Below are 144,179 nucleotides of genomic sequence, written 5' to 3'. Positions count from 1 at the left end.
CAGCACCTCATGTACCGCAAGCCCATGGATAACCTCACGGTGCTCCATTTTTCCAGCTTCCACCCTAGACATGTTAAAAAGCCATCCCCTACGGACAAGCCCTCCATATACACAAGATCTGCTCAGATGAGGAGCATCGCAACAGACACCTCCAGATGCTGAAAGATGCCTTCAAAAGAACAGGATATGGCACTTGACTCATCAATCGACAGTACTGACATCACAGCGAAAAACTGCACGACTTCCTCGGAAGACAAATACGGGACATAGCGGACAGAGTACCCTTCATCGTCCAGTATTTCCCCAGAGCGGAGAAGCTACAACATCTTCTCTGGAGCCTTCAACATGTCTTTGATGAAGATGAACATCTTGCCAAGGTCATCTCCAAACCCCCACTTCTTGCCTTCAAACAACCACACAACCTCCAACAGACCATTGCCTGCAGAAAACTATCCAGCCTTCAGGAGAACAGTGACCACGACACCACACAACCCTGCCACAGCAACCTCTGCAAGACGCGCCGGATCATCGACACAGATGTCATCCTCTCACGTGAGAACACCATCCACCAGGTACAGGGTACATACTCTTGCAACTCGACCAACATTGTCTACCTGATAGGCTGCAGGAAAGGATGTCCCGAGGCATGGTCCACTGGGGAGACCATGCAGACACCACGATAATGGATGAATGAACACCGGTTAACAATCACCAGGCAAGAGTGTTCTCTTCCTGTTGGGAAACACTTCAGTGGTCATGGGCATTCGACACACGACATCACAGAGTTGCTGAGCAGAGACTGATAGCCAACTTCCGCACACATGAGGACGGTCTCAACTGGGATCTTGGGCCCATGTCACACTATCTGTAACCCCCACAACTTGCCTGGGCTTGCAAAATCTCACTAACTGTTCTGTCTGGAGAAAATACGCATCTCTTTACCCTGTGCTTAACCCTCTCTCCATTCACATTGTCTGTACCTTTAAGACTTGATTACCTGTAAAGACTCGCATTCCAACCATTATTTTGTAAATTGAGTTTGTGTCTTTATATGCCCTGTTTGTGAACTGAGCCCCCACTCACCTGACAAAGGAGCGGCGAGCCATTGGCTTGTGATACCAAATAAACCTTTTGGACTTTAACCTGGTGTTGCGAGACTTCTTATTATGTTTACCCCAGTCCAACGCCGGCATCTCCACATCATGAGTAAAGGGAAGCAGTATAGATTTTTTTACTCTTACATGCTATGTGTCACGTGTTGCAGGTACGCCACAGTTTCTATGGAGGTGTGGTGGCGGGGAGGGGAGCTGTTCTAGGATTTTGACCCAATGACAATGTAGAAACGCTGATATATTTCCAAGTTAGGATGATATGTGATTTGGAGGGAAAAGTTGGAAGTTGTAGTGTTTGTGTGTGCCTATTCTGCTTGTCCATTAAAGTGGTTGGGGTCATATGTTTGCAGGGTACTGTCAAAGATTCCATGGCACGTTTCTGCAATGTATCATTAGATAGTACACACTGCAGCCATGGTGAAATAGCGATGGGTGGGACTGAATATTCAACGTGGTGCCAATCAAGTAGGATAGCTTTGGATAGCAAAAAATGAGACATTGCAGAATAGGAATATAGGAACATAGTAATTAGGAGCAGAAGTAGGCAAATTCAGCCCTTCGAGCCTGCTTCACCATTCAATCAGATCATGGCTGATCTCTCTCTGGTCTCAAATCCACCTCCCCACCTGTTCCCCATATTCCCTCACCCCCTTTTTTTTAATTAGAAATATATCCATGTCCTTCTTGAACCGGTTCAACGATTTAGACTCCACCGCACTATGGGGCAGCAAGTTCCACTAATTCACCACTCTCTGAGAGAAGATGTTCCTCCTCATCTCAAGTGTTAAATCTACTACCTCGCAACCTATACCTGTTCTTGTTCTAGATTGCCCCATAAGAGGAAACATTTAGTCTACATTTACTTTATCAATCCCTTTTATAATTTTATATACCTCAATCAGATGCCTCTCATCCTTCTAAACTCCAGTCAGGACAAGCCCAAACTGTTTAATCTCTCCTTATACTTTCATCTTTTTCACTTTCCTTTTCATCCCCAGAATCAATCTCCATCCTTAGACCTGTTCTTGTAGCCACAGTTTTTATATGGCTGGTTTAGTCCAGTTTCTGATTAATGGTGGTCCCATTAATGATGGATGTTTTCAATAGCAAAGTATGTCAAGAGAGGCAGATAGACTCTATTTCTGAAGATAGTCAATGCTGGACTTTTGTATGACATGAATGTTACATAGTAATTATCAGCCAAAAACTGAATGTTGCCCAGGGATTAATGCAGACGCAGACTGCTTCCATATCTGAAGAGCTACAAGTGGATCTGAATACTATGCAATCATCAGTGAACACCATCACTCCTGACCTCATGATGAAGGAAAGGTGATTGATGTAACAGCTTAAGATGGTTGTGTTATAGCTTGAATAGTTAGTTGGTGAAAGATAGTACTGGAATTTACTTACAGCACTAAACATTACCTTCTAAATGAACCACAACAAAGTTTCAATAAGTGTCTTTATATCTGTGTTCCAGTAAAATCAAAGTTATTGCATACAAGTAAACACATACAATTGATAGGTTGGACCCAAGATACTGTCCTAAGGAACTCCTGCAGAGGTATCCTGGCATTGAGATGATTGGCCCCCTAAAACCTCAATCCTTTGATCTATGTATGACTCCAACCAGTGCATAGCTTTTCTCTGGATTCCTGTTGATTTCAGCTTTATTAGGTCTCCTTAATATTGCACTTAGTTAAATGTTGCCTTGATACTAAGGGCAGTCACTCACCACAGGAAGTTCACTTTTACTAATATTTGGACCAAGATTGTAATGAGCCAAGTGGCCGTGGCAGAACTAATTGAGCATCGATGAGTGGGTAATTGCTGAGTTAGTGCCACTTGATAGCACTGTCAATGACAATTTCCATCACTTTGCTGATGATTGCAAGTAGGCTGATTGGACTAGTAATTGATTGAATTTTGTTCTGCTTTTGTAAAGGATTAGTCATGTCGAAAGAATCTAAATGAGTTATTTGTGGAAGTAACTTCAGTTTCTTGTTGTTCCCTTTGAAATTTGGCATTTCTGCATCTGATCTGATGAGTGTAACATGAAAAGCTTGGACAGCATGTCTTCTTTTTCAGCAATACTCACGTAACCAAAGTAGGCAGAGAAATATCGATAGTTTATACGGACTTCCAGAAAGCATTCAATAAGGTCTCACTTATGACACTGCTAACTAAAATTAAAGTACATGGAATTGAAAGAAATGATTGATCTATTTGAGATTGGTGGTCATTGTGGATAAAAATTATGCAAAGTAATGGCTATGTGCTTAAATTATATTAATTGTATTAATTGGTGTGCTGGGATCTCAGCCATTCACAGTATTTAATAATGCCTTAGGTTACAATAAACAGCTACATTTGTCAGTGATGCAAAGCTTGCTGCCAAAGCAAGTAGTGTAGAGAGGAGTATAACATTACAAAATGATACGGAGAAATTGAAACTGAAATTGAAATTGAAATGTGGCAGGTGAATTAATGAAAAACTCTAAACTTCGAATTGATTCCGGATCCATACAAACAGATTACTGAAATGTAAAATAAAATTTTTTAAAAAATGGAATTTTATTCCTTAGACCTAGAGAACTAGACCTTAAAGGCTTGAAAGAGGTTATGGGGAAAGTGCAAGAGAATAGGGATAAGCAAAATATCAGCCATGATTGAATGGTGGCTCAGACTCGATGGGCTGAATGGCCTAATTCTGCTGCTATGTCTTATGGTCTTAAAGTTTTGCTAATGCTAACAAGAGCCATGTTTGGAAAGCATTTAGAATATTGCACACTGCACTTTAGAAAAGATTAGTGAAATTTCAAAAGGAATCAATAGGATAAAGAAAGCTTTTTTCAATAGTGAAGACAAGGGAACAACAGCTTAAAATCAGAACCATAATGTTCAGGAATGACAGTGGAATTGTGGAACTCTCTCCCATCAAAACTGTACCTAGTGAAATTAATAATTTTCAAGCTGAGATCAAGGGTATGAAAGGAATTAATGCTTTTAGAAGAATTAAGGATGTCTTGGAAATTAAGGGTATTAAGGGAGCCAAGGCAATGAATATAGTCCAGATCCATGATCTCATTGAATGGTGGAGTGGCTCAAAGTGTTGAATGGCCTACTCCTGATCCCATATTTCTAATGAAGCAAATGAGTCTAATCTTGCTCATTTCTCATGTAAACAGACAACCATCAGAACATGATGTTCTAATAGTACCGCAGGTGCCACGAGTTTGCAGACAGTAGCAGATAAAGACCTAGCTCAGCAACAATTAGTTGGGCTTCAGGTTATCTCTCATCCTAATATTTACTTTATAAGCTTCATTGCACCTCTGAGGATTCATCCACCTTGGCCTGAGTCTTAGACAATGATCCAGAATGATTTTGAATTTTTAGCTGCATTTGGAACTCATATAAAGTGCTTTGACCCCGACACTGAGTAATGTCTTAGACGCTGTCCTTTCACCTCTGAAATGAAGATCCCTGATTCCAATTGGGGTGTTCAGTTTAGTAGAAGCCGAACTGTCACCTTTGGAAATGGATCCCTCATCGAGAGATGATGGTGCAGTGTGTTAGAATCTTTCCTTTTATTTCTGAGGTATGTTTTCTTAAAGTTTATTTATTAGTGTCACGTGTAGGCTTATATTTACACTGCAATGAAGTTACTATGAAAATCCCCTAGTCGCCATACTCCGGCACCTATTCGGGTACACTGGGGGGGAATTAAGCATGGCCATTTCCCCCATCCGGCACATCTTTAGACTGTGGGAGGAAACCGGAGCACCCAGAGGAAACCCACACAGACACAGAAAGAACATGCAGACTCCGCACAGACAGTGAGCCAAGCCGGGAATTGAACCCGGATCCCTGGTCCTGTGAGGCAGCAATTCTAATCACAGTACCACCGTGCCACCCAATGGATACGGGTCTTTCTCAGACAGTATATTTTCCACTTTCATGTTATCAACACAAACACAGAGGTCAATGGTGCAACATTGAGTTTTGAACTGGAGCTTCTGTCATGTGATTATGTTGAGATATTCATTCACAATTCAGAGTCGTTTTGAAAAGAATCATAGAACCATAGATATTTATAGCAGAGCCCATTCAGCCCACTGTGACTTTGGCAGTATAATCCAAAACAAATTTCGTGGCCCTGCTCTCTCCACATATCTTACTCTGTTGCATATATTTGCTTACTTTTCCTTTAATCCTTCATCACTATTGCCTAACCAGAGATGGTGGCATTTCCCTGTTCAATTTATAAAGAAGCCCAAGATCTTCTCCATGATTCCTGATGCCCCAATTCCTGCATTGTGTCAATAGTTTCTGATACCAGGCACCAGCCCGAGTGAATCTGCAATAAACCTTTTATATGGCTGGAAGGCCATATAATTAGATCAATTTAGATCAAGGAGAAAATAGTGAGGCATCTTGAGGAGAATTGTTTGATAGAGCAGACGCAACATGGTTTCGTTAAGGGGAAGTTGTGTCTGACGAATTTATTGGAGTTCTATGAGGATGTGTCTAGGGCGGTGGATAGAGGGGAACCGGTGGATGTGGTGTTTCTTGATTTTCAGAAGGCATTTGATAAGGTGCTGCACAAGAGGTTATTACAGAAGGTTAGGGGGCATGGAGTTGGGGGTAGGGTGTTAGCGTGGATAAGGGGTTGGCTGTCAAATAGGAGGCAGAGAGTGGGGGTCAATGGGTGCTATTCGGATCAGCGGTTGGTGACTAATGGAGTGCCCCAGGGATCGGAGCTCAGGCCTCAGCTATTTACCATTTATATAGATGATCTGGAGGAGGGAACCGAATGTATGGTGTCGAAATTTGCTGATGACACCAAGATTGGTGGAATGGCAAATTGTGCGGAGGGTGTGGAGAGTCTGCAGAAGGATCTAGATAGGCTGGGCGAATGGGCCAGGAACTGGCAAATGGGATTTAATGTTGGCAAGTGTGAAGTTGTCCACTTTGGTAGGAATAATGGTAGGAAGGACTATTACTTATGTGGCGAAAAACTGCAGCATGCAATGGTGCAGAGGGACCTCGGGGTCCTTGGGCATGAGTTGCAAAAACCCAGCTTGCAGGTGCAGTAGGTGGTCAGGAAGGCGAATGGGATGCTGGCCTTCATAGCGAGGGGGATTGAATATAAAAGTAGGGAGGTCTTGCTGCAACTGTACAGGGCGCTGAGGCCGCAGCTGGAGTACTGTGTGCAGTTTTGGTCGCCGCACTTACGCAAGGATATTTTGGCCTTGGAGGGAGTGCAGAGGAGGTTTACTAGGCTGATACCGGAGTTGAGGGGGTTGAACTATGAGGAGAGGCTGAATAAACTAGGCTTGTACTCGTTAGAATTTAGAAGAATGAGGGGAGATCTCATTGAGACGTATAAGATGACGAATGGGATGGATAGGATAGAGGTGGAGAGGCTCTTTCCGCTCAGAAAGGACAGTAGGACTAGGGGGCACAGCCTCAAGATAAAGGGGGGGCGGTTTAGAACGGAGTTGAGGAGGAACTTCTTCACTCAAAGGGTGGTGAATCTCTGGAATTCTCTGCCCGTTGAAGTGGTGGAGGCTGCCTCGCTAAGTATATTTAAGACGCGGGTAGATAGGTTTTTGATAGGCAAGGGGATTAAGGGTTATGGAGAGAGGGCGGGAAAGTGGAACTGAGCCACGACAGATCAGCCATGATCTTATTGAATGGCGGGGCAGGCTCGAAGGGCTAGATGGCCTACTCCTACTCCTATTTCTCATGTTCTTATGTTCTTAGTTCCTAAACTTACGCACATTGAGTTTGAAACAATATTTTATACGATTTATCATCACTTTTTTTTAACTCTTGCCACTCTTTGGGTGGGGTTTTCTGACCCCCATCCCCACCCCCCGAGGCAGGAGCAGAGATGGCCCGCCATTTTCCAGCAGCCTGATCACCCTGTTGCTCTCAATGGGTTTTCCCGTTGTTCGTGCCCACCTCTGCCAGGGAATTTGGGTCACTGTGCACGAGAACAGCCATTGGTCAGAATTTTACCGGCATGCCCACCCTGGAATCAGCGAGGCTCACAGAACAGAATTCTCCATTGGTCTTGGGGTGGGATTTTACAAGCCTACCCTGAGCGAGGTCATAAAATCCCATCCATTGACTCTCCTTACACTTCCCACTGCCTTGGCAAAGTAGTCAGCATAATTCAGCACCTGAGGCACCCCAGGCATTCTCTCTTCCACCTTCTTCCTTTGGGAGAAAGATACAAAAGTCTGAGATCACATACTAGCTGACTCAAGAACAGCCTCTTCCCTGCTGCCATCAGACTTTTGAATGGACCTGACTTATATTAAGTTGATCTTTCTCTACACCCCAGCTATGAATGTAACACTGCATTCTGCACCCACTCCTTTCTTTCTCCCCTATGTACTCTATGAATGGTATGCTTTGTCCGTATAGCGCACAAGAAACAATACTTTTCACTGTATACCAATACATGTGACAATAATAAATCAAATCCATTACACAAAATGCCAACTGAAGCACAGATCAGGCAAAAGCCTTCAACTAGGCCCAATGTGAGGGAAAACAGTAGCTCAAAACCCGAGGCTGGGGCTGCCCCTGGAGCAGCTAACCTGCCAAGCGGGGCCCTCCTCACATGAGGCTGAGCTGACAGCGGCCCTGTCTCTGTCTAATGGAGAGAGATACCTATGATTCTTTGGGACTTTGGGACACATGGATCCATCTCCTGATCAAAGACTGCTTCCCTGTTAGCTAACTGTGTTATGACCAGTGATGTCCAATTATACTCCAATCTCACAGGAACTATTTTTGTTCCATTTCATTTCCTAGAACCGTCCTCTTTCCCTATTGGATTAATTTTGGATACATTCCAAAACCATTGCCTGTTTTAGCTGCATTGATCCCAGTTTATTTTTTGGCTGAGATGTTAAATAAATCCTGTCAGATAAGAAGTAAGGAGCTGATAGTCATACTGAAAGAAGAGCAGATGGCATCTCTTGGTGCTTTGTTCAATATTTATCTTTCAAGCAACATCACTGAAACAGATGCTCTGCATTTTTCTACTTCACTTGAGTGACTGTACTTCATAATTACTCCATTAGCTGTTAAGAGTTTTGAGAAATCTTGAGTTTGTGTGAAATGCTATAGCAATGCAATCTCCTTTCCTTGCATTTTTCTGAAGACAATTAGATTCATTTAATGATATCACCCCAAGATTTATACTAATTATCTGTACAGGCAATGCAGCTAATAAACCATTGATACTATAAGTGAAACAGATGTAGTTGTTCAAAACAGTTTGAACAACTTCTAGTCACTGCTAAGGCTATGTACTTTTGCAAACAAAATGCAGAAAATAAATGCATCGCTTGAAGGAGCTGATGCAGAAAATTCTTGATGTTATCCTTTCATGATGCTAGTTGCCAAACCTCACAAATGTAAACCTCTTCAGTGTGTCTGCACTCACTCAGAAGAGACCATGAAATATAGAATGACAATGGTTGATTCACAGATACAGATAAGATATCACAGTGATGCACTCTGCTGCTCCTAACAACTTGGGGGTCTGTTTAGCTCAGTTAGTTGGACGGCTGGTTAGTGATGCAGAGCAATGCCAACAGTGTGGGTTCAATTCCTGTACTGGCTGTGGTTATTCATAAGGCCCAACCTTCTCAGTCTTGCCCCTTGCTTCAGGTGTGGTGGCCTTCAGGTTAAATCACCACCAGTCAGCACTCCCTTTCAAAAGGGAGAGCAGCCTATGGTCATCTGAGACTATGACGACGTTATCTTACTCCTAACACAATTATCTATCTTAACCACCTGAAGATACAATTATAGTTATTGCTGTATATCTACATCAGCCTTAAGAAAGAGAGAGTTTGCAAAGCTGAGACCCTAGTACAGATCCCAGAGGGACAACGTCCTGCCAATCAGAGTATGTACCCTTTAGCCCTGATCTCTGGTGTTACATATCATTACACTTTGTTGAAGAGTAAAAAACATCTTTGCCCGGGTACAACTTCTCGCCTTTTGTTGAATTGAGTAATCTGAGTACTTTCTTCGAGTCTAAGGACAAAACCTGATTCCGAGGAAATCATTTAATTCCTTGGCAGCTTACACTCGGAACTAGTTCTATTCAACCTGTCAAAACAATAGCTGCAGACTCTGAGGAGCCTATGCCCTTCTCTTGGTTACTCTGGTTCTGGGGTAAATTATTCTGGTTCTGGTTCTTCCCAGGCTTGTGGCCAGGTGGTATAAATGGATTTTGGGTAGAACATATGTGATTATATAACACAACTGCCTGAATAAAGCTTTGCAGGCAGAACGGGGGATAGAGGCGACGATCTTGGCTTTCATGATTGCTGCAAGGGTCAATGGAACACAGCTGCTCTTCTGTATCATTTTAACACATAGTCTTTGGTCGGGGGCTGGTTAGCTCCGTTGTCTAGACAGCTAGTGGTTCGATTCCCACTCTGGCTGAGCAAAACTTGGGATCTGCTTTCTCACCCTGTCCCTGAGACTGGAACCCTGAGATTAGAAGGCAGTGACAAACCACCACAGAAAACATGCCAAGCGACCGGTTGAGAAAGTGGCATCAGCAGACAATTATCCATGGACCTTCCGATGGGCAGGGCACACACATGACACAACTAACAGCAGTGCGGGTGTACCCACATCAAATGGACAGCACTGCACAACCACCTTCTCAAGGCCAATTAGTGATGGGCAATACATGCTGGCCTAGCAAGTGACACTCAAATCCCATGAACAAAAAATGTCTTGAATACCAGTGTCTCAGTATTTCTTTCCCACCTTGGAATAGTGACAATTCCTTTAACTCAGTATCTAACCTACAGTGCTGGAGAAATTCCATCAGCATTGCCTCTGGCACATCCTCCAAGTTCAATGGGAAGACTGTCAAATGATGCCAGCTCAACTTGAGTTCAGGCAAAACCTGCAAAACCAACTTTGATGGGCCGTACAGTATGTCCATGTGGCCAAAGAGCATCTCCCCCATCTGGTCCTGTTTTATTGACTCTCAGATGGCCATTATTCCAGGAAAGATCAAAGAAAACTCTTCAGATACTTTGGGACTCTGCTTGAACCATGGCAACGTTGATATTAATGACTGGGAAGAGCTTTCTGGCAGTCATTCAGAACGGCAACAACTTATCCATCAAGCTGCATCATTCTTTGAGTCCTAATGATGAGGCAGAGTAGTGGCAGTGAAGGGAAGGAAAGGAAACAAACCCTGCATTTCAGGTCCCACTATCTCATGGGACATCCTGTCCCATGTTCCCAAGTATCATAGAACATAGAACATAGAACATTACAGCGCAGAACAGGTCCTTCGGCCCACGATGTTGCGCCGACCAGTTAAAAAACAATGACCCACTAACCTAAACCAATCCCTTTTCGTCCATAAACCTATCCATGGATCTCTTAAACGCCCCCAAACTAGGCGCATTTACAACTGCAGCAGGCAGGGCATTCCAATCCCTCACCACCCTCTGGGTAAAGAACCTACCCCTGACATCCGTCCTATAACTACCCCCCCTTAATTTAAAGCCATGCCCCCTCGTGCTAGATTTCTCCATCAGAGGAATAAGGCTATCACTATCCACCCTATCTAAACCTGTAATCATCTTATATGTTTCAATAAGATCCCCTCTTAGCCGCCTTCTTTCCAGCGAAAACAACCCCAAATCCCTCAGCCTCTCCTCATAGGACCTCCCCTCCATACCAGGCAACATCCTGGTAAACCTCCTCTGCACCCTCTCCAAAGCCTCCACATCCTTCCTGTAATGTGGGGACCAGAACTGCACACAGTACTCCAAGTGCGGCCGCACCAGAGTTGTGTACAGTTACAACATAACGCTGCGACTCCTAAATTCAATCCCCCTACCAATAAACGCCAAGACACTGTATGCCTTCTTAACAACCTTATCTACTTGATTCCCAACTTTCAGGGATCTATGTACACATACACCTAGATCCCTCTGCTCATCCACACTATTCAAAGTCCTCCCGTTAGCCCTATACTCAACATATCAGCCTGTTCAGTCATGTGAAGACCATGGCATAAACTCATGATCCTGAGTAGGTTTCATTCTCGAATCAAGGGGCCCCTGATGTTGGTGTCAAGAGGAAAACTTGAAAATACATCAGCCCTGTTTACTCTCCCCCAACCATTCCAACAACCATTGTCTAATAGAAAACCCAGCAACAAATGAACAATGCCTTTCTGTATTACTGCAACTTTCATGAAAGATAAAGATGAAAGTGTGGATTAGATGCTCATATGACTTCACCATTTCCTACAAAGAAAGCCCCTCTCAATGAATTCTGTAGCCTGCTGTTTGTGGAGTAGGAGATATTTCAAATTGGGGATGCCTTTGTGAATGTTTGTCAAGTCACATGAGACAGGCAAAGTGAGATATTGGAATGTTGCTCTGGAGAAAAGGGTTGTAGTGTTCGGGGAGGCGAAGTGAGCCAACTTAGTCCCCCTTTAACCAAAGGTCATTGTAGAGGGTTAGTGTACAGCTGTGATGGAAGAGTGTGCTAGTACGCCAAGAAAAAAGAAGGGAGTGACCAATTACTGACCCACAAGATCTTTGGGATCCATAGCTCCCCATGCCATTGAAAGGAGCAACTCACTTTCCATTGGCACAAATATGGTGCAGCTCAGTGCCGTTTGGAGCCGCCGTCTTCAGCACCTATAGGACCTGAGCAAAGTTCAGCCTGACTCCAGCCAGTGAGACCTGATGTGACATGAGCACAGGGATTTGGAATACTTCTATTTTTACATAAGTTTAAAGTGTACTTAATAGTGTCACAAGTAGGCTTACGTTAACACTGCAGTGAAGTGTAAATCCCCCAGTCACCACACTCAGGTGCCTGTTCGGGCACACTGAGGGAGAGTTTAGCATGGCCAAAGCACGTCTTTTGGAGTGTGGGAGGAAACCGGAACACTCAGAGGAAACTCATGCAGACACTGGGAGAATGTGCATACACTGCACAGACAGTGACCCAAGCTGAGAATCGAACCTAGGTCCTTGGCGCTGTGAGACAGCAGTGCTAACCATTGTGATCCCTCATTAAAGGAGCAATATCATAATGCAAGATTTGTAACACAGCAGCTTAGATGACCAAGGTTTGGAGTGAGTTTTGGGTAGGTTAATGAGGTGGGTGAGATAAGGAGGTTTAGTCCAAAGTTTAATTCCAGTGATTGCATTAAATAGCAAGTTACCAGTGAAAACAGGTGCTTGTGTAGTAAGTGGGAGAGGCTCTGATTTCTGGTGTATCTGGCTGCCAGTCAGCTGTAGCCGCTTGTGCACACTTCATCACGTACATGTACCGAACCAAGCCTCACCTGATTATCTTGCAATGCTGCTTTGTTTGGGAATCTCATGCTTGGTTAAAAAGAATCTTCATTCTGCAGCAAGGGGTGCAATAAAACCCGGAGTACAGAAAGGAGAGTCGGCTGACAAATCCCTGTCAGCAGATCCTCACTGCTGTAGGGGAGGAGCCAGGGAGATTTATAAAAGCAATGTGTTTTGTGCCCAAATGAGACTCACGCGTAATCAGTGAATGTGTGAGAACAAAGTAACCACGTTGTAAGGTAAGTGAGACTTCTTAATGTTTCTTCATTACTGGGTGGAATTGGAAAGTTCTCAATTCTGAGCAATGTTGTCAGTGATTTAACAGCAAAACCGGTCAACTGCTCTAATTTTTTAAAATGTGAAAAACACTCCTCCTCCTTATGTGTCTGACACATTCTGTGTCACTCTCTCTCCAGGGTGCTCTCTGGGTTAGCACTGCTACCTCACAGCGCCGGGAACTGGGGTCAATTCCTGGCTTGGGTCACTGTGTGCGCAGAGTCTGTATGGGTATCCTCTGGGTGCTCCGGTTTCCTCCCACAGTCCAAAAGACTTGCTGGTTAGATGCATTGACCATGTTAAATTCTCCCTCAGTGTATCTGAAGTCTGACGAGTGGAGGATTTCCCCTTCATTGCAGTGTTAATGTAAGCCTACTCGTGACACCAATAAATAAACTTTAAACTGTAGATTTACTATTCCTGTGTCAGAATAAGCCTTTCTTTTGCTCAGATTTGCAAGGAACTGTTAGTTGATTCAGCTTTTGCCACTGTTTGAGCCTCGAGGATAATGACCTCTGCGTTATTCTTGACACAGCCTGGGCAAAGAGTTTAGACAAGTGCTCAACCGAGTCACCTTTGGACAGTCAGAGCAATGGTTATCTCAGAAGAAAGGGAGTTTCCAGTTCCTTGCTCCTGTGCCCTGGAGGCTGTGCCCAAACCTGCATTACAAAGCAATGCTGTTGACATTGAGAGTGAAAGAAGGACAGTGATATTGTTAATGCGTGACACAAAACTGAATGGCAGAACAATACGTCCATCAGCACCCTCATCATCTCCCCTGAACCCTACCCTCCCAAACAACTGATCATAGGGCAGTGATTTGCAACCTTGGTTAAAGAGCCCTATTCTATATTGTGAAATTCTGTGGAAGCCCAATTTCTCCTCTCCTCACACCATATATATTATAGAACAAAACATTTAAAACATCAAAACAATATTGAATGACTGAAGGATTATTTTTCATTAAATGTAATATATTGCGAAATATTGTAGGAAACTTGATACAAGTTTCAAGTGACCTGAAAATTGTGTGATGTCTTTCAAGATGCTGAGGGAACCCTTGTGTTCCTGGTGACCTTGATCGAAAGACACTGTCGTAGGTTCTCAGTAATGCTACTGAGAGATACAGAGACCCCTTCACGCAGTGAAGAAGTGAGAGGAAAGTGATCACGAGGAAGTTTATAGGAAGACAAGTGAAGGGTTATGGGGAGAAAGCAGGAAAATGGGGATGAGGAGCATATCAGCCATGGAGCGGACTCAATGGGCCGAATGGCCTAATTCTGCTCCAAAACTTATGGACTTATGACAGATCCTGCCTGTGCACAGCACAGCCACAGAGTAAATAGAAATGTGGGTGGAATTTTCCTGTCCAGCTCGCCACGGGAATCGTAGTGAGCAGGATAGGACCATGCAAAGATCCATTGACCTTGGGCGGGAATTTCTGGTCTTGGGGTGAGTGTGGCCGGTATGATCCTGTTTGCTGCAGAACCTGAGAATTGTCTTCCTCCTATCTAGTGCCTCGTGACTGTGGATTCCTAGTCGGGGGGAAGGATGAGGTTCCAGCTGCTCACTCTAGCCCTGATGGCAGCCTGCTTCTACCTGAGCACTTCACAAGGTGAGCGCGCACGTGCTAACTGTGAGATTCCCTCGTTGATGAGAATGTGAGAAGGATACACTCCTGCTGCGAGGAAGCTGAAAGCAGTCGTGTGTCCACAGCACCGACCTCGCATACTGAGGCTGAGATTTCCCACATGGACAGCTGAGATGCCTGTCAGTGGTGCTTTGTTAAATACTGTGGGTCAGGGCAGTGTTTCGCGGTGTGAAAATTCACCTTCTTGTAATGACTGATAGGAAGGTAAATATTTCTGTTTGCTGCCCCTGTGGGGGGGAGGGGGATGCTGGGTTCCCGGTGCTTATTGCGGTTTGTATCAGGGTTTGGTACCACTGTGCTAGCCCTGGAATTTCCGGGGACATCCTGTAACATTTATGTTGGACATGATCCTGTCCAGGTTTGACAGGCAGATAAAGCAGGAGGAAACATTCCCAGTCTTTTTGTTTCACTGTGGTGACCTTAAATAGTGGTGGACCTCATGGAGCTAGTGGTCCTGTATGGGTCTTGGTATCCCAAAGAGCCAAGGCTGTTGTAGGTTTGTAAATTGGTCTTCTTCTCTTCCACAGCATGATCATCGGGCTGGATCTACAGGATTAGAATCACAGAATTGGCTGGGTACAGAAGGAAGCTATTGGGTCCATCATGCCTACACTGAGCACAATCTGCTCCAATTGAGCATGATCGCTTAGTACCATCCCCCTGCCTTTTCCCCTGTTCCCCTGCACCTTGTTTCTATTCAAATAATCATCCAATGCCCCCTTGAATGCCTCATTGGAACCTGCTTCCAGCTCACTCCCAGGCAGCGCATTTCAGACCCGAACGACTCACTTATTGAAATCTTACACACAGCAGGATCTTGCCGTTCCACTGACGGGGCACCCCTGCTGCGGGTTTCCTGGTGGCAAGGGGTGCATTCGATGGGAAACCCTGTTGACCACAGCGGGAGTATAGGACCCCGCTGCCAGTGCCATCTCCTGCCGCCACAAAACATGTCGTGGACGGAGAGGCAAATCCTGTCCACTGTTTTATCCTCACATCGCATTTGCTTCTTTTGCAAATTACTTCCGGGGCGGAATTTTCCTGCTTTGCCCGCCACAGGAATCATAGCGGGCAGGGACACGGATCATGTAAAGGTTTGCCACCTCAGAGGGACTTTCTGGTTTTAGGGCAAGCATGGTTGGAATATCCCATCCAGAATCTGTGTCCCCTCATTCTCAATCCTTTTATGAGCTAGACCAGTTTCTCCCTATCTACTCTGTCCAGCCCATCAGTGATTTTGAACACCTCTACCAAATCTCCTTTTAGCATTCTTCTTTCCAAGGACCAAAGTCCCAACCTCTGTTCTCCAGCTGTTGCTGACCAGGCTGTGTTGCAGGGTCTGTTGATGGCTATAACTGCCTGGAACCTGGCATTGGAGCTGAATTGTTCCAAATGTGTTCCCCACACTCAGTTCACACCACAGTGGTGAAAGTTAAGGAAATATGAAATTTATGCTTAGGTCCAAATGACCTTTTTAAAAAAAACATTCAGTTTGCAACTTTCTGCTTGCAGTTTCCAGGAGGATACATCACATGATCTCTAACATCCAAAGACCCTGCTCGGTCAAAAAAAAATTTCTAATTGATAACCAGGAGTGTTTATTAGAAATGAAAACAAACATTGTTTTTGGATGCTGCTGTGATCTTTCATGTCCCTGCAGTAATAAATTCCTGGAGGGTTGCCAAACACTGTTCTCTCCCAGAGAAGAACGCTGTTCTTGATTGATCTGTGCTGCCATTATAGTACCCTGTGCCAGCCATCTTTCATTACCTCACAGTTATTTTTCTCTGGGCAGCGAGTGTAGGCAAGCTACTTAACTGGGAAAAGCATCACAGTGCAGCAAGTCTGAACCTGAGCACATATGACAGCCACCTGTTGGCAAAGCTGGCTGCACAGTGATCAGGGCGAAGGGGCTGGCACATTGGCACTGTGGTCAGCATTGCTGCCTCACAACGCCAGGGATCCAGGTTCAATTCTGGCCTTGGGTCACTGCATGTGTGGAGTTTGCACATTCATCCCGTATTTGCGCGGGTTTCCTCCGGGGGCTCTGGTTTCCTCCCACAGTCCGAAGGTGTGCAGGTTAGGTGGATTGGCCATGGTAAATTGATCCATAGGGCCCAATTTTATCATTGCCTTGTGCCCGTGTTCAGGCGCGAAAACATGGTAAAGTCGGGCGAGAGGCCATTAACACAATCTGCGCCCGTGTCCACACAGATACCCACTTTACCGAGGCCTGAAAATGGCCCTGATCTGATTCGAGCCCGAAACGGACACAACAGCAAATTAAATGCATTTGCATGCATTTAAATTAAATTAATGAACTGCTCGCCCAACTTTACCAGCATTTCCCCTTTTATTATTGCGTTCACGCGTCCAGATTTGGCACGAAACATACACGCTTAGCAAAAGGTCTGTTTCGGGTGCTCCAGCTTCTGAAAAGGAAAGTTTAGAGCTTCCAATAGCTCTCTAACTCAGATCAGTGGTGAGGGGTGGAGGGGGAGGTGGGCCAGATCATACTCTGGTGAGGAGGGGGCAGGAGAAGGGAGGCCTGATCATTTTCTGAGGGGGGGTGGTGGAGGAGGCCCGATTATTCTCTGGTGGGGTGGGGTGGGGGGGCACGGGGTGGGGAGTGGTGGGGGGTGCTGAGGGGTGGGGGAGACCAAATCATTCTCTGAGGGCGGGGGGCAAGGGGGTCTGCTGCCACTCTGCGGACAATCAGTAAGTGCAAAGGGGGGCAGAGGGTTGCAATCGGTCTGGGTAGCGGGGGGGTGGGGGGGACTGGGTGGATAAGGGGGACAGTTATGTTGTAGGGGTGGGGATGATGTCTGTGGGGGCCATCGCTCCCGCTTTTTGCTCCTGGGCCGCTTCATCCGCTTTTTGCGGCTGGGAGCGATGTGACACTGGCGCGATTTTCAATTTTTTTTTCTAACTGCGCATGCACTGTTCAGAGCTCCGATCGGTTCAGGCGCATGAAGCCCTGTCCACAGCACAATTCAGACTCGTGACTTTTTTTTCAGGCTGAGTGCGTATGGTGGCGCCTGAAAGCAGATTTCCAAATCAGATCTGAATTGCACCCAGATATAGCATTTAGAACGGAAATGGTAAAATCCTTAGTGTCAAAGTTGTGCAGGTTGGGTGGATCGGCCATGCTAAATTGACCCTTAGTATCCAAAGGTGTGCAAGTTAAGTGGATTACCATGCTAACTTGCTGCTTAGTTTCCAAAGATGTGTAAGTTTGGTGGATTAGTCATGGTAAATGTGTAGGGTTATGGGGACGGGGCCTGGGTAGGATGCTGTTTCAGTGCAGACTCGATGGGCCAAAAGGCCTCATTCTGCACTGTAAGCAATTCTAAAACTTTGGCTGATCTTCCCCTTATCCTAGCAGCATTGTGCTGGCTGCAATTGTTGATGCGGTGAAATCGGGCGGACAGAGAACCTGGAGCCAGTCTGTCCTCAACACAGGTTTCATCATAAAACTCAATACAACACGAGCAGACTAGACTTCTTCACTTCATGTCGTTCCCTCACCTGGGTGGAAACTGCTCTTTTGACAAAAACAAATGATCAATAAAATAAGCAAATGAAAGACAGACGATAGCCCCTGGCGCGGCACTGGAACTAAAATAAAACATCGCAGGAAAATCAATCAAACTCAAGTATCATTGCTGGAGGTGATGGTGCACCCTTGCCCCTATAGAGCTGGTCAGTGGACGCCCTGCTTCTTATCCCCGTTCTTCAGAAAAACAATAATCAATAACTCAAACGAAGATGACTGGGGTGACAGCCCCTGGTGGAACACCGTAACTAAAACAAAACATCAAAAAGGAACTTAATCAAACTATCATTCTGGGCCAATCATGTACCCCAATTCCATGGAGCCCATTGGTCACAGAAAGCTCTGGTTCTTATGCTTGTACAGTAAGAAATCTCACAACACCAGGTTAAAGTCCAACAGGTTTATTTGGTAGCAGAAGCTTTCGGAATGTCACTCCTTCTTCAGGTGAGTCTTATATTTGTGTCCATTCCCCACTGAACATCAGCCACTCTTAATCACAACTTCAGCACTTGCAACATTAGCAGCAACTGCCTAATTGTTGCTCCGAAGATCTAGAATGCACTCAACTCTGACACAAACATTTTGTTTAAAACCAGTTGATTCAGTGCTGCCCAATGCAGACCCATCAGCAGCAAAACTGGTCCAGTTTTTTGATTTGATTCGATTTATTATTGTCACATGTATTTGGGGTACAGTGAAAAGTATTGTTCCTTGTACACTAATACAGGCAAAGCATACCATTCATAAAGAAGGAAGGAAGAGAGTGCAGAATATAGTGTTAGAGTTACAGATTCGGTATGGAGAATGATCAACTTAATATAAGGTTGGTCCACTCAACAGTCTGATGGCAGCAGAGAAGAAGCTGTTCTTGAGTCAGTTGGTGTGATTTCAGGCTTTTGTATCTTTTTCCTGACGGAAGAAGGTGGAAGATAGTATATCCCGGGTGTGTTAGGTCCTTAATTATGCCAGCTGCTTTTCTGAGGCAGTGGGAAGTGTGGACAGAGTCAACGGATGGGAGGCCGGTGTGCGTGATGGACTGGGCTTCATTCACATCCCTTTGTAGTTCCTTGCGGTCCTGGTCAGAGCAGGAGCCATACCAAGCTGTGATACAACCAGAAAGGAGTTTCTAAGACTTTTTTTTAATCAACTTCTACAAGTAATCATAGGACAGATTCAAGTGTGACGAAAATATTACAACGTTTGTCTTGCAGGATCATATCCCGGACTCTTTTAAAACAAAACAATCACTGTGACTGATTCAAAATGGTTATGAGAATAAAGCATTCATTAAGATGCAGGTAGTTTGACTGGGACATAAATTGAATTTGATTGCACTGTGTAGTGTTAGGGTTTGAGCAGTGGTTGGTCACTTAGACCACAGACAATGTGGAATTTCAAACTGAACAACTGATATCTCCCACTTTGTAATCAATCACCAAAGCCACATGCACCATGGAGATGACCAAGCTCCCAGCAACTATGAAAACTATCCTAGCAAGTTCATCCTCACCAGGAGACAGGGAAAGCATGTTTTGTAAATAAATTTTTAAGAAACGGTACATTAAACAGAACCTTGTAAAATCCACCTTACTGCATTGCCACTGGGAATACAGTGTAAAGGGAGGCTCAACCTGAACTGCTGCTCTTATGTGACCAGATTACACTCTTTATCTCTCAACAGCAAACTCGTTTGAAGACTGCTGCTTGAGATATTACCAAGTAAAACATCCTAGGAGACTCCAGAGACACATCATCAGTTACCGAGAGCAGACCACAGGTGGAAGCTGCAACTTGCACGCATATGTGTAAGTACAAAAGCTGTCTAGGTACAGGACAGATCCCAGCTCCTTGCACACTCACAGTGTAACAGAGCTCACTCCTTGCACACTCAGTGTGATAGAGCTCACTCCTTGCACATTCACAATGTGACAGAGCTCACCCCTTGCACACTCAGTGTGACAGAGCTCACCCCTTGCACACCCAGTGTGACAGAGCTCACTCTTTGCACACTCAGTGTGACAGAGCTCACTCTTTGCACACAGTGTGACAGAGCTCACTCCTTGCACACTCACAGTGTGACAGAGCTCACTCCTTGCACACTCAGTGTGACAGAGCTCACTCCTCGCACATTCACAGTGTGTCTGAGCCACTCCTTACACACTTGCAGTGTGACAGAGTGACTTCTCACACAATTGCAATGAAACAGAGCCCACTACTCACACACTCACAATGTGACAGAGCCCACTCCTCTCATAGTCGCACAAATATATTCTTACCATTAGCCTTATTTCCTTGAAACTTATGTTAATACAATTCTTTCTGCAAAACTCTTGGGGAAAAGTAGTGTAAATGTTTGAAAACATGACATGCCCCATGGCAGCTAAACTAACCATAGCACAAATGTTCCCCCCTACCTCACCCTACCATGTCAGACTGTGACCCAGCCCCCCGCTCCCCCCAGTACTGAGATTCCTCCTCCCAACCCTCCCCAGTTTCAGGCTGTATTTTTATGTTACAATCTTCCTCCGTTGCCACAGTGTGGAGCTGAAGCGTGCCACCATCTGTTTGAATCCGAATGAGGCGTGGGTCAAAGAGTTCGTCAAGAGAGATGGAAAACACAGAAGGAAGTGTTCGGGTTTTTCTAAATCCTGCAAGCGCCGGTACAAAGTAAGTGACAGATTACACATGAGTCAGGCTAGATAGATCAGTGTTAATTCAGCTCACTGACCGCGGGACTCTGCGAGATCAACACGCGGTGTTTGGACCTGCTCTAATCTGTGGAATCCAGCTCAAACAGCAGGAATTCCAGGGACAGATTAGGGACAGGGAACTCTGAAATCCAACATCAAATTGGCCAATCCCCGCAGGCAACCACCTGGATTGTTAATGAATGGTGAGGGCCTAATGGTTTCATCGCTGGGCTATTAATCCAGAAATCCAACTAATGTTCCGGATCCCGGGTTCAAATCCCATCACGGCAAATGGTGGGAATTTGAATTCAATAAAAAATGTCTGGAATTAAGAATCTACTGATGACCATGAAGCTATTGTCGATTGTCAGAAAAACCAATGTGGCTCACTAATGCCCTTTAGAGAAGGAAACTTGCCATCCTGACCTGATCTAGCTAACATGTGATTCCAGAATCACAGCAATGTGGTTGATTCTCAACTGCTGTCTAAACAAGGGCAACTAGGGATGGGCAATAAATGCTGGCCAGCCAACAATGCCCAGAAATGAATAAAAAAAAAGTGGGACTAAATTTAGGTGAATTTGGAGGTTTGGGGTGCGGTAGGGGAGGAGGGGGGTCTAGAACTTGCCGCTGGTTATCTATGACACTGACCAGTTGGTGTACTTGTGGGTCAGCCTGACATCACCTCATTTCCATAACATGACTGCATACCCATACCAGGAAGACAATGTCTAGGCCATTTGCCAGCACCAATATGTCAGGTAACCCAACACATGATGCACTGTCCATCGGTGGGAATGGTGAGGGTGGAGATGGTAAGCAGTTGGGGTTCAGGATTCCCTTCACTGTTTGAGGATTAACCCACGGTGGTGTGAGAGCCAGACAGTCTTAACCTCCACCTTCTTACACATTGGTACAAATGTAACAGCCCGGCATTCCATTGAAGTTTAATAATCAAATGCAAACTGTGTTCCTATTCTAACTGTTCTGTTCGTATGGGGTTAGTCCCAATAAGAGTGGTTGCTCCCTCCAGCATTATCTGCAGATGATGGTGCAATAGGTCTCTTGATTTTTCAGCATTAACCAGGCTATGAGCAGCAGGGAGGAGGGGATCTGAGTCAAGACCCTCCCCAACTTGAGACCACTTCTTCTCTCAACCCATCTTTGCATAAAAGTCGAAGCAATTGTACCTGGCTGCACTGAGAGCAGTCGATGCTTACACCAGCTGAAATATAATTATGACAAGACCACCCGCCCCTAACCCAATTGGAGAGGACAATGCAGGAGAGACGCTGTGGAGGTGAGGACCCCACATCACCAGCCTCACTATTACCATTGAGCCATTACACACCTCAATTGAAATTATTAAATCGGCAAAGCTATCCCTATGTCTAATTGCAAATAGTTCTGTTCTGATCTTTTGGTTGCTGCATGCTATTTATCTTGTATAATGTTACTTTTATTAGCTTGTTAACCTGTGCGATTCACTCAAAGGAATCAATATTTTTTGACAAGTTAGACACAAATCCAGATGGTACCGGCATTCAAAAAGATTTAGCGAGATATATACTTTTCCCCTCGGAACAAGAACAGGCTATTTCAGATGATAGCTGATCTGATGCAGCAAGCACATTGCATAGAGACATGGGGGTCATTTGGTTAAAAGGTTAAAACAGCCATTAAACGGAGGCTGTGCTAATGAGACACTTTTTAAGGCCTGTTTGAAAGTCTGGATTTAGCACCATCGTTCTGATTACCATCGTTCGAACATGCTTGGAAATGATAACTGGACATTTGCAGGTTCCTTCTTCCAATGCTGATTAGATAGAATTTTCGAGAGCAGTGTACTTGGGCAATCCATATTCACTGCCACTGTAGATGTGACACGTTCTGTCTGGCGCACAGTGATACAGTTCAAGGGCAGAGGGACGAGGCTCACATGGGACATTGGATGTCTTGGTGGAGAATGTTCAGTGGAGGAGGGATACTCCACAATGGGGAAGAATGCCTCTTGCCTTCATGTCCTTCCCTTTAAGAGCTAGCAGGTGCTGCAGTGACTGGACTCATGCCCGCCTCCCATTTCTCATCCAGACCAAAGGGGAACCTCCCTAGTGAAATGTCTATGACCTTCCTTTGACTGTTGACTCCTTTAAGGTGAAGTTGCACCTAAACTCCTCAAAGAATTTCTAAAATGAATGTTGGTGGAATTTTGCAGTGTTGCTGAAAACAATGAAAAGTCTCCTGATAAGTCTCAGAGATTCTTTTTACAGCTCCAGCAGCAATGAGCATGATATGTCAATGCCCTTTAAATTTAGTTTGCTAGACTTAGCCTATCCATTGGATGCACAGAACTTTTAAAATATTTTGTGGAGCCATGCGATATCTTAAAGGGAAAAGCTTGCATGGTCACTTCTACGTTGCCATGCAACCATGCAACTTAGGGAGAGTGTGAGTGAGTATCACTTTAAGTAGCATGTTGCTGTTGGAAGAAGGCATTACAATTGAAGTGTGCATCTTGCAGCCTCTTCAATGGGTGCCAACGGGCATTATAAATGACAATCTGCTCCATAATGAGCCTCCGTCCAGCCGAGCGAAGGTTTTTTACACCGGCTACACTGGCATTTCAACACAAGGCCCCACTTAGGCCACATTAAAGGATGGTTAGTGCCTGTGTGCACTGCTGAAAATCGTCCCCCATAATGTTTCAGATTTTTAGCTGCTTTAGCGGGAGGCGATAGCCTCGTGGTATAATCAAAGGGCTATTAATCCAGAAGCTTGGCTAAAATTCTGGGGACCTGTGTTCAAATCCTGGCACAGCAGGTGGAGGAATTTAAATTCAATAAGGAAAATCTGGAATTAAGAATCTACTGATAACCATGAAACCATTGCCGAGAAAACCCATCCGGTTCACTAATGTCCTTTAGTAAAGGAAATCTGCCGTCCTTACCTGGTCTGGCCTACGTGTGATTCCAGAGCCACAACAATGTGGCTGACTCTCAACTGCCCTCAGGGAACTAGGGATGGACAATAAATGCTGGCCAGCCAGTGACGCCCATGTCCCACAAATGAATAAAAAAAAATTGCTTATATTTTGAGTTGTGGGGAAAACACCTGACCAGGGCTTCCCAAAGAGAAAGTCTTCTTAATTACAAAGTTAGAGCCTCAGCTTTTCCAATCACATTCCAGGAGCCAAAGTTTGCTGCTGCAACTTTCCACTGAGCTGCAGACTGAGCCAGTGCTCCAGCCTGTAGGAAGCAACTTATATATAATCTGATCAGCTTGTCTAGTGTTTGTATTCCATTACTGATCAATTCTGATTATCTAACAAAGCTTCATGTAGAGTGTAGTTGCTGAAATAACCCTGATGATGTGTACTGTTGAGATGTTTCAATAAACAGTGATTGATTTATCAAACCGCTTCAAGTGTGCCCTCTGTTTGGCCAACTTCCAAAAACTAACAGCCCATAAAACCTAACAAATCAAAAAGCTTTTGACATATCAAAACCAATCATACATTAAAAGTGTAGTAAATTTATTTATTAATGTCACAAGTAGGCTTACATTAACACTGCAATGATGTTACTGCAAAAATCCCCTAGTAGCCACGACCTGGCACCTGTCCAGGGACACAAAGGGAGACTTTAGCATGGCCAATGCATCTAACCAGCATGTCTTTCAGACAGTGGGCGGAAACTGCTGCACCTAAGGAAACCCAGTAAAAAGCCTGACAACACCAGGTTTAAGTCCAACCGATTTATTTGATAGTAAACTCACTAGCTTTCGAGGGGTTTCCTTCTTCTTCAGGTGAATGACCAGAACTCTTGGTTGGACTTAAACCTGGTGTTGTCAGACTTTTTACTGTGTTTACCCCAGTCCAACGCCGGCATATCCACATCATGACTCCTAAGGAAACCCATACAGACATAGGGAAAACATGCAGACTCCACACAGACAGTGACCCACCCAGGAATTGAACCTGGGTCCCTGGTGCTGTGAGGCAGCAGTGCTAACCACTGTGCCACTGTGCCACCTACAATAGGAAGGGTGTCAGTCTATATTCCATCACCGCCAGCTTTTCCAGTCTGAGATTACAGTAGATCCCTCTGCAGTACTGTTACCGCTAAGAAGTCCTATAGTACTGCTGCAGTTTGCCACTCCCTGCCTCTCTTTACTCCATTCCTAAGTTACTACTTAGTTTGCACCAGCTCAACCAACCACTGCCTGAATTCTTCTATATCCCACATTATTCCCCAGCTTGCATTAAAGGATATATTAATTCTTTTTGGAAAATCGGTTCTGTTCTTACACCTGCCCATTGTCTTTCAACCACTAGCTTTTGGACCGTAGGAGGAGAGGTAATAAGTCATGGATAATGAAGGAGGTGAAGGAAAGTGTTAAATTAAAAGCGGAGGCATTTAGAGTAGCTAAGAGTAGTGGACGAGAAGAGGATTGGGAGAGGTTTAAATGTCAACAAAGGTTGACAAAGAAGTTGACAAGGAAAGGTAGGAGAAACTATGAAGCTGGGCTAGCGCTTAATATAAAAAAGGATAGCAAGAGTTTTTATAAATATATAAAAAGGAAGAGGCTGGCTAGGGTGAACGTTGGACCCTTAGAGGATGAGAGGGGAGACTTAGTGGTAGGGGATGGGGAAATGGCTGAGGTCTTGAATAACTTTTTTGTTTCAGTCTTCATGGAGGAAGATGTGAATAATTTGCTGGGTGTTAGCAATGGAAAGGTGGTAGGACTGGAGGGTCTCAATGACATTATTGTTACTAGAGAGGCGGTGCTCGACAGACCGGAGGGACTGATTGTGGACAAGTCCCCAGGACCGGATGGAATGCATCCGAGGGTTCTGAAAGAAATGGCGGAGGTGATAGTGGATGCCTTGGTGGTTATTTTCCAGATGTCGCTGGATTCCGGGGAAGTGCCAGAAGATTGGAAAACGGCTAATGTTACGCCATTGTTTAAGAAGGGTGCCAGGCAAAAGGCAGGGAATTATAGGCTGGTTAGTTTAACGTCTGTTGTGGGTAAAATGTTAGAATCCGTCATCAAGGAGGAAATAGCGAGGCATCTTGAGGGGAATTGCTTGATAGAGCAGACGCAGCACAGTTTCGTTAAGGGGAAGTCGTGTCTGACAAATTTATTGGAGTTCTATGAGGATGTGTCTAGGGCAGTGGATAGAGGAGAGCTGGTGGATGTGGTCTTTCTTGATTTTCAGAAGGCGTTTGACAAGGTACCTCACAAGAGGTTATTGCAGAAGGTAAGGGGGCATGGAGTTGGGGGTAGGGTGTTAGCGTGGATAGAGGATTGGTTGTCAAATAGGAGGCGGAGAGTGGGAGTTAATGGGTGCTATTCGGATTGGCGGTTGGTGACTAGTGGAGTGCCCCAGGGGTCGGTGCTGGGGCCTCAGCTATTTACCATTTATATAGATGATCTGGAGGAGGGAACCGAGTACATGGTGTCGAAATTTGCTGATGACACCAAGATTGGTGGAACGGCAAATTGCGCGGAGGGTATGGAGAGTCTGCAGAAGGATCTAGATCGGCTGGACGAATGGGCCAGGAACTGGCAAATGGAATTTAATGTTGGCAAGTGCGAGGTGGTCCACTTTGGTAGGAATAATGGTAGGAAGGACTATTACTTATTTGGTGAAAAACTGCAGCAGGCGACGGTGCAGAGGGACCTTGGGGTCCTTGTGCATGAGTCGCAAAAACCCAGCCTGCAGGTGCAGCAGGTGGTCAGGAAGGCAAATGGGATGCTGGCCTTCATAGCGAGGGGGATTGAATATAAAAGTAGGGAGGTCTTGCTGCAGCTGTATAGGGCATTGGTGAGGCCGCAGCTGGAGTACTGTGTGCAGTTTTGGTCGCCGCACTTACGCAAGGATATTTTGGCCTTGGAGGGAGTGCAGAGGAGCTTTACTAGGCTGATACTGGAGTTGAGAGGGTTGAGCTATGAGGAGAGGCTGAATAAACTAGGCTTGTACTCGTTAGAGCTTAGAAGAATGAGGGGAGATCTCATTGAGACATATAAGATGATGAATGGGATGGATAGGATAGAAGTGGAGAGACTCTTCCTGCTCAGAAAGGACAGTAGGACTAGAGGGCACAGCCTCAAGATAAAGGGAGGGAGGTTTAGAATGGAGTTGAGGAGGAACTTCTTCACTCAAAGGGTGGTGAATCTCTGGAATTCTCTGCCCGTTGAAGTGGTGGAGGCTGCCTCGCTAAATATTCTTAAGACACGGGTTGATGGGTTTTTGATAAGCGAGGGGATTAAGGGTTATGGGGAGAGGGCGGGAGTGTGGAACTGAGCCACGACAGATCAGCCATGATCTTATTGAACGGCGGGGCAGGCTCGAAGGGCTAGATGGCCTACTCCTGCCCCTATTTCTTATGTTCTTTTTAGAAGAGGGTCCCCATGTGACATTCCCCAAATTTGTTAGCATGGATGAGATCTCGCAATTTCTTAAATTCCAGATGGGATACCCCAAATTATAAGGCCCCAGGTGAGGAGCAATCACCTGATACCTCTTGGTTAGTTGCAACAAGATTAATGTGAAAAGGATCCCTTCCCTTCACGAATACCTTCTCCCAGCCTCAACATTTATGTTTTAAAAGGAACCAGTTAACAAGGTTTTCCTGAGTTAAAGAGTGTGTTTATCAGCTACAACACAAGAAAAATGTAAAACACATTCACACAGGTTGGAAATCAGAATTGAGTTCAAAGTAAGTAAGTAAAACCAAGACTGCAAGGAACTACAAAGGGTTGTGAACAAAGCCCAGTCCATCATGCAGACCTGCCTCCCATACATTGACTCTGTCTACACTTCCCGCTGCCACAGAAAAGCAGCCAGCACAATCAAGGACGCCAAGCACCCTGGATATTTTCTCTTCCACCTTCTTCTGCCGGAAAAAGAGATATAAAAGTCTGAAATCAGGTACAACTAACTCAAGAACAGCTTCTTCAATGCTGCCATTAGACTTTTGAATGGTCCTATCATGTATTAAACTGATTTTTATCTTTACCCTCCCTGTAACTGCAACACTGTATTCTGCACCCTCTCCTCCTCCCCTATGTACTTTGTGAATAATATATTTTGTCCGTATAGCACGCAAGAAACAATATTTTTCACTGTATCCCAATATATGTGACAATAATAAACCAAATCGAAGGGCCTTGGAATGGTGGATGAGGGTTCTTGGAGGGGTGGGGATGGAGTTTGCAGGTTCTCTGTGGAATGGGGACAGGAACTTCCAGTCACCATGCCTCCAAATCGGAGTATCTGGCAGCAATGAGGGCCTCCCTGGTCCTTCTGGCATTCTGGACTCTTGCTACCACCTGTTTTCCATCCTCAGGTCCTCCTCAGACTCCTACTCCACTCCTTCTTGGCCCATCTATTTCCTAGGCGAATAAGAATTATCCTCCTCCTCCTCTAGAATGTCGCCTCATTGCTGCACCAGGCTGTGGAGCACAAAGCAGGCCACCTCGATGTGAGAAACCTAGTGGGAACTGTACTGAAGAATACTGTCAGAGCGGTCAAGGTATTGGAACTGCCTCTTGAGGAGGTTAATGCCCTGCTCAGTGATAGACCGGGTGGCAGAGTGGGTATCATTGTAATGGGTTTCCATCTGAGTCTCAGACCTCTGCATTGGGTCATCAGCCATGGCCTCAGCAGGTAGCCCTTGTGCCCCATGACTATTCTGGCTGCCTGGGGTGGCTATTGGGATATCCAAGTGCACCAGGATGAAGCTGTCATGCTATCATACTTAATGCACCTTGGCAGTGGGTGCATGAACCGTGACTTGTAACCTGACGGGGAGTCGGATGTTACCCCCTAACCCACCCTCAGGATGTCTGTCCTGATGTCTCTCTCTGAGTGACACACTGCCAGTCCATTGTGCTGGCGCATTTCAGATGTGGGAGTCTCTCCTGCCCAGATATGGATCCCTGTCACCCCCTGGCCATTGGCAGCAGTTTGGGTTTCCTCCGGGTGCTCCGGTTTCCTCCCACAGTCTAAAGATGTGCAGGTTAGGTTGATTGGCCATGCTAAAAAAAAATTTGCCCCTTAGTGTCCTGGGATGACTAGGTTAGAGGGATTAGCAGTTAAATGTGTAGGGATATGTGGGGTAGGGCCTGCGTGGGATTGTGGTCAATGCAAACTCGATGGGCTGAAGGGCCTGTTTCTGCACTGTGGGGGTTCTATGTTCATGGGGCAGATTGAATTGAACTCTGTGGCCTCATGTAGACAATTAGGGTGAGAGGACCATCTGGGGAACGCTTGCAGTATGATTTCTGGGTGTAGCCACCCGAATGTCTGGTGCAAACTAGCCCCCAAGAATGGCCTGCAGTTCAGACAGAAGAGAAAACCCTCCTAACTCCCATGCAATTAGAAATACGATGCTCATTGTAGGAAGCATTCAGAGTTTGTGCAGTGTGAAGAGCTGTGTGACAAGTTCCCTTGACCAAGGTAACAGTTGCCAGACTGGTGTTTGTAATTGTGAGTGGGGCCTGGGCTGGAATGTCAAAAATATACCACAGAATCTTTCAGGCAGACAGAGAGCAGGATAACCAATGTGATATCACGAACCTCAACCCAGCAGTGGGCCCTGACCTGCGAACCTCTAGCCCTGCCAAAGTTCCCCCAGCCCTGCACTCTTGAAGGGCTCCCATCCCACCCCGTATCATGGCAACGGCTGACTTGCCCTTTTGCACCTGGGTGGTTAGTGCTAAGCGGTACTCACCTCCTCACTCGCCCCCGCAATCCCTGGCACCTGGCCCACACTTCCAGAGATGAGTAGTGATTTGTGTACGTGTGACTACCAGCTGGGGAGGTGGGAACATCCTGGGTGGGGTGATGATCGTCTGCCAAACTCGCTAATGAGATTGAAATCAAGTCAATCTTATGCCAATCAGCCTCGTGCCCTTTCTGGCCGAGATCGTTTTGCACAAGTAGAAAGGGACCAGAATGCTCAGAAGCCATTCCTGCCAGGTGTGAAACCTGTCTTTGGGCCTGCATGCAATTTTCCCAGATTAGCATGATTGATGCCAGGCATAGTGCGGCTAGAAAATCACGGCCTTTGTGTCTGGAGAATCTGGCAATATGAGACTTCACATTAAGCTATAAGTCTGTGGGCCACAAACAGCGAGCAGAATAATCTTTTGCTTTTCCTCTGCTGAGGTTTCATTGGCATCAAAGAAGTAACACAGCTTTTCAATATGCTGTCTGCCCTTCTGCATCAGATGGTTCAATCTTTCCAATCAAAGGCAATTTAATGTGCATCTGTACCTTACTTCTTCATAGTTTCGACACTCAACTCTCCTCCCCCCTCTAGCTGCACACTGCCATCCCTGACTATTATCAAAATTTGTCCTCGTTGCCAGTGTAAGAAATTGAAGGTGACCAGTTGTGGCTCAATCTATAAAAGGGTTTATTATCAATGATAAATAGTTATTTACAACAAGGGTCTGACAGAAGTAAATCTGTGACTATTCTCCATTCCTCCCTGGCTCCAAGTGAGGATCCTTCCCAACCTAAGAAACATGCCTTTATATCTGATTGGCTCGACTTCCCGTTTCGACACTCCATAGCGTCCGACCCAATCAGGTGGGTCTCAGGGAATGCTACCACAACAACATAAGGAAAAACTACTTTATTGTTTAAAAAGAGACGTACTGTCGAAGCTTGTCATCACGCACTCATCAGGACAATCGCAAGAAATGACTGACAGCAAAGGGAACAACAGTCTATACTGCATGGGAAGAGTGTTGATGGGTTGGCAAGTGGACTCTGATTGGAAGAGGTTATTGTCACAGAGAATGCTCCAGGGAACAGTTAACTATTGTTCAAATTCAAACCAAGCATATTGACTGTGATTGGCCAAAGCATTGCCATGAGGAATGAAACAGGAAATAGCTGTACCCAAAGTTCTCATTTAATTGAAAAAGGTGCAGTGTGTGAATATTCTACTTCAGTCTGCAAAGAAGAAGGCCTTGCCTGTGCATATTTATAGCTTCTAGCCCACTTTAGTGAGCCACATCGTGAGCCCGACTTACAATCTTAACATGAATTTCAGTGTAATTCTTAGCACACTCATGATCCTTTAGCAAATGTTGTTCAACCACAGGAGTGTATCTAATATTATATGTTAAGTTTTGACTTTTGCAAGCACAGGCTGGTTAAATACCATCAGTACTTTGCCCATCATGAACAGCCAAAGGGGCTTACTGTTGATTACAATCCACCAGATATTGGGACATACAGCCTACATATCTGGCAAAGTACTGGCACGAAAATTCATATACCACATTACGCATATGGGCAATTGGCTTGATGATAGCATCCTGTTACACAATAAGTGGTTATCTGGAAAGCCTTGCCTGGAAGGGTTGTGGTTGCAGATTCAATAATTGTTTTCAAAACATATTGATACATAATTGGAAAAAAATAATGATTGGGCTATGGGGAAAGGAAAGGCAAGTAGGATAGACTTGATTGTGCCTGAGGGAGCCAGCACAGGCCTCATTGGCTGAATGGCCTCCTTTTGTACTGGAAGCGTTCTGTGATTTTAACATCTGAGCCTTTTTTATTCTTTCTTGAGATGTGGGCATTGCTGGCAAGGACAGTATTTATTATCCATTGGTAAATTCCCTTGAGAAGGTGGTGGTGAGACACCTTCTTGATGTGCTGCAGTTCAATGTGATGTAGATACACCTACGGTGCTGTTAGGGAGCAAGATGACACCTCATTTTAGGTACGCTTGTATTCATGGCTGCTGCATGCCCTCCTGCACTCTTCAATGCAAACTGATAACTTGAGATTTTAATAACAAAAAACAAAGAACAAAGAAGATTACGGCACAGGAACAGGCCCTTCAGTCCTCCAAGCCTCCATCGACCGTACTGCCCTACTGAACTAAACCCCCCCCCCCCCCCCCCACCTTTCTGGGGATCATTTCCCTCTATTCCCATTCTATTCATGTATTTGTCCAGATGCCCCTTAAAAGTCACTATCATATCCGCTTCCACTACCTTCCCCGACAACGAGTTCCAGGCACGCATCACCCTCTGTGTAAAAAACTTGCCTCATGCATCTCCTTTAAACCTTGCCCCTCGCATCTTAGACTGTGCCCCCCTAGTAATTGACTCTTACACCCTGGGAAACATGTTCTGGCTATCCACTCTATCCTTTCCCCTCATAATCTTGTAAACTTCTATCAGGTTGCCCCCTCAACCTCCGTCGCTCTAGTGAGGACAAATACATTTTTAAAAAACTGTAAAAGCGACCAAGGATTATTGCAAAAACACAACTGGTCATGAGAATGCTGCTAAGGCTCCTTACCATCCCATACCTGGACTCTAAGCTGTCTGCTGAAATCATTTCAACAATAACTTGCATTCAAATAGCACCTTTTACATCATGAGGCATCCCAAGGTGCTTCATAGTAGCACTGTCAAACGAAATTTGTCACTGAGCCATATAAAGGAATATTAAAGTGGATTAATCAAAAGCTTGATCAAAGAGGTAAGTTTAAGGAGTGTCATTTAAGTTAATAATTGTTTTAATTAATTGATCACAGGACTGTTCTGTTCCTCCTTTGTTTGTATACCCCTTCTCACATTATACTAAATGGAGAATATATGCTACTAAGGATAGGTGTTCCATGTTACCCTTCTGGGCTTTGGGATACCCTCACATTTAATATCAGCGGGTTTTTAACATTATGCAGGCAGAAGAGTTTGGTATGAGATTATGTTCAAGGGTAGAAGATGGGAGATTGGCCAGAAATGATTGTCCAGTGATAACAAATGCCTGGGTGAGGGTTTCAGCAGCTGAAAAGCTGAAGCGGGGCAAGTTGGGTGATTTCATGGAAATAGAGGTAGCAGTCTTAGTGATCTAATGGATATAAGATTCCAATCATGCCTCAGAATTAATAATAGTAACAAGGTTATGAACAGTCCAGTTTAACCTCAAGCAGTTGCCAGGGAGACGAATGTCCTTAGTAGCATATATTCTCCATTTGGTATGATGTGAGAAGGGGTATACAAACAAAGGAGGAACAGAACAGTCTTATGATCAATTAATTAAAACAATTATTAACTTAAAAGACAATCCTTAAACTTACCTCTTTGGCCAAGCTTTTGATTAATCCACCTTATTATTCTTTTGTGTGGCAAATTTTGTTTGACAGTTAATGGCTCGGAAACAAAGCTTTTGGCAGGGAGCAAAGACATTGACAAGAATCTTATCACTATTCCAGTCAGTGGGATTTTCCCATCCCACTGCAGTGAACGGAGATTTGGCTGGCCACCAAATTCTCTGACCTCACTGCAGTGGAAGCGTGGGCTTGAACGGTTGATAAGATCACCCCCGCCGGCTGCAATCTCCCCAGTATTTAGTTGAGAAAGTTTCTGCTTATCTGGAACTGGAGGCCTGTCAAGCAGGCTGAAAACTTAGTGAGAGTGGAGGGGTAGAGAAAGGTGGTGGTGAGGTGCCATTGGCGTATATGTGGAAGCTCTTGATAATGTTTTCAGAAGACTTGGTCTAGAGGCAGAATGTGGAGGAGAATTAGGTGGGACACTTAGGGATAGATCTTTAGGAGTGCTAGAGGTAATGAACTAGAAGCGTGAAGTGAAGCTGCTTCAGATGGTTCTCTGACTATGATGATATAGATAAGCGTGGGATATGGCGAATACAATCTCACCTAGCTGAAGAACTGAGAAGCGTCGGAGGCAGATAGTGTGCTCAATTCTGTTAAAGGCTGCAGATAACTCGAAAAGGATGAAGTGGGACAGATTGCCAAAGTAACTGTCACATAGGATGTCACTTGTGATTTTGATAAAAGCAGATTTATCCTTGAGGCATGGGTGGAAACCTAAGATAGATTTGGATGGGAGGCCTTTGGAAAGCAAGTTTAAAGTTTATTTATTAGGCACAAGTAGGCTTGCATTAACATTGCAATGAAGTTACTGTGAAAATCCCCTAGTCGCCACACTCCAACCCTATTCGGGGATAATGAGGGAGAATTTAGCATGGCCAATACACCTAACCAGCATGTCTTTCAGACTGTAGGAGGAAACTGGAGCATCCAGAGGAAACCCATGCGGGCACAAGAAGAATGTGCAAACTCCACACAGAAAATGACGCAAGCTGGGAATCGAACCAGAGTCCCTGGCGCTATGAGGCAGCAGTGCTTTCCACTGTGCCACCGAGCCACCCAGATGTAAGATGTAAGATTTAAGACAGAGGTTGGAGATAGGGAAGTGGTTTGAAAGCACAGAGTATTTTAGTGATATCTTTTTTGTCTGAGGCAAGGTGTGATGTTTTGAAGGGTAGAGGGATAGTATGTGAGAAGAAGTAAACATTAACAATATCAGCTAACTTGGTGGCCAGCGGGGGGAAGTTAGGTGCTCAGCAGTTGAGTGGAATTCGGTCTCTTGAGCAAGATAAACTTAGAGAAGGCCTGAGGGGAGACAGAGGAGGAAATAGAGAAAGATATGGATCAGGGTAGGGAGAACCTCAGGGAAGGTTTAGTCGCTTGGGCAGGTGAAGAGAGGGAAAGAGCAGAGGCAGCTGAACGCAAGGTCTTAATCTTAGTGACAAAGAAAGTCCACGAGGTGCTGGTGGAGGTGAGGGTTAATAGGTGGGTAACCCCTAACATCCCTCCTGTTTCTCAACGACATGCTGCCTGGCCCTGACACTGCAATGATTCAAGAAGGCAGCTTCTCAGGGATGGGAGTAAACACCAGCCTCATTATAGGCAGCCATCCAACCAAACTGAACATAAACACAGAATGGAATTTAGAATTGCTGCTGGTAATGGCTGCTTGCCGGAATGGCTGTTTGCCAGAACGCACAACTCAGCACCATCAAGATAAGATCAGCAATTGCGAATCTGAAAGTGGTTGTTTGAGAACAAAAGCTCAACTGTTCAGTTGAGGTGAGAACTCCGTTCTTTACGTTGCATGAATACTTGGCTCTGGGTGATACATGACTCTAATGACAGAACATTAGGTGACTGAAAGTCTCTGAGGGTTCTGCTGTGAAATTGAAGCCCCCAATTCTCACTAATCATCTACAGTAGGCGTTCCCAGGGAGTGCTTATTGCATACCTCTTTCCAGATCTACCATCTGCCTGGATATCCAACATGTTCAATATTTTAACCCCTTTATTGCCCAAACATTGTTATAAATGTGCTAGTTATAATACACAGATAAAACTCTAACAATGTCTACTTGTATATTTGGCAGAGTGGCATGGTGGCACAGTGGCTAGCATTGCTGCTTCACAGCACCAGGGACACCGGATTCAATTCCCAGCTTGGGTCACTGCCTGGGCGGAGTCTGCACATTCTCCCCATGTCTGCATGGGTTTCCTCTGGGTAATCCTTCCATGGTCCAAGTGATGTGCTGGTTAGGTGCATTGGCCATACTAAATGTACCCGAACAGACACCAGAGTGTGGTGACTCGGGGATTTTCACAGGAACTTCATTGCAGTGTTAATGTAAGCCTACTTGTCACATTAATAAATAAACTTTGAACTTTAAACTCGTCATGAATGTGGTGAGTGAGGTTGTATTTTGGAGCATATATGTGTTTGGAATGATAGGAGATACTTCAATCCTCAGATGCTCAGTAAATTGGATGGTGAAACGTGTTGCCACATTTCTGTGCTCTCCACAGTTGGGTAAATCAAACTTCAGTTAACTCTCTGCACTTAAACGAGTTTACCCACTTCCTCCGTACTCTGCCATCAGCCCTGGGCTATTGCACCTCTTTGACAAATTCATTAGCTTTGGTCACAGTGTTTCGAATTGTTTGACAATGGGAATACTCTCTCACGGTTATCAGTGCGTACGCTGTGCTGTGGGGACAGGTGATAATGAAACTGGCAGCCAGACAGTCTCACACCCTGAGAGAATGCTTAGATTTCTGAGCAGGAATCTTAAAGAAGTCAGAGTGAGAGCCTCCTAAACATTTGATGTCCAATCCTGGGATATACGAGTTATATGTGGGTAAGAGATGTAAAATATTGAAGCGACTCAAAGCCATGCTGTATGAATCAGTATGGGAAATGTAATAGTGTCAGGCAATATGGCAGTGTTACATCCTTGCCCAAAGATTTGGAATGGGAATTGCTACAGGAAAGGAGAGAGAAACATCAAGTAGAATTTTACATCTGCCAGCCATGTGCCCACCTGATCAGGAAACACGTTAAGTAGTGTGTAATGATGTCAGGCGCATTTCATAGAATCCCTACAATACAGAAGAGGCCATTCAGCCTATCGAGTCTTTACTGACCCCCTGTAAGAGTACCCTACCAAGGCCTAATACCCACCCTAATCCTGTAATGCCACACACTGATCATGCTCAGTCCACCTAACCTCCACATCTTTGGGCTATGGGAGAAAAGTGGAACACCCGGAGGAAATCCACGCAGAAATAGAGAGAACATGCAGACTCCACACAAACAGTGACTTGAGCCTGCAATTGAACTTCTTAGATACAAGGGTAGGATAAAAGGGGAATGGAGCAAATGTTGGATGAGAAGTTGGGGGTTTCAGGGAGGGAGTTGAGTTGGTGTTTTGTACTTTTGAGAGAGTGCGTAGTATGCTGGGCTCAGCACAGCGTGGAGCCCTCAGGACATTGCTGTCCACTGGCACCAGAGATTTGATTCCCTCTGTCACATTCTGTGCATGGGTCAGCCCCATCTGCAGACCAATGGCTATTGCCTAATCACATGGAGCACTTCCTCTGAGGAGGCAAGGCCAGAGAACAAAGAGGAAGGAGGCCTGGCGGTTCTTGGCAGAGGCATGGGCGCAGGACCATGAAGGACAGCAGAGAAGACAAGGAGCATGCCACCGCAGAAAATGCCACCACCCAACTGCCAGGGCTTACAGGCAGCATTCAAACTACTTCGACATGACTAAGGTGTAGTGCCACAGAAGGCAATGGCTTTCAAGGGAAGCTGTGATGGGTACAGTGGCACAGTCGTTAGCACTGCTGTCTCACAGCATCAGGGACCCGGGTTCAATTCCGGCCTCGGGTCACTGTATGTGCGGAGTCTGCATGTTCTCCCCATGTCTGTGTGGGTTTCTTCCAGGTGCTCTAGTTTCCTCCTACAGTCCAAAAATGTGCAGGTTAGGTTGATTGGCCATGCTAAATTGACCCGAGTTTCAGGGTGATTAGCAGGGTAAATACTGGAGTTACAGAAATAAGACCTGAGTGGGACTGTGGTCGGTGCAGACTTAATGGGCCGAATGGCCTCCTTCTTCACTGTAGGGATTCTATGATTTGATGATTTGACATGCCAGATGATCAGCCTGGAGTTTATCTCCAACTGCATGGCTGGACACTCATAGTGGTCCCTGTAGCACTAAACCTTTATCCCTCCGGATCCTTCCAGTGAGTGACCTAAGCAGAGTCTCGTAGCCAGCTGAACACAGCTGTGTCAAGCCGATGACTGATGCTCTGTTCAGATGGGTGTGAGCATTCATCCATTCCAGGACGGATCAGGTTAGGTGGGCTGAGCAGGCCAGAGGCTTCACTGCCATTGCAGTGTTCCCCCACACCCAGGGTGGGACAGATCACAGCCATGTGGCCATCGAGGCGCAGGCCGACTAGACTGGCACATCTATGAATGGGAAGAGTCTTCACTCCATCAGCATTTGGATAATCTGTAACAACAGGACCGAGATTCTGCAGGTCTGTGCAAGCTTTCCCTGCAGCTCTCATGATATCTACATACGACAGCACTCTGGCAAGACTCTTCACTGCTCTAGCTCATCCTGAAGGGTGGGTCATTGGTGACAAAGGGTATCTGCTGAAGAGGTGGCTGATGATACCTATGAGGTGCTTAATTACAGAAGCAGGGGAGAAATACGACACTGCCCATATATCCACAATGATGGTGGTGGAGAGGACTACTCAGCTGCTGAAGATAATGTTCCAATGTCTGCAGCGATCTGGGGTGCCCGGCAGTATTCGCACGAGTGAGCGTCACTCATCATCTGCTGAGCACATCATAATCTCTCTCTCCGCAGAGATGAACTCCTGGACTGGGACATCGATGTGGTTGATGCACCTGGGTCAGAGGAGGACATCAATATCGACCCAGACCCAAATCCCGGACAGCCAGAAGATGAATCTGAGCTGGCTGACACCAGGGCGGTGGAGGGGATGGACACAAGTGCGGTCCTGGCTCACCACTTTTTTGGGAATCCTGCCATGTCCTGTCCTCCTACAGAGTCCATGGACAGCACCCCTATCTCACAGTGAACCACTCCATGAGCCAAATGTCTGACTAATAAAAAGTTATACTGCAAGCATCTATCCACAGCCACTTATGAGGCTGAGAGCATTCGAGCAGATGGGACACTGATGTTTTGTGAGCAATAAGTATTTAATGGTGACGGCAATTACATAACCCAGAATCCAGCTGGATAATCTACAGAAAATGATGAGAAGGAAGTAAGTGCAAAGCACCCTATGTAAATGCTTGCTTGTGCTCACTGAGACATTTGTGGGTGCTGTGTCTAGGTGTCTCCTCACTCCTCTCCAGCCCTCACTGTCAGTGACACAAGAGGCAGATTGCTGAGGTCAATGCCCTCTTGGCACCTTGGTGATCATCCTCATGCTGGCAGGACCCGGAAGGATTTGCTCAGTGACAGGGCTGGGCATTCCTCAGTCACCATGTACTCAGGATGGCGCAAGAGCTGGCAGAGGTGCAGAGGTTATCTGCCCTCATCCGGGGCACCATGACAGAAAGCCCCAGAGACAACAGCCAGCTTGTCTGCCATTGTGAGGTGAGCTACATTATAACTATGAACAGATGCCTTTCCTCTGTCCCCTATTCTGCACCTTGCCTACTCATCACTCACCCATGCAGAAGGTCATTGATCCTTTTCCAGCATTGGAACCAGATGTACCGGACAACATCATGCCCATTGACCTTAGCAACCACCTCTGTCCATGCCATCTTGGTGTGGTGGCCTCCTCCTTCCATCCACAGGCATCAATATGTCCCTCCTGGCTGTCACTGCCTCAAACAGGTCTCTGAGGCAGTCTTTGGGAAAGGAGGGACTTGCTAGCCTCTGGAACTCTCCTTTTGCCTGTTGTATCACTCGGTGCTGGCCATTCCGCAGGCCTGTGATACCTCAGTGGCCCTTGCATGCTGTCTTTAAACTAACTAGTGGGTCACCATTGGACATGGTGCCAACCTTGTGCCCAACCCTACAGACCCCACTGGTCCAATGTGGCCGCAGTTTGCACCAGCTGCCAATCAATTGGCTTAATCTCATGATTCTCAATCTCAGGCGGGACCAGGATTCATGGCAACTTTCAGTTCAGCTCACCAAGTGCACATGTTGCGTGTGAAATTCTGTCCATATACTGACCATGTTCTATAAGATATGAAATAGACCAGCTTGAATCCACAGAAACAGGCCCCTGGTGCTCTCAGGCTATGACAAAACTTGAGGGGACCACCCACACAAACTACAAAAACCATTTGTTCCCTTGATAGTAAGTCAACAATCTTTATTTCCAAGGACTATCCCGCAGTGGAACAAAGAGAATATTTACAGCCTTGTAAAAAGTTATGGCCTTGTAATCTTGAAATGTAGATTATTCCCATTTCGTATTAATTATCAGACTTACCATTTCAGTGGGTCATGCCTGGTTTATCTTTCTAGTGCAAACCCTATCTATATTTGTGGAAAAAGGACATTAGTCTGAGGTGCCGACACAGCTGGAGCGGAGGCAGAAGGAGATCATCCCAAAGTCCGAATAATGATCCCAATAGTAAGGTCAGTGCATCCCCCCCTCCAATCAGAAAATAAAATCCTCTGGCTCTTATTCCTTAGCCAATTTCTTGTCCAAGTTACCACCATCCAGGTGTGTAAAATGACAGTCCATAATACAACATGGATTATATCATCTTCATACACTCTTTGTGGTTTCATCAAAAAAAGCCCCATCGGGGAGTCAGGAATAATTTCTGGTTAACGAATCTAGGATCACAGAATCATAGAATCATGGAATCTGTACAGTGCATAAGGAGGCCATTCAGCCCATCGAGCCTGCACTGACAACAATCCCACCCAGGCCCTATCCCGTAACTCCAAGTATCTACCCTGCTAAGCCCCCTTACGCTCAAGGTCAATTTAGATGGCTGTACTTTTTGAACCCATGTTTCTCCTACCACTGATTTCAGTCTCTATCCCAACCACTCAATCAGATGGAAACAAAGGATCGGATTTTTCTTGCCCCAAGACCGGAAGACCACGCCTGAGGTCAACTGACCTTTTCATTGTCCTCTGGAAATTAAAAAGTTCAGTTTGAAGTTTCATAGTTTGGAAGTTAAACTGTGCGGAAGTTAGAGTGTTCAAATTAAAAACTCATGCTTTCTCTGTACAGTGGTGGGAAGTGTTTATCAGCTTTCTGACCTTCTGAAGGAGTTAGTTTCTGCTATTTCTTCACAAGCCCCATAACATTATCCTTTTTCGGCCTTCACCAGAGGATGAACAAGACCAGAATTTTCCATAACACATCCCATTGCAGTCCCTATTAAAGGTACCATCAGACGGAAAAGACTTCTCCTTACCTTGTGTCCACTTCACCCATTTCTGATCTGTTCTATCCTGCTGGCCGGCATGAGGCACGGTTATATACAGACAGATAAAAAACCGACACACAGATAAGACAGTCAATACTAATAAAAAGGCTAATAAAGGGTTAAAACACTTATGATTCTAGCAGCGCTAGATCATCTGGCTCAATGTCATCATGTGTCAGAAAACGATATAACAGTAAAAAGATCTGAATCAATTTGGAATTAGGTAATCAATCAAATTGGGACCACGGTTTTCCAGGGACTCAAACATTGAAAAAAGCCTATACAGGGTGTCCAACTCCTAACTCTTAGCTGTACCCGCAAGGGACTTGAACCGTCACCTTATGCTTAACGTCCACACAGGACAACATGTGCATTCCCCTGGCCAAGTTGGCTCAATGCTCAAAAATCAGGCAGCTCTAGTCTTCGAGCCCTTGGTCAGCGAGGCACCTTGTTTCCCTCCCGTGTAGGCACTCCAGGGGTTTGCAATCTCAGTGGAACCTCCAAAACCTGTTAGCGTTCTCTTGGGTATCAGCAATCTAAAGGTACATTCAGTTGACTCTCAACGCAAACAGTGCTGGACACCATGCATCCAATGCAAGGTCTTTAATTCTTTGTGCACAAGGAGAACTGCTCCGGTCATTTGGTGTTGGCCATTTGAGGGTTCTTCTTGAGCATAAGTAATTAAAGACCTTACATTGGATGCATGGTGCCCAGCACTGTTTGTGTTAAGAGTCGACTGAGTGTACCTTTAGATTGCTGTTACCCAAGTTACCCAAGAGAACGCTAACAGTCCATATCCCACCCACTACAATTCTCATGGCAAGCAGGGGTGGGGGGGAGGGATTTCTGCCCAAAGTGTCTGACTCCTTGGCATTCTATTTTATACCAACTGGGGTTTTCCACCACATGTCCCAGTCATGACCTACAGCCACACTACCATCTGCACAATGCTGCCACCCTTCTGCCACTGAAACATTATCCATTCTTTATTAATTCTGGATTTTTCATTTCATTCTCGGGATTTGAGCATTGCTAGCAAGGCCAATATTTATCAGCTATCCACAGAGTGCTGTCGAGCAGGTGGTGGTGAGCCACCTATACCTAACCGGCTTGCTGGGCTCTTCCAGTAAACAGTGACCACATTGCCATGGGTTTGCACTCATATGTGGACCAGACCAGATAAAGATAGCTGTTTTCTTTCCGTGGAGTGCATTAAAGAACCAGATGGCTTTGTACAACAACTCTCAACAATAATGATCATCATTTTTGAGACTGGTAGTTTAGTTCAGATATATTTAGTTAGTTGCATCTAAATTTCCTCACCTGCAATGATGAGATCATGAACTCCTGTCTCTGGAATATTCATCCAGGTTTGTTGGTTACTGGTCCAGTAACATTACCACTGTGTCCCCCATCTCTCTCCCCTCCAATTCTCCACAACTTCCCGTTATTCAAAACATAGCAACTTATACACTCTACCCTATTACAATAAGGTGCAGTCACCCATTATTGACAGACACTGATCCCTGGCCACCAAACATATTTAATCTTAACTATTCACCCTTAACAAATTCTTCCATGTCCTTGCAGCACCTGATCTCTACAACATCTTCTAAGTCTGCTATTCCCTTCTCCAGCATCCTCCAACTCTTCGATTCTGTTTCTACATACCTTCCTTCAGTTACCTCACCAGAGGCGGATCCCTTCTTGGTTTTGGCTCCATTGCCTCCACAGCATTGCCACCAGCCTCTACTCCATTAAATATCTTCTCCAAAATCATCTTGTTGGCCAGGTTTTGATCATCTCCATATTAATGATTAATTATATAATTATATGACTAATATGTGTGTGTGTGCATGCACGTGTGTGTGTATGTACATTTGTGTGTATTTGAATGTGTAGTGTGATTAGTATAATCATATTAATCTTCATGGCTCAAATCCCAAGCTGTCAACTTCCATCTGTGACATCCCTTTTCTTAACATCAAAGGCACTTTGTGAATGCATGCTTTTATTTGAAGTAATTGTTCAGGTTGTGGTGTTGTACCTGCACACAAATCAAAAGATTTTATTAAAAGTCAAGACTATTGCTTTAACTGAGTACCATCAATGCCCACATTTATATAAAATGTAAATGATATTTTGTCTTAATAGAGTGTTTCATGTTATGTAGATTTCCTGATTCTGTGATATTACTGAACAAAGAGACATGCTAAAGAAACTTCATATTGCACTCATCAAAACAGAATTACAAGCATGCCAAACCTCAGAAAGAACAACAATTTATATTGCTTGAGAAGAGATTAACTCATGGACTTTGATTGGTAGAGGCATTGCCATAGAGGACGTACCAGGGAACAGGTAACCGCCAAGCTTTTATTTAAAGTCAAACCAGGCAAGTTGTCTTTTACTCTTTGAGGGAAACAGTGGTGTAATGGTCACATCACTGGATTAGTAATCCTGAAGCCCAACATAATCCTCTGGAGACATCACATTTAATTAATAAAAATATGGAATTACAAAGCTAGTCAATAACAGTGACCTTGAAACCATTGTCGATTGTCGTAAAAACAAATCTGCTGATCTTACCTACATGTGACTCCAGACCCATAGTTATGCAGCTCTTCTCTCTGAAATAGCCTAGTACTTAGCTCAAGGGCTGTTAGGGAAGGGCAAAATCTGCAGGCCTTATCACCAGTGCCCACATCCCATGAAAAGAATAAAAAGAACTCACTTGTCAATAAATCGACACCCTCTTTGTATGTAGTATAAATTATTGTTCCCTTTGAGATTTGGTAATCCATCCTGATGAGTGCAAGGTAAAAAACTTTGATGATATATTTCTTCTTTCATTAATACTCAAGTTGCCTCCTACCAAGGGATGATTTTGTGGTAGCATATTTTAATTTTAAAGTATGGAAACACTGTAGAATTCTCACCTAGCTTAAAGTTTTTAGAAGAATCTCTCATCCCAGATCCCAGTAACTGTCCAGCCTCGTCATCTCTGTCCAGCTGCTTTGCAGTGGGATCTCACAGTCCACAGCTGGCCCACACTGCACCTCCTTGTATTTGCAGGAAGTATGACAGACAATGCAAACATACACTGTGAAGCATCTTAACTTTTTTTCACACACACATGCACATGCATATGCATATACGCATACACACGCACACACTCTTGCACATGCACACACATACATGGATGCACACACAAACACATATGCTCATGTACATACATGTACGCACACACACATACACACACACATACTTATGCATATACGTGTACACATACATATGCATACACAGTCTTGCTAATATTTTTACAGATGCACCGTAGAAAGCATTCTTTCTGGTTGTATCACAGCTTGATATGACTCCTGCTCTGCCCAAGACCACAAGGAGCAACAAAAAATCATGAATGTAGCCCAATCCATCATGCAAACCAGCCTCCCATCCATTCATTTTGTCTACATTTCCCGCTGTCTTGGCAAACCAGCCAGCATAATTAAGGACCCCACGCACCCCGGACATTCTGTCTTCCACCTTCTTCCATTGGAAAAAGATGCAAACATCTGAGATCAGGTATCAACTGACTCAAGAACAGCTTCTCCTCTGCTGCCATCAGACTTTTGAATGGACTTACCTTGCATTAAGCTGATCTTTCTCTATGCCCTAGCTATGACTGTAACACTACATCCTACACCCTCTCTTTTCCTTCTCTATGAACGGTATGCTTTGTCTGTATAGCATGCAAGAAACAATACTTTTCTATGTGTGTTAATATATGTGACAATAATAAATCAGATCAAAAATCAAATCAAAAACACATTCTTGCACACACATGGTGATACACAAGCATGCACACGCTTGCCCACACACACAATGAAAGATTAATAAATTTAAAAATTAGAAACAATCAAATTTGTATTAGACATTAAATCCACCATTGGACAATTTTGCCTTCATCTCCTCATGGGGAACACTGATCACAGTTTGGAAACTCCAGACCTGGTTCAGAGGTGAATGGTATTAATACACAGACTACCACTCACTCAGCTAGATCCATGAGAAAACAACTTCCCATGGCTGTTCTCAGGAAATGTGCCTGGGTTGACAGGTGAGGTTAGTGACACTTGGCAGCTAAAAGCATTCAGAAAATGCTGGAAACTATTAATATTGGTATGTTTTCTTTCAAATCATGCCTGTGAAAGCATAAATTACCCTGGTTGAGCTATTTCTGATTAAATGTTGTCACTACGGTTAGTCAAGCATTTGTCTACCTTAGTGATGCTGTCAGATTTATATCCTAGATTCATAAGAACATAAGAACATAAGAAATAGGAGCAGGAGTAGGCCATCTAGCCCTTCGAGCCTGCCCCGCCATTCAATAAGATCATGGCTGATCTGTTGTGGCTCAGTTCCACTTTCCCGCCCTCTCCCCATAACCCTTAATCCCCTCTCTTATCAAAAACCCATCAACCCGCTTCTTAAAAATATTTAGCGAGGCAGCCTCCACCACTTCAACGGGCAGAGAATTCCAGAGATTCACCACCCTTTGAGTGAAGAAGTTCCTTCTCAACTCCATTCTAAACCGCCTCCCCTTTATCTTGAGGCTGTGCCCCCTAGTCCTACTGTCTTTTTTGAGCGGGAAGAGTCTCTCCACCTCTATCCTATCCATCCCATTCATCATCTTATACGTCTCAATGAGATCTCCCCTCATTCTTCTAAACTCTAACGAGTACAAGCCTAGTTTATTCAGCCTCTCCTCATAGCTCAATCCCCTCAACTCCGGTATCAGCCTAGTAAACCTCCTCTGCACTCCCTCCAGGGCCAAAATATCCTTGCGCAGGTGCGGCGCCCAAAACTGCACACAGTACTCCAGCTGCGGCCTCACCAATGCCCTATACAGCTGCAGCAAGACCTCCCTACTTTTATATTCAATCCCCCTCGCTATGAAGGCCAGCATCCCATTCGCCTTCCTGACCACCTGCTGCACCTGCAAGCTGGGTTTTTGCGACTCATGCACAAGGACCCCGAGGTCCCTCTGCACCGTCGCCTGCTGCAGTTTTTCGCCACGTAAGTAATAGTCCTTCCTACCATTCTTCCTACCAAAGTGGACCACCTCACACTTGCCAACATTAAATTCCATTTGCCATTTCCTGGCCCATTCGCCCAGCCTATCTAGATCCTTCTGCAGACTCTCCACACCCTCCGCACAATTTGCCTTTCCCCCAATCTTGGTGTCATCAGCAAATTTCGACACCCTGCACTCGGTTCCCTCCTCCAGATCATCTATATAAATGGTAAATAGCTGAGGCCCCAGCACCGACCCCTGGGGCACCCCACTAGTCACCAACCGCCAATCCGAATAGCACCCATTGACCCCCACTCTCTGCCTCCTATTTGACAACCAATCCTCTATCCACGCTAACACCCTACCCCCAACTCCATGTCCCCTGACCTTCTGCAATAACCTCTTGTGAGGTACCTTGTCAAACGCCTTCTGAAAATCCAGAAAGACCACATCCACCGGCTCTCCTCTATCCACTGCCCTAGACACATCCTCATAGAACTCCAGTAAATTTGTCAGACACGACTTCCCTTTAATGAAACCGTGTTGCGTCCGCCCTATCAAGCAATTCCCTTCAAGATGCCTCGCAATTTCCTCCTTAATGACGGATTCTAACATTTTACCTACCACAGACGTTAAACTAACTGGCCTATAATTCCCCGCCTTTTGCCTGGCACCCTTCTTAAACAACGGCGTAACATTAGCCGTTTTCCAATCTTCCGGCACTTCCCCGGAATCCAGCGACGTCTGGAAAATAACCACCAAGGCATGCACTATCACCTCCGCCATTTCTTTCAGAACCCTCGGATGCATTCCATCCGGTCCTGGGGACTTGTCCACAATCAGCCCCTCCAGTCTGTCGAGCACCACCTCTCTAGTAACAGTAATGTCATTAAGACCCTCCATTCCTACCACCTTTCCATCGCTAACACCCGGCAAATTATTCATGTCCTCCTCCGTGAAGACAGAAACAAAAAAGTTATTCAAGACCTTAGCCATATCCCCATCCCCTACCACTAGCTCCCCTTTCTCATCCTCTAAAGGACCAACGTTCACCCTAGCCAGCCTCTTCCTTTTTATATATTTATAAAAACTCTTGCTATCCTTTTTTATATTAAGTGCTAGCCCAGCCTCATAGCTTCTCCTACCCTCCTTTATCAACTTCTTTGTCAATCTTTGTTGACATTTAAACCTTTCCCAATCCTCTTCTCGCCCACTGCTCTTAGCTACTCTAAATTCCTCCGCTTTTAATTTAACACTTTCCTTCACCTCCTTCGTTATCCACGGCTTATTACCTCTCTTCCTACTGTCCTTTTTAACCATCGGAATAAATTTCTGCTGAGCACCAAGAAAGATCTCCTTAAAGATCCTCCACTGCTCCTCAGCAGACCTACCTTCCAACGCACTCCCCCAGTCCACATTTGCCAATTCTTCTCTCATCCTACCATACTCCCCTCTATTCAAACAAAGGACGCGTGTCCGGGAACCCACTTTCTCCTCCTCCATCTGCACCAGAAACTCCACCATACAATGATCACTCTCTCCAAGAGGATCCTTCACCGCAAGGTCCCTAATTCTACCCGCCTCATTACATAGCACCAGATCCAAGATAGTTCGCTCCCTCGTCGGCTCCAACACACACTGTTCAAGGAAATTATCCCGGCAGCATTCCAAGAACTCCTCCTCGAGCCCACCTCGTCCAACATGGGTCGACCAATCAATATGCAGATTGAAATCTCCCATAACTACTGCCGTCCCATTCCTGCACGCCGCACTTATTTGCGTGTTAACAGCCCGCCCCACCTCCAGATCATTATTCGGGGGCCTATAGACGACACCCACCAGCGTCTTCCTCCCTTTGCTGTTCCTAATCTCCACCCACAACGATTCCACGTTCTGCTCTTTGGCTCCGATATCATCCCTTGCTACCACCTTGATACTATCCCTACTCAGCAGAGCTACGCCACCCCCTCTTTCCTTCTGCCTATCCTTCCTAAACACTTGATAGCCCTGTACATTCATCTCCCAGTCCCTGTCACCTTGCAGCCACGTCTCTGTAATGGCCACCAGATCGTATCCATTTGTGTCGATCTGCGCCACCAGCTCATCCACTTTATTCCGAATGCTTCGTGCATTCAGATAAAGCGCTTTCATCCCAGCCTTCACCTGGACCCTATTTGCCGTAACGCCACCAATTGGGACATCCTTGGCCTCTTCCCTTACCTGTACCCTATCCTTAACTTTAGACCTCGTAGCGTCACCTACCCTCGCACCCTCCCCCCCCTAATTAGTTTAAAGCCCTGTCTACAGTCCTCTTTACTCGATTCGCCAACACTCTGGTCCCAGCACGATTCAGACCAACCCCATCCCGCCCGAACAAGTCCCACCTACCCCAATACTGGTGCCAATGCCCCATAAATTCGAACCCATTCCTCCCACACCAATCCCTGAGCCACCCATTCACTTCCTTTATCCTGTCAACCCTACGCCCGTCTGCACTCAGTTCAGGCAGTAGCCCAGAGACGACCACCTTGTCGGTTCTACTTTTTAATTCCATTCCCAGCTTCTCATACTCCCTCCCCAGATCCTCAGTCTGCACTTTGCCTACGTCGCCGGCACCCACATGTACCACAACGACCGGATTCTCACCCTCCCACTCCAGATTCCTCTGCAGCCCAGCTGCGACATCCTGTACCCGAGCACCAGGCAGACAACACACCCTTCTGTGCACTTTGTCATTGTGACAAAGGACAGTGTCAATACCCTTCACCCCACTATCCCCAATCACTACTACGTTCCTTTTCCATTTCTCTTTGCCTATGTCCTGCTGCATCACTGTACCGTGTGCAGTTTGCTCACCAACCTCACCTGCCTCGTCCTCTTCCAGACTGGAAGCAAGAACCTCAAACCTGTTATGCAGATTAAGAGGCTGAGGCCTCCGCTCCTCACCCCCCTTCCTCCTCCCAGCAGCCCCCTTTTGTCCCTGACCCTTAGATTTAGCCAGTCTAGGGGCACCCTCTCTCCCCCTGATGAGCCTCAGTGTCTGTAGCTCAGAGGCCAGCTCATCCACCTTGAGCTGGAGCTCCTCCAGCAACCTGCACTTACTGCAGACATGGTCACTGGGAAGGACCCTGGGGTCCGCCAGTTCCCACATCATACAGAAACCACACATCACATGCCCCTCCATTATTCACTGTAATTTTTTATGGGGAAAAAATTTTTTTCCTTGTTTCTTGCTGTAGTAGTTTTGAAAAAATTTTTTTTTTTTCCTTGTTTTTTTTTTCAAACAAACTCACCTGGCCTTTTTCCTTCAAGCCCTTTTTGATATTAAGCCCTATTAACTCACTCTGCTTCCCACTCACTCCGCTGCCCGCTCAGACGTTGCCCGCTGTCTACACCAGGCCTCCTTTTAAACCTGGCGCTGATTTAAAGCAGGCTGGTCCACAAATGCCTTTTCACCACACCCTCAGAATTCTTAAAGCAGTAAATACAATAAATAAATGCTTTAAACAGTTCTACAAAGAGTAAAGTGCTTTAAACTTATTTTAAACAGGTTTTTAACAGGTAAAATCTTAGCTCTCTCTCTCTCTGCTCCAGCAAACAATGGAAGGCTTCACCCCTTAGGGAACAAGATGTTCTGACTGTATATCAAAGCCAACTACACCCACACGTGGCTAAAGATGCAGGTAGCAGTCGAGGGAAGGATGAGTGTGAAGGTTGAGTAAGACGGAGCTAATTAGGATCACCTAATTAGGATTACATTTTATTGTCAGTCACCCTCATGTCATACCCAGTAATGGCATGTCACAATATAGCCTTTTCAGTCAATACTTTAACAAATATGCTAAAATAGTTTATCCAAATCAGGTGGTTTTTGCTATCTGGATTATGGACAATATCAAGTCTCCTGTGAATCTCGAATCAAACATGGACAGAGGAAAGGGTATCTCACTGCCATCTGTGAAATTTACAAATCTCATTCTTCAAGGATGGACCAACACCTAAAGACTATGGAGTTTCCAGACTGCCTGTTTCCATGTTTCATCCTGGGCAAAAGAAATCATTGAAACTCAATGGCAACTATTAACGTCCCATTCATTCACAATGACTTCTCCCATCAAAACTAGACCGAGTTAGCCTCAGAAGTGTTAACCAAGTAGTCATGTGATCAAGGGAATGCATCCTTATTACCCCAGGACACACCAGACCCATCAGTCTTCAGCCAGCCAGAAATCCAAACTCTAAAACAAGTAGTCAAAGCACTTTACCTGCTTCAGTTTAAAAGTTTGCCTGAGTACCAACTCTTCAATGTTAAACTACAAGAAATCTCATAACCTGTGAATCTTTCTCTTTACAAGACCCTCACTTTAAATTTAAATAATCAAATCCATTCAGATTTGCCACGGGGGAGACCGGAAATCATAAATCAGAGACTGAATTAACTGTAATTTGTAGAAGTGCACTATCTTCATCTGTATTCAATCTATGTATGTATGTGTGTGTGTGTATGTGTGTGCATGCGTGTGCGTGCACATGCATGTGTTTGTGACTGAGTGTGTGACATTGCATTAATTTGGGGTACATGAGTGAGAATAAATAACCTTCTTCATTTTAAACTCACAAAAGCTTGCTGCTGATTTATTTAATTGAAATACACACTCTAAGGTTCAGAACAGCACACTTCTTTCCACACAAAACACATTGATTCTGGGCAGTGAGAGAGCAGATATATTCTGTCCATATCACTCACCTGAAAGAGCGTAGGTGCAAAATCTCCACTGGAAAACCCATTGGTGTCAACTGTAGCACATAGGACAAATAAATAAAGCATTTACAACAATCACCTAACAGTTGATGCCCAAATACAACATTAATTATGACATAATGCCTGTGGGATTGAATGGGTCAGAGTTGGATTCAATTTGGATAACAATTTTTGTTGTTTTCCTGCACACTTGCCAACTCATGGCTTATGTCAATAATGATAACTGCGGCCATGACAAATTCTCTTTGCTTTCCAGCAACACAAAACCTCAATTAATCAAATACTTCAGTCCAATAAACACCAAGACACCTGCATTCTCATCCATGTGGAATACTATGCTTTAATTGCTAATTTGTTCAGCATTACTTGAAGGCCTGCTGAAATCAAATGTTCAAATAGCATTCACCTTTCTGGGCTCGGGCCATTTAGTCATGTTAGGAGTTCAGATGATGCAGTGGGGTTGGGGGTGGGGGTAGAGTCGAGTCACCCTGGGTGAGTTGTTTGATACGGGGAATGGTCAGTAGATATGGCAGTGGCGGGGGGAGGGTTGAGTAATGCTGAAAAGGGACCGATTGATACTGGAGGTGGGGGGGAGTCCAGTAATTTGGGGGTGGGGGGTGGTGGGTGGCTGTTGTGTAATGCTGAAGTTTGCTGCGTCACATTTGGGGGGATCCAGTGATGCTGGGTGGGGGTGCAGGTTGGTTGTTGAGCAGCACTGAGAAGGGGCTGGTTGATTAGCATAGCTGCCTCACAGCACCAGGGACCCAGGTTCAGTTCCCGGCTGGGTCACTATCTGTGTGGAGTCTGCATGTCCTCCCCGTGTCTGTGTGGGTTTCGTCTGGGTGCTCAGGTTTCCTCTCACAGTCTAAAAGACATGCTGGTTAGATGCGTTGGCCATGCTAAATTCTCCCTCAGTATACCCGAACAGGCGCCAGAATGTGGCAACTAGGAGATTTTCACAGTAACTTCATTGAAGCATTAATGTAAGGCTACTTGTGACACTAATAAATAGACTCTACTTTTACTTTATTGGGGGGGATCCAGTGATATGGGGAAGGGGGAGTCAAATGATGCTGGGGAAATCAAGGCTGTGACGTCTGAGTGATGCTGGAGAAGTCAAGTAATGACGGGAGGTGGTTTGAGAAATGCTCAGAGGTCGAGTAGACACAAAGCCATCCTCCAAGGCCTCTTCTCTCCTGGTGATAAATATGTGCAAACAAGGCTGCGGGATGATCTTTAAACCTCCCCTCCAGTTTATCAATTGCTCATAAAAGGTGTGCAGTGGGTTAAGTTCTCTCTCTTTCTCTCTCTCTCTCTCTGTCTGTCTGCAGTACCTGGTAACCCAGTCCCACACTTACCTGAGGCACTGTTTCACAACCTGGGAAAGTGGATCATTAATATAATTAGAGAGTATTGAGCAAGAAGTCCAGGATCCATCAGGGATAACAGCCTGATTATCGGCTGAGAGATGAAAGGTTCGGGATTATCAGGCCTGATCCTCTCGACTAAATTCACAAATAGTGCCCTTCGGAAAGAAGTTTAACATAAAAAGTGACAGATGAGACACACCTAACCCTCACAACTGCACTATCTCGTAATGATTGTGTTCAAAGGCCTCACACGCCTTCTTATCAGGGAAGATTTAACTGATAAGATCAATGGATTCAGTCGTTTGACTGGGTGAATAAACATAAGTAAATAACTAGAGGTGTGTTGGAAAGTAAATGCTAACTACTAATAGATAAATATATCCAGCAATTAATAAATAAATAAGTGGTGGCTAATTCATATTTTCAACAGATTAGTTAATCATTAAATTCAGTTGATTGAAATATAAATTGTGAACTGAGTTGACACAAGTCAGTTACTTTGATATTTGAATAAAACACTTAAATTAATGAATTATTTAACAGATTCTTTGAACAGTTATTACCAAACAGGTATTAATGTTGTATTGCACCAAACACAGAAAACCGACTGTGTTACGTTGACGTGCATTTGTTAACTATTCTGTGAATGGCAGGCTCTAAACTTCCACTTTCTTAATTCTGCTGTTCCCTTCATATATCAAGGCCCTTCTCCCCTCGCCATCACCCCACCCCTTCCCACACCCACCCCCACTACAGCACCAAATTAATCTGGCTGGTGACAGTTACTCTGGGTATTGTATCTGCTACGCCTCTGCATTTGTCCATGTCATGAGGGGGAACTGTAAATTCTGCAGCTACAGAGTCATAGAGGCAGACAGAAAAGGCCCTTCGGCCCATCAAATCTATACCTTCAATAACTGCTACCAAAGTCACGCCAATCCCATTTTCCTGGATCTGTTCCATATCCTTTGATGTTACAGTACTTCAAGTACTCACCCAAATACATTTTAAAAGGTGGTAAGGTTTTCAACTTCCACTACCTTCCCAGACAATTCATTCCAGATTTTCATCACCCTCCAAATGAAAAGGTCTTTCTAAAATCTTCACTGAATCTCCTGCCCCTTTTCCATAAAACTGGAGGAGGGGGCTGAATGTAGGGTAACAAAGTTTGTGGATGACACATAGTTGAGTAGGAAAGCAATTTGCGTGGAGGACACAGAAAGTCTCCAGAGAGATTTGGATAGGCTGAGTGAGTGGGCAAGGATCTGGCAGATGGAGTATAATGTTGGCAAGTGTGAGGTGATCAACTTCGGAAGGAATAATAGTAAAATGGACTATTAATTAAATGGTGAAAAATTACAGCATGCTACTGTGCAGAGGGACCTGGGGGTCCTTGTACATGAATCACAAAAACTCAGTCTGCAGGTGCAGCAGGTGATCAAGAAGGCAAATGGCCTTTATCGCGAGGGGGATAGAATATAAAAGCAGGGAGGTCTTGCTGCAATTGTACAAGGTACTGGTGAGGCCGCACCTAGAGTTCTGTGTACAATTTTCGTCCCCTTATTTAAGAAAGGATATATTAGCTTTGGAGGGGATGCAGAGAAGGTTCACCAGGTTGATTCCGGAGATGAGGGGTTAGCTTATGAGGAGAGATTGACTGGACTGGGCCTATACTGATTGGAGTTTAGAAGGCTAAGGGGAGATTGTATAGAGACATATAAGATAATGAAGGGGGTAGACAGGGTAGAAACAGTGAGATTATTTCCACTTAGAATGGAAACAAGAACTAGAGGGCACAGCCTCAAAATACGGGGGAGTCAATTTAGAACAGAGTTGAGGAGGAACTTCTTCTCCCAGAGGGTAGTGAATCTTTGGAATTGTCTGCCCACTGAAGCAGTGGAGGCTACTTCGTTAAATGTGTTTAAGTCACAGATAGATTTTTGATCAGTAAGTGAATTAAAGATTATGGGGAACAGGCGGGTAAGTGGAACTGAACCACTATCAGATCAGCCATGATCTTATTGAATGGCGGGGCAGGCTTGAGGGGCTAGATGGCCTACTCCTGCTCCTATTTCTTATGTTCTTATGTTCTATACCCCCTTATAATTGACCCCTCAACCAAGGAGAACACTACTCCTTACTCACTCTGTCCATACTCCACATAGTCTTATATACCTCAATCAGTTACTCTGGACTGATCACCCTCTCCTGTTCCATTCTCGATTTCAGCTCACTCTATCACCCTTCTGTGTACGGTGGCACAGTAGTTAGCACTGCTTCTTCACTGCGCCAGGGACCAGGGTTCAATTCCAGCCTAGGGTGACTGTGTGGAGCTTACATGTTCTTCCTGTGTCTGCATGGGTTTCCTTCGGGTGCACTGGTTCCCTCTCACGGTCCAAACGACATGCTGTTCATGTGCGCTGGTCATGCTAAATTGCTCCTTAGTGTCAGGGGGATTAGCATGAGGATTATGGAGATAGGGCCTGGGTGGGATTGTTGGTGCAGACTTGGTAGGCTGAATGTCCTTCTGCACTGTGGGGATTTCATGATTCTAATTCTCTGACCTCGCCTGTGGCTGGGACTCCCCAGTCCCGCTGCAATGAATGGCAGTTTGGCTGAGTGCCAGATTTTCTGTTCTCGCTGGCAGTGGTAGTGTGGCGCGTGAGACCGGAGCATTCCGGCCAATGTTTCAGGACAATGATCTTTCAGAGGGAATTAGGTTCGCTCCCATAACTGAGGGAATTCACTCCTGTAGTTTCATTATGAGATACATCACTTTGTTTGAAGTTTCAGTTTTTCTACAAGTTCAAATGTAGAGTGCTCTCTCAAATTACCTTTTTACTCTGGAGTTGTTCCAGCACAGAGAGATGTTTAGGGAATCCCAGGAATCCAGAATAGTAGTTGCTTGATCTCTGGGGATTGCCGCAGTGGGAATGAAATTTCCCAATGTCCACACTGACAGGGCTGCTGGAGATATCTGCTAGGACAAAACGGTGATGGTCACTAAGGAGCAGCAGCACTCCATTGAAAATAGAAATTGCAGCTTTTTACAAAGTGACCTTTTCAGACTCTAGTCAGTGAAAGTACTTGGACCTGGTGGGGATTGTTGTCGGTGCGAGCTCGATGGGCCAAAGGGCTCCCTGCTGCACTGTAGGGATTCTATGATTCTTTGAAAAACATTACAGATTAAATAGATGATGAAGAGATCATTTATTTGGATTTTCAGAATGAACGTGACGAAGTTTCATGCAAAAGATCTCCATTTGAACAAATTGTTTTCAGAATTAAAGGTAGAACATCAGTTGGGTTAGGAATTTGTGTGACACCCAGGACATGGAGGTCTCTTTCCTGAAGTGCAAGTCACTGGGTTAACACAGCCACCACTTTGCCCAAAGCAAGATCCCTCATGTCACCGTTGCTTCCCAATCTGTTTACCCCACCCCCATTCCCAATCACACCTTCACCACCAATGCTGCCCACACCCCCCACCTCCCCCACTCACTTTCCTTGAGGGTCACTGTGCCAACAGAGCTCTCCAATCTCCAGTCACGCTTTGTTTGTGAGCTGCACATTCTTCTCGACAGCCTGATGTCAATGGCGGCCAAGGCCTGAAGCAAGGCCATCTGTGACATCAGCATTCAGGTGCAGGGGTTTGTAAGTGGGGTTTTTATGGGGTAGCAAAGATTCACTCACAAAGCTAATGTCATTGGTGCAAAAGACAACTTTATTACGACCAGGTGCCCATGGGAGAAATTATCCCATGGGTCACCGATACAGAACACCCAGACCTCTCAGACAAGCTGTGAGGTTGTTAGTAAAAGAATAGCACAATAATACATTTTTTAAAATCAAAATAGCAGCCCTTCATTAGCTCTAAATCAAATCACCTTCATTAAATACCAATCTATAATAATAACTGTCATGTACTCCAATCAGTTAGCATTTACCATCTAGCATTATGGTATTCTATCTTTTCTTTAAATCCGGATGCTACCACCTATTCTGGCTAAGACTAACTTTCCATTACTAAATTACCTTGATTGCCTTCAGGAAAGGTGAATGAAATCATGCATTCGTTTTCAGGTCACTGTTAAATCAGATAGCCATGCATTCCCACGTCCGGGCCCATTGCCAGGTGATCTAAACAATGAAAAGCCAATTAATAAATGCCTCACGTTCTGTTCTTGGAAAAAGCACTGTCTGACATCAGCCTGCTTACTCTAAGGTTTTTCAAAAATGCTAATAAACTCTTCACCTAAACCATTGTGCCTTGTGGCAACTTGACTTGACTAACATAGTTTATAATTCGTAATATACTTAAAATGCATTCAAAATGTCAGTACATATGTTTTAAATCATTTGTTTATATCTCTTTACCGCATTTCATATGCATGTAAACTATTCTCTTGTTGGCTTATAATCTTGCTTTATGAATCATTAAACTCTTTGCTGGTGGACCTGTCACTGCCTTAATGTCTACTGTCTAAAAACTTTACTAACTGGTTGGAAGTTCCCCATATCAAGATTCCAGGAATTGAGCTGGAGATTGGCACCATTGCATTGAGAATCATGAGACCAGAGATCCCACAGACACCTTGGCGTTGCTCAGTGCCGGGGAAATGCCAGAACCCCAGCCTTCTGGCTATAGGTGTGTCGCACAGTTTATGTAAGATGCAAGACAGCAGCAATCACGCCTCTGTTATGACTTAGTTAACAGCACACTTTCCTTTAAGTTAGAAAGTTGTGATTCAAATCTTAAGCATAAAAATCAAAGCTGCTGTTTGAGTGTAATATCCCCCTTTTTTTTTCATTCATTTGTGGGACATGGGCGTCGCTGGCTGTCCAGCATTTATTGCCCATCCTTAGTTGCCCTTGAGAAGGTGGCGGTGAGCTTCCTTCTTGAATTGCTGCAGTCTCCATGCTGTGGGTTGACCCGTTAGGGAGGGAATTCCACATTTTGACCCAGCAACTGTGAAGGAACAGTAATATATTTCTAAGTCAGGATGGTGAGTGGCTTGGAAGTTGCAGGCAGTGATGTTCCCATGTATCTGATGTCCTTGTCCTTCTAGATGGAAGTGGTCATGGGTTTGGAAGGTGCTGTCTAAGGACCTGTGGTGAATTGCTGCAGTGTATCTTGTACAGTGCACACTGTAGCTACTGAGCCTCAGTGGTGGAGGGATTGAATGTTTGTAGCTGTGGTGCCAATCAAGTGGGCTGCTTTGACCTGGATGGTGTCAAGCTTCTGGAGTGTTGTTGGAGCTGCACCCATCAAGGCAAGTCGGGAGTATTCCATCACATTCCTGACTTGTGCCTTGTGGATGATGGACAGGCTTTGGGGAGTCAGAAGGTGAGTTACTCGCTGCAGTATTTTTAGCATCTGACCTTCTCTTGCAGCCATTGTGTTTATGTGGTGAATCCAGTTGAGTTTCTGGTCAATGGTAACCCCAAGCATGTTGACAGTGGGGGATTCAATGAGGTAAACACCATTGAATATCAAGGGATTGTAGTTAGAATGTCTCTTATTGGTGATGGCCATTGCCTGGCAATTGTATGGTGTGAATGTTATATGACACGTCAGCCTAAGCCTGGATATTTTCCAGATCTTGTTGCATTTGAACATGGACTGCTTCAGTATCTGAGGAGTTGCAAATGGAACTGAACATTGCGCAATCATCAGCGAACGTCCCCACTTCTGACCTTATGGCGAAGGGAAGGTCATTGATGAAGCAGCTGAAGATTGTTGGGCCTTGGACACTACCCTGAGGGACTCCTGCAGAGAAGTCCTGGAGCTGAGGTGAACGACCCTCCACAACCATAACCAACTTCCTATGTACCAGGTATGACTCCAATCACCGGAGAGTTCGCCCCCGATATCCATTGATTCCAGTTTGGTTAGGGTTCTTTGATACCACATTCAGTCAAATGTGGCCTTGATGTGAAGGGCTGTCACTGTCACCTCACCCCTGAAATTCAGCTCTTTCATCCATGTTTGAACTAAGGCTGCAATGAAGTCAGGGGCTGAGTGACCCTGGCAGAACCCAAACTGAGGGTCACTGAGCAGGTTATTGCTGAGCAGATGCTGCTTGATAGCACTGTCGATGACCCCTTCTATCACTTTACTGATGATCGAGAGTAGACTGATTGGGCGGTAATTGGCCAGGTTTGATTTGTCCTGCTTTTAGTGGATAGGACATACCTGGGCAATTTTCCACATTGTTGAATAGATGTCAGTGTTGTAACTGAGCTTGACTAGGGGAGCAGCAAGTTCTGGAGCACGAGTCTTCAGTATTATTGCTGGAATGTTATCAAGGCCCGTTGCCTTTGCAGTATTCAGTGCCTCCAAATGTTTCTTGATATCACGTGGAGTGAATCGAATTGGTTGGAGACCGGCATCTGAGATGCTGGGGACCACTGGAGGACGGAGATGAGTCATCCACTAGGCACTTCTGGCTGAAGCTTGCTGTGAATACTTCAACCTTATCTTTTGCACTGATGTGCTGGGCTCCTCCATCATTGAGGACGGGGATATTTGTGGAGCCTCCTCCTTCAGTGAGTTGTTTAACTGTCCATCACCATTCATGACTGGTTATGGCAGGACTGCAGAGTTTAGATCTGATCCATTGGTTGTGGGATCACTTAGCTCTGTCTCTCACTTGCTGTTTTTGCCATTTGGCATGCAAGTAATCCTCTTTGGTAGCTTCACTAGGTTGACACCACATTTTCAGGTAAGACTAATGCTGTTCCCGGTATGCCCTCTTGCACTCTCCATTAAACCAGGGGTGATCCCTGGTTGAGTGAGGGACATGCCGGGCCATGAGGTTGCAGATTGTGCTGGAGTACAGTTCTACTGCTATTGATGGCCCACAGTGCCTCATGGATGCCCAGTCTTGAGTTGCTAGATCTGTTTGAAGTCTGTCCCATTTCGCATGGTGATGGTGCCACACAACATGATGGAGGTGATTGTCAGTGTGAAGGCAGAACTTTGCCTCCACAAGAGCAGTGTGGCGGTCATTCTTACTGATACTGTCGTGGACTGATGCATCTGCAGCCGGCAGATTGGTAAGGATGAAGCCAAGATGTTATTTCCTCTTGTTGGTTCCTTCACCACCTGCTGCAGACCAGTTTAGCAGTTCTATCCTTTAGGACCCAACCAGCTCAATCAGTAATACCGCTACTGAGACATTCTTGGTGGCAGACATTGAAATCCCCCACCCAGAGTTCAGGTTCTTCCTCCAAATATTTTTAACATGAAAGAGTACTGATTGATCAACTGAGGGAGGACAGTGCGTGGTAACCAGTAAGAGGTTTCCTTGCCCATGTTGAACCTGAAGATATGAGACTTCATGGGGTCTGGAGTCAATGCTAAGGACTCCCAGGGCAGCTCTGTCCCGACTGTATACCACTGTGCCACCATCTTTGCTGGGTCTGTCCTGCCGGTGGGACAGTACATATCCTGAGATGGTAATGGTGGTGTCTGCAGTGTTATCTGTAAGGATGATTCTGTGAGAATGACTATGTCAGGCTGTTGCTTGACTAGTCTGTGAGACAGCTCTCCCAGTTTTGGTAGTGACCTCCAGGTGTTAGTAAGGAGGACTTTGCAGGGTCGACTGGGCTGTTTGTTTCACCATTGTGATGCCTAGACTGATGCCAGGTGGTCGGTCCGGATTTATTTCTTAGTTGAGACTTTGTAGTGATTTATACAACTGAGTAGGTTGCTAGGCCATTTCAGAGGACAGTTGAGAATCAATCACATTGCTGTGGTTCTGGAGTCACATGTAGGCCAGATCCAGGTAAGGACAGCAGATTTCCTCTCCCGAAAGGACATTAGTGAACCAGATGTGATTAAACATTGTTTGGAGGTTCAGATTGCTTTCAAATGGATGCAAAATAATTTTGAAGTAGGGGAAATCTCCCCAGTGTCATTACCAATATTTATCACTTATTAATTAAATTGGATTATCTGGTTATTATTGCACTGTGATTTGTTGGGGGGAATTTTCCCACCTCAGCCACCCCAGGAATCGTAGCGGGTGGGACACAGAACACGCAAAGGCCCGTTGACCTCAGGTGGGGTTTTCCAGTCTTGGGGTGAGCGCAGCCGGAAAATCCCACCTTGGGTGTTTATTATAGACTAATTGGCTGCTGATCTTCCTACACAATAAGAGTTATTGTAAATGTAAAATAAGTCACTGACTGCTGAGAGGTTTGAAACATTCTGAGCTCATGGAGGATGCGATAAAAACTCAATTTTTACTTTTAAAGAAATGAGACTACCAACCTCAAAGTTTAATCCAACGTAACTTTTAAGGGGGCATCTTGACAAATGCATGAATGAGATGGGAATAGAGGGATATGGTCCCTAGAAGGGTACGGGGTTTTAGTTCAGGCTAGCAGCATGGTCTGTGCTGGCTTGGAGGGTCGAAGGGCCTGTTCCTGTGCTGTAATTTTCTTTGTATAATAACTTCTGAATAAGTTATGAAACCAAATTCAATAATCCTGATAATTGGTTGGCAGATAAAAGATAAATGCTGTATCATGTCTTTCATCACCTTGGGATGTCCCAAGCTATTTCACAGACAATGAAATATTTTTGAAGTGCAGTCACTGTTGTAAACTTGTAATCCATCTCCAAGTGTTGGAATTCCAGCACCAAGGCTGCCAGGAGGTGAAAAAAAATTCCACCAGCAAGAGCTGTCACAGAGAAATGATGTGCAGTTGCAGGCATTGGACTGGGGTGGGCACAATAAGTAGTCCCACAACACCAGGTTAAAGTCCAGCAGGTTTATTTGGTAGCACGAGCTTTCGGAGTGTTGCCCCTTCATCAGGTGAGAAATGGCACCCAACCATCAGGATGAGGCTGCAGAGACAGTTTAGAGTTTATTTATTAGTGTGACAAATAAGGCTTACATTAACACTGCAATGAGTTACTGTTAAAAAAAAATCTCCTTCTGTCACATTCCAGCACACTGAGGAAGAATTTAACGTGGCCAATGCATCTAACCAGCTTGTCTTTTGGGCTGTGGGAGGAAACTGGAGCACCGGGAGGAAAACCACACAGACGTAGGGAGAGTGTGCAGACTCCACACAGATAATGACCCAAGCTGGGAATCAAACCTGGGTCCCTGCTGTTGTGAGGCAGCAGTACTAACCACTGTGTCACCGTGCCACCCTTAGTAACAAAGGACAAAAACAAGCCAATTTTAAGCCTGGATTGAGAAAGATTAGACAGGGCACAATATAAGATATTGCTGAACCCAAATGGCCAAAGGCTTTTGTTACAAACTGATTAGCACAGTCACACTTAAAGCCAACAAACTTGTTCTGGTGTGGATTCTGGAGTCCTTCATCATCTTCTGATCATTTGATATACCTACAGCAATATATATTATCAGGGTGCTACAGGAGTTCTTTGTACTTAACAAGTTTCATGTTTAGCAAGGAAGGCACTTCAAGAAATGAAGACACCGTTAAGCAATTGCTATCACTCCATTCAAATTTGAGCTAAGGTGGGAGCTGTGATGGATCTTTCTGTAAGAATTTGTAATTCTGTGATCCATAAATATCACTTACAATTAAACCAAGTCTCTCTCGACTGGCTGCTGGTTAAAATCCATGAGCCGCGTAGAACTCTGAATATGACAAGAGATTGTAAGAAGTCTCACAACTCCAGGTTAAAGTCCAACAGGTTTATTTGGTAGCAAATGCCAGTAGCTTTTGGGGCTCTGCCCCTTTGTCAGGTGAGTGGGGAGTTCTGATCACAAACAGAGCATATAAAGGCACACACTCAGTTTACAGACCGCTGATTAGAATGTAAGTCTTTACAGATAATCAAGCCTTAAAGGTGCAGATAATGTGAGTGGAGATAGTATTAAGCATAGGTAAAAGAGATGTGTATTGTCTCCAGACAGGACTTTAAGTGAGATGTTGCAAGCCCAGGCAAGTCATGGGGGTTTTAAACAGTGTAACATGAACCCAAGATCCCGGTTGAGGCCATCATCATGTGTGCAGAACTTGGCTATCAGTTTCTACTCAGCGACACTGTGCTGTTGTATGTCATGAAGGCCGCCTTGGAGAACGTTTACCCAAAGATCAGAGGCCGAATGCCAGTGACCGCTGAAGTGTTCGCCAACAGGAAGGGAACAGTCTTGCCTGGTGATTGTCGAGCGGTGTTCATTCATCTGTTGTTGTAGCGTCTGCATGTACCACGCCTCGGGACACGCTTTCCTGCAGCGTATCAGGTAGATAACATTGGCCAAGTTGCAAGAGTATGTACCGTGTACCTGGTGGATGGTGTTCTCACGTGAGATGATGGCATCTGTGTCGATGATCCGGCATGTCTTGCAGAGGTTGCTGTGGCAGGGATGTGTGGTGTCGTGGTCACTGTTCTGCTGAAGGCTGGGTAGTTTGCTGCGGACAATGCTCTGTTTGAGGTTGTGAGGTTGTTTGAAGGCAAGAAGTGAGGGTATGGAGATGGCCTTGGCGAGATGTTCGTCTTCATCAATGACATGTTGTAGACTCCGGAGAAGATGTCATAGCTTCTCCGCTCTGGGGAAGTACTGGACGACGAAGGGTACTCTGTCCACCGTGTCCCATGTTTGTCTTCTGAGGAGGTTGGTGTGGTTTTTCACCGTGGAGCGTCAGAACTGTTGATTGATGAGTCGAGCGCCATATCCTGTTCTTATGAAGGCATCTTTCAGTGCCTGGAGGTATCTGTTGCGATCCTCTTCATCTGAGCAAATCCTATGTTTCTGGAGGGCTTGTCCATAGGGGATGGCTTCTTTAACGTATTTAGGGTGGAAGCTGGAGGAGTGGAGCATTGTGAGGTTATGGGCGTGTGGTATAGTGAGGTGCTGAGGTGATCGTCCTTAATGGAGATGCGTGTGTCCAAGAATGCAACCGATTCAGGAGAACAGTCCATGGTAAGTCTGATGGTGGGATGGAACTTGTTGATGTCATCATATAGTTGTTTCAGTGATTGTTCACCATGAGTCCAAAGGAAGGAAATGCCATTGATGTATCTAGAGTATAGCATCGGTTGAAGATTCTGTGCGGTGAAGAAGTCTTGTTTAAGCCTGTGCATGAAGATGTTGGCATATTGAGGTGCGAATTTGGTCCCCATGGCAGTTCCGTGTGTCTGGATAAAGAACTGGTTGTTGAAGGTGGGGACATTGTGGTCCAGGATGAAGCGGATGAGTTGTAAAAGCTCTGTGTCACTGGCTGGAAGCTCTGTGTCACTGGCTGGGAGCTCTGTGTCACTGGCTGGGAGCACTGTGTCGCTGGCTGGGAGAACTGTCTCACTGGCTGGGAGCACTGTCTCACTGGCTGGGAGAACTGTCTCACTGGCTGGGAGCACTGTCTCACTGGCTGGGAGCTCTGTGTCACTAGTTGGGAGCTCTGTGCCACTGGCTGGAAGCTCTGTGCCACTAGCTGGGAGCTCTGTGTCACTGGCTGGGAGCTCTGTGTCACTGGCTGGGACCACTGTGCCACTGGCTGGGACCACTGTGCCACTGGCTGGAAGCCCTGTGCCACTGGCTGGAAGCCCTGTGTCACTGGCTGGGAGCTCTGTGTCACTGGCTGGGAGCACTGTCTCACTGGCTGGGAGCTTTGTCTCACTGGCTGGGAGCTTTGTCTCAATGGCTGGGAGCTCTGTGTCACTGGCTGGGAGCACTGTCTCACTGGCTGGGAGCTCTGTGTCACTGGCTGGGAGCTCTGTGTCACTGGCTGGGAGCTCTGTGTCACTAGTTGGGAGCTCTGTGCCTCTGGCTGGAAGCTCTGTGCCACTGGCTGGGAGCTCTGTGTCACTGGCTGGGAGCTCTGTGTCACTGGCTGGGACCACTGTGCCACTGGCTGGGACCACTGTGCCACTGGCTGGAAGCCCTGTGCCACTGGCTGGAAGCCCTGTGTCACTGGCTGGGAGCTCTGTGTCACTGGCTGGGAGCACTGTCTCACTGGCTGGGAGCTTTGTCTCACTGGCTGGGAGCTTTGTCTCACTGGCTGGGAGCTTTGTCTCACTGGCTGGGACCACTGTGCCACTGGCTGGAAGCCCTGTGCCACTGGCTAGGAGCACTGTCTCACTGGCTGGGAGCACTGTCTCTCTGGCTGGGAGCACTGTCTCACTGGCTGGGAGCTTTGTCTCAATGGCTGGGAGCACTTTCTCGCTGGCTGAGCTGCTGTGACTAATTCGCTGTTTTATATTGAATGCACCCAATCCCCAGCTGTGTTTTTGACAGCTGCAGAGAGACATCTCCTGGAGAATGTTCCTCTTACTTTCCGACTGAAAATTTGGAACTGCTCGTCTGAGACCCGTTACTGATCTCATCAATGAGATTAACAACCTGACAGAGAGCGGATTCCAAGCTCCCCCCACCCCACCCTCTCCCACACCCCGCCTTTGAAAATCATATTGCATTGTGCAGGTACCAGAGACATCCTCTGTGAAAGCTACACCCGTGCTAGCCACTGCCACCCTCGCCCACCCCACCAAACCCCAATCCCTTGGGTTCCTTCAGCATCTGAGGAATCATTGCTGCTTCACAGTGACAGCCTCAGGAGGGTAGGGGAAAAAAGTGGATCAATTCTGGCCTCGGGCCAGCACGAGTTAGCAGGCCAAATGGCCTCCCGTGCTGAATACCTCTGCACTACTATTTGTGGCCTTGCCTCCTCCACCAGGCTTTCATTTACTTTTAAACCATAAAGGGTAGAATGCTGGAAACACTTCAGCTGTCAGTGTCTGTGTGTGTGTGCCTGTGTGTGTGTCTGTGTCTGTGTGTGTGTGTGTATGTGTGTGTGTGTATGTCTGTGTGTGCCTGTGTGTGTGTGTACGTCTGTGTGTGCCTGTGTGTGTGTGTGTGTGTGTGTGTGTGCTGTGTGTGTGTGTGTGTGTCTGTGTGTATGTCTGGGTGTGTGTGCCTGTATGTGTGTGTGTGTGTGTGTGTCTGTGTGTGTGTGTATGTCTGTGTGTGTATGTCTGTGTGTGTGTGTGTATGTCTGTGTGTGTGTGTATGTCTGTGTGTGTATGTCTGTGTGTGTGTGTGTGTGTGTGTGTGTCTGTGTGTGTGTGTGTGTGTGTATGTCTGTGTGTGTGTGTATGTCTGTGTGTGTGTGTATGTATGTCTGTGTGTGTGTGTGTGTGTGTGTGTGTGTGTGTGTATGTCTGTGTGTGTGTGTGTGTGTGTGTGTGTATGTCTGTGTATGTCTGTGTGTGCCTGTGTGTGTGTGTGTGTGTGTGTGTGTGTGTGTGTGTAGCCCTGTGAATCCTTATCCTAAAACCATCAGGGACAAGAATCAGGAATGGACCACCTGCCCCTCGAGTCTGCTCTGCCATTCAATTTGACCTGGCTGATTTTAGTTTTTTAACTCCAATTTCTCACTAGCTCCCATATCAATGTCCGCTGGCTGGGTGTGTGGGGATTGTGGTTGTAGCCTAGTGCCTGTCTCTCACCTCCACTGATTCTTGTATGTGACCATTCGAGGCTCTCTGTGCCTTCAAGAATCTCGAGGAGTGTCGCTTTATCTTTCTCATGCTGTGCTTGGTTTTAGAAACCATAGAAGTCCTACAGTGTAGAAGGAGGCCATTCGGCCTATCGAGTCTACACCAACCACAGCCCCACCCAGGCCCTATCCCTGTAATCCCACGTATTTGCCCCACTATTTGTTTGGACAGGTCAAATGCTGCACCTGTGATAATCATGATGTGGGTATGCCGGCGTTGGACTGTGATAATCCCCAGTGCTCACGTGGGGAATCGCTAGCTGACCTCGCTGTGGGACTCATGGAATGCAAGTTCCTGTGATAACAGGCAATTGCCTAACCAGGTGTGATGTGTATCCCCAGCCCTTGATAAGGCCCTGAGTGGCTCCAGTAGTCTATCACCCTGGATGGAACTCATGTACACGTGCCATAGGTTTGTGGTTTAACATTTGCTCTGATGAATAAACAATGTTCCTTTACAGTTGGCTTCTTCAGTTATTACAGCACCGAAACACACCAATGACTTTGGTGGACTGAATGTGGCTAGTGCCAATGCGACTGGTGGACTACCTGGTATTGAGGTGCCCTCTGCTGTTCTGAGGCAGTAACTACCCTGGTCTATTGTGATGTCTGCGCTGCCCTGAAAGAGCTGATATGATGTGGCTTCTGAGTGAGGCAACATCTTGCAGCCCGAGAAATTCTCAGGGGGACTGGAGCAACAAATTAAAATCTCAGGAGCTCAGACAGGTTGAGAATGAGCCTTTTCTTTATTTGTTCTTTCCATGTTCTGGTTTTAAGGGAAATGGCCTCCTCAGGCTGTTCTCCCATTTTTACATTTCTTTCTTTGTCCGCAGCTCATTGGAAACAAGTTGCATTAACAGAGCAATAATCCCTTGGCAGCAGCAGCAAGCTTCCACCTGCGCAAGGATATTTTGGCCCTGGAGGGAGTGCAGAGGAGGTTTACTAGGCTGATACCGGAGTTGAGGGGATTGAGCTATGAGGAGAGGCTGAATAAACTAGGCTTGTACTCGTTAGAGTTTAGAAGAATGAGGGGAGATCTCATTGAGACGTATAAGATGATGAATGGGATGGATAGGATAGAGGTGGAGAGACTCTTCCCGCTCAAAAAAGACAGTAGGACTAGGGGGCACTGCCTCAAGATAAAGGGGAGGCGGTTTAGAACGGAGTTGAGGAGGAACTTCTTCACTCAAAGGGTGGTGAATCTCTGGAATTCTCTGCCCGTTGAAGTGGTGGAGGCTGCCTCGCTAAATATTTTTAAGACGCGGGTTGATGGGTTCTTGATAAGAGAGGGGATTAAGGGTTATGGGGAGAGGGCGGGAAAGTGGAACTGAGCCACGACAGGTCAGCCATGATCTTATTGAATGGCGGGGCAGGCTCGAAGGGCTAGATGGCCTACTCCTGCTCCTATTTCTTATGTTCTTATGAATCAGCTGCCTGTTTTCATACAGTCCCATCCATTGACTCTGTCTACACTTCCTGCTGCCCCGGAGAAGAAGCCAGCATAATCGAGGACTCCATGCACCTCGGACATTCTGTCTTCCACCAGGAAAGAAATACAGAAGTCTGAGATCACTTATCAACCGACTCAAAAACTTCTTTGTCCCTGCTGCCATCAGAATTTTGAATGGACCTATTATATATTAAGCTGATCTTTCTCCACACCTGAGCTATGACTGTAGCGCTACATTCTGCACCCTCTCCTTTCCTTTGCCCCAGTGTACTCTATATATGGTATGCTTTGTCTGTGTAGCGTGCAAGAAACAATACTTTCACTGCATCCCAATACATATGACACTAATAAATCAAATCAAATCAAGAGAAGGAAAAATGGCCGCCATGTAAACCAAACGATGGATTCTTAAAGAGGCTTCTTTGACAAATATAAATGGCCACTCCCAAAGTATTCTTGCTGTCACTGGAACAAGTTAGGTCAAGCTATTTATATTTCCAATATTGTGAGTGCAAGTCAATGAGACAAGGGTTCAAACAAGTAAGAAACAAAGTTGAGACTAATAACAGGAATTCTGTTTCATACACATGCTGACACACCTTGTATTGAGGCACTAAACACTCAAAACAATCTCCACAGGGAAGAACAGGGCGTTGTTTTGCCGGATATCAGACTCCAAAATCAACTTGTGGTCACAGTAGGGAACCTCCCAGGAGGAGAACAGAAAAATTTCAGGGATGTCCTCAAAACATCCCTGAGGAATTCAAACAACCTCACCGACTCACAGTGCACAAGGAGGCCATTCGACCCATTGAGTTTGAACCAGCTACAATCCCACCCAGCCCCTATCCCTGTAACCCCATGAATTTACCCAGTTAGTCCCCCTGACACTGGGGGGCAATCTATCTAACCCACAACTTTCAACTGTGGGAGAAAGCTGGACAACCTGGAGGAAATCTATGCAGACACAGGAAGAATGTGCAAAACTCTGCTTAGTGACCCAAAGTGGGAATTGAACCCGCGTCCCTGGCACTGTGAGGCAGCAGTGCTAACCATTGTGCCACTGATGGGAGTCTCTGGCTTGTGACCAATCAAAATGGAGATGGTTCAATGGGAATACACCAAAAATATGGAGAAACTTTGTCAGGAAGCCATCCAGGCAAGGCCTAGGTATTGGGAGAAAGAGTGCACAAACTCATTTCAGCTCCTCGACATACAAATACCACTTGCCCCACATGTGTTAGAGTCACCAGACCACGCATTGGACCATTCATCTCAGAACCCATTGAACGGAAGTGGAAGCATCTCATCCTCTGCTCCGAGTGACTGCCTAAGACGAAGATTGTTAAGTGCTCACCACCTGGCCTACGAGAGCAAGGTTGGAGAACGTAGTGGACGGAATATTCTTGGTGTTGCTTGTGCTCTGCCATTCTAACTGCACCAGAAGTGCAGCAGGAGTTCCATTTACCAGTGTCAATCCAGCAAAGCTGTGGCTGGGGAGAAGGGGCAGCTCTGAGGAAATGTTCACACAACATACGCTAACATTGTAAAGCTGGACAATAATTGTAACGTTAAGAAACACTTCCTTATAGCAATGGCAGAACCTGGAAGAGCCAGAATGGGCCCAGTAGAGCTTTCTAGGGACAGAAGATGTGAGAGGGGGTTTCTGCTTTCTTTATAAATGAGGATAATTTAGGAACAATGAGAGAAAACGTCAAAGTGTCACAATGTTGAGCTGGGATGTTCTGGGTTTTCCCAAAAGTGCACGTGGCCCTGTACACAGGGTAGGGACAGGACCAGTATGAGCACTGTAATGAGGCAGGAGGGCACCAGTTCCAACAGGCTGTATCCTTTTCCAAAAAAACAGCAAATTGGTCTGGCAAAAAAACCAGAGGGTCCATGGGGGTCCCCGCAAGAGATTGAAGACAAGAAACAAGAATGTCATTCATTTGTTTATCAGAATCTTCACCTCTTCCTGACTGACCTTGGGCTTATGGCTCACAGTACAACAATCCTCTCTCTCCTCTGTGTTTTCCTGTAAAAGAAAACATCAAGAGGGGCTTCAGTGCTTTCAAAACCAAAACACTAATGAACTGGGCCATCAGAAACACTTGGGGGCAAATCTCCTGTGCGCTGGGGAACAGGGGGAACAAAAATCTCCTAATACAGGAAAGGTGTGTCAGCTGTGGTTCAATTAGTAACATTCTCACTTATGAGCCAGGAGGTTATGAGATCAACTCCCATTCCAGAGACGGGTACAGAACTCTCGGGCAGAATTTTCTGGAGTTAGCTCACCACTGGCTACTGTTGGGATGGTCCAATCAACCCAATGTCAATGGTGTTTGGTGTGGCTCATCCTTCCCACCATCCGGGAAGAGGGGTCACCTTTGGTGGCCAATGGAGAGCTGTTGCCACTGACAGAAAACATACCGTGGGATGGAGCAGGGAATAGAAAATTCCCCCTAGGTTGGTTCTGAGTGTTGCACTGAGAGAGTGCTGCACTGTCAGAGGGGTTGATCTTTGTATTAATCATTAAACCAAAGACCCCGTCCACCCTCTCAAAGGAAGTGAAAGAGCCGTGGTTTTGAGAAAGAGCAGGTGAGTTCTCTCCGTTATCCCTCAACCAAGATCACCAAAAGAGATTATCTGGTTATTATCATGTTGCAGATTATGGGGTTTTATGCACAAATTGGTTGTCCTGTTTCCTAAAGTAAAGCATTCCTGCATGATATATCCTTGGGTGCTAAGTATTTTGAGATGTCCTGTGGTTGTGAAAGATGCTATGTAAGTGCAAGACATTTCTATGCACCTCCTTGAACACACTTCTGCACATAGCACAAGGAACGTAGACACCCATTGCATATGGGTGGCCTTAGCAGTCAATGCTACTTACACACAAAATTTATAAATTTAAATTCATGTCTAAATGACAGAATTGGAGCCTTATTTAAATGTTGCTGCTGCTGAAACTGGTAACAGGATTTTCAGCACCATGTACTGGCCTGGGACACAAAATGACCAGAGATTATATGTGTTTCCAATGAGTTAGCATTGTCCATCTATTGTCAAAAGTAACAAAGATCTACTCTTGTGTGTCAAGAATGCGCAGGTACCATCATTAGAATAAGGGGCTGGATGAAAGGATAGCTAAAATTTCATAGTGGGGGGTGGGGGGGGTGGGCAGCGTGGAGGAGGGGGGTTTCGAAAAGGCCATTAATGTAAAGGATCCAATGTCTGTGTTTCCGGCATGGGTAATAGACACCGATTTTTTTTGGCCCTTACCAAAACTCACCCTGGCTCATTATGAGTGTGTACTTCTTACCCACCATAATGGAGGTGTAAGAGCTGGTGTTTGAAAAGCATGTGCTGTTCAGCTGAATTTTTAGCCTAAGGCCTGACCGTCCCTGACAGGAGCCTGAGGAAAGACTGGACAGATTTGGATTTTTCAGCCTTGGAAGGAGGCAACTGCAAGGAGATTTAATAAAATTGAATCATATTGTTTAAAGGAACGGGATAAATAAACCAAGAATATTGCAGTGGATTATCTTCTGGGACATGGCTTCAAAGTGGTAACAGATCATCCGAGGATTTTTATCTGAAAATTCTCCTTCACACAAATGTCTAGCAGGGACAAAAGCCCCAAAGTTGTTTGAAGTGATGGTGCAGGGTGAAGATTGTGTGAGCTCTCTGGGTGGGTGAATTAGGGTGGGCCAATCAGCCTTTCTCCTCAGAGCAGATATGTTGGTTCACACCGCGTGTGCCTTGGGCTGCGTGAGGGATGCGCACACAATGAGTTTAATTATCCTGTGATCCCAGTGGTTTATTTTGGAGGCTCTTTGACATTGTTTTTTTTGACATTGTGAGGAGCTTCCCTGTGTCAGACACAATCTGATCGTAATTTTAGGTTATTTAAATCCTTTTGGGAGGACAATTGGGGTTAATCAAAAGCAATGCCGGCTGGTCAGGAGAGAGGAATCATCAAATAGAGTTGTGCATACTGAATCTGGAGTGTAGCAGACTCTGATAAGAGTGAGTCTTTGATTTTTCTCAGTGTCCCTGCTCTCCTGCTGTGTTCCCTCACCCCGCCCCCCCCCAGTCTGATCTCTGCTAAGCAGCTGGAGGAAGCCTTTCAAGTTTCCCAATTTCAAAGTGGCCACTGCAGGTTTTTGATTGAATTAAACAGTAATCCCAGCCAATTCTATTCATAAACACTCTGAGACTCCATTCTACCAGCCACAGGTCCGAGCACACCCACACTTGCACCAATTTGCAGAGAGTTGCTTTGAAGTGCTCGTCTGGAACATGTTGTTTTGAGGCCCGCTTGGCTTTACATGAAGGGTGAAGTCAACAGCGTACATGCCACGCCTTTTGTGTTCCCAAACATAAGTAGGTCCTCACTGATCACACCAGCCAGTGCCAAAACTCAGCGGTTCCCAGAACGAAGATGCCTGGACTGATTGGGAAAGCTCTGTGTCTTCTTGCTGCCCTCATCCTCCCCTCTGGTGGTTCAACAGGTATTTACACAACTTAGCTGTTGCCTATAAAGTTTAGGATTAAACGGGAAAGTAGACTGGCTAAGAAAGATACAGAAATGAACTGGCAATGGGGGTTATGATAGGATGGAAGTCAGTTGAAGTTGATACATCTTACCTGGCGACTAACAGTAGTTATTGGTGCTTAAAGTTACAGTCAACAGAAACAACCACCTATATTTATATACCACCTTTTAAGGTAGTTAAACATCCTAAAAGCACTTCACACTATAAAGCAAACTTTGACACTGAGCCACATGAAGAGATATTGGCTTTAATCTTCTGGCTGTTCACACAAGGAAGGACAGAGAATTTGACACTCAGCCAAATCTCTGTTCATTGCAGCGGGACTGGAGAATCCCGCTGGCACGAACAGCCGGAAAATTTTGCCCATTATGTCAGATGATCAAAAGTTTGGCCAGAGATAGGTTTTATGGGGCGTCTGAAAGGAGGAAAGTTAGGCAGATAGATAGGGAATTCCAGAGTTTAAAATCTTGACAACTGGAGGTGCAGACACCAATGGCGGAGTGATTAAAACCAGGGATACTCTAAGAGGGCAGAATTAGAGAGTGCAGAGACCTTGGAGGGTTGTGAGGCAGGGGGAGGTCGTAGAGAGAGGAAGGGACAAGACCAGAGAGATTTGGAGACAAGGGCGAGAAATTTAAATTCAAGATATTTTTATGTGTTTTGGGGTGGCGTGGTGACACAGTGGTTAGCACTGCTTCCTCCCAGCTCCAGGGATCTAGTTTCAATTCCTGGCTTGGGTTACTGTCTGTGCAGGATCTGCACGTTCTCCCCATGTCTGTGTAGGTTCCTCCCACAGTCCAAAGCTGTGCAGGCTAGGTTGATTGGCCATGGTAAATTGCCCCTTAGTGTCCTGGGATGTGTATGTTAGAGGGATTAGCAGGTGAATGTGTAGGGTTTCGGGGATAGAGCTGGGTGGGATTGTTTTCGATGCACACTCGATGGGCTGAATGGCCTTCTCCTGCACTGTAGGGATTCTATGGTTTCTATGTTGCTCAACTGGGAGCCAATGAAGGTTAGAGAGCAAAGGGGTGAACTGGACTAGATGTGAGTCTGATGTGTTGGATGATATCAAGATAAGGGTGGGTAGAATATGGGAGACCAGCCCAGAGTACACTGGAATAATCCAATCTAGAGGCACCAAAGCCATGAGAATTTCAGCTGAGGCAGGGATAAAGTCAGACAGTGTTATTGAGGTGAAGTGGGGCAGCACGGTAGCACAGTGGTTAGCACTGCTGTTTCACAGCACCAGGCACCTGGGTTCGATTCCTGTTTGGGTCACTGTCTGGATGGAGTTTGCACATTTTCCCTGTGTCTGTGGATTTCCTCTGGATGCTCTGGTTTCCTCCCACAGTCTGAAAAATGTGCTGGTTGAGTGCATTGACCCAAACAGGTGCCAGTCTGTGGCAACTAGGGGAATTTCACAGTAACTTCACCGCAGTGTTAATGTAAGTCTTACTTGTGATTAATGAATAAATTTTAAAAAAAGAAATCGAAGGTCTTAATGAATGTGTGAACATCTGGTCGTTAGTTCATCTCGGGGTCAAATATAACATCAAGGTTACAAACAGTGACTCATCTGATGAAGGAGCAGTGCTCCAAAAGCTCGTGATTCCAAATAAACCTGTTGGACTTTAACCTGGTGTTGTGAAACTTCTTACTGTACAAACAGTCTGGTTTCACCACGGACAGATGCCAGGGAGAGGGAGGGAGTCAGAATCTAGCAAGGCCCAAAGACAATGGCTTCAGTCTTCCCATCAAAGGGATTTTCTGTTCATCCAATACTGAGTGTTTGATAAGGCAGTCTGGTGGTTTAACAGTGGAATCACTGCGGGAGGTGGTAGTGAGTTAGAGCTGCCAGAGTACTTATGAAAATCAACATTGTACTTCCAGATGATGAGAAACGTGGATGAGAAATAGGAGACTGTTTTTTAAAATGTACTTATTAGTGTCATAAGTAGACTTATATTAACATTGCAATGAAGTTACTGTGAAAATCCCCTAGTGGCCACACTCTGGCACCTGTTCAGGTACACTGAGGGAGAATTTAGCATGGCCAATGCACCTAACTTTCGGACTGTGGGAGGAAACCCATGCAAGCATGGGCAGAATGTGCAAACTCCACACAGGCAGTGAGCCAAGCTGGGAATCGAACCCAGGTCCCTGGCACTGTGAGACAGTAGCGCTAATCATTGTGCTACCATGCCACCTTCTGGAGCTTGGAACAGGCCTTGGATGAAGCTTAGCATCACATTACAATACAAAGAGTCTTTTTTCTTTTATCCACCTTGCAAATTCAAAAGTGAACATTTGAGTGTTTCTTTCACATTTGTAACATTAATTATTTTTATGATTGATGTGCTTGCTGTCTAGGTGCTGGAATTCAGGCTGCTCCCAGGAACATTGTGTTCAAGGAGAGGCACTGCTGTAGGAGACAACCTCATTATATCTTCATAGGGAAAGGTTAGAGAAGATCCCAGAGATCTTGCAGTCAATCTCTTTCCCATTTCCTCTTTTCAATTCTTTCTATAGACAGCATACATTGTGACCTGCTCAATTGCTCTATCCCATGTCTTCAGACTGTCTTCCGTCTATAGCTCTCCAAGATTAAATCTATCTGCAAGTTGAGTATTTCTAGTAAACAAGTTTAGCTTTCACCAATGCTAAACATACAATATAAATCTGGAGTCAGGTTCCAACCTGATCCTGGAATAAAACTAGCTAGAGGAGGACATCATGGACTGTAAGGCAATAAGGCACAGGGAGCAGAGGCATTCAGTCCATCAGGTCTGTTCGGCCATTCACTGAGATCATGACAGATCTGATACGATAATCCTCAGCTCCACTTTCCCGCCTATCCCCCAATAACCCTAGATTCCCTTACTGATTAAAAATCTATCTATCTCAGCTTTGGATGTAATTAATGACCCAGCCTCTACAGCCCTCTGCGATAAAGAATTCCACAGATTCATCACCCTCTGAGTGAAGAAAAAAAAGTTTGTTTGTTAGCCACAAGTAAGCTTACATTGATACTGCAATGAAGTTACTGTGAAAATCCCCTTGTTGCCACACTCCAGCACTTGTTTGGGTACGCTGAAGGAGAATTTAGCATGGCCAATGCACCTAACCAACACGTCTTTGGACTGTGGGAGGAAACTGGAGCACCCGGAGGAAAACCCACACAGACGCGGGGAGAATGTGCAAACTCCACAAGACAGTGACCCAATCAGGGAATCAAACCCGGGTCCCTAGTGCTGCGAGGCAGCAGTGCTAACTGCTGTGCTACTGTGCCACCTCATAGCGTCTTTGTTTTAGTGGGTGACCCCACATTCTGAGATTATGTCCTCTGGTCCTAGACTCTCCCTCAATGCGGAAACAATTGTAAATCTAATGAAATGTCAAACCTGATTTATATAATGTTCACCGTCTATCCTGACACCCTGGAAAACTAACCCACTTAAACTCAAGTTAACTGTTATATGGTTAGGAACCTTTCCCTCCAGCTTGTATGTGGGCAATGGAAAACTCCCTTCTGGACATAGAAAGCAATAAACTGCAGACATTGGAAGTCTAGAACCAGAAGATAAAGTACAGAATAAATGGAATATTAAATAACATGCCAGAAATGATCTGCTTTCCTTTAAATGTGGCTGGTATTTAATGTTAATGCTTGAGCAAACAGAACCTTGAGAAGTTTCTCATGAAACAAAACGTTACAGAAAAACAAACCTGCAAAATAATTTGAGGATTATGATCGTCAGATTTTAAGGTACAACCCAAAAGATACATGAGTCAGAAGGGGATTTTCTTTATTCTTTCATGGGATGTGAGTGTCATTGGCCAGGCCAGCATTTGTTGTCCATTTCCTAATTGCCCATGAACTGAGTGACTTGCTAGGCCATTTCAGAGGGCAGTTAACATTGCTGTGGGTCTGGAGTCACATGTAGGCCTGACAGGATAAGGGTGGCAGATTTCCTTCCGTGAAGGACTTTAGTGAACCAGATGGGTTTTTACAACAATTGACAATAACTTCATGGTCATCATTAGATTTTTAATTGCAGATTTTTTATTGAATTCAAATTGCACTATCTGCCATGGTGAGATTTGAACTACAGAACATTATCTGAGAGGTGGCACAGTGGTTAGCACTGGTGCCTCACTCAGCAGGGAACGATTCCCAGCTTGGGTCACTGTCTGTGCAGAGTCTGTATGTTCTCCCCGTGTCTGCGCGGGTTTCCTCTGGTTTCCTCCCTCAGTCCGAAGACGTGCTGTTAGGTGCATTGGCCATGCTAAATTCTCCCTCAGTGTACCCAAACAGGCAACTAGGGGAAATTCACAGTAATTTCATTGCTGTGTTAATGTAAGCCTACTTGTGACGCTAATAAATAAAGTAAACTAAAAACTATCCTGGGTCTCTGGATTACTGATCCAGCCACAATACCATTATGCCACTGCCTTCCCCTAGGTCAGGCAGACTGTGTGGGTAGAACAGAGAATTCAGCATTTCAAAGGTGGGCTGGTCTGGTGAGTGCATGCAGGAAGCAGGAGGGGATTACAAATGGTCAGCGGACCTGTCTCACACCCATAGCAGTGGTGTAAATTTAGCATCAATTTTTCTATGTGTAATCTCTCTTTTTATTCAGTCTCCCTCCCACACTCCTGCTGCACTCTCTTTTCTCCTTGAGTGGGAATGCACTCATTTTATGCAGGTCTTTTCACTTCTCCATACATTTCCTCTGTTGAATTAATTCCACACTCTGTATCTCTCTGTCTTGAGCATCCTCTTATCCCAATTTGCAGCTTAACTCTTCACACATCCTTCTTCACACCTGAGGTGCAGTTTTACTCTGCAAGGTCCCTAACAGACACCAACTAGAAAAAAAGGATCAGAAGAGGGCTGGTCATGTGACTGATGGAAGCGCAGGTAATTCAAAATACTTCAAAACGTATAAATCTAACCACCAACTAATTTTAAATATCACCATGAAAGTTTTGGAAGATTGCAAAATTGGGGTATAATCAGTCAGTGAGTTCTGATTTTCTATATCTGGGAGTGTTTTTCAATGGGGTAGTGCTCGAGGTGCTGGGCCCTCCCCATGGGGGTGTCCCACATTTGCAAAGTTTTCTTTCTCCTGGGCTGGTTTATTTCCAGAGGTAGCAGATTGAAGCCAGCCGTTGCCCTGGGTTAAATTCTCCTGGGTGAAAGTCCCTCTGTTTGCTTCGGGCCACCCTCCTGTGCTGACCGCCCCTTGTTATCCTCAGTTTACCGCCTGGTTCTCAGTGGCGAGGGAGCATGAAGCTCGTTGCCACGGACTATCCATGCTCGTGAGCCCGCTACTATGGAAATCAGGAATGGGGCCAGGATTCGTACTGCAGCTGGTTGAGGTGAACTATTCATCATTTTGTGGGCTAGCAACACAATCCAAGACCAATAGATTGTTCAGAGAAGAATTGTGGAATCTTACAGTGCAGAATGAGGCCATTCAGCCCATCGAGCCTGCACCAACAACAATCCCACTCAGGCCCTATCCCTGTAACCCCATGTATTTACCCTGCTAATTTCCTTGGCACTAAGTGTAAATTTAGTATGGTCAATCCACCTAACCTGCATATCTTTGGACTGTGGGAGGAAACCGGGGCACTGGAGGAAACCCACATAAATATGTGGAGAATGTGTAAAGTCCACACAGTCAGTCACCCAAGGCAGGAATTGAACCCGGGTCCCTGGCGCTGTGAGCCAGCAGAGTTAACCATTGTGCCACCATGCCATTCATTGACAGCAGGGTGAAATACTGGACATATAATCATAGAACCATAGAATTCTACAGTGCAGAGGGAGGCCATTTGGTCCTTGAGTCTGCACTGACCACAATCCCACCCAGGCCCTATGCATTTACCCTAGCTAGTCCCCCTGACACTAAGGGGCAATTTAGCACAGTCAATCCACCCAACCTGCACATCTTTGAACTGGAACATATAGGTGTTTAGTACTGGGTTGGGGCCACGCCTGCTGAAAACCAGACTGCTTATTATAAAACTGGACAAATGGCCACCCTAGCTCTATCTGTCATCTTTATGTGGTGCTCTGTCCCCTTCCTATAGTCTGACTATCGTAGGATCCTGAATGCGATTGTTTTGGGGGTGGTGGTGTTTGGGCTGTGGAGTGGGAAGTGGGTGAGAGGGGTGGGGAGTGATTAGTTGGCGGCACAATAAAAGCCATCTCAGGATCAGTGCGGATCATTGGGACTGAGATGAGAAGAAAAATCTTCACTCAAAGGGTTGTGAATCTTTGGAATTCTCAGGGGGATGAGATCCTCCCTCAGTGAATAAATCTCAGGCTGGGATAGGCAGACTTCTGGTCTCTTAGGGAAATAAGGAACATGGAGAGCAGGCGGGAAAATGGAGTCAAAGCCCAAGATCAGCCATAATTAAACTGAACGGAGGAGCAGTCTTGACTAGCCAAATGATCCACTCCTACTCTTCCTTATGTTCTCTTTGTTGGGCGCGTGCAGTCTCTCTGTCTCTGTCTGATTCTTTCTCTCTCTGATTCTCTCTCTCTTTCTTTCTCTCTCTCTCTCTCTCAAGCAGAGCTTTTTCAAACTCATCTAGACTTTCACCATTTTCCTCTTTGCTCAGTTTGTGAAACTCTTTCAGTTGCTTTGTTTGTGATACTTTCAATGAATAGAGGTTGGAAAGATCATTTTGTAAAAAGCTGCAATTTCCATTTTCAACGGAGTGTAAATGTGGGTTCTGCTGCTCCTTAATGACCATCACCGTTTTGTCCTGGCAGATATCTCCAGCAGCCCTGTCAGTGTGGACATTGGGAAATGTCATTCCCACTGCGGCAATTCCCAGAGATCAGTCAACTACTACTCTGAATTCCTGGGATTCCCTAAACATCTCTCCGTGTTGGAACAACTCCAGAGTAAAAAGGTAATTTGAGAGAACACTCTTCATTTTAACTTGCAGGAAAACTGAAACTTCAAACAAAGCGAAGTATTTATATTGTAAGGAAGCCGCAGGAGTGAAAGCCCTCAGCGGTGGGAGCGAATCCTAGTCTTCTGTGAAAGGTCATTGTCCTGAAACATTGGTTAGAATTCTCCAGTCTCGCGCACCTCGCAACCACTGCCAACGAGAACGGAAAATCTGGCACTCAGCCAAATCGCCATTCATTGCAGCGGGACTGGGGAATCCCAGCCACAAGCAAGGTCAGAGAATTAGAATCATAGAATCCCTACAGTGCAGAAGCAGGCCATTCAGCCCATCGAGCCTGCATCGACCACAATCCCACCCAGGCCCTATTCCCATAACCCAACATATTTACTCTGCTAATCCCCCTGACACTAGGGCCAATTTAGCATGGCCAATCAACCTAACCCACACATCTTTGGACTGAGGGAGGAAACCGGAGGACCTGGAGGAAACCCACGCAGACACGGGGAGGACGTGCAAACTCCACACAGACAGTGACCCAAGCCGGGAATCAAATCCGGGTCCCTGGCGCTGTGAGGCAGCAGTGCTAACCACTGTGCCACCCGTTCCAGCCATTACCTCTGTTTCTCCCTCAATAGATGCTGTCTGTCCCATTATTTTCAAGCATGTTCTGTTTTTATTTCAGACTTATAGTATTCGGGTATTCTGCTTTTCTGTCAAAGTTCTTTCGTGAGATATAAATGGAGGTTTCAGTATAAATAGGATCAGGAATTCTGCAGAAATGGGAAGATGATTCCAATGGAAATGGGATTTTAGTGTTGAATGCACTGGAACAATGGAGCAAATCACCTGATTATTATTAAGAATCGAGGATATGTTATTTTGTTGGAAGACAATTGCAGGGCATTGTGTCAGATTCATTTCGAACCTTGTCTCACTAGTGTCACATTGCTTCATCTCCTTTCTTCAGAGGCGGCTATTGGAGCGCACGTTGGAACATGCCAGGACACCAATGGGCTCATCATGCCCACGTGATTCTCTGTGCGAGCCAGTGCACATGAGGGTGGAGCGATTTCTGCTGTTGGATGGAGTCCGAGTGCTGGAGGTGATTGAGGAGTGTCAGTGCAATGTGAGACTGACAGCGTGTGTTCGATCTCCTCTTCTGAAAACATATTCACCTGACAGTCCACTGGAGGTCACTGTAGATGTGGGCAAGTGTTCCAATCCAAAAGCTCCAGGTACTTCATTCCAAGTGGTTAGCTATTAGCAAAAGAACAAAAGGACTTACATTTATATAGCACCTTGTTGGCCTCCCAAAGCCAATGAAGTGCTTCTTGAAATGTAGTCAACCATTGTCCTTTGGGAAAGGTGACAGCCAATTTGCCCATCACAAACAGCAATATGAGTGAGAGCAGGAAGACTGCATTCAGTGATGAAGGTTGAGGTGGATGAAAGTTCACCAGGAAAGAGGGTGAGAATGCCTCAGCGCTCCGGTTTCCTCCCACACTCCAAAGATGTGCGTGTTAGGTTGATTGGCCATGCTAAGAAATTGTCCCTTAGTGTCCAGGGATGTGTAGGTTAGAGGGATTAGTGGGTATAATATGTAGGGATATGGGGGTAGGGCCTGGGTGGGATTGTGTTCGGTGCAGACTCGATGGGCTGAAGGGCCTCTTTCTGCACTGTAGGGTTCTATGATCTATGATCTATAACCATAGAATCCTTTAGCGGCACCTGGGAGGCACAAGGGGAGGCCTCAGTTTAATGTCTCAGTTGAATGATCTGATGCTAGATAGGGGTGGGTGGAGAGGGATATGGGTGGATTGGAGGATTGGGTGGTTGGAGAGGGGAGGTTGGGAGAGAACGGTGCATGGTTGGGGAGGGGAGAGTGGAAGAGAAGGGTGCGTGGCTGGGGAGGGGAGGGTGGATCGGAGGATTGGGTGGTTGGAGAGGGGAGGGGATGGTTAGAGGGGTGGGTGGTTGGGGAAGGTGGAGAGAGGTGAGTGAGGAGGGGTGGGTGGGGGGGTCAGAGGGGTGGGTGGTTGGAGAGGTTGGGGAGAGGTGAATGGGGAGGGATGGGTCAGTGGGTGGGTGGGAGGGTGCAGGGGGACCAGTGGGCTGGGTGGGGAGAGGTTGTGGTTGGAAAAGTGAGGGAGAGGCGGTGGGTAGGGAGGGGGTGGGTCAGTGGGTAGGGAGAGGTGGTGGGTGGGTGGACAGGAGCGGTGGTTGGGAAGGGGAGGAGGGCTGGTAGATGGAGAGATGATGAGGGAGGGCTGGCTGCTGAAATTAACAGCATTTCTGCGCAACCAAAGTGATTTTTGATCCACCTTGCTAACCTCACCCAAATCTTTTCAAAATATCTTATTCTCTGTGGGAAGGGAACACTGGCACGTGATGGAAACTAAAAAGCTTCAGCCCTCATTCCTCACACACTCAAAGAATGGAACTGGAAGGTTGTAATGAATGGTGATTTGCTGCTCAGGAATCTACATTCAATATAAATCTGTTCAGTTAGTTAATGTGATTGTCAATAAAATATAAAGGGAATAAAGGCCACAGCTTTTCAGGGTAACAGTCTGTATTTTTATTTTCTCTCCTGCAGACTGTTTGTTGTCCATTATTTGAGTCCTTGGGTAAAACAAGGAAAGAATTTACTGTTGAATTTACAGTACAAGAGCAGGCCCATTCTGATGTTTATTTACCATATGAACCTCCTTCTGTAACTGCATTGAAGTCTATCAGGACACCCAACTTCTTTCTGCCTCTTGTACTTATCCAACATCCTCTGAAACATTTCTTTGCTAATTCACCTCCGCAGATCCATGTTCCACAGAGCCAGATTCCACAGATCCATATTTCCCAGATCCATGTTCCCCAGATCCATGTGGCAGCAAGTTCCATATTCTAACCACATTTCATTCTCAGCTGGCTGGGTAAAAAAGTTTATCCTGAATTCATTCCTGGTTTTATTCATCATTGGATAGGACTTCATGGCTTTCCCTGTGGCATGTTTTCCAGCAGCGGAGGTTGCTTGCCATTGGTCACCAGCAGAATCTTCCAGTCCTGCCAATATCTCCGGTTTTTACATGGTTTGCCCATCCCACCACTAGGGAACCCATCACAGGGGCTCACCTTCATCGAAACCGGAAGATCCTGCCAACTTGAAGGGCTGGAAAATCCCACCCTTTACCATATACTTATGACCCGTAATTTTGGATTCCTCCACACGTGGAAACATTGGCCAGAATTTTACCAGCACACCCGCCCTGATTGCAGGGGAGGGCGAGGCTTGGAGAACGGCATTCTCCATTGGCCTCGGGCGGGATCATATGAACCTCGGGCGGACGTTTCAGTAAAATTCTCACCCATTGACTTGATGGCTGTCTTATGAAACTGTGTTCATTCAGAGTTTCACTGAAGGAGGGAGCATTGATTCTCTGGAACTGGGAGGGATTTTAATGAAATTCTCACCACCAATGAGCTTTTTGTGAGGAAAGGAAGTAATGGGGTGGACATCAAGGTATAGGAGCTGCCAGGAAGTGGGCTGAGCGGAATTCATTACAAGCGCACTCCTTATACTGCTGATGGTGGGAAGCCACCTCCAACCCCTCCCCCCAACAAACCAGGAAAATTCAGCCCAACTTTGGCATATAATTTCAATGTGTGATCTCAATGTGTAACCTCAGGGGGCTAGATTATGATCTAATGTGTGATAGTGTAAAACAGGTGATGAATCACAGCCCATTCTATCATTTTCAATAATATTCAGCAGACATTGGACTCAACACTGATTGAAATCTGGAGATGTCGGAGCAGAATATTAAGGCAAAAGATAGTTAGGATGATAAGAAAGGTGAGCGGTAATGGGCAACAGGGAAATTGGTCGGTGCTGTTCCTGGGCCACTAACTTCTAAGAAAAACTAAAAATGATGGTAAATATTATTCTTGGCAGAATTAAAAAAGATTTGGATAGCGGTTCACTTCTTGAAGGTGGTGTTAGAGGTGGTAGAAAAGTTGCAGAGCATTTAATTCCCCAACAATTGCACAGCATTCATTGTACAGCATTGACCCCAAAAGTCATGACTTATATTAGAAAGCAGTATTTATCACTGCTGAGAGCTGGAATCCTATACCTCCCCCTGAGGTGACAGCTGCTTATGTATTTCTCCCTGAGTAAATCCACAAGGAAGAAGTTTGGGATTTTTCCTGACGTATATTGCCCTTGTTTTGTTTACTCCCTGCAGGTGGCTTGGGATGTGTACCCACCAAATTTGCATCAGTTGTGTTGGACAGTCCAAACGGATTGGAGCTTATTCAAACTGTGGAATTGTGTGAGATGACAGAGAACTGCTACAGACTGCCCCATGTGGAGTATTACTATGTGATCACCATCAACTCCAGCGGTGAGAAGGAAGAAAGACTTGAGGTAGTGGAGGTGTTAATTACGCAGCAGCTGCAGTTTGCTCAGTGTTTGGCTGTTGTTCATGTGCAGGTTCCTGAAGTGACTCTGTCTCTTTGTTGTGATAATCTTACAGGAAATCGATGTTGGCAGATGTTTGGGAGTATGTACTGCAGGAAGTGGCTATCTCGTAAGGTAAGCACAGCTGGTCCTAGTTCTCTCCCATCCCCATCTTTTCCAAAAGGCACAGCCTGATGCTGAGTTTCACTCATTGTAACGTGACAGTGGACACCGTGATCTCCAATACAGATCTGGAAGTTTAATCAATTAGTATTACTGCCTATAGAGGTTTGGAATCCAAGCACAAGAAACAGCTTCTCCCTGTTCTGCTGCAAGGGAAATATTTTGAAAATAGTAATGGTACTTTGCTGGGGTTGCAAGCAACAGTAAACTAATTTAAGGGTTCAAATTTATAAGACAGCAAAAGCAGCACTTTTGATAACCATGAGCAAAAGAGGCTAATGGCATGTTGCTGTATGACAAGATGTGCAAGTACAAAAGTCAAGTTGTAAAGCAAATTCATATTGAACCATATTAAGAGCACAGTGGTGCAATGCTGCCTCACAGCATTAGAAATCTGGATTTGATTCACGCCTTGGTTGACTGTGTGGAATTGCACATTCTTCCCATGTCTGCGTGGGTTTTCTCCCACACTCCAAAGATGTGCAGGTTAGGTGGATTGGCCATGCTCAATTGCCCCTTAGTGTTCAAAGATGAGTAGGTTTAGTGGATTGACCATGCTAAATTGCCCCTTAGTGCCAAAAGGGTTTGCCACAGTAAATGCAGTGGAGTTATGGAGACATGGCAGAGGGGAGGACCTTGATGGGATGCTCTTTTAGAGAGTCAGTGTAGATTCGATGGGTCAAATGACCTCTTTCAGCACTGTCGAGATTCTGTGGAAAGATCACAGTTGGAATTACTTTGCGCAGTTTTTGTCTTCACTGATTACAGGGTGATTTAAAAAAGATGTATGAAACCATGAGAGGATGGGGCAGAACTGATAGATACAGAGTCCAGTGATTGAGGAGACCAAAATGAGGGGATATGATTAAATAGAAGAGATTTAAGATGGGGAGCAGCAGCAATGTTTTACACAGAGTCTGTGAGGCTATTGAATACACTATTGGTGTCAATGATTGAAGCAGACACCACAGGGTATAATAATAGCCACAAGATTCCACCATCCTCTTGCAATAGCATTCACAGAAATCCTGTGGCAACAGCACAATTAGCTGTTTATACTATTTTGCCAAGTTTCTGTCAAAAGTTACAAAGGGAGATTGGGAGAATCCCTGAGGAAATTCTACCACATGTCAACACTCAAAAACAAGTTAGCTAGGTGGTTATAGGGAAGGGAGATGAATGGATATGGAAACAGAGCAGGCACACGAGATTAAATTAACTTACTTGATGTTAATGAAAAAGGGAAATGGAATTACCTTCATAAAATGGAGCAGCAGAGGAATAGAAACATTAAAGAGGCAAAGTAAAAGCCAAAGATAATCCTTTATTTTATGATGATATTGAGAATCAAGAGTTCTTTTCTTTGGGTCTGTTGAAAGAATTTTCATATTTCCAAGACAATCCTGACTAGAATGGTCTTCAATTGTTCAACTCACGCCTTCAGAAACCATAACATTATCACCAGAAGAATAGTTCCTAAGGTGTCCATTGGATCACAATTTCAGGGAAAGTATCTGCTTGTTTAAATTACTGCTGCTTTTTAAATAGATGTCAGAGAAACATGAACAACTTCTTTTAGTTTATTCATTTGTGTCGCAAGTCGGCTTACATTATTACTGCAATGAAATAACTGTGAAAATCCCCTCATCGCCACACTCCAATGCCTGTTCAGGTACACTGAGGGTAACTAAATTTCAAGATGGCGCTGGAGCACAGCAGCTTCTTGCAAGCTGTGCCCAGCATATCTTCTAATTCTATCTTTTATTCTCGTTCTATGTTTCTAAAACTCTCTGACAATGTTCTAATTCAATACACTATGTTTGCACCCTCTCTTTTCCTTCCCTATGTATGGTGTGCTCTGTCTGTATAGCACAAGAAACAATACTTTTCACTCTATACTAACACATGTGACAATAATGAATCAAATCAAATCAAAAAAGAATTTAGCATGACCAGTGCACCTAACCAGCACGTCTTTCAGACTGTGGAAGGAAACTGGAGCACCCAGAGGAAACCCACACAGACACAGGGAGAACATATAGACCCCGCACGGACAATGACTCAAGCCAGGAATCAAACCTGGGTCCCTGATGCTGTGAGGCAGCAGTGCCAACCACTGTGTCACTGCACTGCCCATCTTAAGTGATGAGCTACTAACAATATTGAAAATCATTTCAAGGCGCAATTGCCCATGGATCCTTAATTTGAAAATAAAAATAAAACCATCGAAATATTGAACGTACAGGGTCCTTTCTTCCACGTTTTTTTCCATCCGAAACCTTTGGTACACACCATGACATCACTTAATCATGGAATAAACTGATTTACTTCACATCCTTGGTATCCAGTACCAGCATGAACAATAAAGAAAAATCTTCAGTAGGCCAACACAATATTAGAGACAGGATAAAAGATAGTTTATTTGTTTATTCAATGATAGGTACACAGTTTCCATGTACCGCACTCAGGCATATTCATTCTATGAATAACTTATTGAGAAGAAGCCAGTCTTTGAGTGAGTCGCTTAGAGATATCTGATATCTAAGTCACTAAGATCTATCAGTTTTCTGTTTAACACTCTGATATAGCTAGTGTTTACAATATTATTATCGACATAACCTTTTAAATAAAATATTCTTCTGATGGGGTTTGCCTGCATTTGTTCTTGAGGGCAGAAGCTATTACTTCTTATCATCAGTAGATTTCTTTGATGTGGTGACAGACACATACAGGATACAGTTCAAAGTAATTTTGCCAGTTTGTTTCAGAATAGAAATTTTAGGTTGCTGCTTTTCCTGTGTACACTCTGTGATGTGAACTGCGTGCCTCGAGCTCAGGTTGTTCTAACTTCTGTTTAATTCTGGCTGTAGCAGGCAATGTGAAAGGAGGAGAAACTCAGCGGGTCTGACGGCATCGGTGGAGGGAGAATAGAGCCGTTTCCAGACTGGATCACCCTTTGTCAGAGCTAAAGACAAAGAAAATAGGACATGATTTATACTATGAAGAAAAATCATTTCCTATTTTCCTTGCCTTTAGCTCGGAGGAAGGGTCATCCATTATCAAAACGTTGGCTTGATTCTCTCTCCACAAATTATGCCAGACCTGCTGAGTTTCTCCAGCATTTTCTGCTTTTGTTTCAGATTCCAGCCAATAGCTCTGTATTCAATATGCTAAAACATTTATCTTTTGCCTTTATTTAATTTGCAAGGCTTGGGTTTTACTGAAGAAACAGGGATGCAGTAAGTCAATGCTAAGCCGTTGTCTGATTGTATTTAAAAGCTAGTTAGGTTTTTGACCCAATCAAGATGTGTTGAATTGTTGGTTACAGTGTGGACTCCATCCCAGTTTCAGCTGTATCACCTTCTCACCGCTTGATATCTGACCAAAGTCTCTCAGGCAGGGCTTGTTCTCCTGCTCTCAAAGATGTAGCTGATTATTTCTCCCCTTTTTTTTCAGGGATACTCACAGCAAGAACCGGTGCACAGTTTGTGAATACGGCTCATCAAATGGTTGCTTTCCTCGAGAATATGAAACCCACACATTCAGGAGCAGACGTGGAAATTTCAGGACTGTTTACGCTATTAAATCCTGCAAATGCCACAGGATAAGCTTATAGCGAACCAGAGAGAGAGAATGAAGGATTACATCAACAAACGCTTTGATATTAGAATCATAGAGTCCTACAATGCAGAAGGAGGCTATTCAGTCCATCAAGTCTGCATCAACCACAATCTCAACCAGGCCTTATCCCCATGCATTTACCCTAGCTAGTCCCCCTGACAACAAGGGACAATTTAGCATGGCCAATCCACTTAACCTGCACATCTTGGACTATGGGAGGAAACCAGACCATCCGAAGGAAACCCACACAGACACAGGGAGAATATGCAGACTCCACACAAACAGTGACCTCAGCTGAGAATCGAACCTGGGTCCCTGGCGCTGTGAGGCAGCAATGCTGACCACTGTGCCGCCCCAGTTAATGTGGAAAGGTGCTGCTATATATCCAGTTTCACATCCACAGTGCCGGTAAAACTGACACTGCCCAAACTCTTAAATGTTAATCTGCTGTCTTGCATGATGTTTTACTTTAATGCAAGTTGTGACCTCTTCCTTTTCCGGACACTGGATACGGTTAAAGAGACATCATTATCTCTCTGGCGTGGCCAATTTTTCATTTGTATAAATGAGTATCCAGCATAAGCCTATACTTACCAGCATGGGTTATTAGGTGTGGTTAAGGAGCAGTATTCCCCAGCTACGTACTTAGCACCATAGTCAGGGCATAAAGACTAATTAATAAATATCGGCAACTCAGCACAGCAGAGGTATTGAGCCTGGGACCTGATCACAAATCACATGAATGGGGCAACGTGCAGACTTGGGAGCAGAGGCCTGTGTCTGTAAGGACATCTCAGCAGCAGGACTCACTCCAGCAACCAGCAACGAAGCTGTTTCTGACAGCGGAGAGGAAGTCAGAGAAGGACTCACTGAATCGTACGTTAGTCAAATCTTCCACTTCAAAAGGATCTCTCAGAAAGTAATTGGTCCCCTCTGGGATCTACTCATGATTGTACATATTCCAGGGCCTTTCCTGGGACTTCTGTGATTTCATGTCAGCCTTCAGTTAGTATTTGTTTCCCTAAAGAGTGTTGAGTGTTTTGGGCAGAATTCCTGAGTTTTCCCAGAGGTGCCACTTGAAGGTGGGTGGAGGTAGGTAAGGGGAGGGAGACACTAGCAAAATGTACCTTGTTTCTGTTCTTGGGAAATTGCTTAAGAGTGTATATGGGCAGTTTCCCTGCAGGACCGGCTTCTGACCCCTCTGGTGATACCAGTGATGATCCACTGCTTTACCTCCCAGGGTACAATTGGAATTTCAGATGCACTGAGCCCTGTATGTAGCCACTGGGGTTCAAATGATTGTTAAACTGGGCTGGATCTATTCTATTGGATTGATCCCACTTTAGCAGAGAGAGTATACAAGTCCGTCTGAGAAGACTGACAACAAGCAGCACGGATGTGTTGCCAGTGGCTGCTGTTCTCTTGATTGAGCTCCAATAGCTCTGTATTCAATATGCAAATATATTTGTCTAGTATGGCCATATGGAGCCAAATGTAAAATAAGCTTTACCGTGTGAATAAATAACGCAACTTTACAGTTGTTTGTCCAGCTCTGACATGGTGGGGCGATACATTAGCACAGTGGTTAACACTGCTGCCTCACAGCGCCAGGGGGTTGGATTCGATTCCCAGCTTCGACCACTGTCTGTGTGGAGTTTGCACATTCTCTCCGTGTCTGCGTGGGTTTCCCTTGGGTGCTCCAGTTTCCTCCCACACTCCAAAGATGGGTTAGGCTGGTTGGCCATACTAAATTGACTCTTGGTGTCCCAGGATGTGTAGGTTAGAAGGATTAGTGGGTTAAGTGTATGAGGTTATGGCGATAGGGCCTGGGTGAGATTGTTGTCGGTGCAGATTTGATGGGCTGAATGCCCTGTTTCTGCACTGTCAAGTTCTATGTAACGATCCTATGTAATGATTCTACTCTGAGCCAGATGTAAAATAAGCTTTATTGTGTGAATAAATAACACAGCTTTACAGATGAAAACCTTGTCATTTGTCCAGCTCTGACAAAAGGTCCTTGACTTGAACTGTTGTTAACTCTGTTTCTTACTCCACGGGTATTGCCAGATACCCTCAGTATCTCTAGCATTTTCTGCATTTCCTTGGTTAAATTGGTTTGAAACATTGCAGAGTTTGACATTCTGAGATGTTAGATATTGCACAAATACTCCAAATCAATTTTTCAGTTTCAGGTAAATGATGCTGAAAACCAAAGTATTTTCCAACAAAAAAAAATTGCTCAATAAAATGAATTGAAGGCTATAGAAGAATATAACTAACTGAGTGTGATTAGATGAAACCTCACCAATTGGTTTCTGCTGATGGCTAAATTGGTGCTGGATGTTGACAGCTAGCACACAGCAGGATGGTCCTTTAAAGCTGTTTGCAAACAGCAGGCTGATGAGATGGTCTTGAAGTGTCTCTGCAAGACAACACTTAAACAATCAGGTCATTCAATCGAACACAGCTCGTTGAAGTCCTGTGACAGCCTTGCTCTATTTATAGCATTTCTATCTGCGGCAGTATAATCTCTTGGAATGGAGTTTTGTTGTTGACTTTAATGTGTGGAAGTTAAAAGTGCCCTCAGGACAATGTTCCAGCAGGCTTTCACTGAACTTGTTCCAACCCATCCCTGAAGATATATGTTGGCACATTATGTAATTTTTGGTTTCTCTTTTGTAGAGGAACATCAAAAGTTAAAGTTTATTTATTAGTCACGAGTAGGTTTACATTAACACTGCAATGAAGTTATTGTGAAAATCCTCTAGTCGCCACACTCTGGTGCCTGTACACTGAGGGAGAATTTAGCATGGCTAATCCACCTAAACTATGCATCTTTGGACTGCGGGAGGAAACCAGAGCACTGGAGGAAACCCACGCAAACGCAGGGAGAATGTGCAGACTGTGAGGCAGCAGTGCTAGACATTGTGCCATCGTCCTGCCCTAAACTTTGACCATCTGCTGTGGCAGGATTTGAATTCAAGACCTTGGAACATTAGCTGAGTTTCTGAGTTAATAGTCTAGCAATAATACCACTAAGCCATCACCTCTTGCTATTAAAAAAAGGACTATTTTCCATTTTTATCCCCCATTGTCAACAGCAGTCACTCCCAGCTCAGGTCAGGTACAAGTTTGTAAGTGCTTGCAAGAAGACACTTCGAGCACCCGTTGTAGCAGAACTGTCTATCCATTTCCAAAGCGTGTACTTGTGCAGCTGTACACAGTTGAAATCTTCCAACAACAGTAGTGAGTAAATTTAAAATTCCATTGGCTATAAAGAGCTGCGGGATGTTCCAAGATCATGAAAGGTGCTATATCAATGAAAGTTCTACCACCACTCTGTTAGCCTGAACCTCAGAAGGCGACACAGTTGTTTAGTACTGCTGCCTCTTAGCACCAGGCATCCAGGTTCAATTCCAGCCTTGGGTTACTGTCTGTTTGGAGTTTGCACATTCTCCCCGTGTGATCCAGGTACTCCGGTTTCCTTCCGCACTCCAGAGAAGTGCTAAATTGCCCTTTAATGCCCAAAGATGGGGATGGGAGGGCTTGGATAAGATGCCTACGTTATGGACTGAATGGCCTCCTTCTGCAGAGTAGCGATTCTATAATTCAAGAGCACCCTCTACGCCTCACTTTTATTTCTCATACTCCAAAGAAATGATTCCCAACCTATTGTATATCGTGGACACCTCTGTACTGAAAAAACATTCCTGAGGTACACCTCCTATCTTCCCTGTCTTCTTCCCTTACTGGGAAACTCCCTGTCCTCTGACCTGCTTTTTTTTAACCTCTCCCTGTCTCTCTCGCTTCTCCAACAGTTTTCTTGCCCATTTTGAGTTTAACTTTTTGCGCAGGCACATGGGGCCTTTGTCTTTAGCTCCAAGTCCCAATAGTCTTGGGCACGACCAACATAACAAATCTAAACCGCATGATGCGGCTCTTTCCCAGCCGATGCATGCTTGGGAAGCCTGAGTTCATCGGGCCTTAGAGATGCCTATCACAGAGCTAAAGATGGAAGTTAGTTTTAGTTTAATGACATGAATTTTGAATCATATTGAGTCTTTTTCATAGCACACTCTGCGGGGGTGGGGGGTCATCACAGCACACTGGTTGGGAACCTTACCTGGCCTGGCCTACATGTGACTCCAGAGCCACAGCAATGGGTTGACTCTCAACTGCCCTCTGAAATGGCAGTTGTACAAAGGCAATAAATGCTGGCCAGCCAGCGATGCCCGTGTCCCACAAATTGAATTAAAAAAGATACTGCTCTAATGGCCTCTCTGAATGAGATTACCAATACAATTCAATATATGTGTGGATGCACCAGGAATTGGAATGGACTTGCTCCCATACAACATGTCCCATTGGAACCCTACAGAGCCTGACAGTGGAAACAGCCAACCCATTAGCCTGGGCTGGATTTTAATATAGGCATCAGAACTAACTCATCTCTGAAGGAAAATAATTAGCTAACAAATGCTTAAGAAGTTTAGTTTCAGAAAAATGCACATTAAATGCTCTCTTCTGACAATAAACATTTGGAGTATATTGTGGCAAATAATTATCATGGATTCATAAAATGACGAGGCACAGAAGGAGGCTATTCAGCTCATCATACTAGTGCCAGTTCTTTGAAAGAGCTATTAAAGGTAAGACATTAGGATCTATCAAGACAGATTTCCCTCTGGAATTGGATTTGTCCTGTATTAACATCACATGGGAAAAAAAATCACATGGAATAATAACAGAATTGAACACTATAACCCAGCTGAGATCTAACCAATTTTAGAAAGGTTTAACATCACTTTCCTCTTTTGTACTGCGTACCCCCATTAATAAATCCAAGAATCTTATCATTTTTTTAACAGGGTTCTCAACTTCCCCTCATTGCTGGGGTGAGGTAATGGAAGCAGATATGGTGGTGACTTTTAAGGGGTGTCTTGGCAAGTACATGAATAGGATGGGAATAGAGGGGTAAGGTCCTTGGAACGGTATGGAGTTTTAGTTAAGTCAGGCAGCATGGTCAGTGCAGGCTTGGTGGGCTGAAGGGCCTGTTCCTGTGCTGTAATTTTCTTTGTTCTTTGTTCTACCACCAACTACTAATATGTGTGTACATACTCTCCCAAGTCTACCTGTTCCTGAACACCCTTTAAAATTGCGTTTAACACTTTGTGTTAAATTTAATCTGCCTCTTTTGTCAATCTGTCCAAGCCTTCCTGGAGCCTGTTACTACACTCCTCACTGTTTACTACAATTCTGAGCTTTGCGTTATCTGCAAACTTTGAAATTATGCATTGTATTGTCGTCCGGGACATTATATCAAGATACCAACAGGCAGAATTCGGAAGAATAATGTGTGTTCCTGATGTCACACTAAACTTAACTAATGTGAACAGAGCTTTGCAATAGCAGTCAAACCGGGGATCAGAGCTGGGGTCTCTATCGATTAGTAGCAGATGTACATAACTGCTTTAACAGTTGTGAAGCTGTGTTAAAAGTGTGGAGTTTTATAGGAAGTATGGGTCTAGGATTCAGGCCAAGGTTTTGGTCACAAAGAGCCCTCTGGGAACAAAACAAAGGCTGCTCTGCCAATGTGGATAAGCTTCACTACCATTACTTCAATACAGCTGGATTTCTAACTATGGCTAACAGAAGATTTGTACTCCTCCAGGCATGTTGGGGATCCTGCCCTAACCTGATTAATTTCTATTATATGTATTGGTAGTTTTTCTGGGAAGTCTGCGATTTTTACACTTCTCAGGTTCTTTTTCAATGGCCTCACATGGCATTTTTTCTTCATTTATGGTACGACGATATCACTGCATTTATTGCCCTTGAAAAGGTGGTGGTGAGCTGCCTTCTTGAACTCCTGCAATCCATGTGATACAGGTACAGCCACAGTGCTGTTGGGAGGAAGTTCCAGGGTTTTGACCCAGTAACAGTGAAGGAATGGCGACATATTTCTAAGTCAGGATGGTGAGTTACTCGGAGGGGAATTTCCAAGTGGTATTGTTCCCATGTGTCTGCTGTCCTTGTCCTTTTAGGTGGCTGTAATCATGGGTTTGGAAGGTGCTGTCTGTCTAAGGAGCCTTGGTGAATTCCTTCAGGCATGTTGTAGGTAGTGCCCAGTGCTGATGGGGGAGGGAGTGACTGTTTGTGGATGGGATGTCAATCAAGTGAGCTGCTTTGTCCTGGATGGTGTTGAACTTCTTGGAGCAGAAATGAGTGTTCCTGATGTCAGGCTAAACTTAGCTAATGTGAATAGAATTGTCCCTCATCCAGGCTAGTGTAGAATATTATTTAATACTCCTGACTTGTGCCTTGTAGATGGTGGCTTTGGAGGTCAAGAGGTGAGTTACTCATCACATGATTTCTAGTCTCTGACCTGCTCTGGTAACCACAGTATTTGTATGGCTAGTCCAGTTCAGTTTCTGGTCAATGGTTACACCCCTCCCCCCCAAGATGTTGACAGTGAGGGATTCAGTGAAGGTAATGTCATTGAATATCGAGGGACAATAGTAGTAAGAATGAGCATTTCTTGTCACTTTCTGAACTTAGTGTAAAGGATGCCCAGAAATATTATACATCCCTCTCAAAATAATTGAGCTGTGAAAAGAGACTAGAGATTATGTGGTACATGGGAGCAAACATATGAAGTGGCACGTGATCCACAGAGTGGATGTCCAGGCTTTGGTCTTTGGTCGTAGTTGTGTACCTTCGGTTCTCTTACTAAGTTTAAATCCAATTAAATTCTCACGTTTTAGGTATTTGAAACAACCAGATCTTGGAGTTATGACAGAATTCAACAAAGGAGAGGTGGCAATGGCATAATGGTATTGTCACTAGACTCAGGGTAATGCTCTGGGGACCTAGGGCATGGCGGACAGTGAAATTTGAATCCAATAAAAAAAATCTGGAATTAAAACTCCAATGGTGACCATGAAACAATCATTGGAAAAACCCATCTGGTTCATTAATGCTGTTTAGGGAAGGAAATCTGCTGTCCTTATCTGATCTGGTCTACATGTGACTCCTAACTACAGCAATGTGTTGACTCTTAAACACTTCTTGTTGCCTAGCTCAGTTCAAGGGCAATTAGGGCTGGGCAACAACCCAGCCAGCATTACCTACACCCCATGATCGAATAAATCACTAAAAGCTATGTAGGAACTGTAAGTACGAAGGTTGATGAAATATTGGCCTGTATCTCAAAGGACTGGAATTCAAAGGGGAGCAAGTTATCATTCATTGTACAGAGACTAGTCAGATGCCACGGAGAATACTGTACTCAGTTTTGGACACTTCACCTTAGAGGTATATGTTAGCCTTCTAGAGACTAGTTAATTAGAGGCAAAGATTAATCAAAATGATATCAGGGCTCAAGGGTAGGCTTCGTATAAAGTCTACATTCCCTCGAGTTTAGAAAGCTAAGGGTTAATTCAACAGTGGTGTTTAAAATCATGAAAGAATTCGAGAGGATAGATACAGAAAAGTTATTTCCTATGGTACAGGAATTTACACAACCTTAAACCTGGAGCTTGGCCATTCAAATCGAAATCAGGAAGCAACTTTTCATACCAAGATTGGTGAAAATGTGGAACTCCCCCTCCCAATAAATATGGATGCTGGCTCAATTAATATGCTCAAGATTGGAAATTGGCTGTTTTTAAGTATCAAGTTATGTGAGCCAAAGATGAATAAGTGGAAATTATGTAGAAATCAGACGTAAACTGAATGGCTGGCAGGCTTGAAGTGCTGAAGATACAGTACAAATCTTCATACACAATTCACAGAGTGAAAATCAGTCAGTACAACATACAAGGACACATCTGATCTTTGAAGATTCGTTCATCAGGGCTCAGAGGCTGATATGGCTCAGGATGTCCCAGTTCTTGTCACATTGGAGGAACTCTTTGCAAGAGTTTCCCAAAGTTCTTTCCCATTGGCTGTGTATGTGAAAGAAGGCATTTAAAAAAAACAATTTATTGATGTTCATCAAATCCCTAAAAGGAGGCCATTCAGCCCACCGAATGTGTGCTGATTCTTACCCAGGCTTACCCCATAATCTCACATATTTACTCCACTAATCCCTTTAACCCTTGAGACAGTAAGGGCATATTTAGCATGGTCAATCAATCTAACCTGCAGATCTTTGGACAGTGTTCTTTCACACTTACAGCTCTCCACTCCCAGACCAACCTCTTTTTACTTCAGGTACATTTTTACCTTTTAGACCATTATCAGGTTCCTGTTTGTGCCAGTGACCTAATTTCTGCTTCGTCCTGCTTGCTTTTTTTGCTGCTCCTGGAGCCATGTCATCTCAGCAACTCACTATTGCCACAGATATATTCAAAGAAGCTCTTCAAACTCCTGCAGATGAGACTTTGCACTGCATCTGAGAAAACTACTTCATAAAATGAAGTAGCAGAAATTTAAATGCAGCAACATTTATAACCACATCAAAAACAGAAAAAAACCTGGAAAAACTCAGCAGATCTGGCAGCATCTATGGAGAAAAGAGAGTCAATCGCCAAATTCTACTGTCCTACCCACCACAGGAGTCAAAGCGGGCGAGGAGAAGGACAATGAGAAGGTCCATTGATCTTGAGCGGGAACTTATGGTTTCGGGATAAGCGAGGCCATAAAATCCTGCCGAATGTTTTGAGTCCAGATGACTTCAGAAGAGTCATAGCTACTCAAAAAGTTAATTCTATTTTCTCTCTCCACAGTTGCTGCCAGATGTGCTGAGCTTTACCAGCACTTTTTTATTTCAGATTCCAGCATCCACAGTATTTTGCTTTTATTATAACATGGAGGTGGTATGGTGCACAGTGGTTAGCACTGCCACCTCACAGCTCCAGGGACCCTGGTTCAATTCTGGCCTCGGGTGACTGTCTGTTTAGAGAATGCATGTTCTCTCTGTGTCTGCGTGGGTTTCCTCTGAGTGCTTCAGTTTCCTCCCACAGTTCAAAGATATGCAGGTTCAGTGGATTGGCCATGCTAAATTGTTCATTACTATCCAAAGATTTGGAGGTTGGTGGGATTAGCCATGTTAAATGTGTGGGGTTATGGGGATAGAGCGGGGGAGAGAGCCTGGGTAAGAATTCTGCCAGGGAGTCAGTGCAGATTCGATGGGCCGGCTGAATGATTCTATCATCTGCCACCAGTCTACTCAGAAATAATTTCCATGAATGTGCAGCATTGACCATTTTGCTTGATTATCTTGTTGCCATTTCTTGGTCTTTGTATTGCTAATTCTAGGATAATGTCTTACTGCACACTGAGCCCCACACCAGCAATTAATGTTACTGTCCGAATTGCAAATAGTAAGTTAATTAGAAAATTTACATATTTAATGATAATGAAGAGTTATCATTTCAGGACGCAGTGAAGAGAAAGTGAAAGGAATTTGGATTCAATTGTTGAAATGTATTAAAATGTTCAATTTCTATGGTAGATAAGATTTGGCATTGATCTGCTTTTGTGATGTACTTTGCTTAGGAATGTGAATTAAACCTTTTCCATTCCCAGAACTTGCTTCCCAATTTTTCCTACTCTTACCTTCCTTGTTTGTTATAAGTGGTTGGATTCATGCCTGGACCTCTTTATACTGGTGTCCATGCAGCCTGAATGCTAGCTCTGTTTCTCTCTCCACAGATGTTGCCAAACCTGCTGAGTTTTTCCAGCATTTTTCTCTTTATATTTCAGTGGCACAGTGGTTAGCATCGCTGCCTCACAGCGCCAGAGGCCCGGGTTCAATTCCAATCCACACATTCTCCCTGTGTTTGTGTGGGTTTCCTCCAAATGCTGCGATTTCCTCCCACAGTCCAAAGATGTGCAGGTTAGGTAGATTGACCATGTTAAATGACTCTAATGTCCCAAGATGTATAGGTGAGGGAGATTAGTGGGTTATGCATGTCGGGTAATGAAAATAGGGCCTGAGTAAGACAAAAAGGTGATCAGGCGCAGACCCAAATGGCCTCCTCGTGACTGTAGGGACTCTGTGATAGCCAGTATTTTGTCTTTGTCCTACTGCAACACCATAATTACATGGGGTGCTTCATCTTTACATCTTCAGTGCTCTTGGAGGAAATGGGATCAAAGGTTATGGGGAAAAAGCTGGATTAGGCTATTGAGTTGGACGATCCGCCATGATCATAATGAATGGCAGAGCAGGCTTAAAGGGCCAAATGGCCCTTCAGTGCTCTCTCCTGCTATCAGGTGTGGCTCAGTGATGACACTCTCCCTTCTGAAGCAGGAGATTGAAGGTTCAAGTCCCTTTTAGGGATGTCATTTTGGCTGACACTCCAGTGCAGTATGGAGGGTATGCCACACTGTTACATGAGCCATCCTTTGGAAGAGGCATAAAACCCAAAGCCCCACCTGACTTCTCAGGGGGTTGTAAACCATCCCATTTTGTTGCACAGCAGAGTAATTCCTTTTCACACAGTGAGTGGTTCGGGTTTGGAACGCACTGCCTGGCAGCGTGGTGAAGGCAGGTTCAATTGAGGCATTTGAGTGGGCAATATTATTTGAATAGAAACAATGTGCAGGGATTCAGGGAAAAGGCAGGGGAATAGCACTAAGTCATGATGCTCGTTTGGAGAGCTGGTGCAGACATGATGGGCCAAATGGCCTCCTTGGAGCTGCACATTGGCACAGTGGTTAGCATTGCTGCTTCACAGCGTCAGGAAGCCGGGTTTGATTCCAGCCTTAGGTGACTGTGGAGTTTGCACATTCTCCCTATGTCTGTGTGGGTTTCCTCAGGGTTCCTCCCACAGTCCATAGATGTGTGGGTGGATTGGCCGTACTCATTTGTCCCTTAGTGTCCAAAGTTGTATAGGTTAGGGGGATTAATGAGGTAAATATGTGGGGATAGGGCCTGGGTAAGATGCTGTGTCTGAGAATTGCAGAGTCGATAGGCCAAAAGGCCTCCTTCTGCAGTGTAGGGATACTATGATTCTACGGGGTTCTGGACTGTAACAATTCCATAACTCAGTGATTCTCTCCATTCCTGGCCAATATTTATCCCTTAACCAACATCAATTAAACAGATAAAAGCAAAATACTGCGGATGCTGGAATCTGAAACAAAAACAGGAAATGTTGGAAAATCTCAGCAGGTCTCGTAGCATCTGTGGAGAGAGAAATTGTGCTCTAATGAAGGGTCCTCCAGACTTGAAATGTTGGCTCTATTCTCTCTCCATAGATGCTGTCAGACCTGCTGAGATTTTCCAGCATTTTCTCAATGAAACAGATGATCTTGCTTGCTGTCTGCGCATCTTTTTTTTTATCTGAAGAGCAATGCAGGCCTCCAGGTATAGTCTTCATTCCCTTCATAACACAGCACCAACCTGCAGCAAGAACCAACCCAGGGTAGCTGCTGCAAGAAATGACACAGAAACATAGAAGATAGGAACAGGAAGAGGCCATTTGGCCCTTTAAGCCTGCTCTGCCATTCATTATGATCATGGCGGATCGTCCAACTCAATAGCCTAATCCAGCTTTTTCCCCATAACCTTTGATCCCATTTCCTCCAAGTGCTATATCTAGCTGCCTCTTCTATACATTCAATGATTTAGCATCAACTACTTTCTGTGGTAATGAATTCCACAGGCTCATCACCCTTTGGGTGAAGAAATATCTCCTCGCCTCCATCCTAAATGGTTTACCCTGAATCCTCATACTGTGACCCCTGGTTCTGGACACCCGCACAATTAGGAACATCCTTCCTGCATCTACTCTGTCTAGCCCTGGTAGAATTTTATAAGTCTCTATGCAATTCCTACCTCCACCCCTCATTTGTCTGAACTCTAACAAAAACAATCCTAACCTAGTTAATCTCTCCTCATATATCAGTCCCGCCAGCCCTGGAATCAGCCTGGTAAACCTGCAGAATCAACCTGGTAAACCAGTTGACACAGTTAGACTCAGATTCCACCCCTCCCTGTTCTAACCAGTCTGTATCTGAATATTCCATATCTCGCTCCCTGGCCCAAATTCCTTCTCAGGGACTTGGGCGATTTCTCTGAGCCAGTCTCCCTGCATGTGGCCTTTGTACATGATGTGGAGATGCCAGCGTTGGACTGGGGTAAACACAGTCAGAAGTCTCAAAACACCAGGTTGAAGTCCAACAGGTTTATTTGATAGTAAACACCACAAGCTTTTGGAATGCTGTTCCCTCCTCAGGTGAGGGTGCTCACCTGATGAAGGAACAGCATTCCAAAAGCTGGTGGCGTTTACTATCAAATAAATCTGTTGGACTTTAACCTGGTGTTGTGAGGCTTCTTACTGTCTTTGTATATGTCAGGGGATGCCAGCTGCCTCTGGACAGCTAATGGTTTCACTGATGGAAACTAATCACTGGAGGGCTCAGCAAGCGGCCCCCACTGTGCCAGTACAATGGGGAGGGAGGGAGAGGGGAGAACTCTCCATGTGGGGCCAGGATCAGTCATGCTTTGTGTATTAGAGAATCAGGAGCACTATCTTTCCTGGGTGTAGGGTCACACCTCGTTAGCAGGAGCCCCTCACACCCACTAACTGACCGCTTGCATATTGCATTCTGATGGGCTGCCCTGGGAGGGGGCACTGAGGATATATTGCCGTTCTCTCAGTGTCCGGGAGAGATCCCAATGCCCACGCCGGCTCTGAGTGCCATGTGCCCCAGGTTCGGTGCCTGTGTGCTGCTGCTCCTGTCTCTGGGACGGGCTTGGCCGGCCTCTCTGCCCGGCCACAGCCAGCAGGTACGCTCCGAAGCACTGAAGAGGCTGCTGGAGGTGTTCGGGATGGAAGACCCCCCGCAGACCCCCCGCAAGCTCCGCCAGCCCCCCCAGTACATGCTGGACCTTTACAACACGGTGGCAGATGTGGACGGAGTGACCAAGGCTCCAGACTTGCTGCTGGGGAACACGGTGCGCAGTTTCCCGGAGAGAAGTGAGAGAACTCGGTTATTTTCCCCCAGTGTCAGAAATTGTCACTGTCCCAGCACTACCCCGCCCCCTGCTCACCTCTACATCTTTCCTCTTTCCCAGGCCACAGCCAGCGGTCCCTCTTCTTCTTCAACCTGTCCAGCGTGGCCAAGACTGAGACCATTCTGACCGCAGAGTTACACCTCTTCAAACTGCGTGCCCGACCCAGCCAGGACATCCTGTACCGCAGACAACACTTCTACCAGGTAAGAGAGGGGCGAGTGGTTATGTATCGCAGGAATCTGCACCGATACAGCAACAGAGAGAGAGGGAATTCGAGGCATCCCGGGAGAAACTGAGAAAGGCACAAAGAAATTCAAAGAAAACAGAGTACAGATTGAGCAAAGACACTCAGAAGCTCAAGAGATTAGTGTGGCTTTACACACGCCCTGCCAGTGTCGGTGGGATTTGCTGTATATGCAGACTATGTTTAATAGGGACTGAATAGGTAGAGGAAGCACGAGTGATGGTACAGAATTACGCTCCACTCGAATTTCCTGTCTTTTACGCCTAACGATCCCTGTACTTAAGGACATCAGGTTTCAATAGTCCCAAACACACACTAGTGTTTGTAACACTCTTAAAGTGACAGTGCGTGAAGAATTCTGTGACGTTGTAGCCAGGCTTGTAGGTGCAGCGGGAGTGAGTTTTCTGCACTTTTTATTGTCCACACTGAGACCCGCATTGGGTTTTCTTCAATTGGATTCTGATTATCTAAAAAGGATAATTTTGATTTTGAAGGCTTGTGCAGAGCAGGTGAAAGTGAATTTGGTCATATGTAGTAATTTCTCCATAAAATGACAGCTACATTTTTGTACTTATTACACACGAATGATGGATGGCTTGAAGCTTTAGTTGTCATACTTAAAGGAGACTATATAGAATAAATTTGGCGCCTCAGTAGTTCTTTTTTCAATCAATTGGTTACACATGATGATGGGATGGTTTCTCAGGTAAGAATAGTGGAAAGCTGGGAGGGAAGTAATCTACTGCCACCTCAATAGGATGTATTACTGCACCATGGTTTGTTCATGAGATGTAGGATGATTTATTGCCCCTACCTGAGGGCAATTAAGAATCAATTGCATTTGGAGTCACATGTAGGCCAGGTAAGGATGACAGATTTCCTTCCCTGAAGCGAAGTAGATTTTTTTTATTAAATAACAACCGATAATGATTTCATTGTCATCACTAGACTTTTAATTCCTGATTTTTATTGAATTCAAATTTCGCCATCTACCATGGTGGGATTCGAACCCAAATCCCCAGAGCATTGCCCCGAGTCCCTGGATTACTACTCCAGTGATAACAACGCCACTGCTTCCCCTACAGATCTTGGAAACTTCATGGCCAGAGGCAATGCACTTGTTCCACTTGGGTTGTTTGCTGGCTTTGTTTAAAATCTAATCGGCTGCAACAACTTGTCTGAGCTGTATACTCTTGTTTCAGGTCAGTGTCTACCAGATATTAAACACTAATAACACGTCTACTGCAGAGGGGCAACACTTGCTGTCATCCCGAGTACTGGCAGCCCATGACAGCACATGGGAGGTCTTCACTATCACTCAGGCTGTAAGTTACATTACCGTGTTCAATAATACCCAGAGGGATTACTTTATTTTGATCCGCTGTCATACTTGCATAATAAATCACTATCCCCTCTAGTAGCTTGCAGAAGTAACCACACTGGCCTCTACTATAGCAGAATCAGGACGGGTACACAAGGAAAAACTTTTCCCATTAACTGCTGATGATACAAGTGTGTGTGTGTGTGTGTGGGGGGGGGGGGGGGGAAGAAGAGGTCATCGATGTAAGGTTTTGGGCAAGAGGTGCAGGGGAATGTAAAGTTTTTATTACAAAGCAAGTAGCAATGAGGGCAGCACGGTGACACAATGGTTAGCATGCTCTCAGCACCAGGGACCCGAGTTCAATTCCTGGCTTGAGTCACTGTCTGTGTGGAGTTTGCACGTTCTCCCCATGTCTGCGTGGGTTTCCTCCCACAGCCCAAAGATGTGCAGGTTAGATTGACTGGCTAAGCTAAATTGCCCCTTAGTGTCCCAGCATATGAAGGTTAGAGGGATTAGTGAGGTAAATATGTGGCATTGTGGGATAAGATGTGGGTGGAATTGTTGTTGTTAGTGCAGACCTGATGGGCCAAATGGCCTCCTTCTGCATTATAGGGATTCTGTGATCTGGAATTCACTGCCCACAAGGATAATGGAAGTAGCAACAATCACCAATTTCCTTTTGAAATCATTGGGTATTTAAAGGAAATAAACTTTCAGGGATAAGGAGAGGAGGATGTCCAGAGTATTTAGAATTTTGAGAAAAATAGTTGCTTTGTGAAAGCAGGCATAGACTTGATGGGCCGATTGAGTCACATAAGGCACAGAAGGGGGCCAATGATACATATTCACATTGATTGTTATAGCTGTGGCAGTCACCACATCAGCCATCGAGATACCAGCAACAGTAAATGAATCAATGCTTATTATACCCACCTAGGTTAACTATTCAGACTCTTGGGTTTTATAGAACCTTGTTATTGACTTGTCAGAGTAGGTGCTTCTCCTTACTGGGGATTGTAGAATTAGAAATCTCAATCTCAAAACTCTTATTTGTGACCTTGTATTGTGGAAGAACAACACCCAAGTCTTAGCCTTTGACAGTGTGCTGGGCAGAATGCGCATGCCAGCCAGCATATTTGACATGAGTACTAGTTGTGCTCCTGCATACCAGACATTGTGTCAATGAACTTTTAAGTCGGTGTGAGGATAAAGACCCCATGCCACTGAAAATAATCAGTCTATGTGCTTATAAAGGGCTTATTCAATCCATGGGGAGGGTACATAAAAAAGGTATTGGACTGATCCCAGGATAATAGAACAAGTAGGCATGGGGTAAAAATGCCCAAAAAAAGTAGCATGTACAAAAAGTGAAAGGGCTTTCACATCATGGGGGGCGTAAATGGAGACATGCAAAACCTATAATCTGATCGGGAGTTTCCGCATTCTGGATAGATGAGCGAGTCTGAGATCAGTGGCCTCTCAGATCTGTCCATCTTACAAGTGGAGAACACAAATGTGAGCGTGGTGCAAGAGGAGGTGCTGTTCTGCAGTTCAGGGTTCAGATACATCGTTTGGGTTGTGAAAAGTGAGGTTCCTTTGCTCTGCAGCTGACAGCCACTGTACCTGACCTGGCAGTGATTCAATCATGAGATACAGACAGAGTCCTACACAGCACTAATGAAAGATTTGTTTATTTGTGCAGGTGTATGCCTGGACGCAGGATAAAAAGAGGAACAAAGGCTTGCTGGTCATTGTGCGAACTCTGGCTGGACAGCAACTCAGCAATCACATTGTCCGCTTTGCCACAGGCAGAGACCACCACACCAGCAAGCAACCAATGCTGGTCCTCTTCACTGATGACGAGAGGAGAAGGATTGCCACCTCAACTTCATTAAAAGGTAAGATCCTTATGATTGGTCCCAAAGAGTAGGACTCACATCACTGCTGCACTGAGTTTAAACACACTTACAGAAAGCTATCCTTGGACATATGCCTGAAAAGTTGGTTTAAAGTCTTGGTTAGGCAGCACAGTGGTTAGCACAGCTGCCTTACAGCATCAGGGACCAGGGTTCAAATCCGTGATTGTGTGGAGTTTGTACATTCTCCCCACGTCTGCATGGGTTTCCTCCTCTAGTTTACTACAGTCTGAAGATGTGAAGGTTAGGTGGCTTAACTGTGCTAAATTGCCCCTTAGTATCCAAAGATGTCTGAGTTAGGGGGATCAGTGAGTGAATACTTGAGGTTAGAGAGATAGAGCCTGGGTAAGATGCTCTTAAGAGTCTGCACAAACACAATGAGCCAAATGGCCACCTTCTGTACTTTGGAGGTCTCCTTCAGATCCATTTAAATGAGACTCAAAAGTAGCAATTCCATTCACTTACATACAATGAGTAACTTTTAATTCTTGATGGTTCAAAAGGCTTGTGCATTGTCCTGTGTGCTGCTCAGACATGCAGTACAGAATGTCGTAGATTTAATTCCTAATTTGTTGCATTAGTTCGGACAGAATTACAGTTAATCTCGGTGCTGCTAGCTGAGGAAGAGAGAGCAGCTGGTGCAACCACTGCCGATTGCTATAAGGACAGGATGCCTCCTTCACCTATATGACACCTATTTATCTTTTAATCCAATTTGCAAATCACTTAATATCCTTACTTCCCATACAACTATCTACTGGCTTTACAAAATTATTAAATGACTTCTCTGCATCTCAACCATAACCAAAGTATTCATGAGAGGATGTTGGTTAAACAGGGTTCAGCTATAAACAGGTGACTGATGCTTTGGATTGGGGAACTAGCAAGGCCAGCATTTGTTGCCTATTCCCAATTATTTAGGGTTCTTGTTTTACTATTTCAGAAGTTTTACTGCAAAACAAGAACTAGAGAAACATCGGTTACAACAGTCACTAATTGTGTGCTGACTGCAAGGCCACCGAAAGGGTCATTGGCGGTTAGCTGGGAAGGGTTTGAAAGCCTATGATTCTTCATTTTGGATGGTTCAGTCTCCTAGATTTTCCTATCTGATTTACTGCCTTACAGGCTCTATAACATGCTCTAACCTGCCGCTTCATACCGTCAAGAGCCCAATGTGTCTACATGGCAAATCTATGGTCAGTTCAAGTCATTAGTAATCTCCATATGTAGCCCACATCAAGCAGTAAAATATTCAGCTATCAGCAAGTGCAATAGTCAAAGTTATTCTTCTGGAGACACACTGTTGACTTGATAGCCGAATGGCCTCCTGCACAGTAGGAATTCGATGATGCTCTCCCTCTTCACTGCACTAATGCTTCTAAGTATTACCATAATTCAGCACAATTTTTTCTAAATTGATTTCAGTCAAGGGAACAATTGAAAAAGTTAAATCCTTGTTGTCACTCTGGAATGTAGAAAGTACTAATAGAAACAGAAAATGCTGGAAATATTCCAGGCTGCCTATTCAAAGAGAAAAATAATTAACGCATCAATTCCAATGAAAGGTCATCAACTAACATTAACTTTGCTTCTCTCTCCATGGATGAAATAATATGCTGGAAATACTCAGTATTTGCTTTTCCTTCAAGCAGAAGATGCCAGTGAGATTCCAACATCATCTTCAGAATGGACAAGATAAATAGCACCTGGAATAAATGAGACAATTCAACTCATTACATTCAGGTCTGACAACATTTGCAGAGAGGGAATAAGAGCTAACGTTTCGAACCTGGATGACCCTTGAGCAGAGCTGTCCGTCAGAGCTCTGACGAAAAACCATCCAGACTTGAAACGTTAGCTCTGTTCTCTCTCCATAGATGCTGTCTCAGGCCTGCTGACGTTTTCCAGCATTTTCTATTTTTGTTCCAGATTGCAGCATTGGCAGTAATTTGCTTTTAACTCTTTACATTGCTCACTTTCAGAGACTCCATCACTCCCCCATGCTAAACTCCAGGACAAAGCAAGCCAGATTCGGAACACAAGGTCCTTGGGTTTCCAAGCGTGTCAGAGGTATCCTCTATATGTAGACTTTGAAGACATTGGCTGGGCTGGTTGGATCATTTCCCCTCGAGGTTATAATGCCTACCACTGTAAAGGAGCTTGCGTCTTCCCACTGGGTCAAAATATGAGGCCCACCAACCATGCCACTGTCCAGTCCATTATCAATGCTCTTAAGCTAGCCAATAATGTGGCATCTCCATGTTGCATTCCAGACAAGCTCTTTTCTATTAATCTTCTTTATTTTGATGATGATGAGAATGTGGTGCTGAAACAGTACGATGACATGGTTGCTGGCAGCTGTGGGTGCCATTAATCCATTACTGACACCTTCAATCACCACCCAGTCAGAGAACTACGATCATACCAGTAATTGCTTAATGATTGGTTTGAGGTGAGTAACAGGTGTCCTCAAGAGATCTGGAAACAGTGGGATCAGTCAGAATTTCTTCATTACTGCAATCATGAGAGCAAGGTGTCTGAAAAACGGACGTTTTATTTAAAAGTAATAGGTCACTTCATAAAGGTGTGGTGATTGCAAAGCATAGTTAGCTGTAAAATATCCATGTGTATATAATTCTATACAGACGTATTAATATATGCAGGTTCATGATTATTGCCAGAGTTTAATCATTGTAAATTGATGTATGATACAGAATAAATGAATACAACATATTAAACTTGAGTGATTTCAGCACACTGTAAACTTCCAAACACCAGATTAAGCACGAATGAACAGGATAATCCCTCTCAGACGTTCTTCTCTTACTTCTAATCTCTCCTCACTTGCAGCACAGAGAAAAATATCCTTTTCACTATTTCACTATTACATTATCCCTCTCCTCCCATTCTCTTCAATTTTATTCTTTCATTAGTTCATAGTCTTTTCACTGCTCATCATAGCACTCATTATCTTCACCCCTCAATCCTGATCTCTATCCTCAGATTCCTTTTTTTAATTAGTTCATGAGGCATGGGCGTCGCTGGCTGGTCAGCATTTACTGTCCATCCCTAGTTACCCCTTGGAGGACAGCTGAGAGTCAACCACATTGCTGCGGCTGTGGGTTCACATATAGACCAGGCTAGGTAAGAATGGTAGATTTCCTTCCCTAACGAACACAAGTGAATCTGATGGTTTTTTTTGACAATCTACAATGGGTTCATGATCATCAGTAGATTCTTAACTCCAATTTAAAAAAAATTGGATTCAAATTCCACCATTTGCTATGGCAGGATTCAAACTCAGGTCCCCAGAACATTAGCTGAGTTTCTGGATTAATGATCTAGCGATAATACCAGTAGGCCATCGCCTCCCTGTTTTGTTGTTGACTCCTCATATAATTATACTCCAAGTCTCTGCTATTTGTCTTCTCAATAATTCATATTCCCCACTACTAGCTGCAATTCGGTTTCTTACTTGGAACATTCCTCCCTAGTCACTCACTTCCAACCCAATTATATTCCATTGCTCACTTTCAATGATTTTTCACTTTCCTTTACTTCGCTGCTTTATCATTTTTTTCACAATCTCAAAGCTCCTGTTATTTTCTCTTATTGTCATGTCACTGTGCTGCTCATTCTTGATATCTCAATTCTATTTCCTTATCTTGATTTACGAACTTTCATGTACAGTTTAAAAGCTGATTTTCCTCATCCACAACCCACTATCCAAAAGCTTGGATGTAAATAAAGCAAAATCTGCCCCACCTAATTTCCCCTAAATCTAACTACATTATTGCATTCAGGACTTAGCCTTCTTTAAAGACATGACCACACATTCAGAAAGAGAGAAAGGCCTGTAACAGTGGTGATAGCTTTTTATTTGGGATCTACTGGCTGTCTGTTTCACAAATTCTAGCTGGCTGCTTTAAATAGAAACTCAGCATTTTCAAATAAGGAGACCACATTAATTTATCGCAAATCTCATAATCCCCCCATGTTGTCCAGCAACACCCTCAATGATTGTCAATACTACACAAATAGTATGATGGGAGAAGTGCCATCTACCCCGGCGTCTCCTAGTCTAAGCTTTCAGCCAGACTAGGATTGATTATGTTCAATCATGAAGAACTTCTACTCTCGAGCAATTACGTTTTTAACCTATTTGCATGCTGAAGGTTTTCCATTCCTCTCTGAATAACCCGTCACTAATGAAGCACTGAAGGAACATCTTATTGTTATAGTTTGCACCGACGGCCCTGTTTCTCTTCACCTCCCTGATCAATTCATCAATATTTATTTCTATTTGATGCAACATTGACCTGAAACATTAGGCTTGTGTGCTCAAACCATACTGACAGACTTGGACCCACAGTCTTCTGAAATCAAGGGACAAAGAAAAAAAAAACTTTGATTCTGTATAATTTGGGTAAATGTGAGGTTATCCACTTCAGTAGCAAAAATAGGAAGGCAGATATTATTTAAGTGGGTGCAAATTGAGAGAGGTAAGTACTCAGCAAGGCCTTGGTGTCCTCGTGTATCAGTTGCTGAAAGTAAGTGTGCTTATACAGCAGGCAGTAAAGAAGGTAAATGGTATGTTGGCCTTCATAGCAAGAGGATGAGTATAGGAATAGGATGTTTTATTGCAATCATATATGGCACTGGTGAGGCCACACCTGGAGTATTGCATGCAGTTTTAGTGACCTAATCTGAGGAATGATGCCCTTGCTATTGAGGGAGTGCAGCAAAGGTTTATCTGGCTGACTCCTGGGATGGCAGAACTGTCGATATGAAGAGAGTTAAAATAATACTCATTGGAGCTTAGAAGAGTGAGAGGGGATGGCATAGAATCTTTAAAACTTCTAACAGAATTAGACAGAATAGGTTTAGAAAGAACATTGACAATAGTGGGGGAATCCAGAACTAGGTCATAGTCTGAGGGTAAGGGGTAAACCTTTTAAGACTGAAGTGAGGAGGAATTTCTTCACCCAGAGAGTGGTGAATGTGTGGAATTCACTACTACAAAAAGTAGTTGAGGCCAAAACATTGTGTGATTTCAAGAAGGAAAAAATATAGCTAAGGGCCAAAGGGATGAAGAGATTGGGGGGGAAAAAATCAAGAGATTGAATATGATCAGCCACGATCATATTGAATGGTGGAACAGACTCGACGGGCCAAATAGCCTACTCCTGCTTCTAATTTCCTATATATGTTTCTATATATGTATGGTTCAGTCCAGATAACCAGCCCCCAAAGAATGAGTCGTTGTACTGCCAGGCATAATAATTGCTTGTACAGAAAGGTACAGCAAAATCAAAACATGGCCCTTGATTCAGCTGGATTGAGAGATAATTGAAACAGTTCCTACAATAATTAGAAGGTGGAAAAAGAGCAGAACTCAACCACCAATCACAAAGGTCAGAAAAAAATTGAGCTCAAAGAGGTAAAGCACAGCCTTCCTCCATCAATAACTATCCTTTAAAGCTTCAGACCCTCAGACTGATTCCTAAGGCCATCAGCATTCATAAGCATGGTGAACAGCTTTATATCCAGCTTAACAATTCCTGGTCAATCTTAATTTAGTTGCATTCATTTTGTATTCTTGTCATTTGTGAGAGAGCAGACAAATATGATAACAGCACAGGTCACTTAAATTAATAGAATTAGGTTGTGTGGGATTCCACAAAGAGGATCATCATTCGAATATAGGTCACTAGGATTTTACACGTTATATAAATTTACCTATAAATCTTACCCTTTACCACCATATTGCAGTACCCGACAGCGCAGCTCAAGAAGCCTTGCACATGGAATAACAAAATGTACTATTAATGTCTAAGGCCCTTGAAAGCAGGCAGTGCTTAGCACTGCTGCCTCACACACCTGGGTTCAATTCCCAGCTTGAGTCACTGCCTGTGTGTTTCCTCCAGGTGCTCTGGTTTCCTCCCACAGTCCAAACGACGTGCTGGTTAGGTGCACTGGCTGTGCTAAATTCTCCCTCAGTGTACCCGAACAGGCAGTGGAATGTGGTGACTAGGGGATTTTCACCCTAACTTCATTGCAGTGTTAATGTAAGCCTACTTGTGAAAATAAAATACATTTTTGAAAAACTAAGCTGAATGCCTCAAGCGCATTATTTTTAAATACACATGGCAAATAATTCCCCTTGCTACAGAACAGGTAGATAAGCAAGAACAATGGAGTAGGATGTGGTGGAGTGGTTTTGGTTCAAGACGAGAAGGATACAAAGTGAGCTAATTGATGTTTGGCACTTGTGCAGCACAAAGGCGACTTCAGATAGTATAAACACACAGTGAATTGAAATGTCTGACAAACTTACATACAATCATTATTTAACACATACCATCCTCCTACAATATAGAAAGATAATGAATTGAGGTAGAAACTATTACAATCTGTATAGAATAGTGGGTCCCTCAGAATAAGTTTCAGCTTACAATTAGCCGCAAGTTCAGGCAATTACCCTTCGAGCCTCTGCTCATCAGCAGTACAGGTTTCAGATTGGATCCTGCTATGTATTTGTAATTGTATAAAAGCCAATGATTTTATATTACAGTGTTAACTTTTCGTAACATCGTCACACCTAGTAAGATGGCATGCGTCACTGGGTGGTGATGCTAGCAGTGTATTATTAGAATTATATTCCAAGAGATCATCTATTCTGTAAGCTATTGATCCCATTTAATCGTATTGGGATTTTCTTCTGTACATAGACATGCTAGCCCCACCAGCAGCATGACTGAAAGGCCTTGTGGTCAAGGGTAATATTCAAGATAAAAATTCCAGAAGCTTCTTAATGTAGTCGTTTAATGTGCAAACATTCAAACCTGATATCAATTGCTAAACAGGTACAAGACCCTTTTTACATATTATACAAAATGTACATACACTTACAAAATGAGAATCTCTGATCAACTCTCCCATCTACAGTTAATTTGGCCTCTAGTCAAGTTCGGTTCCAGTTCAATCGAGAGTTCCTGGAAGAATAAAATGTATTGAAATTCTCTGGAACGTACGAATAAGAGATATAACAAAAATGCCAGCCCCCAAAACAGTGGCTTGTCTCAACCGTTCTGGTATTGCAACAGCACCACCAGAACCTGGGAAAGTAAGGAAGAAGACATTCCTTACCAATGGAATTTAGGGAGTTGGAACAATCAAATTATGAAGGCGAGTGAGGCACTATATACAGAAGGAAGAAGGCTTAAGGCTTAAGAGACAGGGAAAGAGATTAAATCCAAGGCAAAATACTGCAAATCGCGGGTCAGCCAGTATTTGTGGAGAATTAAACAGCATTAACGTTTCAAGTGAACGCATCTCAAAGTAGTGCGCAGCCAATTAATTACTTTTAAATTGTTTGTGAGAGGGAAGCGAGGATGAAGTGTAATGACTTATTAATTGAAGTGGAGGCCAGGCAACGCAGATAAGCAAGGTTATTTGGACTTCAGGATTACAAGACATTAAAAGAAACAGGACAGGGCCATACGAGAAAAGCTAACAGAATACTAGGTTTTGAGAGATATCGAAGAGTCAACAACAGACTGGTTAATTAAACTATAAAGTCACAATTGGGTACAATTCAGTTTTGGGGCTTACGATATAGAAGGATGTTGAAACAACTGACGGCGAGGGGGGGAAAATCACTGGATTGCTGCCAAATATTTTGAAATGCAAATGTAAAGACAAGACTTGAAACATTATAATGTAATAATGAAAGATGCCCCAATCTCATTTCTAAGGAATAACAATAAGGGGGACTAGCTAGGGTAAATGCATGGGGTTATAGGGATAGTGTCCAAGTGGGATAGTAGTTGGTGCAGACATGATGGGCCAAATGTCCTCCATTTGCGCTGTAGGATTCTATGAAACTCAATGAATTTAAGGTTTTTTTTCTCTTTCACAGGATGAGTGTCTCACTGGTAAGGCCAGCAATTCTTGCCCAGCTGCAATTGTCCTCAAAAAAGGACTTGTGAGACGCCTTCTTGAACTGCTGCACACCCACTGTGCCGTTATAAGTATAGTGGTGAATGCTTAAAATTACAGAAGGATGAGACAGTGGATAGAAAATATTTGAAGCAATTGAGTCTAGAAACATAAGCTTTCTGAGGGATTTTGACAGGGTAGACTTGGAGAGGATGTTTCCTTTATTGGATATTCTGAAAGTAGTGTCACTGTTAAAAAAATAAGAGGTTGCCCATTTAAAACATTGACGAGATTCATTTTTTTCCTCTCAGAGGGTCGTGAGTCTTCTGGAACTCTCTTAAAACCATAAGGCATAGGAGCAGAAGTAGACCATTCGGCTCGTCAAGTCAGCTCCTCCATTCTATGAGATCACGGCTGACCAGAAAATCCTTAACTCCCCATTAGACCTGAAAGTTAGTAGAAGCACAGCTTTTGTATATTTTTAAACGCAGAGGTGGATAAATTCTTGGTGATCAGGGGTGATAGGATACCGGGGGTAGGTGAGATGCAGATTTGAGGTTACTAATAGATCAGTCATAATCTTATGAAATGTGGAGCAGGCTTGAGGGGCTGAAGGGCCTACTCCTGCTCCTTGTACATAAGGGGACATAGGTAAAAGATTAAACGCAAGATGTAGAACCTAAAAAACTGTAAACTGTGGAATGTATTATCAAAATCTGATTAAAGTAGGGACCACAACAACATTTAGGAATAGATTACATAGGTGATTGTGGAAGATTGATTAACAGCTCAGGCAATTTGTGCAATTCACAACATTTGGGCCTTTACATCAGTACCTCAACTCAAGGTAACTGTGTCTGAGGCAACTTGCAGCAACAATGCTTCCTCTACTGGCTGAGTTATAGTGTGTTTTGTGCTCTCCAGTGACCATGAATTAAGAAGGAACCAAGTAATGGCAGCAAGGTAAGGAGAAAACAACGTGCCAGAACAAAGGCACCGATTGCTAAACAGAGGGAGGAAGCACTCACCTTCCAAAAATGCAAATTCGTCCGTGGCATCAACTGCATTATCTGAAAGAGAAATATAAAGAAAGGCATCATTCAACAACATGGACAACTTCCAATCATAACCACAGTTGACTATTTCACCAAAACAACCATTCCACACTCCAGGTAAGCTCAATAGATCAAAACTAACCACTCACGCACAAAAATCCCAAGAACTAAGACCCTGGTGTATGCTCTGGTAAGAATTTGACATGAGGCACTGCTGGCAGTCTTACCCACGTCCTTTCTTTGGATGGTTTTCCGCTTTCCCTGCAAAGCGGACGTGTACGCATCCTTTGCGATCACTTCAACAAACAGCTCCTGTCAGAGAAACCAAACACATTCAGTCACTGGGGTACCCAGATTGTCTGGTATGCCTTCCCTCTCCAGAGATTCAGTACATAGTTCCAATAGGCCCTATACAGCTCTAGTATCTTTCCTAAGCAGGCCAGCATGTCTTCCTTCAGACAACCCTACTAAAGAAGGAAAGTTATCAATGCCTCATTAGTAGCAAACCCAGGAGCAAGATGGAAGCTTTTCTTAAGTCTTAAGCTTTGTGAATCCATGCTTATGCAAGCTGCTCAATGTCACTGTTTAATACCAGAGATTAAACGATTATGCAAACTCGGGTAGAATCGTTGACATAACAAAGTAAGTGAAATGAAGCTGAAAAAAATAAGTTTACAATATGTCAAGTGCCAAACAGATAAATATGAAAAAAAGATCATTCACCCAATGACTTTATTCTCTGGAGGAAATTTTTCAGGGAATGGGGTGGAAACAGACTTGATAAAAGTCATTAAACATGTTTACAGATGTGGAAACTTTGGGGGATACGAGTGGTTCTTCTCTTCCTTATGTCATTTGAGGACTATGGGATTCAATTTAAAAATTAAGATGATGGTTAACATCTTCAGCATGATAACATTTGAAGAGATAAGTACACTGGATCAGGAAGCCATAATAGATAAAACAAAAGGTTGGAATACTGCTACTAGTTTCAGAATCATGGTTGGATTTGAATAAGTAGGCTAGATGGAAAAATAGTCTTTGCCTCTCCGAACAATCACTGCTTTATGCCATTTGGCCAATTGTGGTCACAGAATTCATCTTCACCCATTAAGAGGAATCTACCAAAATATATCACATCGCATTTACCCAAATTAAACAACATCTGTCATTCGTCAGCCCACTGGCCCAACTGATCAAGATCCCGTTGCAATCCGAAATAACTTTCTTCACTATGCCACCAATCTTGGTGTCATTTGTAAACTTACTAACCATGCCTCCAATATTCTCATCCAAATCATTAATATAAATGACAAATAACAATGGACCCAGCACTGATCCCTGAGGCACACCGCTGGTCACAGGCCTCCAGTTTGAAAAAACAACCCTCTACAACCATCCTCTGGCTTCTGTCAAGAATCTAATTTTGTATCCATTTAGATACCTCACCCTGGATCCTGTGACGTTTAACATTATACAACAACCTACCATGCGGTACCTTGTCAAAGGCTTTGTTAAAGTCCATGTAGACAACATCACCTGCACTGCCCTAAACTATCTTCTTAGTTACCTTCAAAAAATTCAAATTTATGAGACATGATTTTTCCACTCACAAAGCCATGCTGACTGTCCCTAACCAGTCATTGCATCTCTAAATGCCTGTAGATCATGTCTCTGAAAATATCTTCCAACAACTTACCCACCACAGATGAGGGGCTCACTGGCCAGGCTTTTCCTGCATCCTTTTTTAAAAAAGGCACAACATTTGCCACCCTCCAGTCTTCAGGCACCTCACCCATGACTATCAATGCTTCAAATACCTCTGCTAGGGGATCCGCAATTTCCCCCTTAGCCTCCCACAATGTCCTGGGATACACTTCATCTAGTCCAGGGATTTATCTACCTTGATGCACTTTAAGACTACCAGCATCCCTTTCTCAGTAACACGTACACTCCTCAAGACATCAATATTGATTTCCCAAATTTCCTAACATCCATGCTTTTCTCAACGGTAAATACTGATCAGAAATATTCATTTAGGATCTCACACTTCTCTTGTGAATCTGCACATAGATGACCATGTTGATCCTTAAGAGGCCCTACGCTCTCCCTTGTTACGGACCTTTCCATGGCCCCCCCTCCGCCCGCTACGATTCACGTGGAAAATTCGCCTCAACGTACTCCACCTTCGAGTGGCCTTTGGCCCAACCTCTCATAAGCATCAAGATTGGTTCGATGAAAACAACGATGTAATCCAGAAACTACTGGAGGAGAAACATCGCCTCTAGATGGTTTACCTTAATGACAAGTTATCACTACCTAAGCACAATGCCTACCAAAACATTTGCAGGATTGTCAAATGCAAACTCAGAGATCCAAGACACTTGGCTGAGTCAGAAAGCAGATGAACTTCAATCATATACAGACCACAAAGACTGGAAGAGATTTGACAATTTTCTGAAATCTATATGGGCCCCAGCCAGTCCACAGGTTCAAAACCAATCCTCAGTGCTGATGGATCAGCACTGCTTGCAGAAATAGCTCAAATTGTAGAAAGACGGCCAGAGCAATTTAACCACAACCTCAATCTATCAACGAAGCAATCAATAGGTTGTCATCCACTGCTCACTGAATTCTTTCAGATTATGTGCGAGCAAGGATATAAAGGTGTCTCCATTTTACACCTGTACAAGCAGAAAGGATCTCAATCTTCCAACAGAGAAGAACCTCATTTCTTTCCATCACCAGCAAAATCTTTGCCGGAATCCTTTTGAACCACTTACTGCTCTTTCTTGACCAGGAGCTGAGCTGCTGCTAGAGAGTCAGTATGGTTTCAGAAACCATTGAAATGCTGTTTGCAGTTAGTTAGTGCAGAAGAAATGCCAAGAACAGAACATGGATGTCGACAACACTTTTTTTGATCTTATCAATGCCTTTTAGATTCAATTCCAAGGTCTTTTGGAAAGCATTGGAGACATTCAGCTGCCCTAGAAAATTGATCACAACGGTTCAACAGGTCCACAATGAAATACAAAGGAGGAAACCCCAATCAACAACTCATCCAAAACTCAATTGTTCCGTAGTAACCTCAAAGAACGAACACTACCTGGAGTTGCTTGTATTAAATAAATTGTGATTGATCTCACTTCCTTCATTTCACCATTGGCAGCCATGACTTTAGCTTTCTTGGGCCTCAACTCAAATTCCCTTCTTAAACCTCTCTCAACTCTTTTAAAACCTCCTTTCTGACCAAGCCTTTGGTCACCATCCCAATAATTTCCTCTTTGGTACCCTGTCAACTTCTAGTGTAATTACGTGCCGGTGAAGTACCTTAGGATGATCTATTTTCATGAGCGTTTCATAAGAGTCAGACTTTTAAGCACAGAAAGGAGCTCTTTGGCCCATCGTGTCTCTGCCAGCTCAGGCACCTACCTATTCCATTCCCATTTTCCAGCACTTGGTCCCTTGCCTTGTAGTGGGAATTTATGCAGTGGTTAGCATTTATTTTATGAAGTGGAGATGCCAGCATTGGACTGGGGTGGGCATGGTGAGAAGTCTCACAACACCAGGTTGAAGTCCAACAGGTTTATTTGGAATCACAAGTTTTCAGAGTGATGCTCCTTCAGTATGCCAACACTCACACATGATGAAGGAGCAACACTCCTAAAGCTCATGATACCAAATAAACCTGTTGGACTATAACCTGATGTTGAGACTTCTCACCGTGCTTTTATCTTAGTTTTAAATACAGTGCCATTTCTCTTACTCTGAATAAGTTACAATCATCATTTCTTTTGTTTCTTTGCTAATTTGTGTAATCTCCCCGTAATTCCTGCAGCGAAGATTTAATTCAGGCAAATATACTCTGCACCCCCCCCCCCCCCCGGTCCTTGGGGCAAAAATACTCCGCACACCCTCTCCTGGGCCAATATATCTGTAATAAGGAGAGCAGCGCTGGGCAGCGGGCCCAGCAGCTACACTGACAGCCTAGGCCGGCCGACTCGGGCCGCTCACTCTCTCACCGTGGCTTTGCCGATGGCGAACACGGCCTCCTGACTCGCCAGGGACACGTCAGGATCGGCCTTCATCAGCCCCTTGATGCGGCTGAGCGGTAGCCGGAGCAGCTTGTGCTGCAGCGGGGCCGAGCCCGGCCTCTCAGCCTCGACCTCCAGCTGCAGGCTCTGCCCAGGCTCCGCCACCACGCCGCTCTCCAACTCCTCCATCACCGGCCTTCCCGCCGCGCTGGCAGCCGCCCCACAACCACCAATCAGCACACTCTTCCCCCTGTCAATCACACCCTCCACCAATCAGAACACAGGACCGGGTACGGCCTTCACCAATCAGAACACAGAACCGTGTACGGTCTTCACCAATCAGCGCGCTCTTCCCCCTGTCAATCACACTCTTCACCAATCAGAACACAGAACCGGACACGGCCTCCAACAATCAGGAGAGAGAGCGGGGCAGACCGCCCAGCGAATTGACCAATAGTATAAGAGATGACGGCTGGCCATTGCCCAATCAGATTGCTAGCATGAGTTGCTAACCAATCAGGTTAGAGAGTGCAATGAGCAGCAGGGCAGTACTGGCGTCACTAGAGTTTATTAATTAGTGTCACAAATAGACTTACATTAACACTGCAATGAAGTGACTGTGAAAATCCCCTAGTCACTACACTCTGCCGCCTCTTTGGGTACACTGAGGGAAAACTTAGCATGGCCAATGCATCTAACCAACATGTTCCATGGGCGCAGTTGACGCCTTCCATGCCCATTGGGCACCGCAAAGGCTGGGGTGCATTATAGACCCTGAGAATCATATTATGATTTGATGTTTTAAGTATCCTTTGTACTTCTGTTCCTTTTGGGCTTGTCCCCCTCCTTTTGGGGAGCTGTCCCTTTTACTTTATCCCTGAGTTAATTTGAGTTGGTTTATTTGGTTTGCCCCAAAAGAGGCCTAACCAGCACATCTTTTGGACTATGGGAGGAAACCGGAGCATCCAGACAAAACCCATGCAGACATGGGGAGAATGTTCAAACTCCATACAGTGACCCAAGCTGGGAATCGATCCCTGGTCCCTGAAGCTATGAGGCAGCTGTGCTAACCACTGTGCCACTGTGCGGCAATAGGCAAACTCTAGTGGATTCAGGTAATCTGATAACCCGGGATTGATTTGTGCCATGACTAACCTTTATAAGCACTTCATAATGATGGATATCAGAGCCACTGGATGATAGCCACTAAGGCACACTGCCTGGCTTTTCTTTGGTTGTCTTCTTGAAGCAGATAGGAACCTCATACTGATGTAAAGCGAAGTTAAAAATGCCTGCTAATATTCCCAACAATTGGTCCGTGCAGGATCTGAGTGCTCAACCAGGTATCCCATCCAGCCAATCGCTTTCCATGGGTTGACTTTCGAGAAGGCTGCTCTGATGTCTGCGATGGTGACCTCAAATGCAGGTTCGTCTGAGGATTCCGAGGTGAAGGCGTGCTCTGGCTGACCGCTTTCTCAAAATGGGCATAGAATGTGTTGAGTTCATTGAGGAGGGGCAGTTTTACATGCCTTCATCTTGTAGCCTGTTACATCTTGCAGATCTTGCTATAGTTGGTGGGAGCCTGTGTGGCTACCCTGGGACTCTTGCTTGGTCTGGTGCTGTATTTTGGCATCTTTGGTGGATCTCCGTAGATCATATCTGGACTCCTTGTATAGGCCAGGGTCATTGGGTTAACTCCTGACATTGGTCTGAAAATTGACACCCTCCCCCCCTTCCACCCCTTTTAATGACCTAAGTGCTGGCATATATTTATCTGGGTTATCTCCTGTTACAGTAATGACAACCTGACTAAGTAAAAATCCTACTTCTGGGGTCCAGGTGGGTTCCACGTAAGCTGCAGGGTCAGCCTGAGGCTCATGCTGGTCACACAGCCTTAGAGACGGTGGACTCAATCTGTCTGATGCAAAGATTTGCCCCAGAGAAACCAGGATAGCAACTTCAAGGATGGATGAGGGGAATAGTGGTGGGAGGCAGGGCAAGCATGGCTTAGGTACCAACCACAACACAGTAGCAAAATTGGAGAACAGCAACAACTTGCATTTATAAAGCAGCTTTAACAAAGTCAACTATCTCAAGGCTTCACAGGAATGTTATAAATTGGCCAGACATACACATGATTTAGTTAGGTATCACATATACACACTGCAGTGTGAGAATTGGAAGATTGAGGCACCCATTAACAAGCACACCTTTGAGACTGAAGTGGGGATCCTCCAGCTCCTGCCTTTTATGCATCCCACATTCACTTTGCCCCACCATTGTTGAGCATGTCTTCAGTCATATCAGCCTGATTGTCTTGAAATTCTGTTGCAGAACCTTTGTAGGTATTAAGAAAGAGGATGTGTTGAAGCTTCTGAAAAGCATTAAGTTAGACAAGTTGCTGGGGCCTGATGGGATGTGCCCCAGGCTACTGTGAGAGGCGAGACAGGAGATTGCTGAGCCTCTGGTGATGATTTTTGCATCATCAATGGAGACGACAGAGGTTCTGGAGGATTGCGGATGTTGTTCCTTTATTCGAAAAAGGGAGTAGAGGTAGCCCTGGAATTTATAGACCAGTGAGTCTAACCCGTGGTAAGTTGATGAAGAAGATCCTGAGAGGCAGGATTTATGAACATTTAGAAAGGTAAAATATGATTAAGAATAGTCAGCATGGCTTTGTCTAAGGCAGATCATGCCTTACGAGCCTGATTGAATTTTTTGAAGATGTGACTACACACATAGATGAAGGAAGAGCAGTGGATGTAGTATATATGGACTTCAGCAATACATTTGATAAGGTGCCCCATGCAAGGCTTATTGAGAAAGTGAGGTGGATGGGATCCAAGGGCACATTGCTTTGTGGATCCAGAACTGGCTTGCCCACAGAAGGCAAAGAGTGGTTATAGATGGGTCATATTCTGCATGGAGGTCGGTCACCAGTGGAGTGTCCCAGAGATCTGTTTTGGGACCCTGACTCTTTGTGATTTTTATAAATGACCTGGATGAGGAAGTGGAAGAATGGGTTGGTAAGTTTGCTGATGGCACAAAGGTCGGAGGTGTTGTGCATAGTGTGGAGGGATGTCAGAAGTTGCAACGAGACATTGATAGGATGCAAATCTGGGTGGAGAAGTGGCAGATGGAGTTCAACCCAGATAAGTGGGAAGTGGTTCAATTCGACAGGTCAGATAGGATGGCAGAATATAATATTAATGGTAGGACTCTTGGCAGTATGGAAGATCAAAAGGATCTTGGGGTCCGAGTTCATAGGACGCTCAAAGCAGCTGTGCAGGTTGAAGCTGTGCTTAAGAAGGTGTATGGTGTGCTGGCCTTCATCAATCGAGGAACTGAGTTTAGGGGTCAAGAGATAATGTTGCAGCTATATTGGGCCCTGTTCAGACCCCACTTGGAGTATTGTGCTCAGTTCTGATCACCTCATTACAGGAAGGATATGGAAGCCATAGAAAGGGTGCAGAGGAGATTTACAAGGATGTTGCCTGGATTGGGGAGCAGGCCTTATGAGGATAGGTTGAGGGAGCTTGGCCTTTTCTCCCTGGAGAGACGAAGGATGAGGGGTGATCTGATAGAGGTGTATAAGATGTTGAGAGGTATTGATCGAATGGATAGTCATTGGCTTTTTCCCAGGATTGAAATGGTTGCCACAAGAGGACACAGGTTTAAGTTGCTGGGAAGTATGTACAGAGGAGATGTCAGGGGTAAGTTTTTCACTCAGAGAGTAGTGGGTGCATGGAATGGGCTACCGGCAATGGTGGTGGAGGTGGATTCGATAGGGTCTTTTAAGAGACTTTTAGACAAGTACATGGAACTTAGTAAGATAGAGGGTTATAGGTAAGCATAGTAATCTCTAAGGTAGGGACATGTTTGGCACAACTTTGTGGGCCGAAGGGCCTGTACTGTGCTGTTTCTTTGTTTCTAACCTCTCCAACTGCTCCTCCTTTGAATACCCTCCTTAATACACACCTCTTGGATAAAGTGAAACAGATTCGTAGTGATGCTGATTTTTGACTCTTTCAGCCAAGGCAGCACAGTGGTTAGCACTGCTGCCTCATAGCACCAGGGGTCCGGGTTCGATTCTGGTGTTGAGTCATTATCTGTGTAGAGTTTGCACATTCTCCTGTGTCTACATGGGTTTCCTCCCACAGTCCAAAGATGTGCAGATTAAGTGGATTGACCAAGCTACATTGCCCCTTAGCGTCCAAATATGTGTAGGTCAGGTGGATTAACAATGGGAAATGTGCAAGGTTATGGGGATAGGTTGAGGATGAGGTGTGGACCGGGGTAAGATTCTCTTTCAAAGAATTGGTGGAGATTTGATGGGCCAGATGGTCTCCTTCTGCACTGTGGGGTTTCTTTGGTTCATGGAACAATAGTTTTTTGAGGTCTTCTTGGAAATGTGTTTCCTTGTCACACTGTCGCTTTTATTTGGTTTGAAATTAAGAATCTTGGCCATAATTTCTACGTCAATGGAAAATTTTTAAAAAGCTAGCGTGCTGAAAAATTGGCTGCCGATTATCTACATTTTGTCTCAATCTGCTCCTGAGAGACTACTCCCTCCCTCCAAATCAAATCTAAATATTAAAGTAAGTATGTCGTGCGAGAAGTGACTCTCACGTCACACTATGAGAAGTGGCTTTAGGAGCTTTGCATGATAGATTACAGCCATAAATGGCAGGTGGTTGTAAGATGATTGTCTACATTGTTAGAAGAAGTGATTGCACTAATAGCATATTTTAATAAATTGTGTCATTTCATTTCAGGCGATAATTCTTGAAATCCAGTTAAGAATAACCAGGCCAGGTACAAAAAAGAAAAGTAACTCCATTTAATCCTCCTCTTTAAGACTGCCATGACCGATTTAGATTAACCCAGTGAGCAGCCTCACTGTTGTCTGTTCTTTGTAAGGCTCCTCAGAGATTGAAGCTCTCGCCGGACTCAAGTGCAGCTGACAGAGAACCGAAAACATCAGAAGAGATCGAATCGGAGGCGCCCCAGGCAACAAGGGACAAAGCAAAAGTGACCAATCAACATAAGTTACAACAGACGGAGAAAGAAACACAATTCCAATTAAACAGGTAACTAACTAATCCTGTGAATCCATGACAAGCCTTGTTCTATCTAAAAGCGTATGCATTTGGGCACTTCAAAAGAAACTATATTGTAACCAGTCTAATTCAATTCTAAAATTATTCGTGCACCAAATTGCTGGACATTGTTAAGCTTCTTTGCCGACGCCAGAAAAAATCCGAAGGTTAGTGCTGATTATGTGTGATTGTGTCGTACTGTATGTTACTATATTGCCAGCTCCAGGGTGCAGACGCAGTCCAATTATCATGAGGTTGGGACAGGGCAGAGCGCAATTGGAATGTAAACATGAGTATATGAGGAAGAGACATCCTTCGTGTACGATCACTAGGAGGCACTCCAACTTGTTAAACTCTAATCTGCTCAAACCTGAAGCATTAGCCTTGCAGAATGTTGGATTACACTTGAATGTACTCGTTGTATACGTTATGAGTGAAGTTGCCAAGTTGGCTTTTTTAAAACATAAATTTGCTGGTCTGAAGGTATTGACTTTTTGTTTGGATACAGGTCAACTGGCCCCAGGTATTATGATATGGAGATGCCGGTGTTGGACTGGGGTAAACACAGTAAGAAGTTCTGACAGAACTCCCACTTACCTGACAAAGGAGCAATGTTCCGAAAGCTAGTGGCATTTGCTACCAAATAAACCTTTTGAACTTTAACCTGGTGTTGTGAGACTTCTTACTGTGTTTATCCCAAATCAACGCCGGCATCTCTACAGGATGAAAGAAATACAGAGTTCTTGGAGGGTTGCTGGGCTTGATGAAGTTACAGAGATAGGGAGGGGTGAAACTTTCGAAAGATTGGACCACAAAAACATGTGATTTAATATAGGCATTACTGGACCAGGTACCAATGTAAAAGTAAAGTCACCGTAGTCCCAGATGATAGGCTTTGAGGAGGAGAGCTGACTGGTGGTGATTTAACCTGAGGATCACAATACCTCAGGCGAGGGGAAAAGTTGAGAAGGCGGGACCTTCATGAATAACCTCAGCCAGTACAGGAATTGAACCCACACTGTTGCAATCGTTCTGCATCAGTAACCAGCTGTCCAACTGAGCTTAATCAAATGTAGGGGGCAGGTCATGGGAGAACAGGACCTGATGTGAGTTGGGTGCAGACAGCAGACTTTTGGATAAACTCAAAATTCCTGAAGGCGTCATAAGAACATAAGAGCATAAGAAATAGGAGCAGGAGTAGGCCATCTAGCCCTTCGAGCCTGCCCCGCCATTCAATAAGATCACGGCTGATCTGTCGTGGCTCAGTTCCACTTTCCCGCCCTCTCCCCATAACCCTTAATCCCCTCGCTTATCAAAAACCCATCAACCCGCGTCTTAAAAATATTTAGTGAGGCAGCCTCCACCACTTCAACGGGCAGAGAATTCCAGAGATTCACCACCCTTTGAGTGAAGAAGTTCCTCCTCAACTCCGTTCTAAACCGCCCCCCCTTTATCTTGAGGCTGTGCCGCCTAGTCCTACTGTCCTTTCTGAGCGGGAAGAGTCTCTCCACCTCTATCCTATCCATCCCATTCATCATCTTATATGTCTCAATGAGATCTCCCCCCATTCCTCTAAACTCCAACGAGTACAAGCCTAGTTTATTCAGCCTCTCCTCATAGCTCAACCCCCTCAACTCTGGCATCAGCCTAGTAAATCTCCTCTGCACTCCCTCCAAGGCCAAAATATCCTTGCGTAAGTGCGGCGACCAAAACTGCACACAGTACTCCAGCTGCAGCCTCACCAGTGCCCTATACAGCTGCAGCAAGACCTCCCTACGTTTATATTCAATCCCCCTCGCTATGAAGGCCAGCATCCCATTAGCCTTCCTGACCACCTGCTGCACCTGCAGGCTGGGTTTTTACATAACATAAGAACATAAGAGATAGGAGCAGGAGTAGGCCATCCAGCCCCCCGAGCCTGCCCCGCCACTCAACAAGATCATGGCTGATCTGTCGTGGCTCAGTTCCACATTCCCGCCCTCTCCCCATAACCCTTAATCCCCTCTCTTATCAAAAACCCATCAACCCGCGTCTTAAAAATATTTAGCGAGGCAGCCTCCACCACTTCAACGGGCAGAGAATTCCAGAGATTCACCACCCTTTGAGTGAAGAAGTTCCTCCTCAACTCCGTTCTAAACCGCCCCCCCTTTATCTTGAGGCTGTGCCCCCTAGTCCTACTATCCTTTCTGAGTGGGAAGAGTCTCTCCACCTCTATCCTATCCATCCCATTCATCATCTTATACGTCTCAATGAGATCTCCCCTCATTCTTCTAAACTCTAACGAGTACAAGCCTAGTTTATTCAGCCTCTCCTCATAGCTCAACCCCCTCAACTCCGGTATCAGCCTAGTAAATCTCCTCTGCACTCCCTCCAAGGCCAAAATATCCTTGCGTAAGTGCGGCGCCCAAAACTGCACACAGTACTCCAGCTGCGGCCTCACCAATGCCCTATACAGCCGCAGCAAGACCTCCCTACTTTTATATTCAATCCCCCTCGCTATGAAGACCAGCATCCCATTCGCCTTCCTGACCACCTGCTGCACCTGCAAGCTGGGTTTTTGCGACTCATGCACAAGGACCATTATTCCTACCAAAGTGGACCACCTCGCACTTGCCAACATTAAATTCCATTTGCCAGTTCCTGGCCTATTCGCCCAGCCTATCTAGATCCTTCTGCAGACTCTCCACACCCTCCGTGCAATTTGCCGTTCCACTAATCTTGGTGTCATCAGCAAATTTCGACACCATACACTCGGTTCCCTCCTCCAGATCATCTATATAAATGGTAAATAGCTGAGGCCCCAGCACCGACCCCTGGGGCACTCCACTAGTCACCAACCGCCAATCCGAATAGCACTCATTGACCCCCACTCTCTGCCTCCTATTTGACAGCCAATCCTCTATCCACGCTAACACCCTACCCCCAACTCCATGCCCCCTTACCTTCTGCAATAACCTCTTGTGAGGTACCTTATCAAATGCCTTCTGAAAATCAAGAAAGACCACATCCACCGGCTCTCCTCTATCCACCGCCCTAGACACATCCTCATAGAACTCCAATAAATTCGTCAGACACGACTTCCCCTTAACGAAACCGTGCTACGTCTGCTCTATCAAGCAATTCCCCTCAAGATGCCTTGCTATTTCCTCCTTGATGACGGATTCTAACATTTTACCTACAACAGACGTTGAACTAGCCGGCCTATAATTCCCTGTCTTTTGCCTGCCACCCTTCTTAAACAACAGCGTAACATTAGCCGTTTTCCAATCTTCTGGCACTTCCCCGGAATCCAGCGACGTTTGGAAAATAACCACCAAGGCATCCACTGTCACCTCCGCCATTTCTTTCAGAACCCTTGGATGCATTCCATCCGGTCCTGGGGACTTGTCCACAATCAGTCCCTCTGACAAGGAAAGTGTTGCAATTGTCAAGTGTAATGTTAAAAACAGTGTGGGTGAGGGTTTGAGCAGCTGATGGGCTGAGACAAGGACATAGATGAGAGAATTTATGGAGGTAGTTGATTTGGTGTTGGAGGGGATACGGTGGAGGCAAATGGCTTGGTTCAGTCTCAGACAGTGGCCAGGGAGAGGAAGAGAATTGACAGCTAGGGAATGACATTTGTGGGGAGAGCTGAGAAAAATGGCTTCTGTGTTTTCAACATTTAATTGGAGGATATCTCAGACCCAATTTTGGATGCTGGTCAAGTAGCATGACAATGAGAAGGAGGTCAAGAGAGGTGGTGGTGAGGTGGAGCTGGGTCTCAACAGTTTACATGTGGAATCTCACTTGTTTTCAGATGATGTCAGTGGGGGGCAGCAAATTAATGAGAAATAGGAAGGAGTCAAGGATAAGTACTTGGGAGCCTCCAGAGGGAACGGTGCAGGAGTGGGAAGAGAAGCCATTGTAGGGGATTCTCTGGTTATGATTTAATGTTTGACCCAGGCAAGTGTTAGGGACTAGATCAGAAACTCAAAGGTATATTTTGAAGTTAGTCTAGACTTTAACTTTTCCTTTTGATTTTGGCATTAACAGGTTTCACTCCAGGTATGATTCAATTGACCCATTCGGAAGCTTTTATCAGAACAAACTTTATTTAAGGAAACAGTTCAAATACAATAAGAATTAGCAGAACTTTACCAATTAAAATATTTAAACATGACAAACTATAATTCTTGACATCTATCCATCTCTGTTATTCCAATTTAGCAGTATCCCCATAGATATAAATCTCTTCTTCAGAACCAGTTAGCACCAAAAGCAGATATGCTTAACAAAGAACAACCCAGCACGGGAAACAGGCCCTTCGGCCCAACGAGCCCGCGCCGCCGCATCACCCTACACCTATTCTACCCTGCGTGTCTACGAATGGAACCCCTAACTTAGCCAAATTCAGGGGAGAATAGTGTCAATTTGGTAAACCGATCAGCCTAAGAGCACATCTTTGGGGTGTGGGAGGAAACCGGAGCGCCCGGAAGAAACCCACGCAACCACAGGGAGAATGCACAAACTCCCACAGACACAGGCCCAAATCCATGTATCTGCACAGCCAGCAGTGCTAGTCACCGAGCTGTTGCGGTGCCCGTCTACCGGTCCACGATCAAGCACACAGACCGACACGAAGTACTAGGCCACTCCCGGAACCTCCAAGAGCAGCCCACGCATGACCCACCGTGTGCATGCCCCTCGTTTGACAACGAGGTGGATCTCCACCTGCGGAATAAAAAGACAAAAACATTAACTTACAAGTCTGCATTTCCGGTGTCTCCCGAGGTTCTGACCTTATTTAATAGCCCCTACTATAACCCTCCATCCTTGTTTCAGTCATGTGTCTGTCTAACTGAACCTTAAACGAGTCCAACGTTTTTGCCTCCACCACCCTACTTGGTAGCGCGTTCCATACCCCCACAACTCTCTGTGTAAAGAACCTTCCTCTCACATCCAAATTATACCTCTCCCGCCCTCACCCTTAAATCATGACCTCTCGTATTTGTACCCAGTCTAGGGAGCAGTCTCTCACTATTGACTCTATCTATTCTCTTCAGTACCTTATATACCTCTATCATGTCCCCCCTCAACCTCCGTCTTCTGTGAATACTAGATTTCCAGCCAGCACCTCTGGATAGAAATCCAAACCAACATCTGTCTTCCGACTCTCATACAGCAGACTCTCAGAGAAAGCTGTATCCTCAAACAGCAGAACTTCAAAGAAATAAATCTAGTCTCTGGCAGATCCCAGTCTCCAGGTTTCAGAGAAATAAGAGAGGTACTGTTCTCTATCAACTCTAAGCAGCATCTGAGCTTGATTTCTCTGTGTAAGCCCAGCTCCACCCAGTCGCCTGATATTACTGTAAATCACCCCAATCATGTCCTACTCTACAAAACACAGTAAAAAGTCTGACAACACCAGGTTTTAGTCCAACCTATTTATTTGATAATATACTCGCAAGCTTTCGAGGGGTTACCCTCTTCGTCAGGTGAATGGAGAGTTCTGGCCTCAGACAGAGCATATAAAGCACAGACAGTTTAGAGATTACTGATTAAAATGCGAATCCCCACACCCAACCTGCTGTTCAAGACCTGAAGTGGCTGATAATGTGAGTGGTAGGAGCACTGATCACAGTTTAAAGAGATGTGTATTGTCTCCAGACAGTACAGTAAGTGAGGTTTTGCAAACCCAGGCAAGTCACGGGGGTTACAGATAGTGCGACATGAACCCAAGATCCCTGTTGAGACCGTCTCACATGAGGACGGTCTCAACAGGGATCTTGGGTTCATGTCGCACTATCTGTAACCCCCGTGACTTGCCTGGGTTTGCAAAACCTCACTTACTGTACTGTCTGGAGACAATACACATCTCTTTAAACTGTGATCAGTGCTCCTACCACTCACATTATCAGCCACTTCAGGTCTTGAACAGCAGGTTGGGTGTGGGGATTCGCATTTTAATCAGTAATCTCTAAACTGTCTGTGCTTTATATGCTCTGTCTGAGGCCAGAACTCTCCATTCACCTGACGAAGAGGGTAACCCCTCGAAAGCTTGCGAGTATATTATCAAATAAATAGGTTGGACTAAAACCTGGTGTTGTCAGACTTTTTACTGTGTTTACGCCAGTCCAACGCCGGCATACCCACATCATGACTACTCTACAAAACCCCAGGGAAAATCACTAAAATCAGCAGAGCAGCATTGTTCGAATTAAAACAAACATTCTAGCAATTGGGAGCATTTATACTGCTGCGGTAATAATAGAAGATGCTGGTTATAGACCCAGCAGCACCAATAATAAAAAAAGCCTACTAAAACAGATCCTGCACATGACTAACACACACTTCTTAAAGGCAAAGTATCGTCACACAAGGGCAGTTCTATCTAGCTGACCAATGGCAGACAGTCATTGCAAAAGATGTTGTGGTCAATCATGTCAAAGATCACAGATAGTTCAAGAAGGGTAAAGAGGGATAGAGCCCATCACATAGGGTTTGATTGTGAATGTGCTTTCCCCGTCACTGCTCAGTGTTTGCTTTCTCCTCTATGAAGAGAACTTTAGTACTGTGAAAGCTGCTGAAAGATCCTCCAACTGCACTTTGCCAGAAACACACAAAATTCAGCCTCATAATATACAAGCTGCCAAGTGGATTTTTGTGGCTCCATGCAAACCAAGGTTCTCTGCACAGCTTTACTTACTGAAATCCAATTTATTTTTCCTCCAGTTTCATCTCAGAGAACCTTGGACAGTGTCTAGAAGTTGAAGAAGGTACGCTCGCCATTCACAATCCATTCAGTCATTGAGTAGAAGATAAAGTGGCTGCTGTTCAACTTACAACTGATTAAGATGATCAAATAACAACATTCCAGTCCCATAAGCAGCAACCATCTTTTGTGGCAAAATCGCTTAGATCTGGGCTGTCTGCAGAGACTAACAAACACAACTTGTATCAAAGTCTGGGAAGAGTCTTCTGAGAAAGAAGCCCATTAGGCACAGAGATTCCATAGAAATGAAATTCCATAAAGACCAGCTATTCAACTGAGAGGATACTTCTTTGAGAGGGGAAGTTTTTCTTGTTGACTTTGACAAAATTGATTTTTATAAGGGATGGTGAAGGAGTTCCAGTTTCTCAGATACAAACTGTGAACCCTCACGACGGCCGTAGCAAAGCTTTCTGTTCACACTGAAGATTACCTCAGCCCGACACAATGCAAGATGGAGGACGACAAGGAGGGAGAGCAGCAAAATGAGTTTCTTACACCCTTTGAGAAAGCTATTTATGACATGCGGAACAACCAGACAGTGAAAAATGAACTGATACTTGGAAAAAGGATTGGATTTTACCAACTCCGTGGAGAAATTGGCATTGGGAACTTCTCAAAGGTGAAGCTTGGAATACACTGTTTGACAAAAGGTAAATTAATTTACTTTACTCAATCAATTCTGCATATTGAGCACTCTGGCTGATTAAGAGGTAAGGTACACATATTGTTAAAAGATTATTTGAACAGGCTGTCTACATTTGCAAGGGAAGAGGATATACACAAAGCTACATACAGGGTTTTAGGAACAGCTCACACTGGTATCAAGATTATAAATAACACTGTGTGCCTTATCATAGGATAGAATCATAGAATTCCTACAGTGCCGAAAGAGGCCATTCAACCCATCGAGTCTGCACTGACTCACACCTCAGGCATATTCTGTAGCCTCACCTACTAACCCTGTTAATCCCCCTAAACAATGTATTTTAGGACACTAAGGGGTAATTTAATATGGGCAATCCACCTAACCTACATATCTTTGGATTGTGGGAGGAAATCAGAGCACCCATGGGAAACCCACACAGACGTGGGGAGAAAATGCAAACTGCACACAGCAGACACCCAAGGCTGGAATCAAACCCGGGTCCCTGGTGCTGTGAGGCAGCAGTGCTAACCACTGTGCCACCATATAATAACCAAATTATTATAATGTCCAAGTTGGTGCCGTAGTGTCATTCTGCTGTTATCGAATGATGTAATGCTAAAATTGTTCTAAACTAAACATTATAAAATAATATGGAGCTCAGTGCTTCAAGCAATCCATCTATAAATAATGCATTCAAGGATTAGCTAAAACTGGTAGAGGAAAATACTAGTAGCAATTATCAATAATCTTTGATGTTATTAAACTGACAATTTGAAAACACAGACCAATGGAGGCACGGTTGAAGCAGCACTGGAGGTAAAGAACACAGAATGTCATGGACACATGTTCTTATCATTCCAATCCTGTTCTCATGCAGTCTGCCTAGCCTTTGAATTTAGGAGCAGGAGTGGGCTGTTCATTCCCTTGAGCCTGTCTGTTATTCAATAAGATCACAGTCCTTCATTTCTTCATCACTAAAGCAGCATTCAGTTTATTCAACCACACTCCGACTCCACCTCTGGTGTCCCAAGTGCTAGCAAAATCTTTGCTCTCTCCCCTCATGGCAATTATTTCAATTTGGCGCAGGCTTAAAACTATCTTGGTTTCCTTTTTACAAGAGCAACCATCTCCTTCAGTCCACTTGTCCTGTGCCCCTCCATGCCCACCTTCAATAATAAGTCTGAGGAGTTCATAGACTATGTTACCAAGATTCAGACTGTAATGACTTTATTGACATCAACGACGTGGACTTGTTAGAATATGAGCTCCCTGATTTAAGCAGTTAACACTGTCCAATTGGAAAATGCGGATTGTTTGGGTTACTGACACTCAGGGTGTATGCTCTGTAGTGAGAAGTACCTATCAGAGTATTATTAACTATTGTAAATAAATCTAACTTTTGGTGTAGAGATACAGGTCTCGGTGGAGTTATTACAGAGATAATTCCTGTAACTTCTGCTGCAGCATTGCTTCCTTTAGCTACCAAGCCAAACTCTCTCTCGCCTTAGCCCTGAACCCATGTATTTTTCTAATTTCTCTCTTATCTCCTGTCTTGTTCATGAAACCCAGTTTCTGCTCCCTTGACTTCACATCAATGGAACTTCGCGTCCTTTCTTGGCCCCCATGCCATTTGACATTGTAAATGGCTTGAGGATATTTCCCTTCTCCCTTTCAAAACCAGCATATTGGGGCATTCCTGAAAATAAAATCACAACTTCTGTTGTTGCAACCATTTCTTCATGTTCTATCTCTCTTTCTTTTCCAACCTAATTAAATGTGGTTCTACTTTCCAAATCTATCTTCAGTTTTATGTAATTCTACGTTTGAATCTCCAATTAGGTTTCTCCTGAAGCAAAGCACTGAAATGTCCCTCACCAAAGTCATGATTGACATCCTCTCTGAATGTGGCCATGGTGTAATTATTTTATCTTTCTCAATCTTTCCGCAGCCTTTGACATGGTCTCCCACTGTAATATTCTCCAATATCTCCCTTCCATTGTCCAGCACAGCGGACATTTCCTCGCCTGATTCCACTCTCACTCAGGTGTATTCTCACCAAGATGACTGTCAGTGATTGAGAGAAAGATGAAAGATCAGTGGGACTTGATGTGGGGTAAGACAGAAATGGCAGAGATTTGATGAACCATAATGGCACAGAAGGAGACCATTTGGCCCATCAAGTTCCTTAAAGGATATCAGAAGGTGAATGATGGGATTCTAGCCTGCAGCACTGATGTAATTGAGTCTAAAGGCATTAAGACGTGGTTGAGTATTTCAGCTGCAGAATAGGATGAGGCATTATGTGGAGGTGGGAGTGGATGAACTCCATTACAGTGAAGATGTGGATTTGAAAGTTCAACTTGGGAGATTAGGGCCCTGAGCTAGCAAACAGTGATTCACTCACACGGTGTCATTCTCCTGTCTGGTCAATCAATAGAGTAGCACAATGGTTAGCAGTGGTTCAGTTAAACAGAGGTTTTGAAGACCAAATCCGTTAGGGGCAAACTTGAGCTCACACTCTCCATCTGTGGGAATCATAGATAGAATCCCTACAGTGCAGAAGGAGCCCATTTGGCTCATCGAGCCTGCACCAACCACGATCCCACCAAGGTCCCATCCCTTAACACCACGTATTTACCCAGCTAATAGTCCTGACACCAAGGGGCAATTTAGCATGGCCAATCAACTAACCTGCACATTTTTGGACTGTGGGAAGAAACTGGAGCACCCATGCAGATATGGGGAGAATGTGCAAACTCCATACAGACAGTCACCCGAGGCCGGAATCGAACTCAGTTACATCAATGCTGCAGGCTAGAATCGCATCGTTCACCCTCTGATATCCTTTAAGGGACTTGATGTGCCAAATGGTCTCCTTCTGTGGCATTATGACTCATCAAAACTCTGCCATTTCTATGTTATCCCACGTCAAGTCCCACTGATCTTTCATTCTTCCCTCAATCACTGACGTTGGCTTTCTCCTGACACTGTTTCACATTTAAAACACACATTCTGCCCCTCCCTATTTCTGTACCCTCCTGCATACCTTCAGTCCCCACCTAAACTCTCAATTCCTCTGAATCTGGCCTCTTGTGCACCTCCTCCACTCTTACCAAATCAATTAATCTGATATTCAATTGCACTGGAGTTGTGAAGTGATCTGTGTCTCAGCATTTTGTCAAACTTGGACCTGGTAGATAATCAGAAAATGCTGGCCCTTCGACCCATCCAGATTTGAAACTTTGGCTCTATTCTCTCTCCACAAATGCTGTCAGATCTGCATCCAGCATTTTCTGTTTTTGTTTCAAATTCCAGCATCCACAGTACTTTGCTTTTAACCAGATACGTAATGCCCAGCAGTATTGTACAATTAGCAATCCTTAAAGGTGGTGACAGTGGCAATTACAATATACCCATTACAATGAGATCTGGCATTTGATAAGACATAAAATCATTCTAAAATGCAAAATTTATAAATGCTTGCACATCAAGAGATTGTGAACAAAAGAATACTAAATCGCATTGTGTTGGTAAAGATTTAGCTGTCTGTTCTTGGGACTAAAACAGAAATCTAATAATTCAGGCCAGTAATGAAGTGATGATGAAATTAGTAATGGTTATATATCACATGCATGAACATTGGGACAATAATCTTCCTGAGTTTTATTCAGCAAGGCGCAGGATCACTCCTGACCCTCCCATCCCGCCACTGTACTGATCCCATCCCAGAGCACAGATACGATTGGTTCAGGCTGTCAAGGATGTTTGTAATCTTGAACACTGAAGGCTGGGAATGAACACTTTCTTTACTAGATGAGTCTTAGTGCACGGAGGCACCAGTGGTTAGTACTGCTGCCTCAAAACACCAGAGACCTGGATTTGATTCCTGGCTTGGGTCACTGTCTGTGTGGAGTGTGCACATTCTCCCCATGTCTGCATGGGTTTCTTCCGGGTGCTCCGGTTTCCTCCCACAGTGTGAAAGACGTGCTGGTTAGGTGCATTGAACAAGCTAAATTCTCCCTCAGGCACCGGAGAGTGGCGACTAGGGGATTTTCACAGTAACTTCATTGCGTTATTAATGTAAGCTACTTGTGACACTAGTAATTAAACATTATAAATTTATAATGTTATCATAAAATATTTCACTGTCACTTGCTCAGTTGCAGAAAGTGAAAGAGTGGCACGGTGGCACAATGGTTAGCGGATCCCACAGTGCCGGGGACCTGGGTTCAATCTGGCTTTGGATGATTGTCTGTGTGGAGTTTGCACATTCTCCCCATGTCTGCATGGGCTTCCTCTGGGTATTCCAGTTTCCTTCTACAATCCAAAGATGTGCCAATTAGTTTGATTATGTTAAATTGCTTCTTCGTATCCTAATATGTGTAAATTAGGGGGATTAGCAGGGTAAATACATGGGGTTGCAGGGATAGGGCCTGGGTAAGATGCTCTGTTGGAGACTCAGTGTATACTTGATGGGCCGTATGGCCTCTTTCTCCACTGTAGGAATTCTATGATTCTAAGGAAGAAGACGCAGTAAATATTAAGAATAAAAGATAAGGAAAAGGGCCACTCTTGACCTCTTGAACAGCTTCCAAAGTGGTTTTTTCCTGCCCCATTTTCCCATTTTATTCAGGAGGTGACTATAAAAAGAATGCTGCATCCAACTATCCTGGATTTTCATTTAATTTTTTTCTCATCCATGATGGATGTAACAGCCGAGTCCAGATACAGTCAGCATTGGATGGGACACTTGAGTGGTAGATTACCAAGCCTGTTCCTGGGTGATAAGAAGAGGTAGTAAGATCAAATGAATAATACCAACATGAAAAATACCAGATTCGTGAATAGCCATTGAAATTGATGGTAAGCATGCTTAACACTGCTCCCTGGATTGCCCTTTTGGACCCATGACAACATAATCATATCATCATAAAGAAATATTGATCTATCAATGCACACCTCTCCAAGATTATATTAGATCCATCAAAACAAGATTAGATTGTCCTCAGGGAGATTACAAACCATGATTAACTTGGGAGGGACCACATTAAAGCAGCTCAAAAACATGCAGAGGCTATAAACCACTTGGATTACTTCAGCACCAGTCAGCACACAGTATCGCAGTAAATTAAGCATCCCAATACATGCTACCCTGGTATGTAATGCAATCTTCTCAACACACCACACGTCCAGTCACCTAAATGAGGAATCATAAACATACTTATCTACTCTTTCCATTGACTGCAATATAGAAGTGTAGAGACTACACTCAGTATATTGTCACTCATACAAGAAAATAACCAGTGTCTTTCTCTTTGTAATTTGTAGAGAAGGTAGCGATCAAGATCATGGATAAAAAGCATCTGAACCATAAATCACAACAACCGTTCATGAGCGAAGTCCAGTGTATGGAGCAACTTAATCACCCGAACATCATCCGATTGTATGAGATGCTGGAGACACAGTCTCGACTCTACCTGGTCTTGGAGTATGCAGATGGAGGGGATCTTTTCACCAAGATCTCCACTCATGGGCGACTTTTGGAATATGAGTGTAAATTTATATTTGTTCAGATTATATCGGCTGTCAAACACATGGTAAGTGGGAGATTTAAGCTTGGTTTAAAAAGAAAAGTCTGTCTTGTGTTGTCATCTTTGAATTGCTGTCACCTGCTTTACACACCACTGAATTGCACAGATACACCTAATGGGCAATCTCATTTTAAGGTCAGATGGTTTAAAGTAGATTATCTTTCTAATTTTTCCATTCTGGCATCATTAATGAATTCTGATATGTCCACAAGGTTGCATTTAGTTTTCAGACTGCCAGAGGACATTGTGAGAGGAAGAAAGCAGTGTCAATTTTATATCCTTCAAAGTCCTTATGGAATGACAAGGTAGCAGCATAGTGTAGAGATTGCCACAGCATTCAGAGAATGAAGAAAACCCTACAAGGTAGGTCATTCTTTACTTCTTCTGCACTCCTCCATATACCACTTGCGTCTTAAAGCACTGATCCTTCCTGAAGTGAATTGGAGTTAAGTGTGCTGCTCGGTTGTTTATGGGGCAGACAGACACTGCATAATCAAAATGATCACCCTCCTGACCTTGGTTTCCCCAACTCAATAGGCAAGAATTTCTGACTCAGGTCAGTGACCCAAGATGATGTTTGCTGCAAAATTCCAGGAGCAATATTAACTCCTGAGATCGACATCCTCATCTGCCTCTATCAACAGGGGCACTTCTTATGGGAATGTTGTTAAAGCAAGTTCTGATGCAGTGATCACCTGTGCATGTTATGCGTAGGACTGCGCTGCACTCAGCCTGAATACAAGCAGGTATGGTATTGTCCCCTGCATGAAGAGGGTCCCTATCGCGTTGGAAGCCTGCAAAGAAGGGATTGTCTGAAAAATCATTTCCTGGCATGGTGACAGCTGAGATTTCTAGAAATGAGAAGGTTGAGCTTTCAGAGTAGGTTAAGATGCTTGATCACAAACCAACCTTCAGAAAGCCAGACATTTAATCAAGGAAAATGAGAAGTACATGCTGTGACTACAATTAAACTACAACAATAGATGCATCTTTCATGACGCAGTAAGAATAAGCCAGCTAATAGTTTGGCTGCATAGACCCATGTTCTGTGATCCTAAAAATTGAATGTGTGATTATCTGTAATAACCAGGTGGAATTATTTATTTATTAGTCACTAGTAGGTTTACAGTAACACTGCAATGAAGTTACTGTGAAAATCCCCGATCTACCACATTCCACCAGTTCAGGTACACTGAGGGAGAATTTAGCAATACACCCAACCATTACATCTTTCACACTGTGGAAGGAAACTGGAACACCCAGAGGAAACCCATACAGACATGGGGAGAGCACACAGACTCCGCACAGACAGTGACCCAAGCTGGAAATCAAACCCCGGTCCCTGACGATGTGAGGCAGCAGTGCTAACCACTGTGCTATCATGCTCCATTATGTAATGTGAATGTAAGCAATGGTTTTACCAATTTCCTAGCAAACGGCCTGAAGGATCAGAGTGGGGTTACTGCACTGAAGCTTTCTTCTGAGCTAAGGGAACTTGCTTTGTGCCCTCAAATGATAAAGCACCATCCTGATCCAGTCACCAGTTTAGATATTAGGCAAAAGTCACCAACATTTCTTTTCAAAGATTCTATGTTCTAACAAAGAGGGTGATCTCTGCTCACATCCTGTAGCCGAGCTCCAGTAATCAACCAATGTTGAGTCACAACTGAGTTGGATGGGGTCATGAATAAATCTACAAGTAGCTCTCCCTGTTTGAACTGATCCAGGTAGAATAATCATAGCCTCTGCTATTCTAGCCTGAGCAAATAAAAGATTGTTGCCCCTGCATCAGCTTGTTAATTGATCAGCCCTGATCCATGCTGGTTAGCTGTAGTCTTTGGCAGAATATGCAGAATGTCCATCAAACATGTCTTCGCTGCCAACCCTGTTGGCTTCCTGCATCCTGTGGCTAAATGGAATGTCAGACAAAGGATTGTGAAGCTACATTTCCATTTCAAACAACTTTCCCATCTCAACATGGGCCCACCTATCACTATCCCCACATTCATTTCACGCTCTCCATCACAATGATTCCTTGCCCAACATCCAGCAAAAGGTCAACAATAAGGACGTTTACAAAGCATCTTTATGCAACAGTACGTCCAATTATAGAAACAACAATGAACTAATCCCTGTTGCACAATCCTTTAGAGTCTGTCATAGAAGTGCTCTTGCCCCTACACAATGCTATCCCTGTGGTTACTGTGTGGTTGATGGAAGGCTGCTGCTGACTTGCACTGTTATACAGGATACCCCTAAGCAGGTCTGCCCCTTTCTGGACTCTAAGCCTTTACCTTCAGGGCAGATATTCCCATTGTCTCTTCAGGCTGTGCCTTCTGGGTTTCTTTCCTACTTGGGAAATCTCCATCCTGGAGTCCATCTCAAGGATCAGAGCCTCCAGTGCAGCATCAATGAAGAAATAAGCCCTCAACCTTGCCTGCTGCGACATTCCCCCAATCTTTCAAAATGATTTCTCATCAGTCATAGGTTGCAACTTTACCATTCCCCCCACCCCCCCCCCCCCCCAACCGTGGGAATTGGAGTGGGTGAGGGGCGGACCCTGGAAATGTCCGATGACCTCGGGTGGGATTTTCCAGTTTCAGGATGAGTGAGGACATAAAATCTCGCCCGTAATCTCAGGAATGCAGCCTCTCTTTAATAGGAAGCCTAGTGGTAGCTCGTGATCAGCAACTGATACTGACAGGCCCTCTGCCATGCGCAGAGGCTAGAGATAGCTTGGAGGACAGAGAAACATCACTGGAACTGTTCAAACCAATGTTACAATCATACAGCTGAAATGGACACATGACAATTGTGTGTTACTAACTGTATGGGCATCACTTCCCTCACCCCTAAAAACCAGGAGCAACCCAAGTTTTAGCATTCTGTATCCAAGCTTTCAGTCCAAGATGTAGCTATTTGCGCTCTACCTTGTGCAAAACTTAACATTTGTGGGTCCTTCCCAGACTACCTCAGCACTGACCCAGAGAAAGGAAGAAAGAGCAACCAAGAAAGGCAGCTTTTGTGGATGTTGAAGCAGGATACTTATCTTAAACCATAGCCACCCTATAATTTAATATGGTCAAATGCCAGCTCAACGTGATTGGGATGAGTATCTCTCTCTTTTGATTTTTATCTTTTTTGCCTCCTAATAGAGAACAAATGTCCTGCGCTAAGGGCACCCACAGTGCAGGAAGGGCACCCATACTGCAGGTCCAACAGAAAGGACTGGGTAGATATACTAGAAATTGGAATGAAGATGACCGAACTGCCATTGTGCTGTAGAGTTAGATCTGTTTGTTTCTAGTGCTCAGGAAGGTGTACAAGAGTTACCGCTACCTGATTCAGGTAAAGAAGTTCATAAAGAACCAGTTGGTAGGCTGCATCCCAGAGAATTGCTGAGCCAGTCTTGCTTATTGGGAAGTGTGCAGGTCGGGCTCCTTTTATTGATCCCAATATCGGGATGCTGAACCTTGTGGGAAATGCAGCCCTATTACTGTAAGAGAAGTAAAGAGAAAGGTTTGATAATAATGGAAAAATTAATTTTGGCTGTGCTCGGGGGAGAAGTCATTGCTAGAATGGAAAAACGGTACTGGTGATAGTCCTGATACTGGGTAGCCCTGGTATGTATATTACAACTGATAGACTGTCATCTCTTCAGTGTTCTCATCTGTTCCTTCCCTGATTTCTCCTCATTTTGCCTGCCTAACTTTCCATTTTCCTGTTTCAGCACGAGAACAATGTGATCCATCGGGATCTCAAAGCAGAAAATGTGTTCTACTCAGGTATTAACTGTGTGAAGGTGGGTGACTTTGGCTTCAGTGCACTGTGTCCTCTGAATGAACCCTTAAACATTTGTTGTGGCTCCCCACCTTACGCAGCCCCAGAACTTTTTCAAGAAAAGAGCTACTTTGGAATCTATGTGGACATCTGGGCTCTGGGCATCCTGCTTTACTTTATGGTGACAGGAACCTTGCCTTTCCGTGCAGAGAACATCAGGAAGTTGAAAAAGTGCGTTTTACTTGGATCATACACAATTCCAGCCTATGTATCGGAACCCTGCCAGAAACTCATCCAAGGAATTCTTCAGAACACCCCAACAAACCGCTATACCCTTTCCAACATCCTGGAAAGCCCATGGTTGAAGGGAATAGAACATCCAGAGCCAAGCCCACCATTCTGCTTGAATCCAGCCCACTTGGCCAGCTCTCTCCCTTTAAACGAAGAGGAAAAGGAGGTGAAGAAAGCATTAGGAAATTTGGGAATCACAGAGGAACACATTTGCAATAATCCTATTCAGGGCTCCCACAGTGCCATAACTGGGATTTACCGCATCATTCTCCATCGGAGACAAAAGAGGCACTTTCTGGAGAGTTCTACCATGGCGAACCACTGCACTGCAAGATACAAGCTGAATGAAAGCAGGAGACGGCGGTTCAAAGGACGTGCGCAGACCTCTCGGATGTGTCTGATTTTATAAATTCAGCACATATACTAATGTCATTCTAACAAGGTAGGAAAACTTGCAGCTAGATGTTGCCAGTGCTGAGGATGGAGTTGGCAATGAGGCAGTGAGTATGAAGAAGCCTCTCTGGCTTTCAAGTGGTAAATAGTCATAAGAGTTTGGGATTCAGCTGGGGCCTCTGTAGGTTCTGTGCATAATGGCCCAATGAAAATAAATGAAATGTTCATTTTTTTTTTTCTCACATGCCATGAAATTTGAATAGATTAAATAAATGACCAACATTAAGTAGATGATTAAGGAAGAGGATTCTAATTTTTACACCCTTTTTTTAAAGAATGGTAAATAATGTTTTTTATAATGCACAGATATTCAGAATAGAAGAAGTGGATGTGTGATTCTATCACTGGGATAAGAGAGGCAGATTAAAAAGGCTTCACAGAAGTACTCTTTGCCATAACTTTGATTAAACAAACACCCATGCAAGAGCATCTAAATGTCTACCTGTTTTTTCCTAAAATCTTAACACATTTCTCATAAACACTCCCAAAAAACCTTTCAATTATTGTGCATTCGAGGGCAGTAACAATTGTTATTTGTAGATAAACGTTATGGCCATTTTGCCCAAAGCAAACAACAATGAGATGAATGTTTTAGTAACTTTTGTCATGGGTGGATTATTTGATTAGGAAACCAGGCAAATTCCCCGCTCCTCTTCAGGTAGTGAGCTAGAGATTTTCGCATTAACCTGAATTAACAAAGTAGGCAGATGGGACTTGGAAGCTATTGTCAGGTTGGTACAGCCTGGTTGGCAGGGCCAGGGAGCAGTGCCAGGACCACCCTAAGGCTACATTGGCCTCCCAGCACCCCTTGGCATGCTCATCACATCTGATCTCTTCATGCTGGCAGGTGGGAACATCTGACGTTCCTGGAAGATACAGCGTTAAGCCAATTTTGAATATTTAAATAGATGTTAATGTATGGTAATGTCTGAGGTCAAACTGAGATCTTCCCATCGCAAATCCCCTTATGGCTCTCTCGTGAGAGTTTCCAGCCATAATGGGATATGTGCCTATGGCGAACAGGGCCCCAAAATCACCTGCAATATCTCATTGAAAGCTAGAAAGCATCTACAACAATGCAGCACTCTTCAATACTACTCAAATGAACACAACTTGAATTGTATATTGTAACTTGCATAAATTTTAAATGACAGCTATTTAAATTAAAGAAGTTGTTTAGCATAACAATTTTATGTAAGTTTAAAATTGTGAAAAATTGTTTTCATTTGCTCATGTATTGTAAACCTGTATTCTCCTCTGGGAATTTTACCAAAATTAGATGAATGATGTGGGGAACTATTTGCAAGTGTTCCAAAAAGCAATATCTCAGGTCTGTTTGAAGGAGGTGGCACAGATCACCTTCTTGCTCATTAGACACTGCTCCTGCCTGAGGTGGAGGTTGATGAAATGCTCCCTGAAGACCCTAACTGGGGACAACCTTCTACCGAGAGCTTTCCTTTTCCTCCCAACATGCATAGCTTCCCTTCTCTGCTGCCCATGCTCCCTGTTAATTCTGCAGCCTCGCAGGGACTGCAAATATTGAGCCCCAGGAGTTGGAGTGCAGGTTTTCTGCCCGGAGGTCTCGAAATGCTACTGAACTCCTTAGGAAAATCCAGCACCTTTCCCATCTGACTCCAACAGCTTTTTAGCAACAAAACCATAGACGGATCTTCCACTAACTCTGCTGAACACAAAATATCAAAGAGAACTCAGCTGAAAGTCCAATTTTGATTACTTTAAGTAAACAGGGAGGCAAAGGGGTTGTGGGCGGATGGGGGGAGCTGGTTAGCATTACATGCTGAGTGATCTGCCCAATCCACATGCTTCTGACCTATACATGGCACACTTACACTAGTGTAGTGAATTGACCACCATATTTGGTACCCCAGGTTTCAGCCAGCGACATGATGGAGTCCAATTTTGTGGCCACCATGTCAAGCACGCACTGGTTATCACTAATAAATACAAGTTCTTTCTTTCCCTTCTACAGTCTTTTTCTAGACCAATACGAAACATCTTGACTGCACCCTGTGACAAGGATATAGCTTCTTATTGATTACATCTGCATCTGGCAACGTAATTTGCAGTGCATAAAGATGACCAGCACCATGGAGTGGAATGCTGGACTGACTTCCACATGGTACACTTCGTATTACTACCAGCAAGCCAACCATATACTCACTGAACTGTTTCAGAGTTCATCAGGCACTTAGATGCTACCGATGGATTCAGACAATAAACAAGAGCATTTCATTCGTTGCAGAACTTGTTGAAGTGTAGCACCTGTAAGTAATGAACTCGAATGCAAATAAAATATATCACAAAATGATTTGGGTTCTGGTTCAAGCAAATGTGTCAAATGAAATATAATTGAAAGGAGAAAAGAGCTGATGGATTCAATCGAATGCAGACTAGAATGACACAAAGCGTTGCTATGGAGAAATAAATGAGGTGTGCAGCCATAAATATTACAGCTCTGAAGAATGCAGATATTTCCATCTTCATTGCAAGCAAGGTATGGGTTTTTAACAAAGTATTGAATAAACAGTTTCTAGCGAAGGACAAAGTCTCCATTAGGGTTGCACCACAGCCACATTACAGCCCAAAATGAGATCCACAGCATTACAAGGGGTAGCAATGCAAGTCCAGTCCATGGAAGATCTTGAACAAGCAGAGCTGAACGGGAACTAATTGCTGGAGCATTTCTCTGTTTTTCCTTGCCACTGCTTTCTGGGCATGCCCTGAGAGCACAGGATCCTTTTCCTCATTTCCAACTCTTCACAAAGATCTCTCGTGGGGCACATAAAAACCTTGATGTCCATTCTCTTCCATGTTCAACCATTGTTGACTATTGCACTGTGCCCTTCCCCAATTATCTCTGTATCTCCCACAGCCGCAATGCCCCTTCCTTTGTAAAGGTGCAGGCTAACTTTAAGTAGTACAGGCCAATTTGTTGTACTGCTCGGCATCAATAATGTTTGGACCCCAATGATAATCAGCAAGCAGCACAACATATACTCCCTGCATTCCACTGAAAGGGCATGGGTTCACAACAATCCCTGATCAAGGGCTAATCAAGTTCAGTTCAGAACAAAAAGTCGACAGTTGAGGAAAAAAAATTCAGGATTCCAGGAAAGCTAAAACATAAAAAGAATTTCTGTAGCATTTCTGAAAGAATCAGAGAAAATGTGCACAGAAATAAATTCAAAAGTGTATCATAGAGGCAACATGGTGGCACAGTGGTTAACACCACTGCCTCATAGTGTCAGGGACCCGGGTTCAATTCCTATCTTTAGTGACTGTCTGTCTGTGTGGAGTTTACACGTTCTCATCCATCGCATTCTCATGGCCTCCTTCTGCACTGTAGGAATTCTATGATTCAATTCTATGATTCTATAGATAATGCCTAATGGTTTATATTGCCAAACTGGAAGAAAGTAATTGTATTCATTATAATGAGATAAAATGCGTGCTACATTACTTAAGAGGGGTAAAGACAATGATAGTCAGAGAAAGTAAACAGCCGTGGATGGTGAAAATGGTCATGGACAGCAGTTCACCTCGACCAGTCAGGAGGAAGATAAAGCTATATGCACCAACCTATTCAGGGAAGGGGGGATTGTAGGTTTATGCTTTAATTTCGGAAGTAGCCTGGATTTGACAGTGTTATGCTGAATGTGAACTGTAAATTTAATCTTGTTAACTGTATCACAATCTTGGATATTGGACATAGCTCTGTAACAAAGACTTTAGGGATCAAGTTCTTATTGTAAATCTTCATGTTTAACTTTACAGTGGCATTTGTTGTATTACAATAGGTTTTGATTAATTAATTAAAGTGGTGTTAATTGGCACATCTCTATGTCTGACTTTGATTGTGATGCCTTGCATGTAGAGAAATTTTTGTAGTGTTCTGGCTGTGATGGGTTTGGGCCTGTATACCTCTTAATAAAACAGGGATTAGAGAGTGTAAAATGAGTCAGTCAAGCTCTGATGCAAAAGTGCTGAACATGGAGTTGGCACAACTGATATTTTTCACAGATTTTGTAGATTTACCATTCCATAATCTTACCTGATTCTTACAGTTAAGCATGCACAACAATATCACAAGTAGGTGTAATCTAGACAACATCAGCGGACAGAGCTGAGAGGGCACTGCTTCACTGTAGAACTCCAGCTTTGTCTACAATGTTGGGTGGATATAGAAAATTCTGTAAAATTATTAGAAAGCATGGAGTTCTGTCAGCACAGTAGCCAAAATCCCCTTCATGACCAACCAACAGCAACAAAAACAGATGGACTCCTTATTCAAGTCATTTGCTGTTTAGAGATTTTGTGGTGTACAAGTTGGTTATTGCATTTTCCTACTGTCACAGTTCTGAGATTTGTACAGTAGATATCAGCATTATTTGTCATACCTCTGCAAAGAGATCTCGGCTGGAATTTTACCAGCCCACCCGCATAGGAATCGAAGTGGGTAAGGGGCAGAGCATGGGAAGGATCATTAGTCTTGTGTGGGATTTTACAGTTTTGGGATGAACGAGGCTATAAAATCCTGCCCCCCCCCCCTCCCCCACTGTACCCCCCAATTCAAAGTGTTTCTTATCTGTTTCTTGTCCAGTATCTAAATCAATGATAAACGCTACCCGGGATCAGAACAGTGACCTCTCACCCAAATCTGATGTATTGCGTGCTACATTATGAATTCTCTATTTACAAGAATCAAAAATAAGCACTCTTTCAAAATAAGCAAATGATCTTATTTGCAACATTTTCTTCAGATTAATTTTTATGGGATGTGGGCATCATTGGCTAAGCCAGCATTTATTATCCATCCCTATTTGCCCTTGAGTAGGTGGTGATGAGAGCCACGCTACTGTCCCTTTGATTTTGATTTGATTTATTAGTGACATGTATTAGTATACAGTGAAAAGTATCGTTTCTTGCGCGCTATACAGACAAAGCATACCATACATAGGAAAGGAGAGCATGCAGAATGTAATGTTCCAGTCATACTAGGGTGTAGAGTAAGATCAACTTAATGTGAGGTAGGTTATTCAAAAATCCAACGGCATCGGGGAAGCTGTTTTTGAATCGGGTGGTATGTGATCGCAGACTTTTGTATCTGTTTCCCGACAGAAAAAGGTGGAAGAGTGTATGTCAGGACTGCATGGACTCCTTGAGTATGCTAGCTGCTTTTCCGAGGCAGCAATAAATGTAGACGGAGTCAATGGATGGGGCTGGTTTGATGGACTGGACTTCATTCGCGACTGTTGTAGTTTCTTGCTCTCTTGAACAGAGTAGGAGCTTTCAGATACACTGAAGTTATAAGCACTTCTTTTTCTTCCTACTCTTAGAGTAAAAATGAGTGTAAAACTAGGAGAATCATTCAAAGTTAGTGATTCAAATTGCAAGGGAAGTTAGCTCTTTTGGACAATTGCTGGGTAAACGCTTATGTAGGATTTTCCAAGACAAATTTCCCAGCATATCTTTGGGAGGGGGGAAGTGGGGGTCAAAATACAATGATGCATTTCATGTGTACGCTAATAACATCCAACTCCACCTCATCACCAATTCTCAAACTGCTTAAATGTTTGATTTGTCACTGTGCTTTTCTGATATCCAGTAGCAGATGAGCTGAAATTTCATCTCCCATTAAAAATTGTGAAGGAGGATTGCATTAAAAACTGTGCCTGCAATACACCAGCTTCACCTTTCCCCCTCCTCACGGTCCCAGGCTGAACTATTGTTAATTATCTTGCCATCCAATTTAACTCTGGACTAAAGTTCTGATCCTATCCGCCCCTCTAATATCACCTGCCTCAGTCCATCTGCTGCTGAAACCCTGATATTTGTTTGTCTCCAGACCCGAGTGTTCCAATGCTCTTTGAGCCAGGCTCTCACTTTT

The 144,179-nt window shown here is 44.5% G+C and overlaps 5 protein-coding genes across 7 annotated transcripts; 4 read left to right on the top strand and 1 right to left on the bottom strand.

Moving 5' to 3' along the window:
• The first annotated feature begins 12,630 nt into the window (after positions 1-12,630).
• ccl25b (chemokine (C-C motif) ligand 25b) lies at positions 12,631-24,086 on the top strand. The gene is made up of 5 exons (XM_080212921.1): positions 12,631-12,738; positions 14,291-14,390; positions 19,664-19,787; positions 20,520-20,649; positions 21,750-24,086. Exons 2-5 carry the CDS (start codon positions 14,327-14,329, stop codon positions 21,753-21,755), a joined length of 324 nt encoding a protein of 107 aa, XP_080069047.1. The 5' UTR covers positions 12,631-12,738; positions 14,291-14,326; the 3' UTR covers positions 21,756-24,086.
• A 43,440-nt stretch (positions 24,087-67,526) lies between these two features.
• On the top strand, positions 67,527-86,931 carry pnhd (pinhead). The gene is made up of 7 exons (XM_080213289.1): positions 67,527-67,818; positions 73,360-73,449; positions 77,777-77,919; positions 78,890-79,157; positions 82,161-82,342; positions 82,452-82,510; positions 86,015-86,931. The coding sequence occupies exons 1-7, from the start codon at positions 67,527-67,529 to the stop codon at positions 86,172-86,174; spliced, it is 1,194 nt and encodes a 397-aa protein (XP_080069415.1). The 3' UTR covers positions 86,175-86,931.
• Positions 86,932-88,035: 1,104 nt separating this feature from the next.
• Positions 88,036-115,865, bottom strand: pole4 (polymerase (DNA-directed), epsilon 4, accessory subunit). Of its 3 annotated transcripts, none has more exons than XR_013889513.1 (5): positions 115,649-115,865; positions 111,854-111,938; positions 111,600-111,641; positions 109,543-109,625; positions 88,036-88,601 (listed from the first exon to the last, which is right to left on the bottom strand). XR_013889513.1 is itself a non-coding variant. In XM_080213157.1 (4 exons), exons 1-4 carry the CDS (start codon positions 115,847-115,849, stop codon positions 109,612-109,614), a joined length of 342 nt encoding a protein of 113 aa, XP_080069283.1. In that variant the 5' UTR covers positions 115,850-115,865; the 3' UTR covers positions 109,439-109,611. The 3 variants fall into 3 exon arrangements, 1 of the variants encoding a protein (XP_080069283.1); XR_013889514.1 differs by lacking the exon at positions 88,036-88,601 and adding an exon at positions 105,065-105,167; XM_080213157.1 differs by lacking the exon at positions 88,036-88,601 and having other exon boundaries at positions 109,439-109,625.
• On the top strand, positions 98,512-105,020 carry LOC145358830 (bone morphogenetic protein 2-like). The gene is made up of 5 exons (XM_080213155.1): positions 98,512-99,111; positions 99,210-99,352; positions 100,596-100,718; positions 102,417-102,612; positions 104,613-105,020. The coding sequence occupies exons 1-5, from the start codon at positions 98,811-98,813 to the stop codon at positions 105,002-105,004; spliced, it is 1,155 nt and encodes a 384-aa protein (XP_080069281.1). The 5' UTR covers positions 98,512-98,810; the 3' UTR covers positions 105,005-105,020.
• A 4,494-nt stretch (positions 115,866-120,359) lies between the features above and the next one.
• Positions 120,360-142,119, top strand: LOC145358666 (serine/threonine-protein kinase NIM1-like). Its single transcript, XM_080212887.1, has 6 exons — positions 120,360-120,475; positions 120,581-120,750; positions 127,471-128,160; positions 133,485-133,753; positions 137,478-138,260; positions 140,262-142,119. Exons 3-5 carry the CDS (start codon positions 127,962-127,964, stop codon positions 138,225-138,227), a joined length of 1,218 nt encoding a protein of 405 aa, XP_080069013.1. The 5' UTR covers positions 120,360-120,475; positions 120,581-120,750; positions 127,471-127,961; the 3' UTR covers positions 138,228-138,260; positions 140,262-142,119.
• The last annotated feature ends 2,060 nt before the right edge of the window (positions 142,120-144,179 follow it).

The sequence above is a fragment of the Carcharhinus amblyrhynchos genome, chromosome 26 (genome assembly GCF_965287045.1).
Source record: "Carcharhinus amblyrhynchos chromosome 26, sCarAmb.v2.hapA, whole genome shotgun sequence".
Classification (NCBI taxonomy): domain Eukaryota; kingdom Metazoa; phylum Chordata; class Chondrichthyes; order Carcharhiniformes; family Carcharhinidae; genus Carcharhinus; species Carcharhinus amblyrhynchos.
The sequence above is the reverse complement of the archived record's forward strand: the minus strand, read 5'-3'. Positions and strand labels throughout refer to the sequence as shown.

What these genes read in the sequence shown, in the direction of transcription:
- ccl25b (XM_080212921.1), top strand. Translation starts at nt 14,327, where the DNA reads ATGAGGTTCCAGCTGCTCACTCTAGCCCTGATGGCAGCCTGCTTCTAC. An exon ending in CTACCTGAGCACTTCACAAG is followed by an intron (nt 14,391 to 19,663) that starts GTGAGCGCGCAC and finishes ATCTCTCAACAG; the next exon opens with CAAACTCGTTTGAAGACTGC. An exon ending in TGCAACTTGCACGCATATGT is followed by an intron (nt 19,788 to 20,519) that starts GTAAGTACAAAA and finishes CCGTTGCCACAG; the next exon opens with TGTGGAGCTGAAGCGTGCCA.
- pnhd (XM_080213289.1), top strand. Translation starts at nt 67,527, where the DNA reads ATGGAGATGGTTCAATGGGAATACACCAAAAATATGGAGAAACTTTGT. An exon ending in CGAGAGCAAGGTTGGAGAAC is followed by an intron (nt 67,819 to 73,359) that starts GTAGTGGACGGA and finishes CTTGCTGTCTAG; the next exon opens with GTGCTGGAATTCAGGCTGCT. An exon ending in AACAACTCCAGAGTAAAAAG is followed by an intron (nt 77,920 to 78,889) that starts GTAATTTGAGAG and finishes TCCTTTCTTCAG; the next exon opens with AGGCGGCTATTGGAGCGCAC.
- LOC145358830 (XM_080213155.1), top strand. Translation starts at nt 98,811, where the DNA reads ATGCCCACGCCGGCTCTGAGTGCCATGTGCCCCAGGTTCGGTGCCTGT. An exon ending in TCTTCACTATCACTCAGGCT is followed by an intron (nt 100,719 to 102,416) that starts GTAAGTTACATT and finishes TTATTTGTGCAG; the next exon opens with GTGTATGCCTGGACGCAGGA. An exon ending in CACCTCAACTTCATTAAAAG is followed by an intron (nt 102,613 to 104,612) that starts GTAAGATCCTTA and finishes GCTCACTTTCAG; the next exon opens with AGACTCCATCACTCCCCCAT.
- pole4 (XM_080213157.1), bottom strand. Translation starts at nt 115,849, where the DNA reads ATGGAGGAGTTGGAGAGCGGCGTGGTGGCGGAGCCTGGGCAGAGCCTG. An exon ending in TCGCCATCGGCAAAGCCACG is followed by an intron (nt 111,939 to 115,648) that starts GTGAGAGAGTGA and finishes TTTCTCTGACAG; the next exon opens with GAGCTGTTTGTTGAAGTGAT. An exon ending in CATCCAAAGAAAGGACGTGG is followed by an intron (nt 111,642 to 111,853) that starts GTAAGACTGCCA and finishes TTTCTCTTTCAG; the next exon opens with ATAATGCAGTTGATGCCACG.
- LOC145358666 (XM_080212887.1), top strand. Translation starts at nt 127,962, where the DNA reads ATGGAGGACGACAAGGAGGGAGAGCAGCAAAATGAGTTTCTTACACCC. An exon ending in AATACACTGTTTGACAAAAG is followed by an intron (nt 128,161 to 133,484) that starts GTAAATTAATTT and finishes TGTAATTTGTAG; the next exon opens with AGAAGGTAGCGATCAAGATC. An exon ending in TATCGGCTGTCAAACACATG is followed by an intron (nt 133,754 to 137,477) that starts GTAAGTGGGAGA and finishes TTCCTGTTTCAG; the next exon opens with CACGAGAACAATGTGATCCA.